Raw genomic sequence first — 144,179 nt, 5'->3', positions numbered from 1 at the left:
CATTGCAAATTTTATTGATGAGATAGAAGTTTTTGGAAGCCCATACTTATATGATAGGAAATCCGTCTTTCATCGCAATGAGAACAAGTATAATTTGTTTAAAAATGGGATTGAGTATATTATTAGAGCACATTGCAAGAAGTTGAATTTATCTCTTGTGAATGTTGGAGAAATGAAGAGGTTTGTAAATGCTAGTCAAATTTTTGCATTGTTAGTGATTAAACATAAAGATGTTGAGTAATCTGAAGCCTTTGAATGATGTGATGCAATATTAAAATCTAATTTAGTTGAGGTTGTTAACACATGTGATAAGATGTTTAAGGAATTTGACATGTTTCCTTCTAAAATAGGAACACAACATGAAGTTCAATTGTAGCAGGATGCATCACTTTTGAAGATTGGTATGAACAAGATGTCAATGTTAGATAATGTTGGAATCTAGAATAAGATGCAAGAGCTACTTGAAAAAGGGGACATTAGTTCTAATGCATCTTCTTATGGGTCTCCTAATGTTCTTTCTTTGAAGAAGGATGGTGCATGGCGATGGCGATCACATTTGGTGAAGAGTTAAGCCAAGTACAAGGCTAGACATGATAAGCATCATGTTGACCATAGTTTTTAGGTTGGAGATGAAGTAAGGCTTTGCATCAACAAAGAAAAGCATCAAGATGAAAATAAATTTTAATTGGATGATCCTCCTTTGATTGAAGACCTAGGAGATAATTTTTAGATTTATTTAATAGAAGTTTTCTCTCCTGAATATCTTGCAGAATTGCAGCAAGATCCTATACTTGACATAAAAACAAGAACTTCAAGAAGAAGGAATGTGAAGTACCTTCATATGGGGCTCAAAGGTACAAATCCAAGGAAATCCCAATGGATTGATATTGGAAGGTGTTGATGGTGCTGTACTCGCCAAGATTCAGGGGATCTCCATGATAAGAAGTCCCAACTAGACGTCGAACTGTTTGGAGTAGGAGTCCCAGTAGTGGGTGGTAATGTAATACCTTCACCGGGGTAGCACACAGAGATAAGTATGATAAATTTAGGTTGAATCAAGTGTGTGACCTTGTGGTGAATCAAGTGTGATGCATGGGGGTTCTATCACATAGAGGGGAAAAAGAAGTGTACCCCTTAGAAGCCTGTAATAGTACACACCCCGAAAGGAACACATGAGTGGAATGACATCACAAGCTAAAATGTGGAATAGGCCATAAATTAAAGTGATTTGTTAATCCAACAACACACATTCAACAATATTTGTAAAATTGCATACAAAATAGTTCATAAGAAAATGTGTAAGTTAAACAACATGTATTACTAAAGCAACTAGAATTGTCCAACTATAATAACAAAATATGCATGAAAGTGTGTTAGATATGTTATTATTATTACAAGTGAAAGTTCCATCCGTACATACACCATTGATAGCCACTAGCCCCAATAGTGGAACATTACAGTCAAGAAAACTTTCTCCTCCAAAGAAGTATACTCACTCTATGTTGTGGAGAAGCCAAGGCTTGTCACAATACTCCCAAGACTTTTCTAAGCCTAAACCTAGCCAAAATATTGGCTCCCAAAAGGATGCTCTAAGAGTTATGAGGCTATATTTATAACAAAGGGTGGGGTGATCCTTGGTGTTCCCATTTGTGACTCTTTGAATATCCTCATGACTCTTCAACTTCTTTATAAATAAATCATTACATAATATGATGAACTTTCATATTATGCTAATGTCACTTGGAATTTCACTTCCAACATATTTACAAATAATATTAAACTTTCCACATGTACCAATGTGAGACCAAATAGGCTAGATGCAACCTAACAAGACAAAACACAATGACTTTGAAGTTTTGGGAAATACCAACTTGGAAACCTCCACTTGGTGCTTCTTAATCACATACTCATTCCAAGCTTGGTATTGTGAGATGATGTCCCCAAACTACTTGATGGTGTCTTTCTGACAATGGACTCTTGCCTCCACAACATTTGGATATATGGTCTTGGAAACTATATCCAACTCATCTGGAAGCATGTGCAGCATGGTGTTGATCATGACGAGACCACTAATGTACTTGTGCATGTTATGTGCATTGAGCTCTAACTCATCTTGTTAATGGTGCTGGACCCACCAACATTCAAGGGATCTCCTCGGTATGAAGTCCCAACTAGACCTCACACTGTTTGGTGTAGGAGTCTATTGACGGTGCTAGACCTGCCAACATGTTAGGGGATCTCCCTGATAAGAAGTTACAATTAGACCTCAGACCATTTGGTGTAGGATTCCCAACCGTGGGTCGTACGGTAATGCCTTAACTGTGATTTCACAAAGAGGCAAGTAGGATAACTCTGTTCGCAGCAAGGGTGTGACAGCTGCAGTAAGACAAGGAATGTGCATGAATGGTTCTAACACATAGAGAGTTGGGTGAGTACACCCCTTGGAAACATGTGGTAGCACTCGGCTTGGAAGGGATCACATGAGTGAATATGCATCACAAACTAGAAATAAAGTTAGCTAACAATCCAAAGTGATGGTTAAACTAATCAACACATTTCAGTAAGATTCATGCATACTTATACAAAATAGTCCATACATGCATGTGTAAGCAAACAGATGCATATACCATTTAGAGAAAAAAAGATAGCTGGAATACAATATGACATATGCATGAAATGTTTGGCTTTGCTATATTAAGAAGTGAAAGTTCCAATCATACAATACATCCATGTCCAACCACTAGTTCCAACAGCAGAATGTTACAACCACAACCATCTGCTCCTCTAAAGAGATGTACTAGTTTCGCAGAGTGGAGAAGCCAAAGCTCATTACAATACTATCCAAGCTCTCTCTAATATAGTCTTATCGGATGCTTGGATGACCAAAATCCTATACAATGAGTTATGAGGTTCTATTTATAGCAAAGGGTGAGGTGACCCTTGGCATTCCCCTTTGAGACTGTTCATCTACCCTCATGACTCTTCAACTACTCTATGACTGTTACATTCAACTATCGACACTTGAACTTCCACTTGACAAGACGTTACATTACAATGAAAATGTGCCCATGTGAGACAAAATGGCTTGAGCAAGCCATGCAAGACATCACTAACACTTAGACCATTGTGGTGAGACCAAATCTTTAACATGCTTGTGATGGTCGAAGGTGATGAGTTGATGCCAAGCTTGGTTGTTCATGATGATGTATGAGCACTCAATGGTGACATCTTGCTGAAGCGAACTCTTGCCTTCATTGAATCTAGGTGCACTGATATGGATCCTATGTCAAACTCATGTAATAACATGCTCATGGTCGTCTTTGTGTGACCGGATCAGAAACATGTTGATGCATAGTTTCTACGCTACTCTCCAAGCATGTGTTGGTGGTTGTGCACATCAACTTGTTGGGGTACACATGTTCAACTCTAGTCAGAATTTCTTCTTATCATCGCCTCAGTGAGTGTGACAAATGGGTGGCATCGCATGCGTGTGCACAACGACATTCATGCTGCTGCATTCCCTTGCATGTGATCAACAACACTGCTCACCTTGTATATTCTGTGCCATCTGTTGGGATGGATCTATAACTTGTACGAGCGTAGTTTCATCTGTAATGCATGTTGTGCCCCCTATTGTACCTGTTCCTGTTGCAACTCATTCTCTCATCTATGCATCTCCTATTCTTCCTTTAGTTGATGCTTCAACACATGAAACTCCTTCTTTGTTCCTTTCTCTGCCTTCGCATGATATTCATGTCACATCGTCACCTCATAGCTTGAGTCTCCAAAGTTGCCTTCATCACAAGTAGATCTACTTGAGCTTATGTTGATGGGGCTGGACTCACCAACATGTCAAGGGGGTATCCTCGGTAAGAAGTCCCAATTAGACCTCAAACTGTTTGGTGTAGGAATCCTAGTAGTGGGTCGTAAGGTAATGCCTTGACCGCGATGTCGCACAGAGGCAAGTAAGATAACTCTTTCAGTAGCAAGGGTGTGACTGATGGAGAGGAGAGGAAGGTGAAGGTGAGTTCTAGGTTGAAAGGGATTAGTCCCAACTTGGCTAAGAACTCACCACACAAAGGACATGCATAGCTTTCGACGGAGAAGTTCACTCAGATGTGGCAACCACAACATACAAGGTAAGATAACACAAACAACACTCACATATCAGTCCAAGACAAGTGTGATGGTTAATATAGCAAGGTTTATGAGAAATTTCTGTTTGATGTCCAGCAGAGCAGTTGACACAAATGGTGACAACATTAATAACATATGCAACACATTAACAACAATATTCATATAATTGCATACAAATCAGTTCATACACAAGTACGTAAGTTAAACAACATATATCATTAAGGAAACTGGAACATTCCAACTACAATAAGAAAATATGCATAAAAATGTGTTGGTTCATATTATATAAAGAAGTGTAAGTCACAATCATATAATACACCATGTAAACCTACTAGCCCTAACAATGGAACATTATAGCCACATCTGCCTGCTCCTCCAAAGAGATGTATTAGCTCAGTGCAGTGGAGAAACCAAGGCGCATTACAATAATGTCTAGGCCTTCTTCAAAATAGTCTTAGTAGAAGCTTGGCTAACCAAAAGCCTATATAATGAGTTATGAGGGACTATTTATAGCAAAGGGTGGGGTGACACTTGACATTCCCCTTTTTGACCATTCAACTACCCTCATGACTCTTCACCTACTCTATCACTGTTACATCCACTCTTGGCACTTGACTTACACTTGACATGACTCAATATTACAATGCACATGTACCCATGTGAATAATGGCTTGGAAAAGCCAAAGTAGACATCATTTGGACTTAGACAACCATAGAAGTCCAATTGCTTGACATCCTCATGCTGATCAAGAGTTACATATTGATGCCAAGATTGGTAGTCCTTGAGAGTGTCCATGTGTTCTACTGTGACATCCCTCTGAAACCTAAACCTTGCCTCCATAACATCTGCATTCATTGCTCAGGATCCTCTGTCCAACTCATCTGTGAGCATGCAGATCATTGTCTTTAGTGTGGCTAGGCTAGCAATATACTTGCACATGATGTCTACACTGATAGGTAGGTATGGGATAGTGGCGGTGCGCATCAGCTCGTTGAAGTACGAGTCAAGATCCTGTTGGACCTGCTTCTTGGTATTCACGTAAGTGTGGATCCTGTTAGTGTCGGTCATGATGCCCTCCATCAGTGATCAAAAAACTCTTTGCATATGCATAAGTAGGTGTCTCATCGATGTGAGTTTTGCATTCCATTAGGCATGCCATAAAACTGATGGAGGAGCTGGTCCTTGTTCCCTTCTTGGCTTTGCTGGATCAGGTCATATCAGTTAATGAACTTGTGTCACGCTTGTTTTGTTTTGTCTTGAAGTCCAAAGTCTTAGGTCTAGGGTTTCAGTCAAACTGTCTTCCACAAAACCACTTCAAATTTGCTCAATCTCCCTCTTGCTTGCTAAATTGATCAAGGTAGGGTCTTCTAACATGTTGGATGCTTGAAATCAAGGATGTTGGGCTTGTGCTTATATATATTTGCTACCAAGAATGTAAAGAGGAATGGATTTTAGTTATTGCTTGTTCATGTAGGCATTATGCTAGGGTTGGTGTTCTTTTTCAAGGTTTTAAACTCCCATTTATTCCCTCCATTGTTTCCCATTAAATTCACAATTGTTATGATATGTCTCTATCTTATGTCATTTGCAAAGAATATTAAATTTCCCATCCCCAATACCTAAACCCTATCCCTCCCTCACATACATTCCCTAAACCCTAATGCCCTCCATCTAATCTACCCAAAACCCTAACGTCCTTCACACAGCAAGGATAACAAATAAACACAGCAAGAATAAAAATGATGTGCTAAAATAAAGGCAATATGACTGTGCATAGTCATTACAAAACAGAGAACATATTTGCTGTGTATATTCAAAGCAAAAACAAAGAAATGTAGCTGTGTATATTTATAAAAAGGACATATTGCTGTGAATGGTGATTACAAAATCATGTTGCTGTGTCTCCCAAAACCATAAGCCCTGTTTTCCCTTTTATCCCTAATATCCCTGTTTAAATAAAATCCCATTTCCCCTTATGACCAAATGTACATGAATCCCTTTGAAAAAACAGAGTTTGCCCTATGATGTACATTAGAAGACAAAAAATCAAATGAACAATGCCCTCCCATACCCCTGTTGAATATGGATGTCCTTTCCCTTGGTTACTATCATACATGTTTTCCCTAATAAAAATATTTCTTTGCAAATGATTTCCCGATGATGTAGATGAGATTATATGCTTAACATTTTGTGAATTATCCCTTAAAAATTCCCTGTTTTTACATATTTTTCCCATTCCCTATTAAAAATTCTCTCCCCTAACGTTTCCTTCATGATTTTTCCCCTTGAAAACAGCATACTTCTCAGCATTTTTGCAGGCAAAGGTAGCAGTTTACTTTATCTATTTTATCCACTTTGCTCAAAAGCACCATGTCAACCATTGAAACCTATGAGCAAGGTGATGACCGGTCTTCTTCCACAGAGGTTGAGGTACAGCGGAGGCCTCGTAGGGGAGGCAAAGGTGATCATCATAAAAGAGAGGAGCCCAAGAAATTTTGAGAGTTTTGAGGCATTTTTAGCATTTTTGGGAATTTTACAGGTTTTGGCCATTTGACTGGTCTCACCCCGCGCGCGACCATACATGGGGGCAACTCAGAATGGGGAAAACTCTACATTTTTGGAATTGTCATGCAAAAATACACTTGCCTATGGATGGGTTTCAAATTTTATGGAGATTTGGGCTTCCAAAAGTTCAAAATACATGCAATTTTTGACTTTCTGCCCCTATTTTGAGTTGCAGAAAGCTGTCTTGGGAGAAATGACTTTTGAGGGGTCAAATCAACTCCAAATTCAGAAATTCCAGTGGGGTTAGAAAGTAGACTCGCAGGCCTTTCCAACAAGCTATCTTGCACCTGCTTTGGACACCGGGAAGGCCCTCAAACAGAGATGTGAATGTGCGCGACCAGTCAGAGTGATGTGCGCGACCTGTCAGGGAAATTTGCCTGTTTTTACCAGTTCGGCCAGCAAAACACTGTTTTCATCTTGGTTGACTTTTGAGGCATGTAAATAATGGATTTTTGTGTAATTTTCATGGCACTTAGATACTTTTACTCTCCTTGAACACTTCTAGAAGATTCTTTGATGTAAATGGTAAATATTTAATGCATGGATAGGTTTCCTAAGTTTTAGAGGCAAGTTGTTTTGATTGCCTATTATCTAGTGCTCAGTTTAGAATTAGTTGAAACAGCTCCTAGGAAACTGAGCTCGACTCCTAGAGGTGGGGAAAGGAGTTAGATCATCTATATTATGCCTTCTCTTGCTCATTTTCATGGTTGGACTCTTGAGGGAGAAGCTCCTATTGTATATTTTACTTGTATCTCTGCAATTTGAGGAAAAGGAAGACCAGGGTTTTGCAGACATCATTGGGATTCTTGTGGACTCTTGTGTTGATGGTGTGTTCTATTATTGTAATTGTAAGTGTGTTTATGTGTTCCATCTCTTTCTTTACTGCAGCTTATTAAACAAATGAAGTGATAAAGTTTGAATTCATGCTTGCCATGCTCAGCTTTCAAATTTGTTTAATGTTTATGTTTTCCACTGTCTAGAGAGGATTCAAAGTCATTGTTTGCCCTCTTTAGCTTCTCTTTTTTCTTCCTTGATCATACATCTCAGCTAAAGGCATCAGCACAAACTCCTACCTTGCCCCAAAGACCCACCTGCAAAAATTGAGCTCAATCCCCGCACCCTGAATTGCACTCCCTCCAATTGGCACCAAAAACCCCAAAAACTTTAAATCAACCCTCCTTATCAATTTACTAGCCTAATATCAGTGTTACCTTTGATTTGTCATCTCAACCCATTGAAAATTTGCCGAGTTTGACCAGAGAGAGCCTTCTCATACCCCGTAGGGCTAGCTACGAGGTGAAATGGTTTGATGTTGCCTTGAAGGTTTACCTTCCTCAGCCTAGGGTGAAATCTCAAGCGCTAACATAGTGGCGACCATACTGGGGAGAACAAAGTGATTGTTTGCTTATTGGTATGTTTAATTCATAAGCTTAGACGGAGTCTGAAGGTACGCCAGGAAGCCTTCGAAAACGCTCTTGTTTTACATCAGCGTTAGTAGATAAACACTCCTTCAGTCGACCTCCGTGAGCTTGTGAATGAAACACTTCATCTGCAATTTACCCCAGTACATGTATCAAGTTCAGATCTGATTGTTGATGGTGAACAACGATCAGACACTTGAAAGGCTGAAATCATTCACTTGGCGACTCTAAATCAGTTTCGAGACCAGATCCAAAGACTCCACTGGAGGATGATCCTGACCAGCAGAAACATGAAAGGAGAACATGGACATATCAGGTATTCAAGTTGGAATTGCATCCAAGACATTTTGTTCCTTGTTCTAAATTATTTCTTCTCTTTTCCCAAGAATGTCAAGAAGGCTTTGCAAAGTATATTATGCTTGAGAAAAGATCCTCGGCCTGCAGTTGATTCTTTCCCTTTGAAGATTGTGAATACCAAAGATTTGCATGCTTTTGAGCTAGATCAAGATCCTTTTTTCGAATTTTGTGATGAACCTATACCTGCTATACATACCCCTACACCTTGTAAAATTCCAGATCGGTATAAACCTCTTGTTTTACCTCTTGTTCTTCATGCTTTCCCCAAAAATTATGATCTATACTTGCCGATGTTTGATGGTGAATGTAAGAATGTCAACGCTGAGCAACATGTCCAGAATTTTGAGAATTTTCTAGATCTTTTTTAAGTTGATGAAGAAGATGTTAGTATAAGGCTTTTTACTCTTTCTTTGCAAGCCAAAGTGAAGAGTTGGTTCAAAGTGCTGCCTGATGCAAGCATCTCAGATTTCCAGCAGTTCGTCAAAGTTTTCCTCGATAGGTGGATGATCGGGCAGAACCTTTTCTTGATTGTAGAAGAGTATAACCAGCTGAAAAGATTGCCAGGGGAGACAGTACAACAGTTTTCAGCCAGATTTAACCAAGTTTATTATTCGATGCCAGTTGATATAAGACCTTCTCCTAGATCTGCTCTCTTGCACTATCCGGGTGCCTTTGATCCGGAGATGGAGTTTCAGCTGAGAGAAAGGGATATTGCGACACTTCACGAGATGCAAAACAGTGCAGTAAGTATTGAGGCTCATCTGTTGATCCGAAGGGCAAGGATGAAGGAAGAAGAGATGAAAAACATAGATCTGGCCGAATCTCTAGAGGTAAAGCTTGACGTTTTGGTAAGTGCAGTAGAAGAGATGATGGACAAGATCAAATCAAGGAATGATTATGATGTTCATGGCTCGCTGATTGAAGAAGAACAAGTTGCCGATCCAAAACATTTTGTTTCCCATCCTAGTTGTCATAGCACTCATAGTGATTGTTTTGTAGATCGTCTAGGAGAAGAAAGAACTGTTGATATGACCTGCATGCTTGATGATATGTTTTATAGTGATGATTTGCCTCAGTTTGATGAGTATGATGATGATTATGTTCTTCGAAAAGAAGCTAATCTTACAGACAAATCAGCAGCTAGTTTTTGGGAGGAAGAGGTTCATTTTCAGCAGCTTGAATACAATGATCAACCATCACATATCAGCTATGACATTGATGAGGAAAGTGCAGCAAATTTTGAAGTAAGTGAAGGATCTTTGCCTTTTTGTTTTGATTCATGTCAGTTCATTAGAGACAACTACCATGTAATCAGAAATCAAATGTCAACAAGTCTTGATTTAGACCATCTTGAGGACAATGAAAATTTTGTTCAAGACTTCTTATATTCAGATTTGCAACCCCCGAAAGCCATTGATTGTCAAGATGCAGCTGAAGACTTGGAAGTGGACACACATGATTTAATGATTCAAGGTGACTCTGTACCATTTTGTTTTGAATCAATTCAGTTTTTGAAGGGTAGATTGCTTAGTAAATCATTTAATATTGAAGATGAGACAGATAACAAAATGCTTGAGCAGCCTGTAGCATCAGATTTGCAGCCACCAAATGAAATTGAAGGGCAGATTATAGATGAAGCTGTGGAAGATGATTTGATGATGCCAGAAGATTCTATACCCTTTTGTTTCGAAACATTTCAGTTTATAAGCAGAATCTTCGTAAAATCTCTCAAGAAAAAGATGAACATCTAGAAGGATGTCATACATCTTCAATGGATACATTGCAGCAGTCTTTTCAAGTTTTTCATGATCCCATAGCTGATGTTTTGGATGAGTTTTGCAGTCAAAATCTATCTCCATTGACTACATGTGAGCTTGAAAAATGTGCTGATATGAATTTGATCTGGCAACCAGTTTCTTCGTCATTTTCAGCAGGGGTCTCATCACAAGGCTCAGATCAAAGTTTGCATTCATGGTATGAGGAAAAGAGAAGTAATCCATTGGATGAGCTAAGTTCCAGTGAGCTTGAATTTCAAGATCCTTATGCAGTGTTTTTGGAGGCGGATAGAGAGTTCGTATCATTCAACGGATCTGTTTCTAAGTTGCCATCAGAGTTGCCTTTCAGTAGTTCTCTATTGTTGTTCATAAGCGAACACTTGTGGAGAATTCGACCAGCAGACGGGATACTTACTTGGTTGCATTGGTTGTTTCATTTCACTTGATCAGGTGATGAATGAAACTGTTAGAGTAGGTTGTGATGAATAAGCTCCACTTTGAGCATCATTTTCAGTTTGTCGGTTGTGTTTAAGTATCGAGTCAGTTTCTAGTTGAGTCATGAGTCCTTTATGAGTAAATTTTTAGTCTTGTTGTTAAGTTAGTTTGTGTCAGTTTTCAGTCATGCATTTCAGCTTGAGTTTATGACTCCATTGCCCAATGAGTAAGGCACTGGTCTGCTCTCCCAGAGGTCTAGGGTTCTTGGTACCTCCAAGGAGCTGCCATCCCCATTGGAGCCAATGTTAGTGTCGGTCATGATGCCCTCCATCAGTGATCAAAAAACTCTTTGCATATGCATAAGTAGGTGTCTCATCGATGTCAGTTTTGCATTCCATTAGGCATGCCATAAAACTGATGGAGGAGCTGGTCCTTGTTCCCTTCTTGGCTTTGCTGGATCAGGTCATATCAGTTAATGAACTTGTGTCACGCTTGTTTTGTTTTGTCTTGAAGTCCAAAGTCTTAGGTCTAGGGTTTCAGTCAAACTGTCTTCCACAAAACCACTTCAAATTTGCTCAATCGCCCTCTTGCTTGCTAAATTGATCGAGGTAGGGTCTTCTAACATGTTGGATGCTTGAAATCAAGGATGTTGGGCTTGTGCTTATATATATTTTCTACCAAGAATGTAAAGAGGAATGGATTTTAGTTATTGCTTGTTCATGTAGGCATTATGCTAGGGTTGGTGTTCTTTTTCAAGGTTTTAAACTCCCATTTATTCCCTCCATTGTTTCCCATTAAATTCACAATTGTTATGATATGTCTCTATCTTATGTCATTTGCAAAGAATATTAAATTTCACATCCCCAATACCTAAACCCTATCCCTCCCTCACATACATTCCCTAAACCCTAATGCCCTCCATCTAATCTACCCAAAACCCTAACGTCCTTCACACAGCAAGGATAACAAATAAACGCAGCAAGAATAAAAATGATGTGCTAAAAGAAAGGCAATATGACTGTGCATAGTCATTAAAAAACAGAGAACATATTTGTTGTGTATATTCAAAGCAAAAACAAAGAAATGCAGCTGTGTATATTTATAAAAAGGACATATTGATGTGAATGGTGATTACAAAATCATGTTGCTGTGTCTCCCAAAACCATAAGCCCTGTTTTCCCTTTTATCCCTAATATCCCTGTTTAAATAAAATCCCATTTCCCCTTATGACCAAATGTACATGAATCCCTTTGAAAAAACAGAGTTTGCCCTATGATGTACATTAGAAGACAAAAAGTCAAATGAACAATGCTGTCCCATACCCCTGTTGAATATGGATGTCCTTTCCCTTGGTTACTATCATACATGTTTTCCCTAATAAAAATATTTCTTTGCAAATGATTTCTCGATGATGTAGATGAGATTATATGCTTAACATTTTGTGAATTATCCCTTAAAAATTCCCTATTTTTACATATTTTTCCCATTCCCTATTAAAAAGTCCCTCCCCTAACGTTTCCTTCATGATTTTTTCCCCTTGAAAACAGCATACTTCTCAGCATTTTTGCAGGCAAGGGCAGCAGTTTACTTTATCTATTTTCTCCACTTTGCTCAAAAGCACCATGTCAACCACTGAAACCTATGAGCAAGGTGATGACCGGTCTTCTTCCACAGAGGTTGAGGTACAGTGGAGGCCTCGTAGGGGAGGCAAAGGTGATCATCATAAAAGAGAGGAGCCCAAGAAATTTTGAGAGTTTTGAGGCATTTTTAGCATTTTTGGGAATTTTACAGGTTTTGGCCATTTGACTGGTCTCACCCCGCGCGCGACCATACATGGGGGCAAATCAGAACGGGGAAAACTCTACATTTTTGGAATTTTCATGCAAAAATACACTTGCCTATGGATGGGTTTTAGATTTTATGGAGATTTGGGCTTCCAAAAGTTCAAAATACATGCAATTTTTGACTTTCTGCCCCTATTTTGAGTTGCAGAAAGCTGTCTTGGGAGAAATGACTTTTTAGGGGTCAAATCAACTCCAAATTCAGAACTTCCAGTGGTTTTGGAAAGTAGACGTGCAGAGCTTTCCAACGAGCTATCTTGCACCTGATTTTGACACCAGGAAGGCCCTCAAACAGAGCTGTGAATGTGCGCGACCAGTCAGAGTGATGTGCGCGACCTGTCAGGGAAATTTGCCTGTTTTTACCAGTTCGGCCAGCAAAACACTGTTTTCATCTTGGTTGACTTTTGAGGCATGTAAATGACGGATTTTTGTGTAATTTTCATGGCACTTAGATACTTTTACTCTCCTTGAACACTTCTAGAAGATTCTTTGATGTAAATGGTAAATATTTAATGCATGGATAGGTTTCCTAAGTTTTAGAGGCAAGTTGTTTTGACTGCCTATTATCTAGTGCTCAGTTTAGAATTAGTTGAAACAGCTCCTAGGAAGCTGAGCTTGACTCCTAGAGGTGGGGAAAGGAGTTAGATCATCTATATTATGCCTTCTCTTGCTCATTTTCATGGTTGGACTCTTGAGGGAGAAGCTCCTATTGTATATTTTACTTGTATCTCTGCAATTTGAGGAAAAGGAAGACCAGGGTTTTGCAGACATCATTGGGATTCTTGTGGACTCTTGTGTTGATGGTGTGTTCTCTTATTGTAATTGTAAGTGTGTTTATGTGTTCCATCTCTTTCTTTACTGCAGCTTATTAAACAAATGAAGTGATAAAGTTTGAATTCATGCTTGCCATGCTCAGCTTTCAAATTTGTTTAATGTTTATGTTTTCCACTGTCTAGAGAGGATTCAAAGTCATTGTTTGCCCTCTTTAGCTTCTCTTTTTTCTTCCTTGATCATCCATATCAGCTAAAGGCATCAGCACAAACTCCTACCTTGCCCCAAAGACCCACCTGCAAAAACTGAGCTCAATCCCCGCACCCTGAATTGCACTCCCTCCAATTGCCACCAAAAACCCCAAAAACTTTAAATCAACCCTCCTTATCAATTTACTAGCCTAATATCAGTGTTACCTTTGATTGGTCATCTCACCCCATTGAAAATTTGCCGAGTTTGACCAGAGAGAGCCTTCTCATACCCCGTAGGGCTAGCTACGAGGTGAAATGGTTTGATGTTGCCTTGAAGGTTTACCTTCCTCAGCCTAGGGTGAAATCTCAAGCGCTAACAGGTCCCAAGTGATGGGATCGCATGAGTGTGCACTATAACCTCCATGCTTTTGAATACTCATGCATGGGAAGCATGTATGCTGGTGATGAGTTGCGTTAAGTATTCATAGTTTTGAATCTTTCTCCGAATATGTTCTTGCAGCTCGACCACGTTGTCCTTCATTATCTTTTGCAAGTGAAGTGGGGCTCCCTTATACTTCATCGTCCATACTCACATGTTATCAACAACAATATGTATGTTCTTCAAGATGTATATTCTTCTTGCGCATCTTTGCTTCCATCCATGGAGATGAATGACTGCTTGATGCGAGGTACCAAATTTGGAGTACAATGCTTGCATAATTGTGTCCAAGGACAACACTTCATCCAGTATTGCCTTCTTTAGTTTAGCTTAGGCAGACATTGTCACCAAGTCTCCTTCCTGCTTGGCCACCTATAGTTCCTTCACCATTCACTCATTCTCAGCTATGAGAAAATGAACACTTGAGCTAGTGGCTTCGTCATACACTCTAGTTGCATTGACCAATGCAGCTAGATGCTTGTGCACATCGGTCACGATCACTTGCTCTTAAAATTGCACAGGGGATGTATGGTCTTCCAGAGTCGATACTCTCTGAGACTACACAACTCTATGATGATATTCGTCAAAGGATATGTTGTGCATCTCTGCTTCCGGTTGACCACCAAGGATCCCAGTGTTTCCTTTGTCATTCGAGACTTGCTCATCATCTGGATGCATTGAAACAGGTGAGTCTACCTCTCTTTGGTGAGGCATGAGGTTAGTGTCCTATTCCAACTCTTGTTGATCCATGTCTGCATCCAATTCTTCAAGAGCATGTTCTATTTCATGAGAAAATTATTGCCCCTTCGAGGGTTCACCCTATACGCCTGATGCTAGATATTCAGAAGAATCAACTACTTGTACGGGCACTGCTCGTCTATCTGCATGTGATCTTCCCCCAACTAAATCTATTGCTTTTTCACTTCCTTCTCATGTTTGTGCAACTCTTGTTCTTTCTAGAGTTGCTCCCTCAGCTCATGCAGCTCCTTCTCTACTTCTTCCATTCTCTTCTTATCCCTCTACCTTCGCAAGATTCGCTTGTCACGCTGCTGCCTCTTCTGTTGAATAGCCATAGCCGCTTGTTATACAACTGGATCTACTCTAAATTCGCAGCTTTGTTCCTCCTCCATGCAATTGACAATATTTCTCTTCCCTTTGTCGCACATAGGTATGCTTGGCTTTGTTTCCTTTGCTAAATCTGCTACTGCTACTACTGCTGAACCTGCTGGTGTTCTCCATGGTGTTACTTCATGATGCTGTGCTAACCACTCTATGGTGAAACTGACCTGTTCATTGGGTTTGGAGTAATTTTAGAAAATACCTCCATGAGTCTTCCTTAGCCCAATGAAATGCCCTATGGATCTAATTGAACTGAACTCTCATGCAATGATCCTTCACAATGCAATGTGGGTCATACAGGTTGAAGCTTCAGAGGTTGAACATGTACTTCTTCATCTGTTCAGCTTTGACATCCACTTGCTTGATGCTCCATATCTCATAAAACCCAATCCGCAATGGAAGAGGCCAAGGTGCCTTCTTCTTCCGTTGCAGCCTAGCTATTAATCCTACTACGATATGATACACTACTTCCAGCATGACAAGCACGTCCAAAGCAAACTTTGGCAGAACCTCCGGAGGCTTATCCACACTAAACACTCGGACGAATGTGCCCACCGATGAGGCATACCAATATGCAATGCCTAACAATTCCTTCATCAGTTCTTCTGACATGCAGGGTGGATCCTGTTTGAATATCAACCTATACACTGGGGTGACAAGATGGTTGGGAAGCCGTATGATTACTCCTATGAAACTACATTTGGAGAGTAACTTGAAATACATGTTCACAACAATATATTCCGGTGACCATTCCCACTCTAAGCCCGGGAACTCATGTCGGGCATAGATTGCATCTAGAATGTAGGTGGACATTTAAATTTCTGCATGCATGCCTTCGGGTAACTGTTGAGCCTTCATGACTTGCTCCTTCAGCTGATGAGCCAGTATGCCAAACCAATTGCATGGTCTTCCTTCTCTAGCCAGTTGGTCCAGTATGGCCACCCAACTCTGAGGGAATGTCTCAGTGCTTGCTTGGCCACTCAGTCAACATGTGAATATGACCAAGTATTGGTATGCCTTCCTCAATATCTTCATCTTATAGATCTGACTAGGTGTCATCCTCAAACGAGCTCGCTCCTTTACCCAATCCTTCAAAATGTATTTGGAGTGGAATCTGTTGTTGGGAAAACTGAATGGAGGGGTCATGATAGTCATGAGCTTGTCCATCTGATACATCTCATTGTAATCTCGTGCTGATAAGGTTGCAAGCTTATTCCCAATGACACTGCTCAAGGTCATCATCTCGAGGTTAGTGTGAGAGATGATTGAGTGCATCATGTGAGCACATGGGAATGTGAGGTATTTGCATGTAATCCACTACAAGCTAGACTTATGAATGTTCACGTATACCTTACGGTCTTCAAGGTCTTCCCCAAAATTACCTGCAAATGTTTCATTCACCTCTTGCCACTTCAGTTTGATGTCCTTTTCTAGATACAACTTCATATCTTCATAGATTGACAAACTAGAGGACACATGCTGAGTTACTGCTCCAGATGCCATACCATTAATGTCCTGGGATCCTGTTCTCTTGGAAGCCATTAAGATAGATGAGAACCTGAAAGATCTAGAAACAAGTAGCATGCATGGCAAGAAGCCTTTCAGTGAAAACAAAGCAAATTCGGGGAAGGACACAACACATACATGGGAAACTAATGAGCAAGTTTGTGCAAATTTCACTCAGAGGTTGAGTGACTAGCTGCCAGAACTGTGCAAAAGGTAGTCTGGACTGACTAGGAAGCTGGACTGGTTGCTGGATCTGCAAAATACATAATCCAGTTGGGCAGTTGGTTGTTGGATTTGCGCAATGCGTAATCCCAACTGGGAAGGATCATTGGCCAAGGGATAAATTTGTGCAAATTCTTGGGCCAAGAAGCCACTTCCCTCCAGGAATGCACAAAACATTCCAAGAGGCCTGTTGCCAAAATGCATAAATATGGAGAGTAAGGTAAGCCTTCCTCCCCAAGATTGCGTAATGCAGCCTGGGTGAAGGCAGAGACTAAGCCAAGGTTAGCTTGAGTCGCCGACGGGCAACTGAAAGAAAGTAAGTCAATGAAATGCATGGCGACACTAAGTGATAGTAGAAGTGATAAAAAATTCATGTGAAACATGAATTGAAGATTCAACAAACAGATCGACATGCATGTGGGTGAGGTCGTTCACTAGTTGGGCGAATGTTCGTGCAAAATAGTTTCATGCATGCGACAACAGTGAGATAGAAACAGAAATTGAAACAGAGCTAGGACAAGCTAGAACATATGTAAACAACATCAAGCATTCAAAGAAATAAAAAAAACAACACTCACACAAGCGAATACAAAAAAAGTGACAACAATGTTGAAAACGAGAAGTTGAGGCCACTTACCCATGAATAGCTGAGCCGGATGTATCGAATAGTCCTTGATGTTTTGTGGGATTTCAGATCTCCAATATCAATGTGAATAAATGTGCTTTGATGTGTTGAATAAAAAAGTTTGGTCTTATGATGCGCATGCCACAAATCTAGGAAAAAGCGACACTTGGAGGGAAACTTCTAAAACAACTTTGCATGTAACCCCTGATTTCTACAAATAGCTCCCTAAATCATGGGATGCCTTTTTCATGTTGTCTCTTGCTATTCTGGGAAGATCAAGTCATGAATGCATGCAATTCAAGTTTCCCTAGTCTCGGGTGGAATCAGTTAATCGGACTATCCATGCATGCCAATGCTCAACTGCTTGGGAAAAATGCACATTCCTGACTGTAAGCTGGGTTGACTGCCCAAGGGGATTGTGCAATTTCTAGGCAGAGCAGCTGACTCTTGCCTAGATTTGCACAAATCCTAGGCTGAATAGCCTACTACTAGGAAAAATTGCACAAATCCTATTGGGAGGGTTGCTTGGCAAGATTGCGCAATCCTGGAACTCAGCAGGCTGTAAGAGAGGATTGCACAATTCTTGGATGGAAGGTTGGTTTCACTCCAGGAATGCACAATTTTCAAAGGGAAGCTGCTCACCCTATAGCTGGACCAAGTTTGAGTGAGTAGCCTGTGAGGGGAATGGATCGACTGTGATAGACAAGCTACCTTTGTGCGAGGAAAACATTGAAGCTTGAGTACTTGACGAAGCAAGACAAAGTGTTGCGTAAGGTTGGTAGGGAGGCTCCAAAATAGGCTAAGGTATAATTTTGGAGGGTGGTTGTAGCCATTTCTATCGTTCTATGATTTCGAAGATTGGCAAGAAAAAATTCACAAAAGATACATCAAACCACTTATGAGTCTAGGACCTAGTCTTCTTAGACTTAGAGAGGGCTCTCTCTTTGTAATTATGATTTAAGTTTGTTTTTAGTGCAATAATGTTTTAGACTAGATATTAAGAGTAAAAATATTGTTTGTTAGTTTGTTCATTTGGTTGGAGAAATATTATTTTTTTTAATATTTTCCATTGGGCTATGGAGTAACATGCTGGGTGGTAGCATCAATATTATAGAGCATTTACAGGGAAAGATAATTGTTCCTACTACATTTTTAGAGCAAATTGATAAATGGAATGACAGAAAAATGATATCAGTCACTATTAGAAATTATTTAAGTATTTTTTAATCGTATTTTAGAGGAAAACATATAGATTGTAAACACAAATAGCAGTAAGGTGCTCCAACATCATATTTTAAACCATAATTTATGCTTTACAATAAGAATTGAAGATGCATGGATGGATAAACAAAAATACATTAAACAGAGAGAGAAAAACATCACTAGGTTAAAACAGATCGAGTATCCTGTAAATTTTCCTTTATATTGATGCTCCAACTCAAAATTACAACGCTCCAAATAGAAAATTGTTCCAATGACTAGGGTCCAACCTCTAATACTTCCAATGCATGGAGTATTTAAACAAAAACCACAACTATTTTCCTTGTACACTTGGCAATCTAATATTTATTACAATGAAGGGAAAATTTGGCTAATGTAGCCAAGGAGTGTCCACACTAAGAAAACTAGGACAAATGTCCCTCTTTTTTGGGATGTTGTTGCCTGAAGTATTAATTTGACTGGAGTGGTTCTACTGACGTGGATGGTGCTAACTCATGCCTGTATGGTCACTCTAGTCATCCTTGTCTAGTTCTTCCTGGTAGTCACATGAGCCACTCCACGCTTCCCCCTATGGGATCTTGATCTTGGTTAATCTTCAATAGACCTCATCAGCATCAATGTATTTGGAAAACTATGGCTTGATAAAAAACAAATGCTTCAGCTCATGTTCAATGTAAATTTGTTTGTTGATTGCTTCTAGTAAGGCCTTTTATGTTATGTTGCCTTTGATGTTGGATAGAATTGCAGCATCTATGGCTATGCCCTGTAATTTCTTCACATAATCCCCTTTGTCCATGAGTTTTTCATTTATAACAAACAGAGAGGGAAGGCCTTTTTGATGTAGAGGCTACATTCTGTTGAAAAACATGTTGACTTTCAGCTCTAGAACTTGGGATTTTTCTTGAAGTTGCACATTTAAACTCTTCTTTTTCAACACCTTTTTGACTTGTAGTATGGTCTTTGTCCTATCTGCTACTCCCAAGTCTTCTAGCTCATATTTGTTTCTTGCATTCAGAAATTTGATAATTTTGTTTGATGTTGCTGGCATATCTCCCAACTCTGTATTGGTGGATGAAATGGCTTCTTTGGCTTTCTCTACTAACTCTTTCTTCTAAGAAATAATTTGGATGCCAGGAAAAATTTCATTCATATGATCTATTATATTGTGCCAAATGATCTCCTTAACCCTCCCTAGAGTATTTCCAATGGAGGATTCTTTTTATGACTTCTGAAGCTTCTCTATCAATGCCTTTGCTTTCTGCATCTCTACCAAGTGATTGTTTTCAGCTCTTTTAATCTGATCTTGTAGCACAACAAATTGGGATTCTAGCCTCTTGATTTCTTCATTCTGCAGATTCATTCCTTCCATAGATCTTGCCAACTATTCTACACTTCTTCCTAATCTTGTGGCTACACCTGCTGGAGTAGTCATGGGTAGGGATGTTAGAGGAAGGGCCTCCACTATTGTGCTAGCCATCTGTGCTACTTTTTCTTTCTCCTGCACCATCTTTTCCATCTCTATCTCCATCTGTTTGATTTTGACGGATTGTTCCACTATTAGTTTCATCATGTTAGCTTTTATGCTCTCAGTTTCCTCTATTTCCTTGGTCAGTGGGTCATGTGTAGTAGGAAACTTGAGCTGCTTCTTCAAAGCTGCAATGTCTAACTCTTTCTTCTTTATTACTTCTTCAACTGCTTTTGTATCTGAGGGATCATATCCAATTTTTATTACTAATTCTTCCAAAGACTTAATCCTGGTGTCCTTTGAAAATGATGAAATCCTCTCCATCTTCAACTGAGACTGAGCATTTGAGAGGGCCACCTGCATTTTGAACAAATTCATGGAAGTGCTGGTTAAAGTAGATGAAATCATTTCCCCTGTTTGCTTGTGCATCTCCAGTTGATCAATTGGATGGACATTCTTGACATCAAACTCAAAGGAAGTCTGCTTGTAGTCTGCTGGAGTTTTGGGCTCTGATGTTTGTGCCTCCAAAAATGCCATATGCCACAACCTGCCTTGTGCAGTTGCACTCTGCTTCCAAAACTGAGCATAGGTGCTCTTCTTTAGTATTTCATTTCTGATTTTGATTTCTATGAAGGTATCAAAAACTGTCTCTTCTTTCTCTTCAGTCACCTTTGAAGATGAGGACACTTGAAGAGATTGTTGTCTTTCTGAAATCAGAGTAGAAGGAAATGATTGTCCTCCAACTGGGGAGGAATCTAGAATATCAATTATGTTGATCATCGTCCACTGTGGTGACACTTTATCTATGTCCATGTGTTTTCTAGCTTTCTTCCTATAATTCAACCTAAATTCTTTCATGGAAATATAAATTTCTAGTGACTGATCTTCTCTAGACCTCTTCCCTGTTATCCCTTGCTCTTGTTCTTTTCCATTTTTAGACCTTTCTTCATTAATTTATTTATACTACTGCCATGGAGTTTGTGCATTGGAAGAGGAAATTACTTGCTCTTCAGCCTCATGTAATGTATTTGGCCTCCAGTTTGTTCGATTCGTATATTTCTCAATTTCGGGCCTTTGAGTGTGGATGTAGGTAGTGGACTTGTTTTCCACCCTATTTTTAGAAATAATGCCCCATGGGTCATAAGACCATGTGAAGCTATAGGTAAAATTCATCTCTCTTAATCTTTTGTCTACCTCCTCTCCTGTAGCTATGCTATTGCAAATTAAGGGACCAATTTGGGACTTGATACTAAATTTGGATTTCTTCTTGGTTGATACAAAATGCATCTCATATGCATTAATCATCTATCTAATATACTCCAAAGCAAAGATCCTCATGGGGAGGAACTTTGGTAGCTTGTAGGGGGCCATCTCAAAGCAATACATACTTATTTCAATGTATTTTTGGTACAAGTACCAATCACCAGTTCTAGCTTGATCAGACAGTTGCATAATTCTCTTTATATCTTCATTTATCCTTGGTTCTACAGTCCCACTGAGGAGGCTCATTTCTTTGTGGACAAACATTTCCACAAGCATCTTGTAGCTGAAGTCTTTTTGATCTTTCATTACCAATGTTGTCCAAAATATCACTGATTGAGGTTCACCTTCGTCATTCATTTTACTTAATGAAAACTACAACCTGTCGGCCTAAAAATACAAAAACATGTAAACCAACACTGAGGAGTAATGAAAAACTTCATCTATGAAAAAATTGACAAGTTGTTCATGGATTGCATCTACTAGAAACTGGGTAAAGTTGAAAAGCACAGAAGGCTTGGATTTAGCTGAGAGGATAGATAGGAAAGCTATAATAGCTTCACCAAGCCATTGGTAAGAATAATAGCCAAGTAAATAGGAAAGAATTGTGGCAATATGTCTGGTTCTGTCAGGGAAAACAGAGGAGGAATAAGGAGGGTTTTTGCTTGGCAGAGGTGTGTTCTCAACCATGAAAAGTTCTAATGTTTTATCTCTCTTGGAAAAATCAAGTTTTTTGTACATTTCAATTAGAACTTCATGTGAAATAAGAACAACTCCTTCAATAACTGAGGCCTGTATCATATGCATGATGGATTGAGCATCAATTGTGAATAAAATATGTCCTATTAGGTCCATCACTGCCCTTCACTGTGGGTTGTAACACGAATGACACTTCCTTATCAATTCTGGGAAACTATGTGTTTTAGGGAAGATATAAAAAGGCAGGTTGGTGTCCCAAAGGCCTATGTCATCCATTTCCTCCATGAATTTGTCCTCTCACCAGCAAAATACATTAAACAAATCAAATTCTAAGAGGGTTTCATGGATCTTGAAATCCTTGTCAGCCAACGATAAATGATCTAAATCTGGTGATGGGTGCACCATTGGGTTGAATACTTCTGGTTCTTTCTTCTTTGGTGCCATTGCTACTTTCTCTGAAGCTTTCCTCTAAAAAACTTCCTGTGCTATAACAGAAAGGGATAAAAGAAGTGGGATTTCAGTGAGGGAGAAATAATAGGGATTTAAACATAAATGGGATTCAAGAGTGGGAAATGATGATTGCTGCAAGAAAATGAGTAATCCTGCATTGTATTAATGTGATTTGACTTCATTGTGCATTCTCAGTAATAGTTGAAAGGAGTGGAAAGACACTTTCAAGTGAACAATAACAATCAAAATTCGAAATCAACATGAATTGGTGGTTTTATGATTTATAATCATGTCGTTGGATTGGCTTGATTTGGTTCAGGTCCATTGGCTAACGACCCAACCCATTTATTGCCTAATGGTGGGAATGGAAGTGATTGGGTGGGTGGGATGGTTTGGCATTGTGAGGTGTTGGGTGTCCAACGATCGAATGGGTGAGCGTTTGTATGGTACCGAATATAGATTTTCTGAGGGCTTGGGGAGCGGTAGGTGGTATGAGAGTGGGGGGGGGGTGCGAACTCATGAGGGTGTGACACGTATGGGGGCAGAAACCACTGACTCCGAACCCCACCCCCCCATGGGATTAAATTTCAGATGGTGAGAGGGGGGGGGTGAAAACAGAGGTGGTCCATTAGATCAGGCCGAGTGAGAGGAGATGGGGTGAAATATGGTAGGTTGATTAGCCATGATATGACGGGTGAGTACGGTAGTGGGGTCGGGAGATAAATGGGGGCGAACTATAGAGACAAAGGGGTAAATAAATAAGGTTTAATGGGGCAATGATTATTAATGGGATATAAGACCCCTTCCTTATAAATTTTCTTATTTCAACCTTAGAAAAGATTGGAATTTTCTTCTAACCTTAGGAAAATATTGGAAACTGACTTCCAACTTTTAAAAAAGGTATTTTGATATCCCTTCTCTTTTCTTTGAATCTACTTACCCTTATTCCATAGCCTAGCATTTTTGGTTCTCTTCCATTTGCAAGGTGCACTTAGACTTGCAGACCCTTTCCTCTCTCTTTTTCTTTCTTTAAAAATCTAACCTACTCTATCACTTATTTCTCCCCTTTGGTCCAGATTAAACAGTTGGACCAAATTCAATTTCTACCTAGCTACTGATTTTCCAAGGTTAAACTATTTGGCAAATCTTTATTTTCTAACCTATGAACATAAATTGAAATTTGTTCAATCGTGCTTAAACTGTATGATTTGAATAACATTTGGGGTTCTCTTTTTTTTTCTTCTTTTTTATACCCTCTTTTCATTTCTTTTCTCCTTTTTCTCTTTTTAAGGAAGTCAATTGAAAATTTAAATCTTATGAACAATTTGAAACCTGCAAACTGTGAAATTCTTAATCACCTTGAGATCCTATAAATTATAGGACCCTAACAACTGCTACAACACTTGGCGACACACTGGTAGAACTCCAACTCTCTGCATATACCTTGTCTGTGAAAAACGAGTCTAACACCTTTGGAAGTATTGTTTAGTTCTCGGATCATCTTGGCTTCACACTAACTTGATTGTTAGATGTAGCATCTCCCAAGCCCTTGGTCGATTGACACACATTTCAAGCCAAGGCAACACAAATGCTTATATTGGGGTTGAGGGGTATATAGGTGCACAAGCAGTCTAGTCATTAGAGTCTTAGTTTCATCTCTAGTGTTGCTCCACTGCCAGCAGGCTTGGACAGTACCCCGGTGGAGTCACATATGAACACAAGCATGGCTTTGCTACCAGCAAGCCTGGTTAGTACCCTGGTGGAGTTACTTGCATCACCTCCATGCACTGGAAGCCTTTCTCTTCTTTCACCTTATTCATTTTTCATTTTGAATTTTCTCACATTTTTATTTTTTTCATTTTCATTTTCACTATGCATAGCACTTATTCATTTTAGAGGAAAAAGAGGGATCCTGACTTATTGAGAGCAGAAGAGGTTGTTCCAACAGAGAAGTAGTTTATTTTATTTCTAACATGCATATTAAGGTTGCCCCCCTCACTTTACTCTACTTTATTGAGATGACAAGGGTTAACCCAAAAACAATCGACTAGAGAATGTGACGCTAGTTAGGGCGCAAGTGTTGTGTTTTCACCAAGGTTGAATTTGAATAGTACGTATTATCCTTTGATGTATCATGGAATAAGAGTAACAAGTTCATCGTATAGAGGCAAGATGATAGATAACCAAGTAGTGACAGCTATAAAAATCCTCTTGTACTTTAGCCAGCTCATTTCATGAGTCACACATCATTTTATGCGAGCCAAGCTATGAACGAAACAAGAGAACAAACTAACAACAAAGCCAAGAAAAATCAGAATAAAAAATGAGAGAAGAGTAAGCAAACAATCAAGCAATCGAAGCATGAAAGCAAACAAGCATGCAAGCAAACAACTGAAAGCAAACACTACTCCTACTCCTACACTAACAGTGCATGCGCCTGATCATGTGAAGTAATACTTCCAATGCAGCCATCGGCGCATTGGTAGACCCATGCTATGAAGTCTTGGTCCATGAGTAACCCATTCATGCGGACCAGCATACAAGAAGATATAACAGTGAAGGCAACCACACTTCATGTTTCAAAGTGCCCACAAGACATAAGTGAGTGCATGTGCATGACAGACATGTCGTGGACTTATCATGGTGTTGTGTGACACTACATGCAACTTTGAAGCAAAAGCACTCTCTTGACTGAGACATGCAAGCAAACAAAATAAACAAAGATAACTTGCATTGCGAATGAGTGTTTGCGATGTAAGACTCCTCCAATGCATGAGAAATGGGATCATGCAGTTCGAGTGGAGGAAGTGTGATCTGTGAGTGAGATGGATATTCAATGCATACAAATGAGTAATGAGAAGCCTTGGGTGATTGAACAATTTCATGATCGGAAGTGGGAGTAACCCCAAGAGAGCAAGGGCCTAAGATAACCATCAGCTTGGGCTGAAGTCCCTCGACTGTCTTGGGTGTCTTATCTTCATCATCAGGTAAATCATCATAAACTGGTGGCTTCGAAAGATCAACTGCAATAGATTCATGATCGTGATAAAAAATGGAAGAAAATGGATCACGATTGCCACGATCATAAAAATCAATGAATTCTTTGGCATAGTCATACTCAGATGAATCAAATAGAGGGGTAGATGAAAAGTGAATGAACTCATCCTCTGTGTTTCCAGAAAAGAAAAATGAAGTATCAAGTAGATTTTCAATGAGTAACTTATCCTCTTCATTGTCAAATGATAGACTAACATCCGGTGAATCCAGCAAGTGATCAACAATGGGTGCATCCATAGATGAAGATACACATGAAAAATTATGGATGGCAGGTTCACTAAAGAGGTTAGGAAAGAACAGAGGGGGCTCGAACGGAAGGGAGTCATCCTTCATTGAGTGTTGATGTTCAAGCTCCCATGCATACTCTTCATGACTGAAAAAGCATGTTGGTTGTGCAACACCAACTCCGTCAGTAGCTTTTTCCTCGTTCACAACTAGTGAAGAGTCTAGAATGGACAAACACAAGACATCATCATCCGGAGGAACACCTGAGTGCGAAGATGGAGGTCGAAGAAAATAATGCATATGGGAACTCAAAAGAATCACAACCAACGCTGCGTGGAAATTGAGTGGAGTGATGTTGGGAGGGTGTGAAGGATGAACAGATGTGTGAATATGATCCTCAGCATCAATGGGCAATGGTGGAACTATTGAATGAGAGGGAGGCAGACAGTCAGTTGAGACAGTGCTTGCTTCCACATGGGATTTTGCAGTTCCATCAATGAATAAGGTTGAGCGAGGCTTGAAATCAAGAATTCTCTTCAGACGGTAACATTTCTTAAGACAATACTCGAACCGTACCCAAAGATAAGCGAACTTCAAATGGCTCCTTGGATCTTGAAACTGCATGTCATGGAAGCGCTACCAAAAATCAATAATGGATTCAGGCAGAGCCTTCCGTTGCTGTAATAGTTTCTGGTCAAGATGGTTTGGATCAAAATGATAGTACGTGTCTTTGATAAGATCACAGAAGTGCTCAAATGAGTGCACGGTGTCAGCCAATAGGTTGAGCACCCAACGGAATGGAGATTCGTGAAGTGTGAATGCAAGCAACAAACCGCCTATTCATTAGTAAACTCATCTTCCTCATGAATCATGGAAAGAAAGTTATGTAAGTGTTCAGGTTAGGCCACTTCACCTTCACCATCATACATGTGAGTGGACAAGAGATCAAACAACTTCCTTGAGATGGAGACATCTTCGCAATTCAAAAAACACCTCACGGGAAGAAGAATGCAAGACTCCATGAAAGATATGCAAATATTCAAAACTAGATGAGAGTATATTGATTGTCATCAGGCCCTCCTTCTAGCACAAGAAATGTTGATGGTGCTGGACCTGCCAACATGTCAAGGGGATCTCCCTCGTAAGAAGTCCCAATTAGACCTCAGACCGTTTTGTGTAGGAGTCCCAACAATGGGCTGTAAGGTAATACCTTGATCGTGATGTTGCATAGAGGAAAGTAAGATAACTCTATCAGTATCAAGGGTGTTACTGATGCAGAGAGTCAAGGAATGTGTACGAGAGGTTCCAACACTTTGAAGGGATAGGAAGGTGAAGGTGAGTTCTAGGTTGAAAGGGATCAATCCGAACTTAGCGGAACTCACCACACAAAGGACATGCACAACTTATGGGAGAGCAGTCCACTCGGATGCAGCGTCACAACATACAAGGTAAGATAACATGAACAACACTCACAGATTAGTCCGAGATGAGTGTGATGGTTGATATAGAAAGGTTCATGAGAAAGGTCTATCTGATTTCCGGAAGAGAAGTCAACACGGACAGTGACAACATTAATAACATATGAAACACATTAACAACAAGATTCATATAATTTCATACAAATCAGTTCATACACAAGTACGTACGTTAAATTACATATATCATTAAGGAAACCAGAATAGTCCAACTACAATAAAAACATATGCATGAAAATGTGTTGGCTCTTATTATATAAAGAATTGTAAGTCACAATCATACAATACACCATGTAAACCTACTATCCCCAACAGTGGAACATTGCAGCCACATCTACCTGCTCCTCCAAAGAGATGTACTAGCTCCGTGCAATGGAGAAGCCAAGGCACGTTACAATATTGTCCAAGCCTTCTTCAAAATAGCCTTGGTAGAAGCTTGGCTGACCAAAAGCCTATACAATGAGTTATGAGGGACTATTTATAGCAAAGGGTGGGGTGACCCTTGAAATTCCCCTTTGTGACCATTCAACTATCCTCATGAATCTTCACCTACTCTATCACTGTTACATCCAGTCTTGACACTTGACTTACACTTGACATGACTCAACATTACAATGCACATGTACCCATGTGAAAAATGGCTTGGACAAGCCAAACTAGACATCATTTGGACTTAGACAACCATAGAAGTCCAACTGCTCGACATCCTCATGCTGATCAACAGTGACATATTGATGCCAAGATTGGTAGGCCTTGAGAGTGTCCGTGTGTTCTGTTGTGACATCTGCCTGAATCCTGAACCTTGAATCCATAACATCTAGGTACACTGCTCGGGCTCCTTTGTCCAACTTGTCTATGAGCATGTGCATCATTGTCTTTAGTGTGGCCAGACCAACAACGTACTTGCACATGATGTCTTCACTGGTAGGCAAGTCTGGGCTAGTGGCAGTGCGCATAAGCTCGTCGAAGTTTTAGTCAAGCTCCTGTTGGACTTGCTTCTTGGTGTTCGCCTGAGTGAGGGTCCAAAGTGATGGGATCACATGAGTGTGCACTATAACCTCCATTCTTTTGAATACTCATTCATGGAAAGCTTGTATGCTAGTGATGAGTTGTGGTAGGTCTTCATAGTTCCGAAATTGACTCCAGATACGTGCTTGTAGCTCAACCGCATTGGCCTTCATCACTTATGGCAAGTGAAGAGGGGCTCCCTTGTACTTCATCATCCATGCTCACATGTTATCAACGACAGTATGTATTTTCTTGAAGATGCATAGTCTTCTTACACATTGCTGCTGCCATTCGTGGAGATGAATGACTTCTTGATGTACTATACCAAACTTAGAGTACAATGCTCACATGATTGTGTCCAAGGACAACACTTCATCCAGTATTGCCTTCTCTAGTTTAGCTCAGGTAGACATTGTCACCAAGTGTCCTCCCTGCTTGGCCACCTGTAGTTCCTTCACCATTCGCTCATTCTCAACTATGAGTAAATGAACATTTCAGCTAGTGGCTTCAGCATACACTCTAGTTGCATTGACCAATACAGCTGGATGCTTCTACACATCGGTCACGATCACTTGCTCTTAAAATTTCACAGGGGGTTTTTGGTCTTTTGCAGTCTGTGCTCTCTGAGACTATACAACTCTGTGATGAGATTCATCAAAGGAGATGTTGTGCATCTCTGCATCTAGTTGACCACCAAGGATCTCAGTGCCTCCTTGATCATCTGAGACTTGCTCATCATCTAGATGCATTGGAGAAGGTGAGTCGACCTCTCTTTGGTGAGGCATGAGGGTAGTGTCTTGTTCCAATTCCTACTACTCGAGTCCGCATCCAATTGTTCAAGAGCCTGTTCTATCTCATGAGAAAGGTCTTTCCCCTGTGAGGGTTCACCCTATTTGCCTGACACCAACTATTTAGAAGAATCAACTACTTGTATAGGCGCTGCTTCAATTGTCTGCATGTAATGTGCCCCTTCCTGAATCTGCTACTGTTGTGCTCCCTTCTCATGTTGGCACAACTCTTGTTCTTTGCAGAGTTTCTCCCTCAGCTCATGCAACTCCTTCTCTACTTCTTCCATTCTCTTCTTATCCCTCTTCCTTCACGCAATTCTCTTGTCGCGTTGCTGCCTCTTTTGTTGAATAGCCATAGCTGCTTGTTCTACAACTAGATCTTCTCAAAACTTGCAGCTTTGTTCATCCTCCATGCGGTCGACAATCTTTCTCTTCCCTTTGTCGTGCATAGGTATGCTTAGCTTTGTTGTCTCTACTGTTGTTGGCACTGTTGCTACTGCTAGTTTTCTCCATGGTGCTGCTTCATGATATCGTGCTAACCACTATATGACAAAGCCATCCTATTCATTGGGCCTGGAGTAATTGTAGCAATACCTCCATGAGTCTTCCTCGGCCCAATGAAATGCCCCATGGATCCAATTGAACTGAACTATCACGCAATGATAATGTGGGTCATACGGGTTGAAGCTTCAGAGGCTGAATGAGTACTTCTTCACATGTTCAGCTTCGACATCCACTTGCTTGATGCTTTAGATCTCATATAACCCAATCCACAACGGAATATTGGGACAAGGTGCCTTCTTCTTCCACTGCAACCTACCTGTTAATCCTGCTGAGAAATGATACGTTACTTCCTGTATGACAAGCATGTCTAAAGAAAACTTTGGTAGAACATGTGAAGGCTTCTCCACACTGAACACTCGGATGAACGTGTTGTCCAGTGACGCATACTAATCTGCAACACCTAACAATGCCTTCATCGCTTCTTCTGACATGCAGGGTGGATCCTCTTCGAATATCAACCTGTACACTAGGGTGACAAGATGGTCAGACAGCCGTGTGACTACTCCTCTGAAACTGCATTGGGAGAATAGCTTGAAATATCTGTTCACAACATTATCTGCCAGTGACCATGCCCACTATAAGCTCGAGAACTCATGTCGGGCACAGACTGCATCTAGAATGTAAGTGAACATGTAAATGTCTCCATGCATGCCTTTAGGTGATTGTCGAGCCTTTGTGACTTTCTCCTACAGCTGATGAGCCAGTATGTTGGACTAGTTGCATGGTCTTCCTTCTCTAGCCAGTTGATCTAGTGCGACCACCCAATTCCGAGGGAAGGACTCAGTGCTTGGTTGGCCACTCAGTCAACATGTGTATATGACCAAGTATTGGTATGCCTTCCTCAATATCTTCGTCTTATACATCTGATTGGGTGTCATCCTAAAACAAGCTCGCTCCTTTACCCAATCCTTCAGAATGTCTCTAGAGTGGCCTCTATTATTGGGCAAGATGAATAGAGGGGTCATGAAAATCATGGGCTCATCCATCTGATACATTTCATCGTAATCTTGTGCCCAGAAGGTTGCAAGCTTCTTCCCACTAACACTGCTCAAGGTGATCATCTCGGGGTCAGTGTGAGAGATGATCAAGTGAATCATGTCTACGCATGGGAATGTAGGGTATCTACATGTAATCCACTACAAGCAAGACTTATGAATCTTCACGTACACTTGATGGTCTCCAAGGTCTTCCCCAAAAGTACCTGCGAATGTTTCATTCCGCTATTGCCACTTCAATTTGATGTCCTTGTCTAGATACAACTTCGTATGTTCATATATAGGAAAACCAAAGGACACCTGCTCAGTTGCTGCTCCAGAAGCCATACCATCAGTGTCCTAAGATCTTATTCTCTTGAAATCCATTGAGATAGATGAACACCTAAAAGATATGGAAACAAGTAGCATGGATGGCAAGAAACATCTCAATGAAAACAAAGAAAATCTGGGTAATGACTGAGTGAAAACAAAGGAGGAGGAGTGACTGGCTACCAAAACTATGCAAAAGGTAGTATGGACGGGCTACTTGATTTGCAAATTGTGCAATCCAATTGGGTAGTTGGCTACTGGGATTGCATACTGCGCAATCCCAGTTGGTAAGGACTACTGGCCCAGGGACAAATTTGTGCAAATTCTTAGGCCAAGAAACCACTGCCCTCCAGGAATGTGTAAAACAGTCCAGGAGGCCAATGTTGGGCCAAAATGTGTAAATATAGAGAGGAAGATAAGTCTTCCTCCCCCAAATTATGTAATGTAGCCTGGGTGAAGGGAGAGACCAAGCCAAGGTTAGCCCGACTCGCCGACGGGCAACTAAAAGCAAGTAAGTTGTGAAATGCATGGAAACACTAAGTGATAGCAAAAGTGATAAATAGTGCATGCGAAACATGAATGGAACATTTAGTAAACAGATCGACATGCATGTGGGTGAGGTCATTTGTTGGTTGGGTAAACGTCCATGAAAAACATTTTCATGCATGCGATAGGAGTGAGATAACAATGAAAATTGAAACAGAGTTAGGACAAGCTAGAATGTATGTAAATCATAGCAAGTGTTCAAAGAAATCAAGAAAACAACACTCACACAAGAGAATACACAAAAAGGGACAGAAATGTTGAAAAAGACAAGTTGAGGCCACTTACGCATGAATAGCTAAGCCAGATGTGTCGAAGAGTCCTAGATGTGATGTGGGATGTCAGAGCTCCAAGATCAATGTGAATGAATGAGCTTTGATGCGTTGAATAAAAACGTTTGGGCTTATGACACACATGCCAAAAATATAGAAAAAGCGACACTTCGAGGGAAACTTCTAAAACAAATTTACATGTAACCCTTAGTTTCTAAGAATATATCCCTAAATCATGGGATTCCTTTTGCATTTTCTCTCTTGCTATTTCAGGAAGATCAAGTCATGCATGCATGCAATTCAAGTTTCCTCAGTCTTGGGTGGAACTAGTCAATCGGATTGTCCATGCATGCCAGTGCTCAACTGCTTGGGAAAAGTGCACATTCCTGACTATAAGCTAGGCTAACTGCCCAAGGGTATTATGCAATTTCTGGGCAGAGCAGCTGATTTCTGCCTAGATTTGTGCAAATCTTCGGATGAATAGCCTGTTGCTGAGAAAAATTGCGCAAATCCTATTGGGAGGGTTGGCTGACAGAATTGCGTAATCCTAGAGCTCAGCAAGTTGTCAGAGAGGATTTCACAATTCCTAGAGGGAAGGCTGGTTTCCCTCCAGGAATGCACAATTTTCAAGGGGAAGTTGCTCACCTTGCAGCTAGACCAAGTCTGAGTGAGTAGCCAGTGACAGGAATGGATCCACTGTGATCAACAGGCTACCTTTGTGCGAGGAAAACACTAAAGCTTGAATACTTGACGAAGCAAGACAAATTGTTGTGTAAGGTTGGTAGGGAGGTGCCAAAATAGGCTAGGGAAACATTTTGGACGATGGTTGTAGCTGCTACAACAATTTGTAACTTTTTTCTGTCTCTGTTTTGTCAACAACCTTCCTCTTGCGTTTGTGTCATCTAGTATGCTACCTTCAACTATTGTTGATGGTGCTTCTTGCTATGATGTTGCTACCATCATATCTTGATGTCCTTGTATACAAACAACTTGATGTCTTCGTGGGTAAGCAAGTTCATAGACACTTGATCGAATGCATCCCCAACTGTGCTCTGAATAGTGTCTTCTACTCTGCTCTCCTGGAAACCATTGTACTTGTGTTGCTAGGAGACAGATGAACACTTGTGATACCTGGAGACATGACAAGCAATATGTTAGTCGAAAACCAAAATGAACTTGAGCACTAACTTGAAACATACCTATGTGACTAATCATGAAGGTGTGTAATTCCCACCGGGAGGTCATGACACTAACTACCAAAACTACGTAAGGCACGATCTGGGCTTTCAAGATGTTGACTGACTGCTGGAACTATGAAATGCACAGTCTAGACTGGCCTATTGAGGACTGAAACTACGCAATGTGCAATTTCAGTTAGTAGTGACATGCAAATAGCAAACTGCATTGCACATTTCTGACAGGACACTACCTCCAAGAATTGTGAAATGCAAGCCTAGAGGTAAGTGCCTAGGTAGATTTGTGCAATTTCTGGAGCGAAGGCAGAGCCTTCGCTTCCAAAAATGTGCAGTGCTAGTCGGGCAAGGCATGGTCTAGGCCAAGGCAGCCCAGTCTAGCCGACGGGTGACTGAATATATGGGAAGTGTGAATGCATGAGGAGATGAGTGCAAACAAGAGTGAATGATCATTCATGCAAACAACAAGTGTAGGATTCGGGAAATGGGAAATCATGCAAGTGCGTGAAGTGAGTCGCCACAACAACAACCATCCATGCAAAAACAGTTACATGCATGCGACAATAGTGATATGAAAACAAAAACTGAAATGGTTCTAGTACAAGCTAGTATGCATGTAAACAACAACAAGAGCTCACTAAAATAGAGAAGACAACGCTCACACAAAGAAAAACACAAAAAGCGACAGAAATGCAATGCAAGTCATGAACATCGAGCTTACCCCAAGACAACTGAGTTGAATGTCTCGACAACTCCTATACGCAATGTGGGATGCCAGAGATGCAAGGTCAATGTGAGGAATGAGCTCTGCAACATCCAGTTGATGATTTTTGATAAGATCGAGGTTGTGACATGCATGCCACAAATCTAGGAAAAGTGACACTTAGCGCGAGGTTTCTGAGATTATCCTTGCATGTAACCTCTAGAGGCTAAAAATAGATCCCTGAATCAAGGGATGTCTTTGCATGTTTCCTTAGGAGGAGCAGCCCATGCATGAAAATCAATTTTTCTTGGTCCTCAAGGGAGCAGGTCAACTCAACTACACATGTAAGAGCCTGCTCAACTGTTGGGAGAAAATGTGCATTTCTGTGACGAAGCTGGGCTAGCTGCCCAGGAGATTTGTGCAATTAGGCAGAGAAGCTGATTGCTACCCAAGATTGCGCAATTTCTAGAGGGAAGGCTGGTTTCCCTCTAGAATTGTGCAATTCCTTGAGGGATCTTCTTAGCCTACATCTGGACTAAGTCTGAAAGAACAACCTATGAGGGGAATGCAACAAGACCTGATGGATAGGCTATCATTCTACAAGAAAATCACTGAAGCTTGTGTACTTGATGAAGCAAGACATGCTGCTATGAAAGGTTGGTACAAAGGCTCCAAAAAGAAGATAAGGAAAATTTTTGGAGGGTGGTTTTATTCGCTACAACACGTGGTGACACACTGGTAAAACTCAAGTTCTACGAATGGACCTTGTTCGTGAAAAACAAGTCTAAAACCTTTAGATGTATTGCTCAGGTCTTAGTTCATCTTGGTTTCACACTAGCCTGATTGTAAGATGTAGAATCTTCTAAGCTCTTGGTCAAATGACACACATTCCAAGCCAAAGAAACATAGTTGTTTTAATTGGGGTTGAGGGGTATATTGGTGCACAAGCAGTATAGATTTCAGAGTCTTAGTTTCATCTCTAGTGTTTATCTACTATCATCAGGCCTTGACAGTAGCCCGGTGGAGTCACATAGGAACACAAGCATGGCTCCACTGTCAGCGAGCCTGGTCATTACTCTGGCAGAACTACTTGCATCACCTCTCTACATAGGAAGACTTTCTCTTCTTTCACCTTATTCGTTTTTCATTTTTTGAAATTTTCACTTTTCATTTTCACAACTGTGCATAGCACTTATTCATTTGAGAGGTGGAAGAGGGATCCCGACTTATTGAGAGCAGAAGAGGTTGTTCCTACAGAGAAGTCATTTATTGTACCTTTGACGTGCCTGTTAAGTTTTTCTCCCTCACCTTACTCTACTTGACTGAGCTGACAAGGGTTAATCCAAAAACAACTGACTAGAGTAGGTGACTCTAGTTAGCATGCAAGCGTTGTGTTGTCAGCAAGGTTCACTTCAAAAAATACATATTTTCCATCATCGCATAAGAGACTAAAAGTAACAAGTTCTTCATATAGAGGCAGAGTGATAGATAACCAAGTGTACAAGGCCTCTTGTACCTTACCCAGCTTGTTTCAAGAGACATACATGGTTTCATGCAAAACTAACCTACGAACAAAATAAGCAAAAAAGCAACAAATAAAAGAAGAGTAGAAGAAAAAGTGAAAGAAAGGTGAGTAAGAAAACAAGAAAGCAGACAAACAAACAAACAAAACAAGTAAGCAAACAAGCATGCAAGCAAACCAACTGAAAGCAAACACTACTCCTACTCCTAAGCTAATGGTGCATGGGCCTGATCACATGAAGTGATATTTCCAATGCAACCACCGGCACATTGGTTAACCCATGTTGGTGAAGGCTTGGTCCGCGAGCAACCCGGTTTTGTAGACCAGCAAGAAAGAAAGATATAACAATGAAGACAAACAGACCTCATGTTTAAAAGTGCCCACAGGACATAAGTGAGTGCAAGTACATGACAAGCAATCGGTGGACTTATCGTGGTGTTATGTGAAAATGCGTGCAACTGTGATGCATATGCACATTCTTGATTGTGACATGCAAGCAAATGAAAGAAACAAAGACAACTTGCGTCATGCATGTGTGCTTGCAATGTAAGCTTACTCCAATACATGATTGATGTGATCATGCAATTTGAGTGGAGGAACCATGATCTTTGTGTGAGACTTATCTTCAATGCATACAAATGAGTGATGAGGAGCCTTGGGTGATTGAACAATTTCATGATCAAAAGTGAAAGTAACCCCAAGAGAGTGAGGGCATAACATAACCATTAGCTTGGGCTGAAGTGCCTCTACAGACTTGGGTGTTTCGACTTCATTGTTAGATAGATCATCATAAACTGGTGGCTTTGAAAAATCGATTGCGATAGAATCATGATCGTGACAGAATATGGAAATAAATGGACCACAACAGCCACAATCAGAAAAAATGAGTGTTTTCATTGGCATCCTCATGATCTGATGAATCAAATAGAGGGGTATATGAGAAGCAAACAAATTCATCCCTTTTGTTTTCAGAAAAGGTAGATGAAAAATCAAGTGGATTTTCAATGAATAACGCATCCTCTCCATTGTCAAATGATGGACTGACATCTAGTGTGTCCAGTGGATGATCAATAATGTGTACATCCATAGATGAAGATACACATGAGAAATGATGGATGGTGGGTTCACCAAAGATGTTAGGGAGGAATAAAGGAGGCTTGGATGGAAGGGATTCATCCTTCACCGAGCATTGATGCTCAAGCTCCCAGTCATACTCTTCATCAATGACAACGCATGTTGGTTGTGCAACACCAACCCTGTCGATGGCTTGATCCTTGTTCACAACAAGTGTAGAGTCTGAAATGGAAGAACACAAGATAGTATCATTCGAAGGATTAGCCGACTATGAAGACGGAGGTTGTGGAATAAAATGAACGTGACAACTTGATGGACTCACAACCAAATTTGTGCGAATATTAAGCAAAGTGACGTTGGGAGGATGTGATAGTTGAACTAATGTGTGAGCATGATCTCTTGCATCACTCTGCAATGATGGAGTTGTTTTATGAGGGGACGACGGACAGTCACTTCTGATAGTGACCGTGTTTGTCTGTGATTGCGCAGTTCCATCACTGAAGAATATGAGGGAGGATTGATTTCGAGCTTCTTCTTGGGATGAGCAGATTTCTTAAGGAAATACATGAATCTATCCAAGTGATAGAAAAACTTCATTTGGCTCTTCGGAGCTTCAAACTGTAAATCATAGAATTGCTTCCAAAAATCCATAAGCGATTCATGCGTAGCCTTCCATTGTTGTAGTAGTTTTTTGTCAAGATAGTATGGATCAAAATGATAGAAAATGTCTTCAATGAGATCACGGAAGTGCTCAAGCAAGTGCATGCTGTCATCTGGTAGGCTATGTTAGGGTCCTATAATAATAGGATTCATAATTTTGAATTGGCTATGATTAGTCTTGTAATATTGTACATACCTTTGCTTTTCTGCAAATGTTTTCCATATTAAAGATTAAAAAATGTAAAGAGGGTATGTCCTAAAAGAATAATCAAAGGACAAAAAGAAAAACAAAAGATCAAAAAAGTGAAAAATATGAACCCCAAACTAAAAAAAAATCATGAAAGTGTGCACATTCAAATGCCACTCCTCTCAGTTTAATTTTTGCAAATAAGGTTGTGTGCAGCTTGTCATAAATGCCACAACCCATGATAGTCAAATAGCTTAATCTTGACTAGTTCTTGTTTTAAATTCCATCTTTATAGATAGAGAATAAAGATCTAGCCAAACTGTTTAACCTTGGTAGATCAGTAGTTAGGTAGAGAAATAAAAATGCGCTCATAAGCTTAAGCTAAGCCATTGGAAGATATAAGGTTAGAATTAGATAATTTACTTGTCAAAAGAAAAGGAAAGAAAGGGTTTGCTAGCCTAAATGCACCCAATAAAGTGAAGAAAAAATGCTAGGGTAACTACAGGGTAGTGACAAGAAAGGTTGCATAAGTACAAGGTTGTTAAAGCATAAGCACATTCATCATGCTTAACCATATGTTTCAGTGTGCAAGAGAAGTTATGAGAGTAAAAGGATGTTTACAAGTTTATTTGGTTAACTTTCCCTCATTTCATTTCCCCCCCACTATATACTTACTAATTTCCCCATTATCCCATCATTTTTTATGAAAATACCCTTTCCCTTCATTTTAACCCTTACCCCTTGGTTTCACACATTTCCCTAGTAAATTACCCTCCAAAACTCAATCCCATATCTAAAACCCCTTTTCCCTAGTGTGAAACCCATTCCCCTTTGAATAAAATCATTTTCCCCTTATTAATTTCCCTATTTTATCTAAAAAATCCATAAAATGCCCCTTGTCCTAAGTTCGAATTCCCCCTCCACATTACTTAATTAACTCCTCCATACCATATTTTGACTAAAAAACCCATAAAACCCCTTTATTCTAAGTTTTGTCCCCCCCGTATTATTTAATTAACTCCCCCATTCACATTTTCCCCTACATAAACCCATTTAACCCACCACCCTAGGTGTGGTTAATAAACCCTCTTGACACCCTTTTAACTTATATCCCTAGTGTACTTATTCTCGGGTCCCAAATTTTATTAACCCATCACAATATGTTAAATCCTGCAATTACTCTATAATTAATTACATTTCATTTTATTAAACCCGACCCCACTCCCCCATTCAGCCCTAGCAACTTCGCCGTGCTATAGCCCTTTGATCTTTCACCCCCAGATTTGACGGCGCACATCCATATCGCACTGATTCACTTTCCTAGCTTTACCAGCTCGAGAGCATGTGATATTTGTGGTTTTGCTTGGGCCCCTTTTGATTACGTGGCAGCTCTAGGTGAACTCATGTGCTCTCAAGGAAATACTGTCCATCTGCCAAAAGCGGTGCGATGGCCCCTGAAACCGCCTCCCCACATAAAATGAAACCACCCACTGTTCATTTATATAAATTTTGTGCCAAATGTGACCATTACCTGTTAAAAGGCCAAAGACACTCATTTTCACTCTTTTCACTCATTTTTCATTAGAAAGCTACCTAAGCCTTCCTACGTCACCATAAGCCTCTGTAACCGAATTTGACCTCCGATTACCTTCCGAACATGCTAGGACTCCGTCCACAGACATCTCAGTTCCCTGAAGCCATTATCACCTCCCTCCTAACATGTGTTCTTATTAACAATTATTTTATTTTGCAGGTGATTAGAAGGCCAAGAGCCTAGATAAACAGTTTTGATACTAGTTCCAACACGTGTTTACTCCAAGATTCGCCAGGAAATGTGTTCAAAGGCTTCATTTACCAGGGGTTTTGTGTACAAAGAGAAAATCAAGTTTAAATACAATAGCAAAGCAGAAGGAAGCAATTTACACAATAGATGATAAAATAGAGATGAAATTATTTTCACGAGCACAACAAAAGATTCTTACAAACTACTCTCCAAGAAACATTTTGTATTCTACATGTTTCTTTTAGTAAAAATCGTTTTTACTGAAAATACAGAAGCATGAAATAGTGAGTAAGATTTACAGTAAAAGGTAAAAGTAAATGCAAGTCACAGAGCATTCATGGTAAAAGAAATACAGTTGAAAGACAAACAGATGAAAGTGTATCAGATGAAATCTCATAAGTAAATATAACATCCAGGGTGAAGACCAAACAACAAAGAAACTTAAAGGGAAAAAGATCAAAGACTAAAAGACAACAAAACCTAAATAACGGGGACAACAAACAACAATTCAATAGCTGTCTCTATCTTCTTGCATGAAGGTATTTCCTTTTCCTAGATTAGTTCTCAATGCAATTTGTGATATTACAATAAGTTTTGTTGTATAAATACTTCACAATTTGAAGTATTGAGGGTGGATTTCTAAATATTGTTATAGCTGACTAATCTACTACCTAAGGATTATTGTACCAATTTCTAGTTGACAGACAAGACAAGTTATAAAGAAACTTCTTGATAGGATTCATGTGTTGAGATATCTCAGTGAAGTACAAATTTCATCTTGTTTATGTTCCTTTTCTAAGTGTTTCACAAACTTAAATGTCATCTAAATTTGAATGAATTAAACTGGAAATATAACTCAGAACTTGTTTAAGTACACTCTGTTTTACACAGTTGATCATTTATATGTTTTCTTCTGATATGAGGATTTCAGAACCCTTAATTGCTCTCCCATCCCGGTTGACTTCTTGCATTTCTCCTCATAATCCAGTTTAAGGTATCCTTAACTACTCCTTGATCCCAATTGGAAATCATTTCACCATCCAACCTTTGAGATCTGATATTGCTCACCTATCTTGCCCTGTAACATTTTCTTTATGGTGTGTTGCTATTCTGTTTTCAAAGCCTGATTAAATCCATAGCCCAATGGAAAATAAACATTCGTCTATCCATCTAAGTAAGTGATCCCACTACCCAAATTCAAATCAAAACCCAAGTACGATCATAACTAGCCTAAAATCAATTAACTAAAACAAAGTTAAATCATAAAGAGAGAGCCCTCTCTGAGAATTAGGAAGGCTTGATCCTAATCTCAAAAGTAGGTTCGTGGTTATCTCGATGATTTCTTTCTTTAACCTTGAGAAATTTTTGAGTGATAACATAGTGGTGACCATACAGGGGAAGAGAAAATTTTCTTCAGAGAGATTATACAAAGACCAGATCTGATTTATGATGGTGGATAGTGATCAGCCACACAAAGGTTAAAATCATCTAGCTGGCGACTCTAGCTCCAAATCAATTTCACAATCAAGACTCCACTGGAGGAATGAACCTGAAAGAATAGTATGAAAAGATCAGTCTTTTAACTTGGATTTTAGTCCAAGGCATTATGCTCTTTCTCATCAAGAAGTTTTTTCAATGTATATTGTATTTTAGAGAAGATCTTAGATTAATTTTTGATTATTTTCCTTTGAATATTGTAAATATATATTCTCCTTATCCATTTGAGTGGATTTCTTCTAAATCTTATGATGGTCATTTTTCGATTGAGAAGCCTCAAACAATCAAGGCTAATCTTACAATCCCTATACACATTCCTATACCTTGTAAAGTTCCAAATAGATATAAGCCCCTCGTATTACCTCCTATACTCCATGATTTCCCTGATAACTATTACAAATATCTCCCCAATTTTTATGGAGAGAATGGTATCAGTGCCAAAAAACATATTCAAGGCTTTGAGAATTATCTGGACCTATTTGAGATTGATGAAGATGATGTTAGAATCAGACCTTTTTCCCTTTCTTTGCAAAGTAGAGTAAAGATTTGGTTCAAGAATCTACCTATTGCAAGCATCTCAAATTTCCAACAATTTGTCAAATTTTTCCTTGATGGATGGATAATCAAAGTCAATCTTTTTGTGATCATAGAATAATATAATAAGTTTAAAAGACAAGCAAGTGAAACAATACAACAATTTTATGACAGATTTAATCAAATCTATTATTCAATGCCATCAAATATAAGACCTCCTCCTGATTCAACTCTCTTGCATTATCCAAAAGAATTTGATCTAGAAATAGAATTTCAGCTAAGAGAAAGAAACCCAACAACTCTTGAATAGATGCAAAACATTGCAATAGATGTAGAAGTTAATCTGCAAATTAGAAGAGAAAAGTTGAAAGCAAAAGCAAAGAAGAACAACATTGAAGAGGTAAAACTCAACATTTTGGTAAGAAAAATAGAGGAAATGATACAAAAGATCACCATGCAAGATAATTTTTTGTGCAAGATCACCATGACACATTTATTTCACAAAAAGAAGAGGTTGATAGCCATGAACAAATTCTTGCTAATTCCAACTATCATAGATTAGAAAATGGATTTATAGATCAATATGTGGAAGAGAAATCTACTGATTTAATGTGTATGTTTGACGACATTCCTTCTTTTAATGATTTTCCTAAGTATGATTAGTATGATGATAATTAAGTTCTTCGAACTCAAGGTAGCTTTATATAGCAATCAAAAACTAGTTTGGAGGATGAGGAAAATCAGTTTCATCAAATTAAATATAGTGATCAGCCTATACATATCAGATATGAGAATGAGAAAGGAAGTGCAGAAAATTTGGAAATGATTGAAGGTTCTTTGCCTCTTTGTTTAGCTTCATTTCATTTCATCAAAGAAAAATTTAAAGCAATAAAAAATCAGCAGTCTTTAGGTATTGATATTGACAAAAAACAAGACAATGAAAATCTTAATTAGGATTCTTCAGTTTCACAACTACAGTTATCAAATTTCATTGAAACACCTGATCAAATGACATAGGCAAGTTCTATACCACTATGTTTTGAATCATTTCAATTTTTAAAGGAAATGTGGTATAAAATTCCCAAAGATGAGCAGCTTGTAGAAATCTATGAAGTTCCATTCAGACCTATATGCAATAAGTTGCAACAATCCTTCCAAGTTTTTTAGGATCCAATAGCTAATATGTTGGATAATGAATACAATCAGACATTTTCTTCATTAACTAACTATGAGATTTGGGATCAAGATGATAAAGGTTTCATCATTCAAACATTTCAATCAGTAGAAATATCATCACAAATCTTTCCTGAAAATCTGCAAGGGGATAAAGATAAAAATGACATTTCAGTTTCATGGCATGGAGGCCATCCAGAACAATTGTAAAGTTTCTTAAATTAGCTGAACAATAGCATATATATTTTGGAAGATCGTTTTGTACAATTTTTAGAGTCAACAAAGGAAATCAATTATTTCATTATCTTCTCATTTGTTGACAAGGTTATATTGGGCTGTAGAACTTTAGTTTTAATCACAAACAAGCACAAGCAGCAAAATCTACCAATGTATATGATGCTTGAATGGTTGCATTGGCTGTTTCATTTTACCTAACCAGCAATTGGATAACTGATTAGAGTAAGTAGGTAGGATTTCAGTTTGAATAAATTCAGTTTTCAACATCAAGTTTATTTCAGTTTTCAGTTTTCAGCAAGTATTGAAATAATTCATTAAGATTTAAGACTGAGAAGAAGGCCCTTAGGTCTTGATGATCTAGTAGTTTGATTTGAGATTAGCAATACCTTTTTTTAGTTTCATATCAAATTTCAGTTTGCAGAAAAGGTTGTGATTTCAGTTCAAGATTTTCAGTCACGGAGATTATATAACAAAGCACGTGTAGACTTGGGATTGGCCCAATGGATCAGGCCACTAGTTGACGGTGTTCTTGACATCTCATAAGGAGATGCCATCCCCAAGTGGAGCCATTGCTAGGGTCCTATAATAATAAGATTCATAATTTTGAATTGGCTATGATTAGTCTTGTAATATTGTACATACCTCTGCTTTTATGCAAATGTTTTCCATATTAAAGATTAAAAAATGTAAAGAGGGTATGTCCTAAAAGAATAATCAAAGGACAAAAAGAAAACCAAAAGATAAAAAAAGTGAAAAATATGAACCCCAAACAAAAAATAGATCATGAAAGTCTGCACATTCAAATGCCACTCCTCTCAGTTTACTTTTTGCAAATAAGGCTATGTGTAGCTTGTCATAAATGCCACAACCTATGATAGTCAAATAGCTTAATATTGACTAGTTCATGCTTTAAATTTCATGTTTATATATAGATAATAAAGATCTGGCCAAATTGTTTAACCTTGGCAGATAAATAATTAGGTAGAGAAATAAAAATGTGCTCATAAGCTTAATCTGAGCCATTGGAAGATATAAGGTTAGAATTAGATAGTTTACTTGTCAAAAGAAAAGGAAAGAAAGGGTCTGCTAGCCTAAATGCACCCAATAAAGTGAAGAAAAATGTTAGGGTAAGTAAAGGGTAGGTACAAGAAATGCTGCAGAAGTCCAAGTTTGTTAAATAATAAGCACATTCATGATGTTTAAACATATGTTTCAGTGTGGAGGAGTAGTTATGAGAGTAAAAAGATGTTTACAAGCTTATTTGGTTAACTTCCCCTCATTTCATTCCCCCACCACTACATACTTACTAATCTCCCCATTATCCCATCATTTCTTATGAAAATACCCTTTCCCTTCATTTTAACCCTTACCCCTTGGTTTCACACATTTCCCTAGAAAATTACCCTCAAAAACTCAATGCCACACCCAAAACCCCTTTTCCCTAGTGTGAAACACATTCCCCTTTGAAAAAATCATTTTTCCCTTATTAATTTCCCTAGTTTATTTAAAAGCCCCATAAAACCCCCTTGTCCTAAGTTTGAATTCCCCCTCCGCATTACTTAATTAACTCCGCCATACCATATATCGCCTAAAAAACCCATAAAACCCCTTTTTTCTAAGTTTTGTTCCCCCCCGTATTATTTAATTAACTCTTCCATTCACATTTCCCCAACATAAACACATTTAACCCACGACCTTGGGTGTGGTTAATACACCCTCCCGATACCCTTTTAACTTATATCCCTAGTGTATTTATTCCCGGGTCCCACATTTTATTAACCCATTGCAATATGTTAAATCCCACAATTACTCTATAATTAATTACATTTCGGTTTAATTAAACTCGACCCCACTCCCCCATTTAACCCTTGCAACTCCGTCGTGCGATAGTCCTTCGATTTTTCACCCCTAGATTTGACAACGCACATCCATATCACACTAATTCTCTTTCTTATCTTTACTAGCATGAGAGCATGCAAGATTCATGGTTTTGCTCAAGCCCCTTTTAGTTACATGGTAGCTCTAGGTGAACTCGCGTGCTCTCAATGAAATACCGCCCGACTACCAAAAGTAGTGTGATGACCCCTAAAACTGCATCCCCATGTAAAATGTAACCACCCATTATTCATTTATATAAATTCAGTGACAAATGTGACCATTACCTGCTAAAAGGCCAAAGATGCTCATTTTCACTCTTTTCGCTCGTTTTTCACTAGAACGCTATCTAATCCTTCCTGCGCCACCCTATGCCTCTGTAACCAAATTTGACCTCCGATTACCTTTTGAACACGCTCCAGACTCCGTCCATAGACATCTCAGTTCCCTAATGCCATTAGCACCTCCCTACCGACCTGTGTTCTTATCAACAATTGTTTTATTTTGTAGGTGATTAGAAGGCCATGAGCTTGGATAAATAGTTTTGATACTAGTTCCAAAATCTGTTTACTCCAAGATTCACCAGGAAATATGTTCAAAGGATTCATTTATCAGGAGTTTTGTGTACAAAGATAAAAAAAAATTTAAATATAGTAGCAGAGCAGAAGGAAACAATTTACACAATAGATGATAAAATATAGATGAAATCATTTTCAGTAGCATAGAAAAAAATTCTTACAAACTACTCTCCAAGAAACATTTTGTATTCTACATGTGTCTTTTAGTAAAAATCATTTTTACTAAAAACATAGAAGCATGAAAGAGTGAGTAATATTTATAGTAAAAGGTAAAAGTAAAAGCAGGTGATAGAGCATTCATGGTAGAAGAAATACAGTTGAAAGACAAACAGACAAAAGTGTATCAGATGAAATCTCATAAGTAAATATAACATCCAGCATGAAGACAAAATAGTAAAGCAACTTAAAGGGAAAAAGATGAAAGACTAAAAGACATCAGAACCTAAATAACAGGGACAACAAACAACAATTCAATAACTGTCTCTATCTTCTTACATGAAGATATTTATTTTTCCTAGATTAGTTCTTAATGCAGTTTGAGATATTTTGTAAGCTCTTTTGTATAAATACTTCATAATTCGAAGTATTGAGGGTGGATTCATGAATATTGTTATAGCTGACTGATCTACTACCTAAGGATTATCGTACCAATTTCTAGTTGATGGACAGGACAAGTTATAAAGAAAATTCTTTACAGGATTCATGTTGAGCTATTTCAGTGAAGTACAAATTTCATCTTGTTTATTTTCTTTTTCTAAGTGTCTCATAAAATTAAATGTTATCTAAATTTGAATGAATTAAACTAGAAATATAACTCAAAACTTGCTTAAGTATACTCTGTTTGCACAGTTGATCATTTATATGTTTTCTTTTGATATCTAGATTTGAGAACCCTTAATCTATGTCCCATCCTGGTTGACCTATTTCATTTCTCTTCATAATCGAGTTTAAAGAATCCTTAACTTCTCCTTAATCCCGATTGGAAATCATTTCACCATCCAACCTTTGAGATCTAATATTGCTCACCTAGCTTGCCCTATAACATTTTATTTATGGTTTGTTCTTGTTCTGTTTTCAAAGCCTGATTGACTCCATAGCCCAATGGAAAATAAACATTCATCTATCCATCTAAGTAAGTGATCCCACCACCAAAATTCAAATCAAAACCCAAGTACTATCATAACTAGCCTAAAATCAATTAACTAAAACAAAGTTAAATCATAATGAGAGAGACATCTTTGAGAATTAGGAAGGCTAGATCCTAATCTCAAAAGTAGGTTTGTGGTTACCTCGGATATTTGTTTCTTTAACCTTAAGAAATTTTTGAGTGATAACAGGCTGCACAACCATCGATGTGGAGATTCATGAAGTGTGTATGCAAGTAGCAAACTGGCATGTTCATCAGAACATCCATCTTCCTCATGAAGCATGGAAAGAAATTCATGTAGAAACTTAGGCCAGGCCACTTCGTCTTCACCATCATACGTGTAAGTGGACAAGAGATACAAGAACTCCCTTGTGATGGTGACATCTTCAGCATGCGAAAAAAATCATGGAGGGAGTAGAGTGAAAGACTCCATGATCGATATGCAAAGGTTCAAAATAGGATGAGAGGACACATCTTGTCATCTATCCCTCCTTCTAGTGCCAAAAATGTTGAAAGTGTTGGACCCGCCAACATGTCAGGGGATCTCCCTGGTAAGTAGTCCCAATTATACCTTAGTTTGTTTGGTGTAGGAGTCCCAACAGTGGGTCGTACGATAATGCCTTGACTGCAATTTTGCACAGAGGAAAGTAGGATAACTCTGTTGGTAGCAAGGGTGTGACAACTATAGTAAGACAAATGTTACAGGTCTATTTGGGCTCATCACTCTCGACGATCAGATCAATACAAATAGGGCTCATCAAACCCTAATTTAGTTGCTACATGCCCTGGACAAGTCATCATATTGAATTCTTTCATCCATAAAAGTTTCCTAGTTTGAAACCCTTTTGAAATGCCTCCTTGAGACACCAACGCACCCTTGGTCAGGGGAAACTTCTCCGCATAGTAGGTAGGCCCATTTAGACTTGCATTGCAGAGCTCTTAGGCCCATGTAAGCCTGCGGTGAGCAAGGATGAGCGAAATTGGCATAGGATTTTCAGAATATTCATTGATTGTAGAGGATTCTAGAAGGGTTCCTAGCTCTTATCTCATCCTATGAGCTCGACTTTGGATAGGCTATGCATCATCTAACCCTCTATCCTCTCATACGTTTTTCCATAGAAACTAACTATCCAATTATGGAAAACCATTGAATGCCCTATTTATGACAAAACCACCTACATTTCCCTATAAATTGACCACTCATCATAGTGATAAGGGGGTTGGAGCTTGGATATTATAGAGAAATACTGTTAGTTTAAAGAATTGAAATCATTTTCAAGTAATGTTATGCTGCTAGATTGATGTTGCTATTGGTGTGATGAGGGTTTGGACTAAGCTAGATGAGTGACACGAGATTGAAGCACATTGGGTGTAGCTTCTCCTTCTATCAATCAATAGAGTCGTTTGTTCCTTTTTCAATACTTTTTTCTATATCTATGATGAATGTATGTTCAAATGTTATCGATTCAATTCTTTTACAATAAATAGATCATATGCTTTGATTTTTGTTGTCTTTTGAACGAATTCAGTTTGAGCGGGAGCGACGGGAACGAATGAAAGGAGATCAAAGAACGTGAAGGATCACAAGTAGGTTCCTTTATCTTATTTGTTTATTGTAGGAAAAGTTAAACATATTTACTTCAGTTGTTATAAGTGTAACTACCCACTTAGGGAATATATACTTATCTGTAGGTATAAATTACGTATAACAACAAGGAAGGTGCATGAACGGTTCTAACACATGGAGAGTTGGGTGAGTGCACCCATTGGAAACCTATGGTAGCATGCGACTTGGAAGGGAACACACGAGCCAATGCATCACAAACTGGAAAGCAAGTTAGCTAAAAATCCAAAGTGATGGTTAAAGTAATCAACACATTTCAGCAAGATTCATACATACTTATACATAATAGTCCATACATGCATGCATAAGTAAGCATATACATATACCATTTAGAGTAAACAAGATAGCTGGAATACAATATGACATATGCATGAAACATTCTGGCCCTATTATATTAAGACGTGTAAGTTCCAGTTATACAATACATCCTTGTCCAACCACGAGTTCCGACAATGGAATGTTACAACCACAACCACCTACTCCTCCAAAGAGATGTACTAGATTTGTGTAGTGGAGAAGCCAAGGCTCATTACAATACTGTCTAAGCTCTCTCTAAGATAGTCTTATCAGAAGCTTGGCTGACCAAAAGCCTATACAATGAGTTATGAGGTTTTATTTATAGAAAAGGGTGGGGTGACCCTTGACATTCCCCTTTGAGACTATTCATCTACCCTTATGACTCTTCAACTACTCTATGACTATTACATTCAACTATTGACACTTGAACTTCCACTTGACAAGACATTACATTACAATGCACATGTGCCCATGTGAGACAAAATGGCTTGAGAAATCCATGCAAGAAATCACTAACACTCGGACCATTGTGGTGATACCAACTCTTTGACATGCTTATGATGGTCGAAGGTGATGAGCTGATGCCAAGCTTGGTTGTCTGTGAAGGTGTCTATGCGCTCAATGGTGACATCTTGCTGAAGCGAACTCTTGCCTTCGTTGCATTCGAGTGCATTTATATGGCTCCTGATATGGTGCGACCAGACTGGCAACATGTTGATGTATAGTGTATATGCTGCTCTCCAACCATGTGCTAGTGGCCATGCACATCAACTTTTTGAGGTACATGTTCAGCTCCAGTCAAACTTTCTTCTTGTCTTCACCTTGGTGAGTGTTTTGAATGGGTGGGATATCATGTATGTGCACAATGACATGCATGCTACTACATTCCCTTGCATGTGATCAACAACACTACTCACCTTGTCTACTCCGTGCCAGCTACTAGGATGGATCTATAACTTGTACATGTGCAATTTCATCAGTGAGTGCATGTTGCACCCATTGCTATAGTTGTTCTGCCACAACTCATTCTCTCGTTTATGCAGCTGTTATTGTCCCTTGAGTTGCTACTTTAGCGCACGCAACTCCTTCTGTGTTCCATTCTATATCTTCATGTGATATTCATGTCACATCGTCACCTCATAGCCTGAGTCTCCAAAGTTTCTTTCATCACAAGTGGATCTTCTTGAGCTTGGAACTTTATTCTGCCTTTGTGTTGTCAACAACCTTCCTCTTGCATTTGTTGCATCTACATGCTGCCTTCAACTACTTTAGATGGTGCTACTTGCTATGATGTTGCTGCCGTCATATCTTGATGTCCTTGTCTACAAACAACTTGATGTCTTTGTGGGTAGGCAAGTTCATAGACAATTGACCGAATGCATCCCCAAATGTGCTCTGAATGATGTCTTCTACTCTGCTCTCCTGGAAATCATTGTACCTATGCTACTGAGAGACAGATGACTACCTACGATACCTAGAGACATGGAAACACTCATGGAAACAAATTTGTTAGTCGAAAACCAAAATGAAGTTGAGAACTGAATTGCAACATACCTATGTGACTAATCATGAAGGTTACACAATTTCCACCAAGAGGTTGGGACATTGACAACCAAAATTGTGCAAGGCATAGTCTAGGCTATCAGGAGGCTGACTGATTTCTGGAACTGCGTAATGCATAGTCCAGCTTGGCCTACTAAGGACTACAATTGTGCAATGCACAATTTTAGTCAGTAGTGACATGCAACCAGCAAACTACATTATGTAGTTTCTAGGGCCAACAAGACACTACCTCCAAAAATTGCGCAATGCAAGCCTAGAGGTTAGTACGTGGCTTGATTTGCGCGATTTATGGAGGGAGGGAAGGAAGAGCATTCGCTTCCCTAAATGCATAGTGCTAGATGGGAAAGGCACGGTCCGGGCCAAGGCAGCCCAATCTGGCCGACGGGCGACTGAAAATATGAGAAATGTGAATGCATGAGGAGATGAGTGCAAACAAGAGTGAATGACCATTCATGCAAACAACAAGTGCACGATTTAGGAAATGGGAAAGCATGCAAGTCTGTGGAGAAAATCGCCACAACGATGACCATCCATGAAAAAATAGTTCCATGCATGCGACAATAGTGAGCTACAAAAAAAAACTGAAACGGTGCTAGTACAAGATAGTATGCATGTAAACGATAGCAAGCACTCATTGAAATCGAGTAGAAAAAACTCACACAAAGTGAAACACAAAAAGCGACAGAAACACAGTACAAGTCATGAACAACGAGCTTACCCCAAGACAACTGAGTTGAATGTGTTGAGGACTCCTAGATGTAATGTGGGATGCCAGAGCTGCAAGGTCGATGTGAGGAATGAGCTCTGTGGCATCCAGTTGATGATTTTTTATAAGATCAAAGTTGTGATGTGCACGCCACAAATATAGGAAAAGTGACACTTGGGAGGAGGTTTATGAGATGATCCTTGCATGTAACCTCCAATTACTAAAAATAGATCCCTAAATCAAGGGATTCCTTTGCATGTTGCCTTGGGAGGAGTAGCCCATGCATGAAAATTAATTTAGCTTGGTCCAAAGGGAACCAGTCAACTCAACTACACATGCAAGAGCCTGCTCAACTATTGGGAGAAAATGCGCATTTCTAGGAGGGAGTTGGGCTGGTTGCCTAGGAGATTTGCACGATTTCTGGGCAGAGCAGCTGATTGCTACCCACGATTGTGTAATTCCTGGGCTGAGTAGCCATGTTGGGAAGAATTGCGCAATTTTCTCAGTGAAGATTGGCTAGAAGATCTGTACAATTCTGGAGACCAGCAGGCTTCCAATCAGAATTGCAAAATTTTCTAGAGGGAAGGCTAGTTGCCCTCCAGAATTGCATAATTTCTTAAGGGAGTTGCTTAGCCTGCATCTAGACCAAGTCCGAAATAAAAACCCGTAAGGGGAATGCAACAAGATTTGATGGATAGGCTATCATTCTACAAGAAAATCACTGAAGCTTGTGTACTTGATGAAGCAATACATGCTGCTGTGAAAGGTTGGTAGGGAGGCTCCAAAATGAAGCTAAGGAAAAATTTTGGAGGGTAGATGTAGCCACTACAACAGAGTCCCATCAGGTATGATGGCCTAGTTTCCATTATCACATGAGAGTGGTATACTTAGTCTTCAAAGAATGAGGTTCGTGTGCCTGGGGAGTGCTTAATGTAACTTGTGTCTAAGTTCTTGCACTATAGAGGGAGAGGTTGAGAGTGAGTCTCAAGTCGAAAGGCAATAGTCCCAACTCTGTTAGAGACACACAACAATGTAGGACATGCAAAGCTTATGGCAGATTAGCTTGAACATATGTGAAAATCACAAACGAAAAGTGAACATATAGCACATACAACACCCAACGGAATAGTCCACACAAGTGCGACGGTCATTATAACAAGTTTACAAGAATGAACCCGTCGAGTGTACAGTAGAATAATCCACGCATGCAAGACAACATTAACAACTGATACAAAAAATTTCCAATATAATATGCACTAAACAACTGAAATAGCTCAACTATCTTAGTACAGGTTAAAGCAACATGCATTACAAGTGTCCAAAGAATAGTCTTACAAATGAATACAATACATGTGTGAAAACGTGCTGGCTTGTAAACAGGATTCTAAATTAAGTGAAAGTTCTAAGACACATCCATACACCATACATCACTAACCCCGATAGCGGGGAATTGGAGCCGTTTCTCACTCCTCAAAGAAAAGGCTACAGACTCTCAAGATTATGTTGGAGGATCCAAGGTGAAAATTCCTTTGCATGAACAAATGAGGGTTATATATAGTCAAGGGTGAAAGTGACCCTTGTGACTGTTCAACTTCCCTCATGACCGTTTGACTTACATGACTCTTTGAATTCATCCATGGGTCTCTTGGACTTCCAAGTTAAATTACATTGATTACACAGTTATGAACCAAAGTAGTGATGTGGCTAAGGCGACTCATGACAAAACTCAACATGACACTGCTGGTATGCACATTTTGGTTGTGTTGTTCGCATCGAGTTGTTGTGCTACTGAGTCATTAGTGTGCCCATGGTGTACCATAGCTTCACCTCCACATGGCAAAGTGAAAAAAGTCTTCAATGGTCTTGGTGTTCGCTTGATGGTTCATGCATCTGCACATTTCTCCTTCACTTTATACTTGGTATGCTTCGTGTGTTCGTCCATGTTATAGACATTTTTGTGCCTTACAGCATGAAGCATGAAATGTCAATAATCTAAGGGATCCAAAGTCCCTAAACATGTTGTTCCTACCCCTAGAGGAACAAGGTCAGCAATTCAAATCAGTTCTCCACTGAAAAACACTAAAAAACAAGTCAATTCTGGATCATGTCAACTGCTCCACTGAGCATCTGCGCTGAATGTCAACTGCTCCATGGTCTACCTGCGCTGAATGTCAACTCCAACAAAGGCTTCCTGCACTGAGCGAGATTTGACAAGTGGAAGTCTCATTCCTCAATGTGTCAGTGCCCAGGAAGCTTCCAAAATGACACTTGGATCAAGGAATTCGCCTAGTGATGAGTAAGAGGTTCTAAAACTCCAAGTGGAAGCAAGGATCTCCAAGTGGACTCAAGAACTGAAGAAGAACTGGAGTTGGAGAGGACACTAGTCACACATCAGGCTGACTCATCTTCTCTCCAAAACTCTATATAAGGATCTCTACCCTATGAGATCAGGAGGCTGGAATTTGTGCAAAGAATTTCTGTTGGTTTTAGTATAGAATTATTGAGGTGATTTTCTTTGAAGGAGGTGAAGAGGAGATTTCTTTCCGTCGGGAAGGTGATGCTGGATTGGGCCTCTTATGGTTGTATCACATCCTGAACCTTACTTTCTTCCATTAATAAAGCATTTGAGGTTCTTCTATATGCATGTGTTTCAATGATGTATTGATGTACTTGTGTATTTGATTTATTCTAATCCTTGAATCAATTATGAATGTATGCTTCTTGTAGTTTCCCTCTCTTGTTATTTTGCAGGATCTCTATGTAGCTGGGCCCGTGAGAGAGCAAGGAGCTGGGAGCAAGGAGCAAGGAGAGAACATTGGATCAACCATTAGCGGAAGACATCGGTTAGTGGATCTATTCCTCCTTCCTTTTACTTTCATAAAGAAGAAATCTTAGATAGCTTTGCTTCGGTTGTTGCTAAGGAACTGTCACGCTTAGAGTGGGATAGGGTCATTCCGTATTGGATACTTTTCCCAACAGCAAACTGGCGACTCCGCTGGGGATCGTATCTTTTTGGATGCTTGTGTTTCTTGCTATTCATTTCCTAAACACAGGGAGTACTGAATCGAACTGCATTTGAATCTTTCAAATGCAAAGTAGAGGGCAGCTACTATAGCTCAGTTGCTGGGCATGTTTATGATTTGAAGAGCTGATCCACAAGGACTCTAAATAGCTCTTAGTGGTAGTCTTCATCCTCCTAATCATCCTCTAGTGTATACTTGATTGATAGCCTTTGATTTGGCCTAAAACTGTTGAATTTTGAGCAATCTGTGACCCGGAACCTGAGAGAAACGAAAGTTTCCTCTTCAACGCAGGCACTGTGAAGGCAGTCTGCATTTCAACGCAGGTCCTGAAGGGGCTACCTGCGCTGAACCAATTTTGCCTTGTGCAACTGGGGTTCTCTGCTTTCTGTTGCCCAGTTTTCAGTATTGTTTTTGCAGCCTGTTATCAACCAATGTACCTATCTGAAACCACCTTTCTTTGCCACTATTCCGCCTCGGTTGTATAAAGAAACTGTGATTGTTCTTTTTGTATTTCTTACTTCATTTACAGTTTCCCATAAAGAAAGTGAACTAGTCTTGCTATGGCCTCTTAGATCTAGACCTGTGATGAAGTGTCGTTTTGATCCTAAGAGTTAGTTTGTTTGCTGTTCATAGCTGATTGAGCTTTTGCTTTCGTCATATGGTTTGAATTTATATATTTCTAGTGTTGAAACAAGTAAATCTTAAGGTGTCTTTTGAATTTGGACAAAAGCTTATTTGTTTTCACTTGAAATTGAATTCAAAGTTATACAACAGCTTTCTTTTTGTAATACATCAACATTAAGAAAGAGAAAAGAAATACCTGCATCGTGCATGTGCATTTTGATAGCTTGCATGTTGATTTAGGAAAAAGTGCATTAGTGTGTGCTCTATGATCTGTGTGAAAAGATGATGTCTTTCTTTTCCCTCAGTAGTTAATATTTTCATAAGTTGAAAGATTGAAAAAAGCTTGCTTATCATTCTTAGACTGCATTTAGGAGTTGTACCATACATCACGTGGTGATCCATAAAGGCAAACTTCTAAACAAGATCAACCTAAAATGAATTGAATTTACATAACAACGCATTGAAACATAACGCAAACACATAGAGGTCTAAGCTAGAGACGTGTTCCGGCGTCGTGAAACGTGATATCTTAGCGTCGAGTGGTTGGGTGATTCCTCCACGGTGAAGCGATAAGTATCAATACGGACTTGTGCTCCCACGTACCGTCGCGTATATATTGGGAGACCCCTATAGGAATAAAGCCTTTATCCTTAGGAAGCCGTGTCGGCCGCCCTACTGATCGCAATGCAGTGAACACAGCATTCACGAAGATCGACCACCCGTACCGTAAAACGTCTTCTGTGGTTTTGCGAAAAGTTTGGCACACCCTCTGCCTAGAACTCTAGAGTAGTTTCTTTTGGCCTTTTTCAAACTCTATAACTGAAAAAGTCCATCCGAGCATTTGTCAGTTCGGGCTCGTTAAAACATCGAAGGAGACTAGAGTCATCTTTATCTTTCTCTCGACTCTTAAAAAGTGAAAAAGCAAGTTGTGTCTAAAGCGTCGTTATAAAATTTATTTTAAACGGAACATAATCACCTCCCATTCCTGCGTTGGTCTTTAGGTTGAGGACATGTAGTACACCAACCAAGGAATTCCCCATGATGGAAATCCTATTCCTTTCTCCTCTTGGGGAGAAGTTGGTGTGCCCCACATGGCCACATTGTCGCTTCCAGGACTGACAATTGGCCTACCAGTATGGCTATTCTCAACCAGTGTAGTTCAGAACACCGCGGTTCCTGAACAATCGAGTCAACAGTTAGATCAGTCTAGAGCTGCCATCCAGCCTTCTACTTCCTATAACTCTTCATCCAATCCTTCCTCTTCACAAGGTAGAGCCGGCAAAAGCCAAGCTCCCAAGGGGAAGAAGGAGAAGAAGAAGAGAGAGAAGAAGAAGAAGGAGCCTAAGGCGACTAGGGGCAAGCAAAAGAAATCTGACAAAAATCCACACACAGCACAGACCGGGCCTAAATCGCCATGTGTCATATGTAGAGGAGACCACTTCCACCGAGATCGTCCCTGTATTCCCCGGATACTAAGGGACTGGTCCCCTCGTTTGCACAGTTCAGGAGCATCAACCTCTGATAGCCATGTTGAATGCTTACCGTCGACCAGCGAAAGTGAAGGCTCTAGACAAAGAAGGGGAGCAAGATCCCCCTGCAGACTGTGTGAAGGCGATCACGCCATCCACCGTTGTCCCTTCTTAGACGAAGCGAAGAGAGTTTTGGAAGATCGTCCGGTTTCACCGTTACGACTTCCTCCTGGATACAAAAACTCATGCCAAGTCCTTCGTTGGTTGAAAATACAGCTGGCCCGCTTAAGTGGTCAGCTGAAGCGTCAGTCACTGAAAATGAACCTACTGAATCCGGACCGGACGAAAGTCCAAAGGTCAAAATGGCAGTTGACCCGGTTCTCCCTTCAAAAGTTTCATCTTCAAATGACACTGTCACTAAAGATTCATCTTCAAATGACACCCTCACTGAAGAGAATAAGGATGACACCATCCAGATTCTTTTCGTCAACACCGACTCTGATGAGCACCAGGGCAATGCGCCCATTCCTTTATCGTAGCAAGGAACATCGTCAGGGTCATATCCGGCCGTGTATTCGGTCCCACCACCAAGCAACCTGGTTGTGTCCTTTGATTGGAACCAACTAGGCAGACCCTGGTTACCAGCCGGTATACCATTAAGAATTATAGTCCAAATATACAGAATGGTAATGGCTGGAACTATCATTGATGAAGGGGCATCTGTGAGTATCCTTTCCTCTATTGCTTGGAAAGCACTGGGTTCCCCGGCGCTTTTTCCTGAGATAAGAAATCTCTCGGGTTTTGATAAAGGAACCAGTCGACCATTAGGGATCCTCCCCAATGTGCCTATTACATTGAAAGGGAAGGTCGTTCAAATGAGCGTGATGGTCGTTCAAGGACCCTTGGATTATAACCTACTCCTTGGACGAGACTATATATATTGCATGGGAGCAATAGTCTCCTCACTCTTTAGAGTAATGTGTTTTCCACACGAAGGAAGAATGGTCAAGCTCGTAGACCAACTTTCATTTCCGGGATCACGCATCGCAAATAGTCACATACCAACCCTGAATGGTCCATTCAATCAAGAAATGTCTCCACCCCCGGTCCTTCTTCCTGATGAGTGCGAGTGATTCGGGAAAATAGGATTGGAACCCAGGGGGCATGCATCCTGGTCTGCTTTGGGCAGAGAAAACCTTGGATATAAGGTAGAATTTCCGCGGAAGAATATGACTAGTCCGTATCCCTTCCGAAGAAGGAAGAGGGGTTGTTCTGGAATAAGATTCTTTTATCAAAGTTATGTGAGAGGGCGGGGGTCGTCACTCACCTTTGTCTATTTTGATAGGCACCGCCAAGGAATGTTCTGTTTAAATGCTAATGGAACAATCTTTGGATAACCTGAAAGAGGTATCCCTTTGGTAAAACAAATGTTTTGTCTTTGAGGAGTGTTCTTCTCTTATCGCAAGTAGCTGTTCTCTTGTCGCAAGTAGCTGTTCTCTTGCGATCTTGCAAAGATTCTTTAAAGTTAGACTAACGAGAAAAACCAAGTAGTTGCTCTCTTGTGATCTCGTATAGTCCCAGTAAAACTAGACTAGCAAGGAGACAAGTAGCTGTGAACACCCAAAGAAAAACAGGTGTGGAAACTAGAGGGATAACCTTGAAATTGTACTTTATACCTGGGGGCATGCAAACCTTTTGGAGTGCAAGCAAGGAGTGATTATTTATCTGCTTTTTGGATTAGTCGTAACCAAACTTGCATAAAGAAAGGATGTGGAGCAAAGCGTAGAGAGATGAAGCGCCATAAAAAATAGCGATCTCCAGGAGACATTCTTATCTTATGACTGGTATAAACGAGCAGTTTTGGCAAGGTTCATGCTTGTTAAAAAATAAACGCAAAACCGAGCAGTTTTAACGCGGAATTCATGCTCGTTAAAAAATAAACATAAGCATGTGAGCAAGCTTCCCCCAGAGTTCAAGCTCATCCAGAAAAAACGAACCGGTAAATAACCATTTGAGATCGTAAATTCATTAGCCATAAAAGCCTTGGTCATGTTTGCACCGTCACCTCCACTTTTCATTTGGCCGATCATTCACTTCCACTTGATTGTTTACCTATTTTGAGGAACAGCTGCGAAGAGTGATTTCACCTAGCCATCCTTGTGACACTGCCGTGATTGGAAAATTCCAACCTGTACCTGGAATCTGCTGCTATCCCTGTTCATCACGCGTTCCTCAAAATACGAGTCTTCTTTGAGCGGTTTTCATTTGACTCGTAAAATATGAAAAGTTTGCCGAGTTTTGGCCTTCCATCTCGTTAAAAGGACTGGAAGAGCTATCCCTCCTCTAGATTTTAATCTTTTTGGACCTGAGGGATTATTGCACAAAAAGATTGAGCGCTTGTCTAGTTCGGCTCAATAAAACTATCGAACATTCATCCCTTCTGTATTGTTTTATACTTTTTCGGACTTAAGGGATTAGATGACGAAAAAGTACCTTTGGAGTTAACTTTACGTACCTTTTTAGACTCTCTAAAAATGAAAAGGACCGAGTTGTCTTTGTCGCTAGACTCGTTAAAATGCATTAAATAGCGACAAACTTGTCTTTAGACGAGAACGAGTTTCCCTATCGCTAGGCTCGTTAAAACATAGCGATGGGCTTGCCCGAAGGGCAGGTTATAGAACAAGCATATGTTATCCTCCTCAAGCTTGACAAAAATAAAGAGGTACTGGTCAGAAATGACTGGGGAAAAATTGGGAGAACCTCAAAGCTTTAATGGTAGCAAGTCGCTCTTGAACATGACACTTTTGCCTCCGTACCACATCGGGTTGGGTTGTTTCATTCACCGGCCTCATTGCCATGGTCTCGCCATACCATCCACATTTGGGGTAATGCTACCGATCCATCACATCAGTGTCATTATATGTTCAAGAGATGTCGTTCAGAGAGAGTCAACCGTGTCCCATCCACTGCCATACATCATCTTTCATCCTTTCATGACCGCCACCCTGAATCATATTTCACAGATCGTTTTCACCTTCATCACAATCATTAGCTCCGTTCTGTGTCACTGATGTGGGATTCATTAAGGCCCTCCTTTGACGGATCGCTTCTTGTCGACATCAGCTCATTATCCAAGAAGTTGATCTAGGAACACCCCCCTCAGTACTTTGAAGCTTGCATGCCTCAATGGCAAGTTTCTCACTTCCGGCGACAGGTATACATCAATGACCTTCGACCGAAAGATTTTGTGTGGTGTTCGACGCCAAGTCCTCTATTCACACCACATGAGTTGTACTGCAGTACCTTGAGGGTCATCATCATTATCGGTGATTCCTCTCGCGCTTGTTAACAGTTTACGTCATTGACTGGTAATCAAGCGATGTCTTTCCATGTTCGACTCCAAGAAATTATCACATGGATTGACTTGTACTTAGAGTGAGGATCGGACGAGTTTGAAGACCCCGGATCTAGTTTCATCCATCCGGGCTGCGATATATATTCAGGAAATAAAGACATTGAAATGTACAACAGATGATCATCCTACTCAAAGAATGATAATTTCAGCAGAGAATTATCAGTCTACCATCAGACGATTGTCTGTTCTATGTACAAAAAAATGTATTTATAAAGCTGAGCATGGGAAATGCCCGCCTCAGCTAGATCATGAAAGCAGTATGAAAAATAATATATTGTATTGTATTTTATTACAGGTCACCTCCCGGCGATTGAATGAACTTCGGATCCTCCTGATAAAGCATTTCACCCGATAAACGACCTCATACTTTAGGGGGCATCTGTTATAGACATTTTTGTGCCTTACAGCATGAAGCATGAAATTTCAATAATCTAAGGGATCCAAAGTCCCTAAACATGTTGTTCCTACCCCTAGAGGAACAAGGTCAGCAAACCACAGCAATTCAAATCAGTTCTCCACTGAAAAACACTCAAAAACAAGTCAATTTTGGATCATGTCAACTGCTCCACTGAGCATCTGCGCTGAATGTCAACTGCTCCATGGTCTACCTGCGCTGAATGTCAACTCCAGCAAAGGCTACCTGTTTTGAGCGAGATTTGACAAGTGGAAGTCTCATTCCTCAATGTGTCAGTGCCCAGGAAGCTTCCAAAATGACACTTGGATCAAGGAATTCGCCTAGTGATGAGTAAGAGGTTCTAAAACTCCAAGTGGAAGCAAGGATCTCCAAGTGGACTCAAGAACTGAAGAAGAACTGGAGTTGGAGAGGACACTAGTCACACATCAGGCTGACTCATCTTCTCTCCAAAACTCTATATAAGGATCTCTACCCTATGAGATCAGGAGGCTAGAATTTGTGCAAAGAATTGCTGTTGGTTTTAGTATAGAATTATTGAGGTGATTTGCTTTGAAGGAGGTGAAGAGGAGATTTCTTTCCGTCGGGAAGGTGATCCTGGATTGGGCCTCTTATGGTTGTATCACATCCTGAACCTTACTTTCTTCCATTAATAAATCATTTGAGGTTCTTCTATATGCATGTGTTTCAATGATGTATTGATGTACTTGTGTATTTGATTTATTCTAATCCTTGAATCAATTATGAATGTATGCTTCTTGTAGTTTCCCTCTCTTGTTATTTTGCAGGATCTCTGTGTAGCTGGGCCCGTGAGAGAGCAAGGAGCTGGGAGCAAGGAGCAAGGAGAGAAGATTGGATCAACCATTAGCGGAAGACATCGGTTAGTGGATCTATTCCTCCTTCCTTTTACTTTCATAAAGAAGAAATCTTAGATAGCTTTGCTTCGGTTGTTGCTAAGGAACTGTCACCCTTAGAGTGGGATAGGGTCATTCCATATTGGATACTTTTCCCAACAACAGTCCAACCACGAGCAAGTCTTCTAGCATGCGCTCCTTGTTCATCCCATTTGTTGACATGGCATGTCTCATACATGTACCTTTTTCTACAATCACTCATGATGAGACGATATCAAATCCAGAAATCCCCTAGTCTACCATGATGCATTGTCTTTCGTTTCCGGGAGCGGGCGATTGGGAGAGAGGACAAGGCACTGAAACTGCGCAAAACACATTTCGGGCTAAGATGCAGAGCTTCGGGGTACTGTCAAGAAAATTTTTGTAGAGGTCACTGAGAGGTAGGGTTGAGCAGTCTAGGAAAATAGTGACATTCTACTAGATCTAGCTCAGCTGGGAGGTAAAACTGCACAATTTTTCCAGGGAAGGAAGTGCCGGAAACAAGGGATACTCGTAGTGAAAACTACATAGATGTTTAGAAGAGTCTAGGAGTGGGCTGCAGGATCTTACTGGCGAAAACTACAGAAAACTAGGAGGCAATCATGTAGGACATGTCTACATAGTTTCTGGGCTGAGCCGGGTGTGGGGCATTTAGCAGACAATCCAAGAAAACTGCGCAATTTTCAGGACGAGTAGTAGGTCAGCTATCGGGGGTACTGGATGATAGAACTGCACAATTTTTAGAGATAGTGTAGTGACAGGAAGCGGGTGCCTGTCCCTCATGTTTGCACAATTTCTTCAGTCAGTAAAGGTTGGCATACTAACAACTTCTGTGCAATTTTTTGGAGGAGTGAAGCCCGGGGTCACTGCCTAGTCAAACTCTCCTGTTGACCAGTGGGAGGCTTCATGGATAGGCTTGCGGGAAACACAGATTGAGATAACTACTTGGGAAACCTATCCATTTTTCTAAGTGAAAATCAGTGAGGTTGGTTCCAATATTGTGTAGTGTATATTTCCTGGGAGGCAGCCTCAAGATCTACATAATTCTGGGTAGCAGTATTTGGTCATTGAGGGCTGAGACTATTCAGTGCAACTCAATGGAGTTCCAAATGATGGAGGGAGTTCTGGTCGACAAAATTTCAGAAAAAAATGGGTAAGTGTGTAAGCGGGTGAACTCATGAATACATTACCTTGTGAACACACAGTAAACATGACTCGACAATAAGACACCTCAAACCAACAAGATAACATGTCTCAATGTGACTGACTACGAGATTGTCTAATGGTGAACATGACAAGTGCGACACTTCGCATAGAACTTCAGATGACCATGTCAACACTTGTGCGATAGTTCTTACAACATCATGTGTGAGTGTGATAGATGTTTACATAGTGAACACAACTATTACACAAACCTTCAACATCACTAGAACAAGGTCGCAAGCATGACATAGCAATCAACATGTTGAAGATAAAAGTTGGTCGAACAAGCAAAAAGGTAGCAAGACATGTAGAGGAAACACATGAAATAAATTTTGGTGTTTTCACACAAGCATGTTACTGAAGACATGTTGATATGACAATGACAAGCAATCTTGCAAACTAAACTAAGAGATGTGCTTCGGAAGGTTTTCTTTACTTACCATACCTACCCTTAAGATGATCATGCATCTGATGGATTTTGCATACGGTCCTGATCTTAACCATCAATTAGCCTCTTGGTCCTTCTCCTCAACTCCTTGTGGTGATATTAGCATGTCACCTTTTCCTGTAGTCACTAAGAGGTAGATCATCGCAGCTTCAACGAGTGGTGACTACTGCCGAGATGAGGCCCTAGGAGGTCCCTCTATGTAGTTTTTGCATGAAATACTAACATTACAACTTGGAAAACATTACACAGTTTTGAGGCACAAGACACTGCTATGGGATGGGGGTCCTTGGAGAACACCTTTGCGTAGTTTCTAAGTGCAGGGTAGACAAACTACTTTGCGCATTTCTGGAGAGAAGTGTTGGTTGCCTGACTGCTCTATGCATTTCTGGAGAGAAGTGTTGGTTGGGTTCTCTATGCACTGTGGGGTTTCAGCAAGCAAGGGAGGAAGCTTGAGGGTTGTAGAAGAAAAGTGCACAGTTTTGAGAAGATGGATGAGGCTAGGAAAATGGCTAAGCGTGAGATAAGGGCAACTGATGCAAACATCGATAGGCCTTTACTGTGATCACACAAAAACACTTAGTGATGCAACATATACCATCCAGAATGTATAAAACATACTCTTCTTGATACCAGACCCTTTGTGACAAGAGTGCATGAAGTGAGTGTGAAACATGTCTATGTGATGATAGAAACTCACGCGTGCATGCTTTCCCTTGATGAAAAACAACATTCCCTTTACATGATAAACAACAATCCCTATGCCCAAATATGACACATGTTGCATAAATATGAGAACATGAAAAACTTGTAATATCAAAGAGGGGAGCTTGAAATCATCAGCTAACCAACAAGTGACTGAGGATGATTGATTGCAACATCTAAGGTAGGCTCTAAAATTTGCATGCGAGCCAAAATTTTGGAGGGTGGTTGTATTTTCTACAACATTGGTGAAACACTGGTAGAACTCCAACTCTCTATATGGACCTTGTTTTGTGAAAATCAAGTCTAACACTTCTGGAAGTATTGTTCGATTCTTTGATCATAATGGCTTCCCCACTAGCTTGTGTGAAGGATGTAGTCCTTGCCATTCTCTTGATCAGTCAACAAACATTCCAAGCCAAATCAACTTAGTTGTTTCATTTGGGGATGAAGAGTATATTGGTGCACAAGAAATATAACTGTCAGAGTTTAAGTTTCATCACTGGTGTTGCTCCACTCCCAACAGGCCTGAACAGCACCCCATTGGATTCACACAGGAACACAAGCATCGCTTCGCTACTAGTGAGCATAGTCAGTACACCAATGGAGTTACTTGCATCACCTTTGTACGTAGGAAGCCTTTCTCTTATTTCTCCTTATTCATTTTTCATTTTTTTATTTTTCAAAGAATTGTGCATAGGAAGTTATTTATTTAAGAGGCAGAAGAGAGATCCCAACTTATTGAGAGAAGAAGAGGTTGTTCCTTTAGAGAAATATGTTATATATACCTCTAACATACTTGTTAAGGTTTCCCCCTCACCTTACTCTACTTGACTGAGTTGAAAAGGGTTAACCCAAAGGGCCAAATAGAGTAGGCGGTACTAGTTAATAGTGCAAGCATTGTGTTTTCACCAAGACTCATTCTGAAAAGAATGTATTTTCCATAAAGGCATCATCACCTAAAGATAACAAGTTCTTCATAAAGAGAGAGGACAATAGATAACCAAATGTTGATAGCTATACACGTCGTCTTAGATTTGTGTGGCTTGTCTCAAGAGCCAAGCACGGTTTCATGAGAGGCTAACTTACGGGTGCAAGAAAGAAAAGAAAGTAAAAAGCAAAAAGAAGAAGTAAAGAGAAAGAAGAAAAAGTAAGAAACACAAGGAATCAAGAAAACCAAACCAAGTAAGTAAGAAAATAGACATGAAAGCTAAAAATAAAATAAAATCAAGAAGCAAAGACTACTCCTACTCCTATGCTAAACAATGCATGGGCCTACTCACGTGAAGTGATATTTCCAATGCAGCCACTAGTGCATTTGTTGGCCCATGCTGGTGAAGGAAAGAAATATATGCATGTAAACCAGTGAACAATAAATATAGATTAGTGTAGACCAATACGCTCCAAGTTCTAAAACATCCATAGAAAATAAAAGAGAGAATGCACAAGACAAACATTCTATTGACTTAACATGGTGTTGTGACACACTGCGTGTAGATGATAAACATGCACACTCTCTTGACTATGACAAAAAAGCAAACATGAGAAAGAGAGACAACTTATGCCTTGAAACTGTTCTTGTTGTGTATGATTCCTCCAGTGCATAAGCGATGTGATCATGTGATTCCGACGGAGGAAACGAAATTTGTGTGTTGGATTGATCTTCAATGTAGACAAATGAGTGATGAGAAGCCTTGGTTGTTTAAAAAAATTTGTTATCGGAAGTGGAACTAACGTTAGGACAACTAGGGCCTGACATAACCATCAACTTAGGCTGAAGTGCCCCAACAGCCTATGGGGTTTCCACTTTGTCAAAAGATCTATCATCAGAGACCAGTGGCTTAGAAATATTAAAAATGAGTGGATCAACATCGTGATCAAATGAAGAAGTACAGAGCTCACGACAACCACGATCAGAAAATTTTGGATGTTCATTGACATCCTCATGATTTGATGAATCATGTAGAGCGATAGATGAGAAGCAAGGATGTTTACCCTCTGTGTTTTCAAAAATGATAGACGAAAGATGGGACGGATTTTCAGAGGAAGATATGTCCTCTCCGCAATTTAATGACAAGCTAAAATCCAGTGTGTCATGTGAATGATAAGAAGTAGAAACATGAGGAAGAGATTAATATTGTGATGATGATGGAGGCGGAGTGATTGTTGAACTAGGGTTACAGGATTTTGCAGAGTTTGTTCTGCATGGAAGGATGCAAAGGAGGGAGCTCCACTCCCTCCTACAAGCAGGCAGTGGCCAGCAGAGGTAAAAAACCAATAGAATATGATAGAGGTCCTTCAGATGGAAGGCAAAGAAATAGTGAAGAGGAGCAATATGGTTCCCAATCTAGGGAGAATAACAGCACTAGAGAAAATGAGGAAGCAGACAAGGAACAAGGAACAAAAGACAAAGCACAAAAGGGACCATGCAAACCCAAAACTACGATCACTCCCAGAGTAGTTTTAAATGATCCTGCTCTGCAGGCGCATAGGGACCACATGTAGACATATGCAATCATTTGTAAATTCATGGGTTTATGGCCCACTGAGAAAGCTTTACATACATGGATTAAATACCACTAGAAACCAAAAGGAAGCATTGACCTGCATCTTGGGTCAAAGGGATTCTTTACTGTGGTCTTTGCTAATATTGAAGATAAGGACAAAGTGTTTGAAGGAGGGCCCTACTTTTACGCAGCTACAGGCCTGTATATGCGACCATGGGTTATGAATTTTGTCCTAGAACGTGAGACTTTTACCTCGGTCCCGGTTTGGGTCAAACTATACTCTCTACCTCTGGATTATTGGCAAACGAAATCCTTATCAGCCATAGGAAATAAGTTAGGGCGTTTTGTCAAAGATTCTGAGGCCACTAGAAGGGGAAATTATACATCCTTTGCAAGAATATGTGTGGAGATGGATCTTTCTGTAGCTCTACTGGATGAGGTAATCTTGGAAGTGTTTGATGAAGAATGGGTGCAAACAGTGGATTATGAACATATTCCATTCATATGTCGCAAATGCCATGAGCATGGGCATCTATTCAGAGATTTCCCTTTCAGTAAAATAGAAAACAAGAGTAAAGCTAACACCATGAAAGATATTGAAAGCTTTCACAAAGTGGTACAGAAAGGAAAAGGAAGCAAAATAGGACCGAAGCTACATCAAACAGAAAGGCAATAGGCCAGTCAAAATAGGTTTCAAGTACTAGAAGATGAAGAGGTGATAGCAAAAGCAGATTAGGCTAAGGGAGCAAGTCTAGTGGAGGAGGAGAATGAAGAAGATGGTGAACAAACACAAAACAATAATAAACAGAAAGAAGAGATGATGAATGACACAAAATTGGAAATGGACAAGGAAATGACCCAGAGTGAGATGGAGATGGAAGACCATGAACTACAGGAGATTCTGGATAAAGAGAATCTAGATCTAGAAGGATTCTTGAGACAAGGAACGAGGACGGGAGTGGATTCGTTACCTCTAGAGGAGTTCAATAGAGTTCAACAACTGTTTATATGGAAAACTCAGACCATAGGGCTGGAGAAGAAAAGGAATAATGAAAGGCAAGGCAGTGAAGGTGTGAAAACTATGAAAACCACACTAGGATTAGCACCCAGAAACCCAGGAAAGAAAGGAGGCAGGAAAAAATAGAACGAGCTTTTGATGGAATGTGGAAAGCTAATGATAGAAACAATGTAAACTTTGAAACAGGAACTATAAACTCAAAACGAGAACTTTGCCCAAAAAACCCCGAAAAAACATAAAAAACAGTGCTAAAAACGAAAAGTGTGTATACTAGAACGATGATTTTTCTTTTTAGGGTCAATTTTGAACATGTTTTAAAAATGGTAGTGAAAACGAATTTTTTGTGCAAAAATTGTGCAAAAACTAGCCTAAAAATGAAAAGTGCTAATAATGGAATGATGGATTTTTTTTTTAGGTTAATTTTCAACATTTAAAAAAATTGCCAGTAAAACCGAATTTTTATGTGCAAAAACTGTGCAAAAACACCCTCAAAATGAAAAGTGTTGATGATCGAATAACATATATATATATATATATATATATATGTTGGTTAAATTTTCAACATTTTGAAATAATGGTGTAAAATATTTTGTTATGACTCTAAAAAACATTAAAAGTTCAAAAAAATATTGAAAACATAAAATTAAAAATAAAAACAATGAAAAAAACAAAAAAAATAATTAAAAAATAATACCAAAACGTAAATAAAAATATATATTTAAAAAAAAATCAATCATAAAAATGTGAAAAAAAAAACAAAATTAACCAATAAAATATAAGAATTAAAAAATTTAAAGAAATAAATAATAAGAAAAACATATTTTCAAAAAATAACATTTTTGTAATGTGGTAAATCATAAAAAAAATTGGAATAAAATAAAATAAACTATAAAATTAAGTAAAAATAGGAAATTTTAAAAAAGCATTAAAAAAACCTAAAAGAAAAAAAAATTAAAAACAAACTAGATTAAAAAAATAGAAAAAAAAACGAAAAACAATTAAAAAATACAAAAATTAAGATTAAAAACATTTTCAAAAACCCCTAAAAAACAAAAATATGTTGAAATTAAAAATAAAATAAAAACCCAAAAAACAATTAAAATTTAAAAAAATACATATTTTCAAATTAAACATCATTTAAAAAAAAAATTAAAATTAAGAAAAGCTAAATATATTTTTGATATTTTTAAAAATAACATTTAAAATATTTAGAATATATATATTTTACAAATGTATATAAAATTAAAAAAAAAAAAAATATATATATATATATATATATATATATATATATATATATATATATATATATATATATATATACAATAAACATATTTAGCAAAATTTATTTTTTATTTAAAAAAAAACAATTTTATCAGCCACCACCTCCATGGGTGGCAAGGCGGTGGCTATCTGATTCTCTGAATCGAATAGCCACCACTCAGCCGCCTGTGGGGGTGGTCGGGTGGTGGTTATCTGATTCTCAGAATTAGATAGCCACTGCTCGGCTGCCCGTGGGGGTGGCCAAGTGGTGGCTATCTGATTTTGAGAATCGGATATCCACCTCAAGAGTGGTCAGGGGGTGGTTATACGATTCCGAGAATCGGGTAGCCACTGCCTGACCACCAGTGGGGGTGGTTATCTGATTATCGGAAGCGAATAGCCATCGCTCGACTGCCCGTGGGGGTGGCTATCCGATTCTTGAAATTTAATAGCCATCACCTAGATGTCCGTGGGGGTGGCTATCCAATTCTCGAAATTGAATAGCCATCGCCCGGTTACCCATGGGGGTGGCTATCTAATTCTCGGAATCGGATAGCCACCTCCCGACCACCGGTGGGGGTGGTCAGCCAGTGGCTATCTGATTCTGATAATCAAATAGCCATTGCCTGGCCACCCCCACGGGTGGTTGGGCGGTGGCTATCCGATTCTCGGAATCGGATAGCCACTGTCACGGGTGGCCGGGCGGTGGCTATCTGATTCTTAGCATCAGATGGCCACCGCTCGGCCGCTCGTGGGGGTGGCCAGGTGGTGGCTATCCGATTCCGAGAATCAAATAGCCACCCCCATGGGCATTTGGGCGGTGGTTATTCGATTCCGATTATGGGAACTGATATTGTTATGCGTTCAATATTTGCAATGTGTGATTTCTGCGTTAATTTTTAAGTTAATCATTATTTTTTTAAAAAAAATTGATTATTATTATTTTTTTGACATGAAATTCATAAAAAAACAAATTATTATTTAGCCATTTTTAGTTAAAATTTTCGTATAAAAATTGTGATTTAGACATGTCAATTCTAGCAAAACGTTATCAAAACGTGTAGTTTTTTAGTTATATTTATGTTAAAAATGGTTATTTTTATTTCCATTTTTTAAAAATATTGTTTTTTAGAAACAATTATTTCATGTGGATTGAAAAATTAATTAAGGATGTATAAATATGTAGAATATCGAAAATTCAAAATATCGACCTTCTAATTTAAAAATGCAAAACAATAAAAACCTCACTACAAAAAAATTAAAATTAAAATAAAAACAAGAAAATATGAAGAAAACGACCACTTCAAAAATTATTAAATTTACAAAATAATTATTTACATTTCATACATTAGAAAATTTAAAGTAAAAAAATAGGTCTTTTAAAAAAAGGGTCTGATGCAGAATTACCACTTTTTTAAATCAGCATGAAAATCACTACCATTCTGAAACACAATGTAAATAAAAAAAAATAAAGTGCCAAAAACTATGCTCTAAAAAAAACATGTGTGTTCTGCATCACCCGTTTTCAAAAATGGGTCACTTTTTTGCTATCTCTATGAAACGGGTAACATTATCAGTTCCTGTTTCAAAGTTTACATTGTTTAGACTTAGGTAAAATGAAAGACCTAAGCAATTAATCCTTTACAAATATTTAATAATGAAGTTCACTTCTTGGAATAATTAGGGGTCTAGGCAGTAAAAGAAAACAAAGATTACTTAGTAATAGAATGAAACAAGCAGCACTAGATGTGATCTTCATCTAGGAAACTAAATGTTCCATTCAAAAAATAAAAGAGATTCATAGCAAATGGCTCAATAGATTTGAGTTTCTAGAAGTCAAAGTAGAGAATACAGCGGGAGGCATTCTCATGCTTTGGAACCCCCAAAAAATTGGCATTATAGATGCAGAGGCATCTAGGGATTATTTATCAGTGGTCATTAAACTGTGGGAGATAAGGAAACCTACCTAGTCACGAATGTGTACGGTCCCCAAAGAATGGATGGTAAACTCAAGTTTCTAGATTCTTTGGAGGATCTCAAAGATAGACATGTAGTGTTATAGACATTTTTAGGCACAACCCCAAGCATAAAATGTCCATAAACCAAGGGTTCCTAAGTCCCTAAAGGTGTTGTTCCAACCCCTAAAAGAACAAGGTCAACTGATTACAGCTTCTCCCAGAAGTTCTCCATGAAAAACTACTCAGAACTAGTCAAAACTGGATCATTTCACCTGCTCCATAGGCAAAGTGCATTGCATCTCACCTAAATACACACAGTGGGTGCGTTGCATTTCAAAAAGCCCTTCTATGGGGTGCGATGGGCGAGAAGAGACAAATGGCAGTGTCAATCCGCGAGGTGGAGAAGCATGGAATCTTCCAAAAACATCTCCTGTGACACTTGCCTCTCTGAATTCGACTAGGGATGAGTAAGAGATCATCAATCTCCAAGTGGAAGCAAGAACTATCAGAGGGAAGACACTAATCAAATCACAAGCTGACTCATCTCCCTTATAGACATCTATATATGGATCCCTCATCCCAGAGATCGAGGGGCTAGATTGCATCTTGTAAGGAATTGTTGTTGGTTTCTTGAGGCAACATCATAGTGTTGGGTGATCTAAGCTTTTCATGAGGTGAAGAAGGGCTTACTTGCTGAGAGGATGATGTTGGGTTAGAACAACTAGTTGTAACTCTCTTGGCTCTTTCTTGATTATCAATAAAGCTATTCAAGTTTTCCTCCATACTCTTGTGTAATTTATGTTTCATGCATTTGTATGGTCAATTTACATGTGATCCTAGATTGTTTATGATAATAGATCCATGTTCTCATATAGTGTTATGCTGCTTTGATTCTATAGGTACTCTGTGAAGCTGGGTATACAAGAAAGCAAGTAGCAAAGGACTATCGGAAGAGAGAGGAATCGAGCAAGGAACCAAGTGCAAGGCAGAGGTTGGTCTCCTTTATTCTTCTCTCATCTATCTTTCATAAAGGAAAACGAAAGTAGTTTTACTTTGTTTGTTTCTAAGGTAGCTACCAGCCTTAGTGGGATTAGCAGTTCTACATAGACACTTTTCCCTGTAACAAAATGGTGACTCCACTGGGGAGCAACTAGGTTGATCGTTTATCTACATTTGTTTACTTTATAAACTTACAGACGGAGCCTGAAGTTGAGCCAAGTAGCCTTCGAACTGCATTTGCTATGCAAATGCAAAGTAGATAAATGTCGCTTCAGTCAATCTCGGGCTTTTGTTTATAAATTAAACAATTGATTTACAAACTCTCTAATTGCCCTTGTGGTCGCTCTAGTAACCTCCTTAGATCTACCCTTGTGATTGATTTACTAATTACCACTTGCTCCGCCAAAATCCCTGAACTGAACTGCAAACTATGACCTGGAACCCAAACAAAGTCTCGTCCTTGGTCCAGCACACTGTTTGTTTTGTGAATCTCAAATTCAGCGCACTTCCCGAGTGTAGAAGGTGCGTTGCATTTCAAATTCACTGTGTTACAGGTGCGCTGATCAGACTAGGCATTGTTCCTAAATGTTGGTTTCTGTGTTCACTCTTTTCAGATCTATTCAAGATTTTTGCTGCCTGTACTCAGTACACCTCTGTTTGAAACCCCTTTCCTTGCTGTTATTCTGCCTCCATTGTGTAAAGAACTGTAAATGTTTTTGTGTATTTGTTGAGTCATTTCTAGTTCTCCTTTGCAAAGAGGTAACGTAATTGTATTGTCGTTTCTTGATTTGAAAGTGTCACAAGTGTCGTTTTCAGTTATAGAAGAGAGTCTGATTGCTCTTGATAGTCGATTACCTTGTTACTATTGTATTTGATATGAATTAGTAGTTTTTCTAGTGTTGAAAACAAGTTTTCATTTTCAAATTGCAAAGTGTTGTCGTTGTCTTCATTTTGATTTTGAAAAGAAACTTGTTAGTAATTGTCGCTTTGAAAAATAATTCAGATTTGCGCATTAGCTTTCTTTTTATCATTCACATATTAAGAAGGCTGAAAACAAATACATGCATGTGCATTTGCATTTAGACTGTTTGATTGGTTTGATTTAGGACAATGCATATAGTGTGTGCTCTATGCTCTTTGTTGAAAGAATACTGTCTCTCTTTCCTTAGTAGCTAAGATTTTCATTGCACAAAGAAGATAAAAAGACTGTTTATCATCTTAGATTGCATTTTAGGAATTGCACATCTACATCACGCGGTGAACCTGAAAGGTAAATTTCTTAAGAAAGATCAACTATAAAATAAATTTAATGAATCTAACAACGCTTTGTAACCTAACGCACAACATCTAGAAGTCTAGGCTAGAGACGTATTCCAGCGTCGTAAAGCCTGGTAACTATTGTTCTCACTGTTGGTTGGGTGATTCCTCCACTTTGAGATGATAAGTGCCAGTACGGACTTGTGCTCCCACGTACCGTCGAGTATATTTTGCGATACCACAATAGGCTTAAACCTTTTATCCATAGGAAGCTGTGTCTGCTGCCCTATCGATCGCAATGCATTGAACACAGCATTCGGGAAGATTGACTACCGTACTGTAAAAAGTATTCTGCAATTTTGCGATTGGTTTGGTAATCCCTCTGTCTAGATTTCCAGAGCAGTCCCTTTCGTTCCTTTTTAGACTCCTTAACGGAAAAGGTCCATCTGAGCACTTGTCACTTCAGGCTCATTAAAAATCGAAGGCGACTAGAGTCATCTTTTATTTTTTCTCAACTCTTTAAAATTGAAAAAACAAGTTGTGTCAAAGCGTCTAAAATTTATTTAATGGAATAATCATCACCTTTCCTACGTTGGTCTTAGGTTGAGAAAATGGAGTACACCAACCAAGGAGTTCCCCTTGGAGGAAATCCTAGTCCCTTCTCCTCTTGGGGAGATTTGGTGCATCCCATATGGCCACGTTGTCACTTCCAAGATTGACAATCGGCTTGCCCGTATGGCTTTTCTCAACCTCCGTCGTTCAGAACACCGCAATTCCTGGACAATCGAGTCAGCAACTAGACAATTCTAGAGTTAACCCCCAACCCTCTACTTCGTCCAATTCTTCCTCTCCTCCTTCCTCTTCACTTGATGAGGCTGGTAAAGCCAAAAATCAAGTACTGAGAAGAAGAAGGAAAAGAAGAAGAAAGAGAAGAAGAAGAAGGAGCCAAAGGTGAAAAGGGGCAACCAAGCGTAGTCTAGCGAAAATCCACACACTGCACCGACCAGGAGACCACTTTCATAAATATTGTCCTTGCATCCCTCAGATCTTAAGGGATTGGTATCCTCGTTTGCACAACTCGGTGTCATCAACCTCTGATGATCATGTTGAAAACACACCATCGACTAGTGAAAGTGAAGCCCTTGGACAAAAAGAAAAGTGAAAATTTCCTTGTAAACTGTGTGAAGGTGATCACGTTGTCCACCGTTGTCCCTTCTTAGACGAGGCTAAAGGAGTTTTGGACAATCGTCCGGTTTCACCGTTACGACTTCCTCCTGGATATAAGAAACTCTTGCCGAGTCTGTCACTAGTTGAAAATTCGCCTGACCCGCCCAGGTGGTCGGCCGAAGCATCTATCATTGAAGATAAACCATCTGAACCCATACCAGATGAAAGTCAAAAGGTCGAGGCAGCAGCTGACCCGGTATTGCCTTCAGAGGTTCCATCTTCAGATGCTATAGTCACCGAAGAGAACAAGGATGACACCATCCAAATTCCTTTCATAAACACAGACTCCGATGAACATGGGGGAAATTTACCCATTCATTTACTGTAGGAAGGAAGTTCGTCAGAGTCGTACCCGGCCGTATATTTAGTCCCACCTCCAAGCAACCTAGTTGTTTCCTTCGACTAGAATCAGCTAGGCAGACCCCGTTTACCAGCTAGTGTACCATTCCAAATCATTGCTCAAGTATATAGAATGGTTATGGCCAGTACCATCATAGATGAAGGGGCTTCTGTGAGTATCCTTTACTTGACTGCTTGGAAAGCGCTTGGTTTGCCGTCGCTTTTGCCTGAGACGAGAAATCTAACAGGCTTTGACAAAGGAACTAGTCGACCGTTAGGGATCCTTCCCAATGTGCCCATAACATTGAGAGGGAAAACCATTCAAATGAACGTAATGGTAGTCCAAGGACCCATAGATTATCATCTACTCCTTGGACGAGACTATATTTATTGCATGGGAGCCATTTTCTCATCACCCTTTAGATTAATGTCTTTTTCGCACAAAGGAAGAGTGGTCACGCTCGTAGACCAGCTTTCATTTCCCTGTTCACACATGGAAAATAGTCATATACCATCCCTAAATGGTATTTTCACGCAAGGAATGTCTCATCAATCCCCAGTCCATCTACCTGATGAGCGCGAGTGATTCGGGGTTGAGCGATGGCGACCAGTCGAGCGTTCGTTACCTCACCCTGCCAGGGGCATCATGATGGATGAAAAATTGTCCCCAATTCATCGTATACCTTTCGATCATATAGGGTGCTCAGAAATGGTCGACATGACTGAAACCCAGGGGGCATGCACCCTGGTCTGCTTCGGCGGGAAAACTTTAGGTATAAGATAGGTTTCCATGAGAGATATATGACTAGTCTGACACTCCCGTCCGTGATTGGAAAAGGGGGTTGGACTAGAATAAGATTCCCTTGTCAAAGTTATGTGGGTAGAGGCATCTGCGCCACTCGCCTTTGTCTATTTCCGTAGGCATCACCGAAGAAGTGTTTTGTTTGCAGTGCAGATAAAACAATCTTTGGTAACCTGAAAGAGGTAAACCTTTCCCGATAAAACAAATGTTTTGTTGGTAGATTGAAGCGTAACCTTGAAACTCTATTTTATACCTGGGCGCATGCAAACCTTTTCGCGTGCAAGTGAAGAGCGACCATTTGTTTTTTTAAATTTGTAGGTCTTCTAACCCTTTAAACTCGTAGGATTGGTCGTTTCCTAACTTGCATAAAGAAAGGATGTGGGGCAAAAATTTGAAAAATTGTCGTTTTTATATATGAGACATCCTTATTATGCGACTGGATATATCGAGCAGTTTTAACGCGGACTTCATGCTCGTTAAAAAATAAACATAAGAAATGAGCAAATGTTTCCCCCAGCATTTAAGATCAATAAAAAAATGAACCAGTTTCCGGTAAATAACCGTCGTGAATGTAGTACTTCAGCCTTTAAATCCTTGGTCGTGTTCTCATCATCACCTCCACTCTGTATTGGCCGATCATTCACCTCCATTTGATTGTTTACGCCTTTTGAGGAACAACTGCGAAGAGTGATCCTGTTAGCCATCCTTGTAACACTGCCATGATTAGTAAATTCCAAACCTTACCTGGAATCAGCTGCTACCCAAATTTATCACTCGTTCCTCAAAGACGAGTCTCCTTTAAGCTCTTTTCAACTGACTCGTAAAATATGAAAATATTGCCGAGCCATTGGCCTCTCCAGCTCGTTAAAGGGACCATAAGTGCTATCCCTCCTTTAGATTTTAATCTTTTTGGACCTGAGGGATTATTACACAAAAAGATCAACCGCTTGTTTTGTTCGGCTCGTTAAAAGTATCGCAAATTCATCCCTTATGTATTGTTTTACACTTTTTCGGACTTAAGGGATTAGATGACGAAAAAGGATTTTTGGAGTTTCCTTTACGTCCCTTTTCAGACTCTCTAAAATTGAAAAGGACCGAGTTCTCTTTATCGTTAAACTTGTTAAAACCTAATAGCGACAAACTTGTCCATAACAGACAAGAACGAGTTTCACTATCGCTAGGCTCGTTAAAACATAGCGATGGGTTTGCCCGAAGGGAAAATTATAGAACAAGCATATGTTATCCTCCTCAAGCTTGACAAAAATAAAGAGGTACTGGTCAACAATGACTGGGGAAAAATTGGGAAGAAAACTTGAAGAAAATTTGTTGGTAGCAAGTCGCTCTTGAACATGACACTTTCACTCCACATCCAAGTCGGGTTGGGTTGTTTCATTCACCGGTCACATTACCATGGTCACATCACAGCATCCACATTTGGGGTTAATGCTACCAATCCATCATGTCAGTGTCGCCGATATGTTCAAGAGAAGTCACTCACAGAATTCACCTGTGCCTCACCTGCTGCAATACATTTACGCTCCATTCTTTCATGACCACCACCGTGAACCTTATATCACCAGACCGTTTTCACCTCCATTAAAATCATTTGGTCCGTTCCATGTCATTGATGTGGGATTCATTAAGGCCCTCCTATGATGGATCGCTTCTTGTCGACGTCATCTCATTATCCAAGAAGTCGATCTAGGAACACCCATTTCAATACTTTGAAGATTACATGCCTCAATGGAAAGTTTCTCACTTCCGGTGATAGGTTTACACCAATGGCCTTCGACCGAAAGATTTTGCATGGTGTTCGACGCCAAGTCCCTTATTCACACCACGTGAATTGTACTGTAGTACCTTGAGGATCATTATCATTATCATTGATTCCTCTCGCACCTGTTAACAACTTACATCATTGGCTGGTAATCAGGCAATGTCTTTCCATGTTCGACTCCAGAACATCTCTCACATGGATCAACTTGTACTTTGAGTGAAGATCGAACAAGATTGAAGACCCCGGATCTAGTTTCATCCATCCGGGCTGCGATATATATTCAGGAAAATAAAGACATCAAATGTACATCGTTGCTACATAGATAATCATCCAATCTAAGGGATGATGGCTCTACCAGAATCATCAGTCTACACTCAGACGATTGTCTGTCGTATGTACATGAAAATGAATTTATAAAGCTGAGCATGGGAATGCCCACCTCAACTAGATCATGAAAATATTATGAAGATAACGTATTGTATTGTATCTTATTACAGGTCTCCTTCCAGCTTGAAAGAACTTCGGATCCTCATGATAAAGCATTTCACCCGACATCAAAAAAAGATTAACGACCTCATTGTTGTAGGGAAAAGTATCCAACACGGAATGACCCTATCCCACTCTAAGGGTGATAGTTCCTTAGCAACAGTCAAAGCAAAGCTATCTAAGATTACTTCTTTATGAAATGCAAAAGAGGAAAGGAAGAGATCCACTCACCGATGTCTTGCGCGAATGGTCGATCCAATCTTCTCTCTTTGCTGCTTGCTCCCAGCTCCTTGTCTTCTCACGGGCCCAGCTACACAAGATCCTGCAAACAAGACGAGAAAGGGAAACTACAAGAAGCATGCATTCATAATTGATTCAAGGATTAGCATAAATCAAATACGCAAGTAAGACAACACATCATTGAAACACATGCGAATAGAAGAACCTCAAATGCTTTATTAATGGAAGAAAGTAAGGTTCAGGTGGTGATACAACCATAAGAGGCCCAATCCAGCATCACCTTCCCGACGGAAAGAAATCTCCTCTTCACCTCCCTCAAGAAATCACCCAATAATCTCAACTGTAAACCAACAGCAATTCTTTGCACAAAATTCCGGCCTCCAGATCCCATGGGATGAGATCCTTATATAGAGTTTTGGAGTGAAGATAAGTCAGCTTGCTGTGTGACTGTTGTCCTCTTCAACCCCAGTTTTTCTTCAGTTCTTGAGTCCACTTGGAGATTCTACCTTCCACTCGGAGTTTTAGAACCTCTTACTCTTCACTTAGGCGAATCTTTTGATCCAAGTGTCATTTTGGAAGCTTCCTGGGCACTGACACATTGAGGAAAGATTCCTCCACATGTCCAAACTTGCTCAGCGCAGGTAGCCTTTGATGAAGTTGACATTCAGCGCAGGTACACCATGGAGCAGTTGACATTCAGCGCAGATGCTCAGTGGAGCAGTTGACATGATCCAGAATTGACCTGTTTTTGAGTGTTTTTCAGTGGAGAACTGATCTGAAGTGCTGTGGTTTGCTGACCTTGTTCCTCTAGGGGTAGGAACAACATGTTTAGGGACTTTGGATCCCTCAGATTATTGACATTTCATGCTTCATGCTGTAAGGCACAAAAATGTCTCTAACAGTTGCCCCCTAAAGTATGAGGTCGTTTATCGGGTGAAATGCTTTATTAGGAGGATCCGAAGTTCATTCAATCATCGGGAGGTGACCTGTAACAAAATACAATACAATACATTATTTTTCATACTGCTTTCATGATCTAGCTGATGCCGGCATTTCCCATGCTCAGCTTTATAAATACATTTTTCTGTACATAAACAGACGATCGTCTGATAGTAGACTGATAATTCTCTGCTTAAATTATCATCCTTTTAGTAGGATGATCATCTGCTGCACATGTCAATGTCTTTATCTCCTGAATATATATCGCAGCCCGGATGGATGAAACTAGATCCGGGGTCTTCAAACTTGTTCGATCTTCACTCTAAGTATAGGTCGATCCATGTGAGAATTTCTTGGAGTCGAACATGGAAAGACATCGCTTGATTACCAGTCAATAATGTAAACCGTTAACAAGCGTGAGAGGAATCACCGATAATGATGATGACCCTCAAGGTACTGCAGCACAATTCACGTGGTGTGAATATAGGACTTGGCGTCAAACACCACGCGAAATCTCCCGGTCGAAGGTCATTGATGTATACCTGTTGCCAGAAGTGAGAAACTTGCCATTGAGGCATGCAAGCTTCAAAGTACTGGGGGTGTGTTCCTAGATCAACTTCTTGGATACTGAGCTGATGTCGACAAGAAGCGATCCGTCAAAGGAGGGCCTTAATGAATCCCACATCAGTGACACGGAACAGAGCTAGTGATTGTGATGATGGTGAAAACGATCTGTGAAATATGATTCAGGGTGGCGGTCATGAAAGGATGAAAGATGATGTATGGCAGTGGATGGGACCCGGTTGACACTCTCTGAACGACATCTCTTGAACATATAACGACACTGATGTGATGGATCGGTAGCATTACCCCAAATGTGGATGGTATGGCGAGACCATGGTGAAGGGACCGGTGAATGAAAACAACCCAACCCGATGTTTTACGAAGGCAAAAGTGTCATGTTCAGGAGCGACTTGCTACCATTAAGCTTTGAGGTTCTCCCAATTTTTCCCCAGTCATTTCTGACCAGTACCTCTTTATTTTTGTCAAGCTTGAGGAGGATAACATATGCTTGTTCTATAACCTGCCCTTCGGGCAAGCCCATCGCTATGTTTTAATGAGCCTAGCGATAGGGAAACTCGTTCTCGTCTAAAGACAAGTTTGTCGCTATTCAATATTTTTAACGAGTCTAGCGACAAAGACAACTCGGTCCTTTTCATTTTTAGAGAGTCTAAAAAGGTACATAAAGTTAACTCCAAAGGTCCTTTTTCGTCATCTAATCCCTTAAGTCCGAAAAAGTATAAAACAATATAGAAGGGATGAATGTTCGATAGCTTTATCGATCCGAACTAGACAAGCGCTCGATCTTTTTGTGCAATAATCCCTCAGGTCCAAAAAGATTAAAATCTAGAGGAGGGATAGCTCTTCTGGTCCCTTTAACGAGCTGGAAGGCCAAAACTCGGAAAACTTTTCATATTTTACGAGTCAGTGAAAAGAGCTCAAAGAAGACTCGTATTTTGAGGAACGAGTGATAAACAGGGATAGCAGCAGATTCCAGGTACAGGTTGGAATTTTCCAATCACGGCAACGTTACAAGGATGGCTAGGTGAAATCACTCTTCGCAGCTATTCCTCAAAATAGGTAAACAATCAAGTGGATGTGAATGATCGGCCAAATGACGAGTGGAGGTGACGGTGCAAACACGACCAAGGTTTTTATGGCTGATGAATCTACGGTCTCAAATGATCATTTACCAGTTCATTTTTCTTGATGAGCTTGAACTCTGGGGGAAGCTTGCTCACAGGTGCATTTATTTTTTAACGAGCATGAACTCTTGCTAAAACTGCTCGGTTTTGCGTTTATTTTTTAACGAGCATGAACTTTGCCAAAACTGCTCGTTTTTGTGTTTATTTTTTAACGAGCATGAACTTTGCCAAAACTGCTCGTTTTTACCAGTCATAAGATAGGAAAGTCTCCTAGAGCTCGCTATTTTTTAAGGAGCTTCATCTCACTACGCTTTGCTCCATATCCTCTCTTTATGCAAGCTGGGTATCGACCAATCCTACGAGTTTAATGGGTTAGACCTACAGGTTTAAAGGGAGGACCTAAAAAACTAAAAAAACAATAGCCACCCGTGCTTGCACTCCAAGAGGTTTGCATGCCCCCAGGTATAAAGTCTAATTTCAAGGTCGCCCCTACTTATCCGTCAAAAAACCCTGTTTTTAACGGGTGAGGCTTACCTCTTTCAGGTTACCCAAAGATTGTTCTGTTAATCCTTCCAAACAAAATCTTTCTTCGGCGATGCCTACCGAAATAGACAACGGTGAATGACTCTGCTCCATCAAACACTTAACTTTAACAAAAGAATCTTTTTCCAGAACAACCCCACTCCCAACCACCACTTCTTCTTCATGAGAGCTGGACTCCCTTGCCGACTCTTTCTTTTACGAAGATGAAGGAGGGGACGGGGTACGGACTAGTCATATTCTCCCGCGGAAATTCTACTTTATACCCAGGGTTTTCTATGCCCGAAGCAGACCAGGATGCATGCCCCGTAGGTTCCAGCCCTACTCTCCCGAATCACTCGCACTCATCAGGAAGAAGAACCGGGGGTGGAGATCTTTCTTGGTTGAAGAGACCATTCAGGGTTGGTATGTGACTATTTGCAATGCGTGATCCCGGAAATGAAAGTTGGTCTACGAGCTTGACCATTCTTCCTTTGTGTGGAAAACACATTATTCGAAAGAGTGAGGAGACTATTGCTCCCATGCAATATATGTAGTCTCGTCCAAGGAGTAGGTTATAATCCAAGGGTCCTCGGACGACCATCAAGTTCATCTTGACAGCCTTCCCTTTCAATGTAATAGGCACATTAGGTAGAATCCCTAATGGTCGACTGGTTCCTTTATCAAAACCCGAGAGATCTCTTATCTCAGGCAAAAGCGCCGGGAAACCCAGTGCTTTCCAAGCAATAGAGGACAGGATACTCACAGATGCCCCTTCATCAATGATAGTTCCAACCATCACCATTCTGTATATTTGGACTATAATTCTGAACGGTACACTGGCTGGTAACCGGGGTCTGCCTAGTTGGTTCCAATCGAAGGACACAACCAGGTTGCTTGGTGGTGGGACCGAATATACGGCCGGGTATGATCCTAACGATGCTCCTTCCTGCGATAAAGGAGTGGGCGCATTGCCCTGATGCTCATCAGAATTGGTGTTGATGAAAAGAACCTGGATGGTGTCATCCTTATTCTCTTCGGTGAGGGTGTCAGCTGAAGATGAAACTTCTGAAGGGAGAACCGGGTCAACTGCCGTTTCGACCTTTGGACTTTCGTCCGGTCCGGATTCAGTAGGTTCATTTTTAGTGACTGACGCTTCAGCTGACCACTTGAGCGGGGCAGCTGTATTTTCAACCAACGAAGGACTTGGCGCGAGTTTTTGGTATCCAGGAGGAAGCCGTAACGGTGAAACCAGACGATCTTCCAAAACTCTCTTTGCTTCGTCTAAAAAGGGACAACGGCGGAGAGTGTGATTGCCTTCACACAGTTCGCAGGGGGATCTTGTTCCCCCTCTTGGTTTAGAACCTTCACTTTCGCTGGTTGATGGTAAGCATTCAACCTGGCTGTCAGAGGTTGATGCTTCCGAACTGTGCAAACGAGGGGACCAGTCCCTTAGTATCCGGGGAATACTGGGACAATCTCGGTGGAAGTGGTCTCCTCTGCATATGACACATGGCGATTTGGGCCCGGTCTGTGCTGTGTGTGGATTTTTGTTAGATGTCTTTTGCTTGCCCCCAGTCGCCTTTGGCTCCTTCTGCTTCTTTTCTTTCTTCTTCTCCTCCTTCTTCTCCTTGGGAGCTTGGCTTTTGCCGGCTCTACCTTCCGAAGAAGAAGGATCGGAGGAAGACTTACAAGAAGTGGAAGGCTGGGGGGTGGCTCTAGACTGATCTAACTGTTGACTCGACTGTTCAGGAACCGTGGTGTTCTGAACTACACTGGTTGAGAATAGCCAAATTGGCAGGCCAATTGTTAGTCCTGGAATCGACAATGTGGCCATGTGGGGCGCACCAACTTCTCCCCAAGAGGAGAAGGGACTAGGATTCCCATCATGGGGGATTCCTTGATTGGTGTGTTCCATGTTCTCAACCTAAAGATCAACGTAGGAATAAGAGGTGATTATGTTCCGTTTAAAATGAATTTTATATGACGACTCTTTAGACACAACTTGCTTTTTCACTTTTTAAGAGTCGAGAAAAAGCTAAAGATGACTCTAGTCTCCTTCGATGTATTAACGAGCCCGAAGTGACAAATGCTCGGATGGACTTTTTCAGTTATAGAGTTTGAAAAAGGCCAAAAGAAACTACTCTGGAGTTCTAGGCAGAGGGTGTGCCAAACCTTTCGCGAAACCACAGAATACGTTTTACGGTACGAGTGGTCGATCTTCGTGAATGCTGTGTTCACTGCATCGCGATCAGTAGGGCGGCCGACACGGCTTCCTATGGATAAAGGCTTTGTTCCTATAGGGGTCTCCCAATATACGCGACGGTACGCAGGAGCACAAGTCCGTATTAGTGCTATCGTCCCTCAGGAGGAATCACCCACCTTCGTAGGGATCGACAGTCACTATGTTTAACGACGCCGTAACACGTCTCTACCTAGACCTCTACTGTGTTTCGTTATGTTTCAAAGCATTGTTATGTAAATTCAGTTCGTTTTAGGTTGATCTTGCTTAGCAGTTTGCCTTTATGGATCACCACGTGATGTATGATACAACTCCTAAATGCAGTCTAAGAATGATAAGCAAGCTTTTTCAATTCTTTCAACTTATGAAAATCTTAACTACTGAGCGAAAAGAAAGACATCAACTTTTCACACAGATCATAGAGCACACACTGATGCACTTTTCCTAAATCGACATGCAAACTGTCAAAATGCACATGCACAATGCAAGTATTTCTTTTCCTCTTTCTTAATGTTGATGTATTACAAAAAGAAATCTGTTGTATAATTTCGAATTCAATTTCAAGTGAAAGCAAACAAGCTTTTGTCCAATAACCAAAAGAACACCTTAAGATCTACTTGTTTCAACACTAGAAATATCGAAATTCGAACCATATGACGAAAGAAAATGCTCAATTAGCTATGAACAACAATAAACTAACTCTTAGAATCAAAACGACACTTTATCACAGGTCTAGATCTAAGAGGCCACAGCAAGACTAGTTCACTTTTGTTATGGGAAACTGTAAATGAATATAAGAAATACAACAAGAACAATCACAGTTTCTTCACACAACTGAGGCGGAATGATGGCAAAGAAAGGTAGTTTCAGATGGGTATACAGGTTGATAACAGGCTGCAAAACAATACTGAAAACTGGGCAACAGAAGGCAGGGAACCCCAGTTGCACAATGCAAAACGGGTTCAGCGCAGGCTCTGCACTGTCAATCTGACATTCAGTGCAGGTAGCCCCTTCGGGACCTGCGTTGAAATGCAGAGAGCCTTCACTGCAGTGGCGCTGGAGAGAAAAGTCTCGTTTCTCTTTGGTTCCGGGTCACAGATTGCTCAAAAATCAACTGTTTTAGGCCAAATCAGAGGCTATCAATCAAGTATACTCTAAAGGATGATTAAAGGAAGATGAACACTATCACAAAGAGCTAATAAGAGTCCTTGTGGATTAGCTCTTCAAATCATAAACATGCCCAGAACTGAGCTAGAGTAGTTGCCCTCTACTTCGCATTCGAAGGATTCAAATGCAGTTCGATTCGGTACTCCCTTTGTTTAGGAAATGAATAGCAAGAAACACAAGCTACCAACAAGATACGCTCCCCAGCGGAGTCGCCAGTCTGTTGTAGGGAAAAGTATCCAACACGGAATGACCCTATCCCACTCTAAGGGTGATAATTCCTTAGCAACAGTCAAAGCAAAGCTATCTAAGATTACTTCTTTATGACATGCAAAAGAGGAAAGGAAGAGATCCACTCACCGATGTCTTGCGCGAATGGTCGATCCAATCTTCTCTCTTTGCTGCTTGCTCCCAGCTCCTTGTCTTCTCACGGGCCCAGCTACACAAGATCCTACAAACAAGACGAGAAAGGGAAACTACAAGAAGCATGCATTCATAATTGATTCAAGGATTAGCATAAATCAAATACGCAAGTAAGACAACACATCATTGAAACACATGCGAATAGAAGAACCTCAAATGCTTTATTAATGGAAGAAAGTAAGGTTCAAGTGGTGATACAACCATAAGAGGCCCAATCCAGCATCACCTTCCTGACGGAAAGAAATCTCCTCTTCACCTCCCTCAAGCAATCACCCAATAATCTCAACTGTAAACCAACAGCAATTCTTTGCACAAAATTCTGGCCTCCAGATCCCATGGGATGAGATCCTTATATAGAGTTTTGGAGTGAAGATAAGTCAGCTTGCTGTGTGACTATTGTCCTCTTCAACCCCAGTTGTTCTTCAGTTCTTGAGTCCACTTGGAGATTCTACCTTCCACTCGGAGTTTTAGAACCTCTTACTCTTCACTTAGGCGAATCTTTTGATCCAAGTGTCATTTTGGAAGCTTCTTGGGCACTGACACATTGAGGAAAGATTCCTCCACATGTCCAAACTCGCTCAGCGCAGGTAGCCTTTGATGAAGTTGACATTCAGCGCAGGTACACCATGGAGCAGTTGACATTCAGCGCAGATGCTCAGTGGAGCAGTTGACATGATCCAGAATTGACCTGTTTTTGAGTGTTTTTCAGTGGAGAACTGATCTGAAGTGCTGTGGTTTGCTGACCTTGTTCCTCTAGGGGTAGGAACAACATGTTTAGGGACTTTGGATCCCTCAGATTATTGACATTTCATGCTTCATGCTGTAAGGCACAAAAATGTCTATAACACTCATGCTTTAGGGGGCAACTGTTATAGACATTTTTGGGCACTGCAACCCCAAGCATAAAATGTCCATAAACCAAGGGCTCCTAAGTCCCTAAAGGTGTTGTTCCAACCCCTAAAAGAACAAGGTGCAGCTTCTCCCAGAAGTTCTCCATGAAAAACTACTAAGAACTGGTCAAAACTGGATCTTTTCACCTGCTCCATAGGCAAAGTGCGTTGCATCTCACCTAAATACACACAGTGGGTGTGTTGCATTTCAAAAAGCCCTTCTATGGGGTGTGATGGGCGAGGAGAGACAAATGGTAGTGTCAATCCGCGAGGTGGAGAAGCATGGAATCTTCCAGAAACTTCTCCTGTGACACTTGCCTCTCTGAATTTGACCAGGGATGAGTAAGAGATCATCAATCTCCAAGTGGAAGCAAGAACTATCAGAGGGAAGACCCTAATCAAATCACAAGCTAACTCATCTCCCTTAGACATCTATATATGGATCCCTCATCCCAGAGATCCAGGGGCTGGGATTTTGCATCTTGTAAGGAATTCCTGTTGGTTTCTTGAGGCAACATCATAGTGTTGGGTGATCTAAGCTTTTCATGAGGTGAAGAAGGGCTTACTTGCTGAGAGGATGATGCTGGGTCAGAACAACTGGTTGTAACTCTCTTGGCTCTTTCTTGATTATCAATAAAGCTATTCAAGTTTTCCTCCATACTCTTGTATAATTTATGTTTCATGCATTTGTATGGTCAATTTACATGTGATCCTAGATTGTTTATGATAATAGATCCATGTTCTCGTATAGTGTTATGCTGCTTTGATTCTACAGGTACTCTGTGAAGCTGGGTATACAAGAAAGCAAGTAGCAAAGGACTCTTAGAAGAGAGAGGAATCGAGCAAGGAACCAAGCGCAAGATAGAGGTTGGTCTCCTTTATTCTTCTCTCATCTATCTTTCATAAAGGAAAACGAAAGTAGTTTTACTTTGTTTGTTTCTAAGGTAGCTACCGGCCTTAGTGGGATTAGCAGTTCTGCATAGACAATTTTCCCTGTAACATGTACGAATACCTTGGATCTTGGGGGGTTATTTCAATATGATCAAATCAATTTCAGAGAAAAAGGGGGAACCAGAATTATAAATAAAGACTCTTGGGAATTTCAAACCTTCATAGATAATATGAATTTAGTGGACATTATAATGAGTAATGTTATTTTTACTTGGAACAATGAAAGAGGACGAGAGTCTCAAGTGGCCTCCAAATTAGATAGATTCATAATCTTAGAGGATCTTATGCTCAAGGACAAGGAAATAGTAGCAATATTTCTCCCCTTTGGAGGCTCAAATCACTGGCCAATTCAAATAGAGATTCAGGGCATTGGTACCCCCAGGAATAGACCTCTTAGATTTGAAAACATATGGCTCTCCCACCCAGAATTCATCAACAAGATAGCCAACTAGTGGTCAGAAGATTTGAATATTCAGGGCACAAGAATGTTCCTTCTTCAAAAAGGACTAAAACATATCAAGCTCAGGCTCAAAGAATGGAACAAGAATGAATATGGAAATATTTTTGAAGAAAAAAAATCTGTTGAAAGCAAAATGCAGGAACTCAACCAAACCCTTATCTCGGAGGGTTTTGATAAAGATAGAAGTGATCAAGCCACCAAATATCACCAAGAATTGGAGAACTTATGTAAACAAGAGGAGATATTTTGGAGACAAAGATATAGAGTTCAATAGCTAAAAGAAGGAGAACGTAACACTAGATTTTTCCACATATCTACTATGGCTAACAGAGCTCACAACAGGATTTCTTCGATCAAGGATGAGGGAGGTAACATTCTCAATTATCAAGAAGAAATAGAAGCAGTTCTAGTTTAGCACTTTCGTGGTATTGCAAAGGAAACCTGTTCAGATAGAGAACTCTCCATCAGGGATTTAACAAGACATATACCTAAGCTGGTATCTAGAGAGGACAATTTCAACCTCAATAGATCGGTGATTGAAGAGGATGTTAGTGAGGTCCTAAAAGAAATTCAAAATGGTAAGGCACGAGGCCTAGATGGATTCAATGTATATTTCTTTAAATCTTGCTGGAATATAGTCAAACAGGACATTCTGAATGTAGTTGAAGATTCTAGGAGGGATAGAACCATTTTGAAGGCGCTTAATACCACCTTTATCTCCCTGATCCCTAAACAGGAATTGGCTCAAACTCCTGATAGGTTTAGACCCATAGCCTTGTGTAATGTGGTCTACAAGATAATATCCAAAGTTGTAGCCACTAGACTCAAACCTCTTCTTCCTACCTTGGTGTCGGTGGAACAATCTGGATATGTGGAAGGTAGGCAAATCCTCAACAATATCATTTAAGCTCATGAGGTGGTGCACTCACTGACTATCAGTAGGAAGGCTAGAATGATCATGCAATTGGATATAGCCAAAGCTTATGATAAGTTAAATTGGACTTATATCAGGAAAGTTCTCATTGCTTTTGGGTTTGATCACAACTATATCAGATGGGTAATGGCCCTAGTTACTTCTCCCAGTTTTTTAATTCTTGTTAATGGTTCTCCCTCAGAGACTTTTATTCCTTCAAGAGGGCTCAAGTAGGGAGATCCACTCTCTCCCTTTCTCTTTATACTCATGATGGAAGGGCTAGGTCGATCTATCAAGCATGCTAAAGTAGTTGGTAAAGTCAAAGGTCTCCAACTTTCTGAAAATGGATAGGCCTTGAATCATCAATAATTTGTTGATGATACCATGCTACAGGGAATCCCCACGGTCAAACAAGGTCTTTCTTATAAACAAATCTTAAAAGACTTTTCCATGGCTTCAGGTATGGAAGTTAATCTCTCCAAATCTAATATTTTTTTCCTTAATACTCATATTACTATTCAAAAAAATATATCCAAAATTTTGGGCTTTCAAAGGGAGATCCTCCCTTCAAAATATTTGGGAGTTCCTCTAACTGCCAAACCTTTACACAAGAGCATCTGGGAGCTAGTGATCAATAAATTGGAAGATAAAAATCAGGAAATGGACTATTAGATCTTTAAACTTGGCTGGTATTTTGGTGCTCACCAGGGTTGTCCTACAATCAATCCCAGTCTTCATGCTATCAGCTCTCCCAGCTCCAAAAGGAGTCCTGAAACAATTTAGAACCATATAAAGAGACTTTCTTTGGGGCAAGGGGGAAGAAAGAAAGAAATGGGCCTTGGTAGCATGGGAAAAAATCTGCAAACCTAAAAACCATGGAGGGCTTGGATTGGATTATCCTGAGATTCTAAGCAAGGTTTTTGGAGCAAAATTATGGTGGCGATGGGTAAAAGACCCAAAGGCTCAGTGGGCTATTACTTGGAATGAAAAATATGCCAGCACTTGGAAAAATAATGATCTCATAAGGATGTCTGGAAATATAAAGGGCTCACACATTTGGACTAAGGCCTGGGAGAACCGGGTCTTAGTTCAAGAAAACAACTTCTGGGAAATCAGAGAGGGAGACCTAGCTCTTTTCTGGGAGGATAAATGGCAACAATAACCTATATTATTAAAAGAAGACTTGAGGAACCTCAAGGAAGAGACAAATGCTAAAGGGTTATCTAAATTGAAAGACTTTTGGGACCAAACCAATAGTATAGGAAAATGGAGAACCTGGAGGAACTTTGATTTTAGGGATGATAGCCCCCTGAAAGCTAAAGCAGATACACTAATAAATATGTTAGAACAAAGAAAGATTCTGATGTCAGAGGGGCAAGACCAACTAAGATGGGACAACAATAATGAGGTTACCTTTAATCTTAAGGAGGCAAAACTCATTCTCCTTGATTGAGTTCCCATGCTTCGGATAGGATTTGGCAAGATCTATGGAGACATCAAGGCTGGATGAAAATTAAACTCTTCATGTGGCTGGTTCAGCATAGGAAAATTTTGACCTGGGATATTATTATGAGGAGGGGTGTCTTGGGGCCTTACAGATGTTAGCTCTATGAAGCCCAAGAGGAAACAATGGAGCACCTTCTCAACAATTGCATTTTCACCTCCAGATTGTGGGATTCTTTTGCCACAATTTTCCAACAGACTGATAGGGACAAAAGGAGTATCATCAACATCCTAAACAAATGGAGAAGAAACTTTTCAAATTATGAAGTTCTTGGCTCAGCATGGGCTATCACTCCAAGCTTCATTATTTGGAATGTCTAGAAGGAAAGGAACAATAGAATCTTCAAGAATGAAAAGAGGCCATCCCAATGCCTTTTTGAGAAAATCTTAAAACAGCTCAAGGAAACGGTCGGCACTATGGTGCAAAATCTCCCTAAGAACCCACCTTCAGTAGCAAAATTGAGAATTCTTAGAGAGTTGGGTTTGCAGGGACTTATTCCTCAGGGACTGGATAGGAAGGTAATATCCATGGAATCTGAGCAAGATTTCTGGCATCCTCCCCCTAAGGGTTTTTTGAAATACAACATTGATGGGGCTTCAAAAGGCAACCCATGCACTGCTGGTTATGGAGGGGTGTTAAGGGATGAGAATGGAATTATCCTTTTCATCTTCTATTTTCATTTACAAAGAGCCACCAACAACATGGCAGAATTGATGGCTATGGAGCAATGTTTAGATTTCCTGGAATAGTATATCCACCAAAATGTGATTGTTGAAGCTGATTCAGAGTTATTCATTTAATCGGTTAAGAGAATTAGCTGGGGAACAAAGCTAGAAAAAGTCTCAAGAAACTAGAGGCTGATCCAGGGCTTTCAACAGATTCAACATCACCTCCAAAGCCTTCTTACAGTTATTTTTAAACATGTACGAAGAACAGCTAATAAATTTGCAGATCTTCTGGCCAATCAAGGAGTGATCAGAACAGAGAATAGGGTCGCGATGAGCTGGCAAGAACTGCCTCAGAGCATGCTAAAGGCAAATTTTCATGACCAGGCAGATGAAGATAGGATCATGTTTTGGAGTAGAGCCATGGAGATGGAGTCCAGTTGAATCAGGTACTTTATGTTTATCGGTTTTTCCACTATTAGTTCTTTAGTGGGTTGCAGGCCAATCCCAACCTTTGTAACCCGGGTTAGTACTTTTTTAGCAGATCTAGGTTGTAGCCGATCGGGTGGCTCTGGATCTTGGAAGAGAGGTAGGATGGTGGTAGTTTCTTCTTTCTTAGGTTCGGGAAGAGAAGACACAGCGAAAGGTCGGAATCTGGGCACTCTCGGCGGCCTCAAAACCATGGGTTTTCCATCTTTGATCGCTATACCGGGTCTGGGGCGGTTTTCCGGTGATCGCGGGCCTTGCAAGCGGGAAATGGTTTTTCTGATTTTGAAGCGATTCCATTCAGCGAGCTACACGTGGCAATGGGGTGGGCTAGAATATCGCCATCATTGCATGCTATTGTTTGGTGATGTTGGCCGGTGCGATATGATCCTCAGTCGTAGGATCAAGCGAGGCGAATCTACGGCTGGGATCGATCGTGCATGTTGGTGGTCCATGTGGGTAAGCGTTGAGCTTCTTAGTATTGTGAAACTAGCCACATCCATTGGATCGGGGGAGACGGTTCAACAGTGGAGATTAAAGATTCATGTTAGGAAGATGGTGAGAGGCGTTAATGTTTTTATTCTTGGCTGGATGCAAAATGTTTTGGTTCGCTCTACAAATTCACGGGTTTGTGGGTTTTTCAGACATGACATCCGTATAGACCAATACTTTTCTTCCTTTTCAGGTCTGTTGCCAGCTTCATCTTTATCTTTCTTTTAAGAGTTTAGAGGTTTGGTTTGTAGGGCTAGAGGCTTTTTCCTTTGGCCCGTTTCATGTTTGTTTTTTGGTTTCTTCCTTGGTCCACAACTCCTCGTGGATTGTTGTAAATTATGTATTTTACTAATGAAAAAGAAGGTTCGACTCTTGAATTAGCAAAAAAAAGGATAAGAAATAGAAAGATCCAAATATGAGTTTTCACAGGGAGAATCAAAAGTGGCAGAATCACAAGGGATGTCAAGATAGAGCAGATGAGGCACAGATGGAAGGGAGTCATCCTTCACCACAAGTTTATCTTCAGATTCACACACACACTCATCTTAAATGCTAATGCAGGTTGGCTACACAACACAAACTCTGTCGATAAATTGATCCTTGTGAACACAAGATGCAAAGTCTGGAATGGGAGAACACAACAAAGTAAATTTAGAGGATCAATGGAATGCGGGGATGGAGGTTGAGGGAATGAATCCACGTGAAAACCAACAGGCTTGCAAGCCAATCTATGTAGATATAAAGAGCATGTGGGGTAGGAGGATGTGACAGTTCAATAGACACATGCACACCTTCTTCCACCTCATACTATGGAGATAGAGTTGTTTTATGAGAGGAGGACGGACAGTCACTCGTGATAGCAACCTCGTCCATCTTAGATTTGGCAGCTCTAACACTGAGGTATGATGGGATGTATTTGAATGATTCTAAGAATTGCAGATTTTTGGATATGTAAAGAAGATACTTAAATATTCCATTGAGAAATTCCCAATAAATTTCATCTTCATGAAATCGGTACATAATATTACAAAAATGTCTGTGAAATTTCTCAACTGATTCATTAGGTGCTTTCCGTAATTTCAGAATTTCTTTATTGAGTGCTTGACGGTCAAAATGATGGAAAGCATCATCTATCACTACAATCAACTGAGTGAGAGAGTGAATCGAGTTCTCGAGTAGTGTGGCACACCATAGCAGTGGGTGCCCTCAAAGTGTGTGTGAAAACAATGTGCACCTCATGTAATCTTCATGGATTTTATACTTGTGACATATAACTATTAAGGCCATTCTATGTTCAAGCTAAGAATTCCGCGTTCACCTTCATATGTGTATTGTGGCAAGAAATTCCAGAGCTCCTCTGATATTTCAAAGTAGTTTCCATAAGACATACATTTCGGAGGGTGAACTATAACAAACTCCATGATAGATGTGCAAAGATTTAAAACATATTGTGAGGACTCAGCTTGTCATATGGCCCTCCTTCTAGCACCAGAAATGTTGATGGTGTAGGACCCGCCAACATTCACAAGATCTACCAGGTATGGAGTCCCAACTAGACCTCACACCATTTGGTGTACGAGTCCCATTTGGTATGATGGCCCAGTTGCCATTATCTTAAAGATATCCCTTAGCTCTTGCTTGTCAGCACATGAGAGTGTATACTTAGTCTTCAAACAACGAGGTTCATGTGCCTAGTGAGTGCTTAGTCTATCTTGTGTCTAAGTTCTTTCACTGTAGAGGGAGAGGGTGAGAGTGAGTCTCAAGTCGAAATGGAATAGTCCCAACTTTGTTAGAGACACACAACACAACAGGACATGCACGACTTCCAGTAGAGTAGTCCAAATGAATGCGGTAGTCACAAACACAAAGTGAATAGATAACACATACAACACCCAACATAATAGTCCACATGAGTGCGACAATCATTATAACAAGTTGAAAAGAATGAATCTATTGAGTATTTGATGTAATAGTCCACACGGGAAAGACAACATTAAAAACTGAAACAACACATTTCCATTAGCATTTGCACTAAAAAAACTGAAAGAGTTCAACTATATTAGTACATGTTAAAGAAACATGCATTACAAGAATCCAAATAATAGTCTTACAAATGAATACAATACATATGTGAAAACAGACTCTTGAATTAAGTGAAAGTTCCAAGACACATTCATACACCATACATCACTAACTGTGATATCAGGAAATTGGTGCCACTACTCACTCCTCAAAGAAAAGACTATAGACTCTCAATTCAATGTGGTAGGAGCCAAGGTGAAAAGTCCTTTGCATGTGCAAATGAGGGATATATATAGCCAAGGGTGAAACTGACCCTTGTGACTATTTAACTTCCCTCATGACTGTTCGACATACATGACTCTTTGACTTCATCTGCCAATCTCTTGGACTTCCACATTACATTACATTGATTACACGGTTATGAACCAAAGTATTGATGTGGCTAAGGTGACTCATGGAACAACTCGACATGACACTGCTAGTATGCACATGTTGGTTGTGTTGTTCGTGTCAAGCTATTATGTTGCTGAGTTGTGAGATTTCTTGTGGTGTACTATAGCTTCACCTCCACATGGAAAAGTTTGTGGAGTCTTCAATGGTCTTGGTGTTAGCTTGATGGTTCATGCATGCGCACATGTATCCTTTGCTTGCTACTTGGTATGCTTCCTGTGTTCGTCCAACCACAAGAAAGTCTTCCAGCATGCGCTCCTTGTTCATCCTGTTTGTCATCACGCCATGTATCATCCATGTACATGTTTCTACAATAACTCGTGATCAGACAACATCAAATCCATAAATCCCATAGTCTACCATGATTCATTGTCTTTTGTTTCCAGGTGCAGGTGACTGAGAGAGAGGACAAGGCTCTGAAACTGTGCAATGCACATTTCAGGCTAGGATGCGAGGCTCCAGGGCATTGTAAGAAAAAATGTGCAGAGGTCACTAAGAGGATGGGTTGAGAAATCAGGGACAACAATGACATTCTATGGTATCAAGATCAGTTGGGAGTTAGATCTGCATAATTTTTTCAGGGAAGGCAGTGTGGGTAGTAGGGGATACTAGTAGTGAAAACTACACAAATTTTCAGAAGAGGTTGGGAGAAGGTTGCAAGAGCTTGTTGAAAAAAAATGCACAGAACTGGGAGGTAGTCATGCAAGACACTTCTACTCAGTTTCTGGGCTGAGCGGAGTGTTGGATAGCTGGTGGGTAGTGCAAGAAAACTGCACAATTTCCAGGAGGAGCAGTAGGCCAACTATCGAGGGGACTGACTAACATAACTGCACAATTATCAGAGACAATGCAGTGAAAAGAAGTGGGTGCTTGTCGCTCATGTCTGTGCAATTTATTCAGTGAGAAGAGGTAGGCATAATGATAGCTTCTGCATAATTTTTTGGAGTGAATCCTGGGATCACTACCCAATAAAAATCTCTGGTTGCCCAGCGGGAGGCTTGAAGGATAGGCTTACAGGCATCGCAGATTGAGATAACTTCTTGGGAAACTTCTGCATTGTTCTGGGTGACAATCAGCTAGGTTGGTTCTAGGATTGCATAGTGTAGATTTCCTAGGACTGAGCCTCAAGCTATGCACAATTCTCGACAGTAGTATTTGGTCACCAAGGGCTGAGACTGTGCAGTGCAGCTCAATGGAGGCCTGGCTCATGGAGGGTGGATAGGTCGATAGCTTTCAGAAAAATTGTTGTGTGTGAGCGAGTGAACTTGTGAATACATCACCTTGCAAACACACACTCAACATGACTCGATGACAAGAAACCTCAAACCAACAAGACATGTCTTAGTGTGACTGACTACATGACTGTCTAATGGTGAAAGAGACAAGTGCAACACTTCGGATAGACCTTTGGATGACGTATCGACACTTGCGCGACAATGCTTACAACATTGTGTGTGAGTGTGATAGATGTTTACATAGTGAACACAACTCATACATAAAGCTTCAACATCACCAGAACAAGGTCGCAATCATGACATAGCGATCAAAATGTTGAATTCAACAGTTGGTCATTCAAGCAAAAAGGAAGCAAGACGTGTCAAAGAAACACATGAAATGAATTTTGGATTTTTCACACAAGCATGTTATTGAAGACATAATGATATGAAAATGACAAGAAGTCTTGCAAACTAAACTAAGAGATGTACTTCAAAATGTTTTCTTTACTTACCATACTTACCCTCAAGATGATCATGCATCTGACGGAGTTTGCATGCGGTCCTGACCTTGACCATAAATTAGTCTCTTCATCATTCTCCTCAACTCTTTGGGGTGATATTAGCATGTCACCTTTTTCTGTAGCCAGTAAGAGGTAGAGGAAACTTCAATAGGAAATGATTGTTTCCGAGATAAGGCCTTCAAACGCCCATCTGTGGAGTTCTGTATGCAAGACCAATAGGAGAACTTGGACAACATTGTGCAGTTTTGAGGCAAAGGACACTAATGCGGGATGGGGATCTTGGGAGGACACCTCTATGATTTTTTGAGTGCAGGGTAGCTGGATTGATCTGCGCATTTTTGGAGAGCAGTGCTGGTTGCCTACCTTCTCTACGCATTTCTCGAGAGTAGTGTTGGCTAGGGTCTCTGCGCATTGCGGGGTTTCGCCAGGAAAGGGAGGAAGCTTAAGGGTTGTAGAAGAAAAGTGCATAGTTTTAGGAAGTTGGATGAGTCTAGGCTACTCAGGAAAATGGCTAAGTGTGATATTAGAGAAACATATGTAAACATTGATAAGAGTTGATTGTGATCGCACACGAACACATAATGATGCAACATAGACTGTCCAGAATTTATAAAACATAATTTAAAGAACCTTAGTGACAAGAGTGCATAAAGTGAGTGTGAAACATGTCTATGTGATGATAGCTACCCATGCACACATGCTTTCCCTTGAAGGAAAAAACACTCCCTTTACATGAAAAACAACAATCCCTATGCCCAAAGATGACACATGTTGCATAAAGATGAGAACATGAACGACTCTTAAGATCAAGGAGGCGAGCTTGAAATATTCAGCTTACCAACAAGTAACCAAGAATGATCGATCGCAGGATATAAGGTAGGCTATTAAATTTGCATGTGAGACAAAATTTAGGAGGGTGGTTGTAGCCACTACAACATTGATGACACACTGGTAGAACTCTAGGTCTCTATAATTGGACCTTGTTTTGTGAAAAACGAGTCTAACCCTTCCGAATGTATTGTTAGATTATTTGATCGTGATGGATTTTGCACTAAATTTTGTGAAAGATGTAGTCCTTGCCATTCTATTGATCAATTAGCACACATTCCAAGCCAGTTCAACTTAGTTGTTTCGATTAGGGATGAGGGTTATATTGATGCACAAGAAATATAACTGTCAGAGTTTACATTTCATCTCTAGTGTTGCTCCATTGCCATTAGGCCTAGATAGCACCCCGACGGAGTAACACAAGAACAAAAGCATCGCTTTCTTGCGAGCAAGCCTAGTCAATACCCCAAAGGAGTTACTTGCATCACCTCTTAGTGCAGGAAACCTTTATATTCTTTTTCCTTATTCAATTTTCATTTTTCATTTTTTTTATTTTTCAAAGAACTGTGCATAGGCATTTATTTGTTGCAGAGGGCGAAGAGGGATCCCGACTTATTGAGAGTAGAAGAGGTTGTTCCTTTAGAGAAGTATGTTACATATACCTGTGACTTGTTAAGGTTTTCCCCCTCACCTTACTCTACTTGACTGACTTGATAAGGGTTAACCGAAAGGGCCGAATAGAGTAGGTGGTACTAGTTAATAGTGCAAGCATTATGTTTTCACTAAGACTCACTCTAAATAGAATGTATTTTCCATCAAGGCATCATTGACTGAAGATAACAAGTTATTCCTAAAGAGAGAGGGAAACAAATAACCAGATGTTGATAGCTGTACAAGTCCTCTTAAATTTTCTCGACTTGTCTCAAGAGCCAAACAGAGTTTCATGAGAGGCTAACCTATGGGTGCAACCAAGGAAAGAAAGAAAAAAGAAAAAATTAGAAGTAAAGCAAAAGCAAAACAAGTAAGAAATGCAAGCAAGAAAGCAAACAAACATGCAAACCAGAAAGAAAAGAAAAGCAAGAAGAAAAGACTACTCCTACTCCTATGCTATACAGTGCATGGGCCTACTCACGTGAAGTGATATTTCCAATGCAGCCACTGGTTGGTTGGCCCACACTCACGAAGGCAAGAAAGCTATGTATGTAAACCAATGAACAATAAAGATAGATCAACAAAGACCAACATGCTCTAATTTCTAAAGCATCCACAAGAAAGAAAAGAGAAAATGCACAAGATAGACATTCTACATACTTAACATGGTGCTATGACATACTGCATGCAAATGATAAGCATGCACACTCTCTTGACTATGACAGAAAATCAAACATGAGAAAGAGAGAAAAATTACACCTTGCAACTATGCTTGCTTTATATGATTCCTCTAGTTCATAAGCGATGGGATCATGTGATTCTAGTGGAGGAAATGAAATCTCTAAGTTGGATTGATCTTCAATGTAGATAGTTGAGTTATGAGGAGCCTTGGGTGTTTCAAAAATTTTGTGATCGGAAGTGGAACTAAACTCAGGACAGTGAGGGCCTGACATAACCATTAGCTTAGGCTGAAGTGCCTCGATAGCCTGCGGGGTTTGCACTTCATCAATAGATAGATCATCGAAGACCAGTGGCTTAGAAAGATTAACAATGAGTGGATCAACATCGTGATCAAATGAAGAAGTACAAAGATCATGACAACCATGACCAGAAAATTCGGGATGTCCATCAACATCCTCATGATTTGATGAATCATGCAGAGGGATAGATGAGAAGCAAGGATGTTCACCCTTTGTGTTTTCAAAAATGGCAGATGATAGATGGGACATATTTTCAGAGGAAGATGTTTCTTTTCCACAATTTAATGACATGCTAACATTCAGTTTGTCTTATGAATGATCGAAAGTAGAAACATCTAGAGATGAGTTTTTACAAGGAGAATCAAAAGTGGCAGAATCATAAGGGATGTCAGGATAAAGGGGATGACACACGGATGGAAGGGAGTTATCCTTCACTGCGGGTTCTCCTTCAGATTCCCGCACACACTCATCATGAATGATAACGCAGGTTGGCTGCACAACACCAACTCTGTCGACAACTTGAGCCTCGTTAACACAAGATGTGGAGTCTGGAATGGGAGAACACAACACAGTACAACCTAGAGGATCAATGGAATGCAGGGACGGAGGTTGAGGGATCGAATCCACGTGACAACCAGTAGGCTTGCAAGCCAAATCTCTACAGATATCAGGAGCATGTGGGGTAGGAGGATGTGATAGTTCAACAAATGTGTGTGCACCTTATCCCACCTCGTACTACGAAGTTAGAGTTGTTTGATGATAAGATGATGGACATTCACTTGTGACAACTACCTTGTCCATCTTAGATTTGGAAACTCTAACACCGAGGTATGTCAGGACATATTCGAATGATTCTAAGAAATGTGGATTTTCAGATATGTAAAGAAGATACTTAGATCTTCCATCGAGAAATTCCCAATCAATTTCATCTTCAAGAAATATGTATGCAAGATTACAAAAGCATGTGTGAAATTTCTCAACGAATTCATAAGGTGCTTTCCATAATTTCATAATTTCGTTATTGAGTGCTTGATGGTCAGAATGATGGAAAGCATTGTCTAAAACTATGATCCACTGAGTGAGAGAGTGAATAGAGTTCTCGGGTAGCGTGGAACACCATAGCAGCAGGTACCCTCGAAGCATGTGTGCGAACAACGCACACCTCATGTAATCTTCATGGATTTTATACTTGTGACATATAATTGTTAAGGCCATTCTGTGTTCAAGCCAGGCCATTCTTCCTTCACCTTCATATGTGAATTGCAACAAGAAATTCCAAAGCTCCTTCGAGATTTCAAAGTCGTTTCCACAAGACATACATTTCAGAGGGTGAATTGTAAAAAACTCCATGATATATGTGCGAAGATTCAAAACATATTGTGAGGACTCAGCTTGTCATCTTGCCCTCCTTCTAGCGCCATAAATGTTGACGGTGTTGGACCCGCCAACTTTCAGAAGATCGCCCAAGTATGGAGTCCCAACTAGGCCTCACACTGTTTGGTGTAGGAGTCCCATCTAGTATGATGGCGTGGTTGCCATTATCTTAAAGGTATGCCTTAGCTCTTGCTTTTCAGCACATGAGAGTGGTATACTTAGTCTTGAAACAACGAGGTTCATGTGTCTGGTGAGTGGTTAGTGTAACTTGTGTCTAGGTTCTTTCACTACAGAGGGAGAGGGTGAGAGTGAGTTTCAATTCAAAAGGGAATAGTCGCAACTCTATTAGAGCACACAACACAGCAAGACATGCACAACTTCCGGCAGAGTAGTCCACACGGATGCGGCAATCACAAACACAAAGTGAACAGATAACACGTATAGCACCCAGTGGAATAGTCCACATGAGTGCGACAGTCGTTACAACAAGTTTACAATCATGAATCTTTCGAGCGTTTGGTGGAATAGTCCACACAAAAGAGACAACATTAAAAATTGATACGATTACTCGTTTCATTGAGATAGCAAAAAAGTCAACCGATTTTGGAAAGTGGTGATGCAGAATACACTTTCTTTGTTTTCAGGGCATATTTTCGACACTTTAAATTTTCTTACGTATCAAATATAAATATTTCTTTTCAAATGTTAGTGATTTTCACACTGATTTTGAAACGTGTTGATACAGTGTCAAAAAATGTAAAAAGAAAAATAAATAAATAAATAACGGAATGTAAATAAAAATGTATATTTAAAACAAAACATTAAGTTTAAAAAAGGAAAAAAAAATCAAATATATAAAAAAGACAAAATAAAATCAAACATTAAAAAAAAAATCAATCATAAAAATGTTAAAAAAGAAAAACAACATTAACCTATAAAAGATAAGAATTAAAAAACTAAAAAAAATTTAAAAAAATCAAGAAATAAATAATAACAAAAACATATTTTCAAAAAAAACATAAAAAATATAAAAAAAATATCTCAATTAAAAAAAAAACCAAAATTTAAGAAAACTATAAAATTAAGTAAATAAAAATACAATATTTTTAAAAACCATTAGAAAAAAATAAAAATATATTAAAAAAATTAAAAACAAACTAGATTAAAAAAAAAAAACACTAGAAAATTGAAAGAAAAAAGACAAAAAAAAAATTAAACGTCTTAAATAATTTATAAACAACATTAGAAAACAAAAAACATTTTTTTTTTTCTAAGTTATGCTAATTCTATTAAGGTAAGAAAAAATATCATATGCAGAGGCCGAAGCCTGTACTTAGCTATGCCAGAAGAAAGGCATCAACCAACAAAAAAACTAGATTTGAACTGCCGAGAAGGGAAACCAATTCTTAACCGTAGTTTCTCAAAAATATAATCTTGCTGCCCATGCAGGGGAAACCAGCAAATTAACAAGTTTTGCATCATTGTATCTGAGGAGACTAAAAAAGTAAACCCAACTGAAGAGCCTAATATTTTAGTGTTCCCCAAGAAAATCCATTGAAAGACAAAAAGTGAAAAACAAAGTCCCAATGAACCTGAGACACGTGGTAGCTGAGTGGCAGTCTATTAGGCAGGCGCATGGCACGTCGAATGGCAACAAGGTGGCAGACCAGGCGGCGAACACATGGCATCGAGGTGGCGACTAGGGACATGGCGGCGACAAAGGGTGATCCTCCATGATGAAGCATCTGTACTCATCCATGGCACCACTTGCCAGTGGCGTAGTCTCTGTGTCACCTGTCTACAGCTCTGGTTGCTCTTCCTCAATGATGCAGTAGTATTCATCGATGACCCAATTCATTTGCGGAGTCGTTTCCACTTCCTTCCATGCACGTCTGGTTGGAAGCTCTATGCTTTCCTCCCCTGCACCCTGAAGACTCGACTGTGCCAGTTTTGTTTTGGCCTTGGGTTGGCTGCTTCACCCATTGCTCTGTGTTCCTCAGCTGCCATGAGTCGACCGCCAACCTCAGAGTCTTGTGCCTCTGAGTTCTGCTTCTCCTCATGAAAGCTAATGGTAATGGTGGCAGTGATGAGGGGCTGGTCAGGGTAGAGTGAAAGGTATATTAAGTGTTCTGGGAATGAGGCTGAGGAGCTGGTGGAGTGCTTCTGAGAGAAGGGCCGGAAGTGGAGGGAGGCATAGCAGAGGCCTCTGAGTGGAAATGACCTCTGCCACTACGCATATTGGGGTAGCAGCGAGTGTTCTGCTCAGCCAGAGAGGAGGTGGTCTCCGAAGCAGAAGAGTGCCTGGAGCGACTTAGGCTCCCTTGGTTCCCACATCTACGGCTACGCATCCTATGGCGCACCATCCTTTCTGCAATTGGAGGCAAGTTTTGGTCCGAATTAGGCATAGTGGCCTGCAGCAATGCAGCGAAGCTAACAGGCAATTCTGGAGAGGGATGAGCTACCAAGCCCGAGGGGATGAGAATTTGCAAATTCAATCTGTGGGTGAAATGGATGCCTGAGCCAAAGTCGATGTAGCAATAAATATTACAACGTCTCCCAGTGGTTGTGTGGGAGCTAGGCACCACCACTGCATGAGAGCAGTGGCATTGCAGGGGCCGAGGTTGCAGAGGAGGAATGGCAAGAGCAGAGGTGGTGTTTTCCAAAGAGCCCATCATTACTTTGAGCCGAGGTTGAGGTCGGTTATCAGAGTGGTGGCAGTGTTCATTCGAGGCGCATTTATGGCAATGGTTAATGCCATATTTGGATCTATGTGCTGCCCTATGGGAGGCCATGTGCACTCTCGACATGCCAACCCAATTCGTAGGCACCTCATCATCCACTATTTCCACCCACATCTAGCAAAAAAAATTAAAAAACTACTATAATTAAATTAAGAACATTTAGAAAAACACAGAAAAATTATAAAAAAACCCAAAAAAAATTAAACTTCAAAACAAAGAGAAAAATTGCACCCCCACGGCCCCACGCGACTGAGAGCGTGCGACCTTGGGCGGCGAAGTTGTTGCCGGCAGCAGCTTCGCCGCCCAGCGCAGCTCCCCCATAGGCCTTGGGCAGTTGAGGGTCGATTCTCAGAATCGACCCTCAGCTGCCCGGGGCTTGTGCGAAGGCAAATTTTTTCTTTTTTTTGTAAGTTTGAATTTTTTTATTTATTTTTTTAATTTTAATGGCTTTTTTGTTAATGTTTTTTTTGTGTTCTTTTTAATGTTTTTAATTCAATTTTAGTAGTTTTTAAATTTTGTTTATAAATTATTTAAGACGTTTTAATTTTTTTGTTTTTTGCTTTATTTATTTTTTAAATCTAGTTTGTTTATATATATATATATATATATATATATATATATATATATATATATATATATATATAGTTTTTTGTTAATGGTTTTTTAAATTTTTGTATTTTTATTTACTCACTTTTATAGTTTTTTAAAATTTTGTTTTTTTGTTTTTTTTTTTTCCAATTCTTTTTTTTATAGTTTACATAATTTTTGTGTTTTACATTTTTTGTATTTTTTTTTTAAAATATGTTTTTGTTATTATTTATTTCTTTATATTTTTTTAATTTTTTAATTCTTATATTTTATAGGTTAATGTTGTTTTTCTTTTCTAATATTTTTATGATTGGTTTATTTATTTACTTATTTTATTTTTTACATTTGATTTTTTTTTCTTTTTTTATATATTTGATTTTTTTGTCTTTCTAAAATTTTATGTTTTTTTTTTTTATATGCAATTTAATTTACGTTTTGTTATTTCTTTTTAACATTTTTGTTTTTGTTTTTTTCATTGTTGTAATTTTTGTTTTTATTTTTAAATTTATGTTTTCATTATTCTTTTGAAATTTTAAAGTTTTTTCAGGGTCATGATAATATATTTTACGCCATTATTTCAAAATGCTGAAAATTTATCATGGAAAAAAAAATACCTTATTTCATCAGCACATGTTGAAAATTGACCCTAGAAAAAAAATGTGTTATTCCAACATCAACACTTTTCATTTTTAGCACTGTTTTTCATGTTTTTTTGGGGTTTTTTTGCTAGAGTTCCCGTTTTGAGTTTATAGTTCCTGTTTCAAAGTTTACATTGGTATGTGTCAAAATGTGTTAGCCTATAAACAGGATTCTAAATTAAGCAAAAGTTCCTAGACACATTCGTACACCATACATCACTAACCCCTGTTGTGGAGGTAAATCCCCTCCAGGGACAGAGGCAATCCCTACTAGCCCAAATGGGGTCTAGAAACAATCAAACAACGCTAACACGTAGGTTCCTAATTGCAAATCAAAGACTGATGATGAGGGCCTACCTGGATTCCAATGCTAGTACTTGTAGAAGAGTCGTCGCTCCCGTTCCTTTGCTCTGGCTGGTCACAATCCCCACGATCCTCATGAACGGACACCTGCACATGCAAAGAATGACACAAACATAAACATAAAATCCAATAGATGCAACTATATATCAGTCAGAAAGGATATAACTCAATCATCATTACAAAAGACAATAAGAGTGGAACCATAATGATACTCGTCTATTATTGATAAACAAAGAAGAATACAACCATAGTTTTGACGTCAAATCCTTCTTTGGATGGGTGATCAGCAGCACATGCCTTGCAAAGCTTGTTGGGAATGGAGAAACAAGCCTCTCTCTCCTTGGTTACTTGGACAAGAATCTCCTCACCTTATATTTAGCTTTATGGGAATGAAGAAGGCTTCTTGTAGCATGAGCTTAGCAATTCTCAAACTTTGGGACTTACAATTTGGAACTAGCTTGTCAAAGGCAAAAGGACAAGATTTTATAGATAGAGGGGAAGGAGTTAGAATTTTCCACAATATTCATGGGGTTTGCTTTATCACTAAGAAGCTTCCATGAGAGGTGGAGAACTACTTCCCTCCTATGGAGATTCGAAGCCAAACTGACCCAACTCAATATAGATTCAGTTCATGAGTGGGTTAGGAAGAACCTTCGTAAGTTTGTTTGTTAAAAACTTTACCCAACTGGGCTGGCGCGAGTGCGACTCTGAGACAGAGCGCCAGCTGGCGCGCCCTCTTTGGAGGATTTCCCCCATTGGCGCGAGTGATACACAGTGAACCCGTGCCAATGGAAAAAGGGCTATTTTTATGGGTATTTTGCAGAAGGTGTCTTCAAGGCATATGAAGTACATACTTAGGGGAATATAATGCAAGTGTTTCCAGGTTATGTCACTTCTCACAGATGCCAGAATAAGTCCTCCAAGGTGCGGGAGAAGGGGTAACAGGGACAGTGACAAATTACTGTGTAACAGATGCCCCCTAAAGCATGAGGCCGAGAGAGAGAGGGGTTAAATGCTTTACAAGAACATGGCCAACTGAAAACACTGCTGCCGGAGAACCTGCATGAAGTAAAACTGATATCTCAAGTACATGATATATGTGGTATGGGCACAGCCATCCATAGCAGAGTACATAAAAATCTGGATCCAAGGTATGGACGTAGCCATCCAGTGAGGATTGATAAACAGACTCAGGCATGGTCGCAACCATCCAGTGAATGAGTCATGTAATGATCATAATAATCCACAAAATCGCAACCTGGATCCCAACAGACAAAATCCAGGGTCTTGCACTCCATCTCGACCCGAACAAAGTACAAGTTCAAGCATGCGAATATGGGAGTCGAAGTCGAACATGCAAGAACATCGTCTGATTACCAGTCAATAATGAAAACTGTTAATAGACGCGAGAGGTACCACCAATAATGATAATGGTCCTCGAGGTACTATAGGTACAATCTACGGCATGCGAATCAGTGAGCCAGCGTTGAACACCCGTAGAATCATTCGATCAGAGGAAAATGATGAAAACCTCGCGTCGAACGCAAAGAACCTGCCATTGAGGCATGCATGCTCCAAGTCACCAGAAGGGAGCCTCTAGATCAGCTTCCTGAATAATGAGGTGAAGTCGACAGGAAGTGACCTTGATCGAAGATGGGCCATAATGTTTCCCACATCATCGACACGAGACAGAGAAAGATAAAAATGTTGTGTAAATCAGGATTATGTGAGGCATCAGAGGGAGGTTGAGTATTCTGCAGAGGTCAACTTCTCTTAAACATATTGGTGGCTGTTATAGACATTTTTGTGCCTTACAGCTCTGAGCATGAAATGTCCATAAACCAAGGGATCCAAAGTCCCTAAAAGTGTTGTTCCTGCCCCTAAAGGAACAAGGTCAGCAAACTACAGCTCCTCCCAGAAGTTCTCCACTAGAAACTACTCAGAAACAATCAAATCAGGATCATTTCAGTGGCTCCACCAGCCACCTGCGTTGCAAAGCACCCCAGTAGACTAGCTAGGTGCGTTGCAATGCACCTAAATGCACTACCAGGGTGAGCTGAGCGGGAAATGACAAATGGCAGTGCCATTCCGCAAGGTGTAAAGACAATGGAAGCTTCCAGAATCTTCCTCCATGACACTTGCCTTACTGAGTTCGACCAGGGATGAGTAAGAGGCTCTCAGCCTCCAAGCGGAAGCAAGAACTGACAGAGAGAAAGGACACTAGTCAGATGACAAGCTGACTCATCCTCTCTGTAAACATCTATATATGGATCCCTCATCCCAGAGATCCAGAGGCGGAAATTTTGTACATTGCAGAGAATTGTTGTTGGTTTGAGATTGAGATCAGTGCATTAGGTGCTTTATGCTTTGTTGGAGGTGAAGAAGGGATTCCTTTGCTGGGAGGTTGATGCTGGATCGGGACTCACTTGGTTGTATCTCCTCCTGAATCTTATTATTATATCAATAAAAATATTTGAGTTTGTCCTACATGCTTGTGTATCTTTGATGTGTGATTGCATTAGTATGTTTAGCTTATATCTGATCCTAAGCTATTTATGAATATGAATCCATGTCTTTGTGTAGTTTTCCTCTTCTGTGATCTTGCAGGAACTTGGTGAAGCTGGGCAAGCAAGGAAGCAGGTAGCTGGAAGCTGTCAAAGAGAAGAGAAACCAGATCAAAGGACTAGCGCAAGACACAGGTTAGTCCTTCTCATCTCTCTCTTCATTTGTAATTCATAAAGAAGAATACAAGAATAGTTGTTTCTGTTTGTTGCTAAGGCACTGTCACACCTTAGGTGGATAGGGTCGTCCTGAATAGGCATTTTTCCCCACAACAAAATGGCGACTCCGCTGGGGAGATCTGTCTAATTAGTTTATTTATGCTTCTCTTACTGTTTGTTTCATAGACTTAGAAGTAGCAATCGAATTGCATTTGCCATTTTCAAATGCAAAGTAGACAGCTGCTACTTCAATCCAATCACTGGATTTGTCTATGATTTGAATAGTGGATTCACAAATGATTTGATAACCCTTTGTGATAGCTCTTAGTCCTCCTTTAAATCATCCCTCTGATTGTACCTTACTGATTTCTTTTACTCGGCCAAAAACCATAGATTAAACTGCAAACCGTGACCCAGAACTACGATAGAAGTCTCATTTCTGCCCCAGCGCAGGCTCTGTGAAGGGACTCTGCATTTCAACACAGGTTCCGAGAGGGCTACCTGCGCTGCAATTCAGTTTCTCTGTGCAACAGGTGCGCTGATCAGCCCTTGCATTGTGCAGCTGAGGTTCTTTGCTCTGTTTTGCCCAGTTTTGATCTCTGTTTTTGCAGCCTGTGACCAGTGAGTGTACCTATCTGAAAACCCCTTTTCTCTGCCTTAATTCCGCCTCCTTTGTACAAAAAGACTGTAGCTGTTTTATGTGTTTGTGGCATTAGTTACAGTTTTCCATTGAAAAAGTGAAATAGTCATACTGTCGTCCTTTGATTTGGATCTGTCGTAACTGTCGATTTTGGTCTTAGGAGAAAGTTTATTTGTTGTTGACAGTTGATTATACATTTACTTTTGCTTTTGGTTTGAATTTGTCTCTTTCTAGTGTCGAAACAAGTGTTATTTCGAAAATCATAAAGTGTCGTAATCTTCTCTACCTTTTGATTTCGAAAAAGTAGCTTGTTTGTATTTGTCATTTGAAAGCAAATTCAGATTTGTACATCCACTTTCTTTTTAGGCATCAATATTAAGAAAGTGAAAAACAAATACATGAACTTGTGCATTTTCATATTGATATTTTGTATGGTTTGATTTAGGAAAAAGTGCATTTACAGTGTGCTCTATGCTCCTTGAGAAAAGATTGTGTCTTTCTTTTCCCCTTGTAGCTAGGATTTTCATTGTTGAAAAGAGATAAAAGATTTGCTTATCATCTTTAGATTGCATTTAGGAATTATATCTACATCTTGTGGTGAACCTCAAAAGGCAAACTTCTAAGAAAGATCAACATAAAATAAATTGAATGAATCTAACAACGCTTTGGAACTTAACGCACAACATAGAGGTCTATGCTAGAGACGTGTTCCAGCGTCGTAAAACCTGGTAATTGTTGGCCTCACTGATGGTTGGGTGATTCCTCCACTGTGAGACAATAAGTGCCAGTACGGACTTGTGCTCCCACGTACCGTCGAGTATATATTGGGAGACCCCTATAGGCTTAAAACCTTTTATCCATAGGAAGCCGTGTCGGCTGCCCTATTGATCGCAATGCACCGAACACAACATTTGGGAAGATTGACTGTCGTATCGTAAAACGTATTCTGCAGTTTTGTGATTGGTTTGGTACACCCTCTACCTAGATCTCCATAGCAGTCCCTTTCATTCCTTTTCAGACTCCTTAACGGAAAAGGTCCATCTGAACACTTGTCACTTCAGGCTCATTAAAAATCGAAGGAGACTAGAGTCATCTTTTGTTTTTTCTCGACTCTTAAAAACTGAAAAAAAAAGTTGTGTCAAAGCATGTTAAAATTTATTTTAAACGGAATAATCATCACCTTTCCCTCGTTGATCTTCGAAGTTAGTCTCACTTCATGGCAAGTTCTTGTAGAATCGCTAGAAATCTTTTGGATAGACTAGATATGTCTGAACAACCGTCGACGTCTAGGACTGTGTCATCCGACACAGTAGCAGCAGAACCTCCTGCTGCTACTCCAAAAATGTACGCTGGTATACCATCTGTCCCGGCAAGTTATCAACAACAAGTCGGAGTCCAATCAGGGACTGCTTCAACAACATGGTTAGTTCCTATTTCTTCATCCGGGTTATCATCTAGTATTTCTTATGCTGAAACTCAACAAATTGATCCAATGTGTCTTCAAAGGCCAATCTACCCTTTAAGTACTGGATTGCCACCATATGGAGGGCAGTATGCTTTTTCATTATTCCCTTTCAGAGAACAACCATATGGGAGTTTACAACAAAGTTCAGGTCAAACTGGAATTACATCTAGTGGTTGGGTACCAATACTGCCTCAACAACCAAGGGTTGTATATTCAATGCAACTAGTCCACCCTGTGTCGGATATTCCCACTATACCTGCTATGGTGACTGCGTCGCAAGTACAAGCTCTACCTGTTGTATGTCAACCCCAAGTTTCTCAGGTTGTAATACAACAGCCTCTTGTCTCAATGACTCAATCATAATCTCAGGTTAGTGCCTCCTTATCTGGAGCGACTCAGGCTCAAACAAGTACTATGACTCCTCATCTTGGTCAATCATCCAATATTGGACAAAAACAAATGGTCCAACAACCAGAGCTGGTTCAATCTCAACAACCGCAATTCCAGCAATCATATCAAGGACCTCAACAACAAGTCTTTGTAAGTAATGGGAAAATGCATTTCCAAAGCGGTTATCAACAAACATATTATAATGGTTATGCCCATCAACCTTGTCAAAGTTTCCAACATCAAATACATTATGCTGGTATGCAAAGACCCATTGCTCAGGCGGTTCCATCTTATCCTGGGTATGCTTCGCCTAACCTGAATCAACAGTTGCCCTTTGTAGCAACTCTAGAATTACCAGATCTAAACCGGCTGATGAACGATCCAATTGTTTATGCCCCTTGGTGGCCAGCGATTCCACATAAACTTCCATCAGATATTCCTAAATTTAATGGAAATCCGGGTGAAGATCCATCGAATCACGTGATGACATTTCATCTATGGTGTTCGTCAAACACCTTAAATGATGATTCGATAAGGCTTCGCCTCTTACAGAGGATGTTAACAGGTCCAGCGGCAAAATGGTATATTGAGTTACCTAGAGATTCGTTCGACAACTTCATTACCTTAGCCACAACCTTTTTAACCCATTTTCAATTACCAATAAGGTATGAAATGGGAACGGAACTCCTTACCAACTTCAAACAGACAAAAGCCACTCACATATCTGATCATATACATGAGTGGCGACGTCGTCATAGGATGGTAAAAACGTACATCCCCGAGCAACTATTAGCTGAATGGTTTATCAAGTCATTACTTCCTGGCATCACGGAAGATGTGGAAAAGGGGGGAGTCATAACGGAAGAGCAAGTTATCGCTCGTGAGCAATATCTAGACTTGGTCTACACCCAGTCTGGCATGCTCTACGACAAAATACCTGACGCCCCTAGACCGGAATTCTCAATTCCTCCTCCTCCTAAATCAAACAATGACTCTCATGCCATCGATGGCATGATTGGCGCGACAGACACGAAATCGACAAAGGCTACATCTAAAAAGGCCTGTAAGATTCTAGTCAAAATGCGAATGAGGAACTTCTTGCCTCGGAAGTAAATTCCATGTCGACTGATAAGGGCAAACAACTGAAGCAACCAGGGGGCAAGAAGAAAAAGAAAGGGAGAAAAAGGAAGCAGGATGAGTCATCTCCTGAAAAGCCTTCTACAAACCCTTCTGGGCAAAGGAAACCCCCTGCAGGGTGTCATATATGCGATGAGGATCATCGGACGAGAGATGGTCCACATAAAGCTGAAGTTAAGAAACTATTTAAGAGTTCAAAAACCTCAGCAGTTTTGACTGATCCGTTTCCAAGCTCGGGAACCAAACTGGTTGGTAATCAAAATGCTTCCCGATCCCAAGTGCTTATGTTGTCTATCTCGAAGCAGCAAAATGATGCTTTGGCAAGGAATAAAGATTACGGGAATCCACATGTGTCGAATAACAAGGCTAATGAACAACCTAGTAGTTCGACAACAACTTTGACCAAAGTTGTGCCACCCATCATTCCTGAACAAATGATAAAGTTGCCAAAGGGAGTAGTGCACAAATCGACATTTAATCCTCGTGCAAAAATAGCACAGAATTATAATATAATAGAGGACCTGGCCCAATCACCGTCCTCTATGTCGACACTTGAGGTACCGCAAAATTGCCTCTCCCAAGAGCAAACTTTATTATCAGCAATAGGTGGGATTGACCCAATGGATTCCAATCTTGTGGCCTTTAATCATAAAGGATATGACCCTCAGTTACCAGCTCAACTAGCTTTCCTTATTCAAGTGAAATCCCTCAACAAAACTGTTCATCGAACAATTATTGATGAAGGGGCATCTACATGTATTATGTCAATGAGTTTCTGGAAAACTTTAGGATCTCCAACCTTGTCGCGGTCTGCGACGACGTTAAAATCATTTGACGGATGGAGATATACCCCATATGGTATCCTAAATAACTTGAAAGTTGAACTAGGAGGGAAAACAATAGAAATAGATGTTGAAGTCATAGATGGGAATCTTGATTACAACATCCTACTAGGAGGACCATGGATATATGCCATGGCAGCTGTTGTGTCGACCTATTTCAGAAAGATTTCATTTCCCTTTCAAGGAGGGATTACAATCGTCGATCAGCAAAACTTCCTCCCCAATGGTTCTCAAGTTATTGGAAGCATTCCAATGATCCATGGAAGCAATCATTCGCTCCAAAATATCAGAGTAGGTCTCCTAAAAGACCCTGCCTTAATGGGTACTTTTTCCCTATCGCCTCCGAGTAATCTGGCGGAAGTGGCCACAGTGGAATATGAAGCCTTCTATATCTAATGGATTTAGACTCCGAGGACAGTTCTTATCTCGTGTCAACCTCGTTAAAAAATGAAACAAGGAGTCATGAGGATAATTCTTTTACTGTATCAACCTCATTAAAAAATGAAACAAATCCCCTTTCCAAGTCTCAAAGGTAAACCTTCATTCCAACCACTGAGTTGAATGCAATGAAGCCTGGGGGGCATGCACCTCGATTTGCATTATTATGCTGGGGGCATGCAAGCTTAATCGAGCAGTTTTAGCACATAGTTCATGCCCGTTAAAAAATAAACGCAAGATCGAGCAGTTTTAGCACATAGTTCATGCTAGTTAAAAAATAAATGCAAGATCGAGCAGTTTTAGCACATAGTTCATGCTCGTTAAAAAATAAACATAAGATCGAGCAAGTGTTTCAATCCGCGTTTAAGCTCGTTAAAAAATGAACTATCCTCCGGTAAATAACCACCGTGAATGTACCATTATCGGCCATTAAAGCCTTGGTCGTGTTTGCACCGTCACCTCCACTTTTCCATTGGCCGATCATTCACCTCCATTTGATTGTTTACCCATTTTGAGGAACAACTGCGAAGAGTGATTTCACTAGCCATCCTTGTGACACTGCCGTGATTGGAAAATTCCAGACCTTACCTGGAATCAGTTGCTACCCTTTTTATCACTCGTTCCTCAAAAGACGAGTCTTCTTTAAGCTCTTTTCATCTGACTTGTAAAATATGAAAAGATTGCCGAGTTTTGGCCTTCCAGCTCGTTAAAGCGACCGGAAGTGCTATCCCTCCTCTAGATTTTAATCTTTTTGGACCTGAGGGATTATTGCACAAAAAGATCGAGCGCTTGTTTTGTTCGGCTCGTTAAAACTATCGAAAATTCATCCCTTCTGTATTGTTTTATACTTTTTCGGACTTGAGGGATTAGATGACGAAAAAGGACTTCCGGAGTTAACTTTACGTACCTTTTCAAACTGTCTAAAAATGAAAAGGATTGAGTTATCTTTGTCGTTAGACTCGTTAAAAACATTAAATAGCGACAAACTTGTCTTTAGACGAGAACGAGTTTTACTATCGCTAGGCTCGTTAAAACATAGCGATGGGTTTGCCCGAAGGGAAAATTATAGAACAAGCATATGTTATCCTCCTCAAGCTTGACAAATATAAAGAGGTACTGGTCAGCAATGACTGGGGAAAAATTGGGAAAAACTCAAAGAAACTTTATTGGTAGCAAGTCGCTCTTGAACATGACACTTCTCCTCCGTACCATAATCGGGTTGGGTTGTTTCATTCACCAGTCACATCACCATGGTCACGCCATACCATCCACATTTGGGGTAAATGCTACCAATCCATCACATAAGTGTCGCCACATGTTCAAGAGAAGTCATTCAGAGAAGTCGCCTGTGTTCCATGCACTACCATACATTATACTCTTTCATGACCGCCATCCTGAACCATATATCATCAGATCGTTTTCACCTCCATCAAAATCATTTGCTCCGTTCCGTGTCATTGATGTGGGATTCATTAAGGCCCTCCTTTGACGGATCGCTTCTTGTCGACATCAGCTCATTATCCAAGAAGTTGATCTAGGAACACCCCCTTCAGTACTTTGAAGCTTGCATGCCTCAATGGCAAGTTTCTCACTTCCGGCGATAGGTATACATCAATGACCTTCGACCGAAAGATTTTGCGTGGTGTTCGACGCCAAGTCCTTTGTTCACACCACGTGAATTGTACTGCAGTACCTTGAGGGTCATCATCATTATCGGTGATTCCTCTCGCGCTTGTTAACAGTTTACATCATTGACTGGTAATCAAGCGATGTCTTTCCATGTTCGACTTCAACCCATTTCTCACATGGATCGGCATGTACTTCGAGTGAAGATTGGACGAGATTGAAGACCCCGGATCTAGTTTCATCCATCCGGGCTGCGATATATATTCAGGAAAATAAAAACATTGAAATGTATAGCATTGCAGCACAGATAATCATCCTACCAGACTCGGGGAAGGTTGCCATCGAAAATGAGAAAGAACCCTACTCAAGTTAACGCAAACAAGATCTAACAGGGTAAATATGAATCGTGGCCGAATAAATTTTAAGGCACAGGAACAAAACTTGACCTTTTCATTTTTAAAGAGTCGAGAAAAGGACAAAAGATGACTCGTCACCTTTGAATATTTAATGAGCCTGAAGTGACAAGTGCTCAGATGGACCTTTTCTTTTAGGGAGTCTGAAAAGGAACGAAAGTGACTACTCTGGAGAAACTAGGCAAAAGGTTTACTAGACAACCCGTAAAACTGCATATAGACCTTGGTAATCATATGAAAACCAAGGACTTTCCGTACGGCAGTCAATCTTCCCTAATGCTGTGTTCGGTGTGTTACGGCTTGTAAAGCGACAGACATGGCTTCCTATGGATAAAGGATGATAACCTAGTGGGGTCTCCCCATATACTCGACGGTACGTGGGAGCTCAAATCTGTGCTAGACCACTATTGAGTCACGGAAGGAGGAATCACCCAACCTTGAGTGAAACAAAAGTGATTAGATTTAACGACACCGGAGCAGATCTCTAGCCTAGACCTCTAAATGTGTGCATTATGTTCCAATGCGTTGTTAGATTCATTCAGTTCATTTTAAAGTTGATCTTGGATTATGTTTCAGTTTTTAGACCTTACCATATGTAATGTCTCAAAATTTCCTAAATGCAAACTATATGCCACAATATATCATTTCATTTGATGAATGCTAGCTACAAGAGAGTTGAGAGCTTTCACACAAACAAAATGATCATAGAACAATCAACAATATCTCTAATGCAGCCAATGGAAATTAACAAACTTTTCTTCAAAGTCACTAATCACTAATAACAACAAAAAGCTCTAATTCACATTAACTAATCAAGAGAAAAAGAGATTTGTTTTTTTCTTTAAAAATTGATGGTAGGATGCACTAAACAACTTTGAGAAATGATAACAAAAGAGTAAAAACTCAAATTTCACTCAATGCAAACACATTCAGTTCCCTAAATCACAAAGCAAACCTCCAAGGAACGAGAAAAATTCCAAAGAGACCAATGAGCCGTGTAATCTAGGCTCAAAGTAAGACGAAGCGGAATTCAAGTGAAGACGAAGCAAGTCACCCAAATAATGCAATAAAACGATTTACAACCACCAAACAAGTGCAAGGGAGCAAACAAAGAGTCGACTAGACCACTAGAAGATCAAAACACCTGAGGAAGGCTCGACACACAAAGCCACTAGATGCTCTAGGGCTAGAAATGTGAAATCGATGGAAAAAAGCAAACACCCAAAGGGTAACGATTAAAGCCAGTCAAATCACACTCCAACACACTCAAGTAGTCTAAAAAATGGTACCCAGAACAAAAACCAAGCTCAGAGGGCTCACAGACAAGCAAACTTCAAAAGTTCCCAGGCCTGGCACGACTATCAGGCTGCAACTAGCACCTTTCAGGGATTGGCGCGTGTTATCAATGTGAAACTAGCGCCAACTGGCGCGACTATAACGCTATAAAATAGCGCCAGCCAAGTTTGCTATGGAAAAAAAAAAAAAAAAAAAAAAAAAACGAGCCAAAGCTAAGGTAACAGTACTCAGGTACACCAAGGGCAAGAAGCAACACAGGGACTCAACCCAGAAAGCTAGTCAAGTAGGAGAAACCAAGAAAAAACCAAGAAACAAGGCCGTTCAGCTCGTAAACCAAACTGGAGATGGATTGAAGTGGCATTGATGTACTTTTCTAATGCAGAGCAATAGCGTTTCGAAGGCTATCTGGTCGTACTTAAGGCTCCATCTAAAGTTTACAAATCAAACAACAAGACAAAACAAAGAACAAGACAAAAAGCCATCTCCCCAGCGGAGTCGCCAAATTGTTATGGAGGTAAATCCCCTCTGCAGACAGAGGCGATCCCTACTAGCCCAAATGGGGTCTAGCAACAATCAAACAACTCTAACACGCTGGTTCCTAATTTCATATCAAAGACCGATGATGAGGGCGTACCTGGATTCCAACGTTAGTACTTGTAGAAGAGTCGTCGCTCCCGTTCCTTTGCTTCGGCTGGTCACAATCCCCATGATCCTCATGAATGGACACCTGCACATGCAAAGAACGACACAAACACAAGCATAAAATCTAATAGATGCAACTATATATCAGTCAGAAAGGATATAACTCCATCATCATTACAAAAGGCAATAAGAGTGGAACCATAATGATAGTCGTCTATTATTGATAAACAAAGAAGAATACAACCATAGTTCTGACGTCAAATCCTTCTTTGGCTGGGTGATCAGTAGCACATGCCTTGCAAAGCTTGTTGGGAATGGGGAAACAAGCCTCTCTCTCCTTGGTTACTTGGACAAGAATCTCCTCACTTTAGATTTAGCTTTATGGGAATGAAGAAGGCTTCTTGTAGCATGAGCTTAGCAATTCTCAGACTTTGGGACTTAGAATTTGGAACTAGCTTGTCAAAGGCAAAAGGATAAGATTCTATAGATAGAGGGGAAGGAGTTAGGATTTTCCACAATATTCATGGGGTTGGCTTTATCACTAAGAAGCTTCCATGAGAGGTGGAGAACTACTTCCCTCCTATGGAGATTCGAAGCCAAACTGACCCAACTCAATATAGATTCAGTTCATGAGTGGGTTAGGAAGAACCTTCGTAAGTTTGTTTGTTAAAAACTTTACCCAACTGGGCTGGCGCGAGTGCGACTCTGAGATAGAGTGCCAGCTGGCGCGCCCTCTTTGGAGGATTTCCCCCATTGGCGCGAGTGATACACAGCGAACCCGCGCCAATGGAAAAAGGGCTATTTTTATGGGTATTTTGCGGAAGGTGTCTTGAGGGAATATGAAGTACATACTTAGGGGAATACAATGCAAGTGTTTCCAGGTTATGTCACTTCTCACAGATCCCAGAATAAGTCCTCCAAGGTGCAGGAGAAGGGGTAACAGGGACGGTGACAAATTACTGTGTAACAACCCCAATAGTGGGGCGTTGGAGCCACTACTCACTCCTCAAAGAAAAGACTACAAAGTCTCAAGGATATGTGGGAGGAGCCAAGCTGAAAAGTCATTTGCATGTGAAAATGAGGGGTATATATAGCCGAGCATGAAATTGACCCTTGTGACTATTTGACTTCCCTCATTACTATTCGACTTACATGACTCTTTGACTTTATCCGTGGGTCTCTTAGACTTATATGTTACATTACATTGATTACACAATTATGACCCAAAGTAGTGATGTGGCCAAGGTGACTCATGACACAACTCCAATTGACATTGTTGGTATGCACATGATGGTTGTGTTGTTCGTGTCAAGTTGATGTGTTGTTGTGCTACTGAGTGATGAGTGTGCTAATGGTGTACCATAGCTTCACCTCCGCATGGCAAAGTGCACGGAGTCTTCAATGGTCTTGGTGTTTGCTTGATGATTAATCCATGTGCAAGTGTCTCCTTCGCTTGCTACTTATATGCTTTATGTGTTCGTCCAACCGCGAGCAAGTCTTCTAGCATGTGCTCCTTGTTCATCCTATTCATCGTTGCGCCATGTCTCATCCATGTACCTATTTCTGAAATCACTCATGATGAGAGGACATCAAATCCAGATATCCACTAATCTACGATGATGCATTGCATTTTGTTTCCAGGTGTAGGTGACCGGGAGAGAGGACAAGGATCTGAAACTGTGCAAAGAACATTTCAGGTTGGGATGTGGGGCTCTAGTGCACTATCAAGAAAAAAAGTGAAGAGGTCACTTAGAGGTTGGGTTGAGCACTCTGGGATAGCAGTGACATTCTACGGGATCTGGCTCAGTTGGGAGGTATAAGTGCACAATTTTTTTGTGGAAGGCAGTGCAGGTAGTAGGGGATACTGGGAGTGAAAAATGTGCAAATTTTCAGAAGAGGCTAGGAGCGGGCTACGGGAGCTTGCTGACTAAAACTACGCAGAACTCGAAGGCAGTAATATCGTACATATCTGCGCAGTTTCCGAGTTGAGAGGGTTGTCAGGTAGTTGGGGGAGAGTCCAAGAAAACTGCATAATTTTCAGGAGGAGCAGTAGGCAGGTTGTTAGGGTGACTAACTGACGAAACTGCACAATTTTTAGAGACAGTGCATTGATATGAAGTGGGTGCCTGTCCCTCAAGTCTACACAATTTCTTCAGTTAGTAGAGGTGGAAATGCTGACAACTTCTGTGCAACTTTTTGGAGGAGTGAAGCCTAGGGTCACTACCGAGTCAAAATCTCTGGTTGACCAGCGAGAGGCTTGATGGATAGGATTTTGGGCAGCGCAAATTGAGATAGCTTCTTAGGAAACTTCTATGCTTTTCTGGGTGATAGTCAATGAGGTTCGTTCCAGGATTGTGTAGTGCAAACTACTTATGAGGCAGCCTCAAGCTCTGCGTAATTTTGGGCAGCAAAATTTGGTCACCGAGGGTTGAGACTATGCAGTGCAGGTGAGTGGAGGTCTGGCTAATGGAGGGCAGTCCAGTCGACAGACTTTTGGAAAAATTGCTAAGTGTGTGAGCAAGTGAACTCGTGAATACATGATGTTGCGAACACACACTCAACATGACTCGACGACAAGACACCTCAAACCAACAAGACAACATGTCTTAGTGTCGCTGCCAACTAGACTGTCTAATGGTGAAAGTAACAAGTTCAACACTTCGGATAGACCTTTGGACGACGGTGTCAACAATTGCGCAACAATGCTTACAACATCACATGTGAGTGTGATAGATGTTTACATAGTGAACACAACTCATACAAAAACCTTGAACGTCACCAGAACAAGGTCACAAGCATGACATAGTGATCAACATGCTGAAGATGACAGTTGGTCAAATAAGAAAAAAGGAAGCAAGACGTGAAGAGGAAACACATGAAATGAATTTTGGTGTTTGCACACAAGCATGTTACTAAATACATGATGATATGATAATGACAAGTAGTCTTGCAAACTCAACTACAAGATGTACTTCGAAATGTTTTCTTTACTTACCATACTTACCCTCAAGATGATCATGCATTGGATGGAGTTTTCATGTGGTCCTGATCTTAACCATCACTTAGTCTCTTGGTCCTTCTCCTCAAGTCCTTGGGGTGATCTTAGCATGTCACCTTTTCTTGTAGTCAGTAAGAGGTAAATCAGCGTAGCTTTAGCTGACAATGACTACCATCAAGATGAGGCCCTGGGAGGACCATATACGCAATTTCTACATGCAAGACCGACAGGACAACTTGTACAACACTGCACAGTTTTAAGGCACAGGACACGGATGCGAGATGGGGATCTTGGGAGAACACCTCTGCGCATTTTGCGAGTGCAGGGAAGGCGTACTACTTTTCACATTTCTGGAGAGTAGTGTTGGATGCCTGACTTCTCTGCGCATTTCTGGAGAGCAGTGTTAGCTGTTGTCTCTACGCACGCGGGGTTTCAGCAAGAAAGGGAGGAAGCTTGAGGGTTGTAAAAGAAAAGTGCACAATTTCAGGAAGCTGGATGAGTCTAGGATTCTCGTGAAAATGGATAAGTGTGAGATTAGTGAATCATATGTAATCATCGATAAGACATGAATGTGATCGCACACAAACACTTAGTGATGCAACATAGACCATCTGGAATGTATAAAACATAATTTGCTTGATGCAAGAACCTTCATGACAAGAGTGCATAAAGTGAGTGTGAAGCATGTCTATGTGATGATAGCAACTCATGCATGCATTCTTTCACTTGAAGCAAAGCAACACTTCCTTTACATGAAAAACAACAATCCCTATGCCCAAAAATGACACATGTTTCATAAATATGATAACATGAACAACTCTTAACATCAAGGAGAGTATCCTAAAATCATCATATTACCAAAAAGTGACCAAGGATGATCAATCGTAGGATCCAAGGCTCCAAAATTTCCATGCGAGCTGAAATTTTGAAGGGTGGTTGTAGTCGCTACAACATTGATGACACACTAGTAGAACTCTAGCTCTCTATATGGACCTCGTTTCATGAAAAAGAATCTAACCCGTCTGGAAGTATTGTTCGATTATTTCATCATGATGGCTTCTGCACTAGCTTGTGTGAAATATGTGGTCCCTTCCATTCTTTTGATCGGTTAGCACACATTCCAAGCCAAATCAACTTATTAGTTTCAATTGAGGATGAGGGGTATATTGATGCACAAGCAATATAACTGTCAGTGTTTAAGTTTCATCTCTGGTGTTGCTCCACTGCTAGCAAGCCTGGCTAGTACCCCGACAAAGTCACGCAAGAACACAAGCATTGCACCTCTGCTAGCAAGCCTGGTCATACCCCTATGGATTTACTTGCATCACCTTTCTAAGGAGGAAGCCTTTCTCTTATTTCACCTTATTCATTTTTCGTTTTTCATTTTTATTTTTATTTTTCAAGGAACTATGCATAGGCACTTATTTATTTCGGAGGTGGAAGAGGGATCCCAACTTATTGAGAGCAGAAGAGGTTGTTCCTTCAAATAAGTATGTTATATATACCTCTGACATACTTGTTAACGTTTTCCCCCTCACCTTACTCTACTTGATTGAGTTGAAAAGGGTTAACACAAAGGGCTGAATATAGTAGGTAGTACTAGTTAAGAGTGTAAGCGTTAGGTTTTCACCAAAACTCACTCTAAATAGAAAGTATTTTCTATCAAGGCATCATTGACTGAAGATAACAAGTTCTTCATAAAGAGAGAGGACAACAGATTACCAGATGTTCATAGTTGAACAAGGCCTCTTAGATTTGCTCGACTTGTTGTGAGAGCCAAACACGGTTACATGAGAGGCTAGCGTATAGGTGCAAGCAAGAAAAGAAAGCAAAAAGCAAAAGTAAAGTGAAATATAAAAAATAAGGAATGCAAGCAAGAAAGGAAATCAAACCAAGTAAGTAAGAAACAAACATACAAACCAGAAAGAAAAGCAAAGCAAGAAGAAAACACTACACCTACTCCTATGCTAAATAGTGCATGGGCCTACTCACGTGAAGTAATATTTCTAATGCATGCACTGGCATATTGGCTGGCCCATGCTGGCGAAGGCAAGAAAGATATGCATGTAAACTAGTGCATAAGAAATATAGATCAGCGAAGACCAACATGCTCTGAGTTCTAAAACATTCGCAGAAAAAGAAAAGAGTGAATGCACAAGATATACATTCGACAAACTTAACATGGTGTTGTGACACACTTCATGTAGGTGATAAGAATGCACACTCTTGAGTGTGACGGAAAAGAAAACATGAGAAAGGGAGACAACTTACGCCTTGCAACTGTGAAGAAGCAACAGAGGACCCAATGGAAATACTTCTTCTTCCCTCTGTATGGGGGCACCATGCTGGATAATCAAATCCTCCCGAGCTACTAAGTCCTTGTTTACTTATGTCAGTGTTGACCCTGGTTCCGTGTCGTAAAGGGCCTTCCCGGATCAGCCCATGTGGGGTTTGAATGCTCCATCTCCCTTATTAAATGCCAGAGCTACCGACCCACCTTGCCTTTCAATTTTTTCACTACCTAGTCATGGAAGTAGGGGAGTAGAGGTGGAACGAAAGTGTGGGTGATGTAACCAGGAGGATGTAACAGTCAGTTGATGCGGAGCCAAGCGATATGTGGAAAATGATGCGGGACCATTAGCAGGAGAGAGTGTGAGGATGAGTGGTTTTCAGAGGGGGTCATGAGAAGTAAGTGGTAAGTTGGGGGGGGGGGGGGTGTGAAATAATATGAGAGGGAAATATAGCGGTGGGGCTCGACAGGGAAACCACTTTTTCAGACCCCCCCTCATCGATAAAGGGAAACATGGTGGGGTGGGGGGCTGAAAAGGCTTGGGAGCTGTCAATCTCGGTGGAGGCAATCTGGGTCATCTAAAGATGGGGGTGTTTAATTAATATGTGGCCTTTGAAAATGGACAGACTAGAAAGCCCTTTAAATCTATCACATAAAATACCGCATCTAGGAGAGCTCCCGAATATCAAAATAGCAAGACGAGAGCGACTTTAGTGGAGGTGGAACTTTGGCCTGTGCCATCAACGTTTGTTGATTTGCGATGGGTGACGTCATGACTGCTAAGTGTCACTTTGTGAGAGGTCACACGTGTCACCTGGTAATGGCCCCTTAAGATCCTGAAAATTCCAAATCAGCAAGCTACGTGTCCTCCATATTGCCATGTCATGATGACCTTAGTAGCCATGTGGATTCATAGGGACCAATGGTATTTTGCCACATGGCCCCCTAGTGGAGAGAGAAAAGAGCCCACCTGACCTTGTTTTTCTACTGCAATCCTTTGTGAAATGGTTTTCATCCCCTCCCGACACTTTACACTATATCGAGACTTCTCCAGTTCATAGTCTTTTTAACCCCGGTCCCATCTAGAGTCTTCGATCACCGATAAGCCGATGCACCATGCCTTGTGACCCATCGATTTGAAATTTACGATAGCGGTAAAAGGCTAATTGCAGATTTCACTGCCTTCCCCTGATGTTGTTTCAAAAAAGCCTCAATTGTGATTTGCGATCAGCTTGACCCTTAGCCATGTTTCCTTTATTTTCTAGGTTTTGAAAGGGTATCTTCATTCGACTCTAACTTCTAATCCAGGAGTTAGTTTTTGGACTTCCACCTACCATTGGAAATATTATTTCAAACACTATCCAATGGACAGGGTCTGGTTTAGCTTTGGGAGCCTATGTGTCTTGTAAGATGGATTCAAAGCTCTATGGTCTTTGGTACTCTTTGTACAATTGGAACCCTGTTTTCAGAAGATGACTACATTGGCTCCACCTAGGGACAGTGCCTTTCTATCAAGGTGCCGAGAACCTACAAATAGTGAACTTTTCCTTTGGGCATGGAATATTTTCTAAACAAACGATAATTTTCTGAAAGTGGAATTTTCAACATAAATTGGAAATTTCATATAAAAATTACAATACACACACCAGTATTTACAATGAGTGTAAGACATGTACCTCTAGTTTTGGAAATAGAGTTTGAGGAACTGATCATTTATTGGTAGTTCCAACGATTCACTGTCCAGATTTTCAAGCCTGTATGTGTTATTTCCTCTCTCTTCTGCAATCTTGAAAGAGTTGAACCATAGTAGATCAAATTTTCTGTGTTTGCCCTTATCTTCACGTCAGACATCCCATTGGAGAACTAAATCTCCTGGTTGAAGAGGTCGATCCTTGGCCTTCTTATCAAATAGGGATTTCATATTTTGTTGGTAATTTGACAATTTGGCCCCCACCTGTTCTCTGTTTTCATGAAGCTCGACCAGCTGATTTATACTTTGTATCAAGGCACTTGTCTCTTCCTCAACTTCTTGTATTAACTTCGCCACCGAAATTTCTAATTGGATCGGGAAGACTGTAGCCTTACCATACACTAGCTCAAAATGCGATTTCCCTGGGGATCATTTAGGAGTTACTCAATTGGACCATAGGGAAAACTTCAGTTGGTAGTCCTAGTTCCTCTGATTCTCGGTGATGGTCTTCTTCAACACCCTCACCATTTTTTTGTTTGAGGACTCATCCAAGTGATTACCTTGGGGATAGTAGGTAGTGGAGTGCCCAATAACAATATTGAATTTCTGGCAGAAGCTGGTGAGTTTGGTAGATATGAAGACCTGAGCATTGTCAACGATAATTTTGATAGGACAACCAAAGAGAGATAATTTGTTCTCCTCCATAAACTTGATTACCACTGTGCCTATAGCGTTTCTGGTTGGGATGGACTCTACCCACTTGGTGAAATAATCTGTGGACGTTAATATCCACTTGTGTTGGCCACTGGAAGGTGGGTTTACTTCTCCTATGAAGTTTAGTCCCCACTATCTAAAAGGTTTTTCCACACACATTGGAATAAGGGGGAGAGGAGAAAGTTTTTTCCTCTCAACAAACATTTCGCACTTCTAGCATTGCCTCACTTGGGAAGGAACATCTCCAAACATTGTAGGGCAGTGGAAACTTGCCTTGAGGATTTTATGTGCTATGTTATTCTAGTTGTAATGACCTCCACAAACTCCTCTATAAAAATCCTCAATCACTTTATGGGTTTCGCCCTCTACCAAACATAACAACAATACTCCCACCGGGTCCTTCCAGTAGAGTAGACCATTGGATATGATATATTTATGTGGTTTCAATCTTATAGTTCGATATTTGGATTTATCCAGCCCCAGTTAGCACCTTAGGAATAAGATATAATGAATGATGTTCTTATACTAGGGTGATCCCTTGTATTTAGCATAGATATTCTACTCAGATGTTTTAATCCCATTCGAATGATCCTTTGGTCTACCTTCCTCTCTTATTAGGTTTATCCTTAGATCTTGGAAATTAGACTCAGATAAAACCTTAGCGAACCCTTGACCTCTTATGAGCTTAGTAGGCTTTATGTATATATCATATCCGTGTATCTTTATTATCCACCTACCCCTTTTCCTTTGTTGTCTCCTTGCACCAGAATATCCTTGACTGCTGTCGTTGGAACAAATGCTATGATTTCATATTGTAGCACATACATACAAAATGGCTTCAAAGACTTGACTAGTGCATAGGCTTGTTTCTCCAAGATGTTATATTTCAGCTCAACATCCCTCAACACTTAGTTGAACAAGGCGATCGGTTGTTCATAGCGATCTTTATTCTTTTGTAGAAGGATTGCGGTAATAGTATGCAGAGAAAAAAAAAAAAAAAGATATAGAAAGGCATTGAATCATCGGGGCTGACTAGTACCGGGGCTTCAATCAAAGCTTCTATAATTATAATGAAAGAATATAGGGTGGCAGGGCTCCACATGAATTCATTTTCCTTCTTAAGCATGTTTGCAATACCCTTAACTATTTCTGTATAGTTGGGTATGAACCTCCTCAAGAAATTTATTCTTTCCAAAAAGGCTTAGACCTCTTCCTTATTCCTGGGTAGAGGAATATGATTGATGGCTTTGACTTGTTTAGGATTGCTATTCAAACCTTCCTACACTACTATGTGTCCCAGTAGCTTCCTCTCACTTAGGGAAAACCAAGATTTCTTAGGATTCAAAGAAAGACCATACCTCTGACATTTCTCAAAGGTGAGCTTCAAGTGGAGGATGTGCTCTTCATCAGTTTTAGAAAAGACTGTGATATCATCTAAATAAACCACCACGAATTTGTCTTACTTCCCTATGAAATCTATGTCCACAGCTCTATGAAATGTGGCCCCTGCATTAATAAGACCGAAAGGCATGCGAGCCTAAATGAATGTTCCCCACGAGGTGGTGAAAGAAGTCTTCGTCTGATCATCAGGGTGTGTTGGCTTAGTGGTTCCTAACCCAATTTCAGAGTTAGTTGCACCAAAAAAATCCCTACACTACTTGCCCTTCCGGCATCAATCAGTGGAGCGTGGACTGAAGTCTCACCCAAAATAGTATGGGGGGATGCTGGAACCAAGTTTCCACACTTAGAGATCAATGTGATTTTATTTTATGCCCTAAATATGCCTTCGCACAGATCGATAAACATTAAAGGCTTATCAATATAACTTCCTTGAACCGGACTCTAGACCTCCATGAAGGTCTCTGAATATCTTTCACAGACCTTGGATAGGTGAGTCAACTACTTACATGCATCAAATATTACTCTTGACCCAGTAATTACTCAGAACGACTTAAGTGTTCGATAACTTCAACATACAACAAGATAATCCTTGCATAAATAATTATCATTAATTGCGTTCATATAATAATATAAATCAAGCAAATTCGCGCATCAATACAATATTATTTCATAAACCCATCATCCATCATAGCATAAAGCACATTCATTCATAACAGAAGTAAATAGATGAAACACATGAATTTCAACAATAATCTTCTTTATTGATAATCAGTTCAGCTTACAGACTCAAGACCTCCCTGTGCACTTAGCTGCAGGGCTCCACGCACTCAGCTGCAGACTTACCTCTAGGCCTTTGTGCACATAGTTGTAGAGCCTTCCTTATACTCTAAGACTTCTACGATCTTCCCCTCTATTGACCCATTACATTCATCTTCTTCTTCTCTTACTTGCCTTAGACTCTCTAAGACACTTATTTATACAATACCATGGTCCGCGGACCATAGGTAGATCCTCAAAAAGCTAACTCAACTTACATAAATAAGGGTAAAACCTTTTATGACTCTTTAACTATCTTCATGCTCGACGACCACAATTTGCGAAGACTTTATATTTTATACATCAAAATTTTGGCTTTTGCCCCAAAATTGACCCAAGAGACCCTATCCCACTAGGCCCCCAACACAAAGATCATGACTCGCCCTCGAGTCACTCGGCTGGCATGGAGATCTTAGTACAAAGATCCTCTAGCTCCACTTTTGCAACTGCCACCTCAACCACGCTCTGCATGGCTACCTGCTTGCTCTGTTCCTCCAGCTGCTCTGTGGCTAGTCCTACACTGTCTCGCTTAATTTTCTACGACATACTCTGAAATTTCACCATTTTTTCCTGAGTATTGGTTGAGACGATGTAGGCCTCATCCAACCAAGGCCCCAATCTAGACTTAAGAATGGCCTCCTTCTTCTGCATTGCTTCCACCTATGTAAGAAGCTACTTTGCCTCTTGTATCTTGGCAAGGCGTTGTGTTGTAGCAATGGCACACGTCGTTGCCCTCACTTCATCATATCGCCGTTGGAGATCGTAGACTTCTGTATTCAAGAGCTGTAGGGTGGGATCCTCCTGTAGGTCCATGACCACCTCCAAAGCCTACTCAAATAGTGTGATACAGTCCACCACCACCGCATCCACCATCGCGACTCCATCGTTCACAACTGCTTCGCATTGTTCCCTTACCTCTAGCGAGGTTGAAGTTCTGTTATCTTCAAGTTCATCTCAAGCTAGACCCTAACCACCTCTGCCTTGGTGCCACACATTCCCGTAGCAAGTTTTCTGATCTTTGCTTCCAACACTGCTTCCTTTGGGATATGCAATTCTAGCACCGTTATGCATGCTTCTTCCACTATGACTGCCAGCAAGGCATTTTGTGATTGAATTTTCTCCTTGGCCTGCAACACCTCTGACTTCTTAGTGAACATATGTTCATTGTTCACTCTATATTCACTTATGAGGCTTAGTGAGCACTACTCCCGAGCTTTGAACTCTGCTGTGACACTTTCCTGCAGTGTCTGAAGGTATTCATTAGGGATTGCGACCAGGTTGAGGCTGATGTTCTTCAGAGAAATCACGATGACCTTGTCATCGACTGCCTCCAAGCTTAAGGATCCATCTGGCAGTGTGACTGATTAGAGATCTAGTGATCGAACAATCTATGTTGCCCGAGTGGTCCCTGGTGCCAAACTCATTGATGCAACACTAATCTTCCCTGCACTTACCTGGATTCGACTTGTCTAAATCTGTAACTTGCACAGATCCTTCTGGATGGTACTTAGCACCTACTAGTGTTGCTATTTGAACTGTTGAAATAGTTCTGTCATGGTATCACGCACCTTGTCACCTATTTCGTCCAGGTCATCACATGTCAGAGTGATTGGATCCAATGTTGACTTTGTTGCTTTTGATTTCTTCCGTGGCCCTTCCTTCCCTTGTTCCCTGTACCTTTTGATCTGGAAGGGGGTGCTCTACTCCTCTTGACCACCGCCACCTTGCTCTGACTACTTCTCCTACTTTGTCTGGGGTGAAGGAGACTTACCACTCCACTCAGAGTCACACTCTTCCTATTCAGCCTTTAGCTTCACAGCGCACTCCTCTTCCACTCGGGCCTTTTCCTCAGCCTCTTATTTTCTTCTCGTCCAACTGCTAAACCTTATGCTTAGCCGCTTCCTTATTTTTCTTCTCTACAGACTTGTTGGTGCTGGTGGACAAATTAGATGGAGAATTCCACTCTCTCGGCCAGTGCTTGATGGTTTCTTGAATGATCTCGTCTGTGGCCAAGTAAGGGAGGTCGAACCATTTTTATTGCAGATCCTTCCATGCCTTGATGTATACATGGTGGAAATATTCTTTGAACTTTGCATACTCTCAGAGTTGTTCAAACACTGTCGAAGACAACTACAACTTTCGGTTGATGGCCATGCTCAGACTGGCCTCCATCAAAACCCAGAACACATTCGTCTCTGTGACCCAAGTGACATCTTTTGAGGCCCAGAGGGATGAAAATTGTGCAACCTCCAAAAATCCATTGTCCAAGGGAGGAAACTGACTATCCTCCAGCAGATCCCATGTGACTAATATGATGGAGAGTAATAACCACGTGTAGTCAAATGTTTTACTCTGATCTTGCACCTCTTGACAGTTCACAAGGAACTCGCTACAAAGGTAGCGTGCCCAGTTGAACTGCACGCCCTCTGTGCACTGTGTAGTTAAAGAAATTACTAGCACTGAAACTTCATCCGCACGACATTTTCTCATAAATTTTCCAGCAAGGATCTGCGTGGAAATCGTCACCACGAGGTCGATTATAGAGGTGATCGAGTGCCCACATAACTTCTTTACTAGTTTTAACTTCTCCTTCATCCTTTTAGTGAGGTCGCGCTCGCTCGTCTTTTTGCCAAAATCCTTGGCCGGATTCAACCCTCATTGCGGCAGTAGCGTGATCCGATGGATCAACATATCAGTAATAGGGATCAATGCACTTAGCCGCAAACATCCATCATGCACCATGGTCAACAACTATTTGATCACTATGAGGTTGATGTTGGAGCAGTGGTAGTGGGGCACCCATAATAGGTTCAATAACTCCGATTGTGAATCCACTCCACAGGCTCTAGCGTGATGACACCTGATTCCTTGCAAAAGAACCTCTTCGTGTAGTTTTATGTTTCCAAGTGGGGGAACCTCTCGTGGTCCACCAAGTCGTAGTCCTCCAGCTTCAAATGTGGAATCCGCACCAAGCGCGGACCTTCAAATGTAATGCTCTTTGGCAGAAGGGGTGTGTGGATCAAGAACTTCTCTACATCTGGATCAGGGAAAATTTTAAGAACCCCCCCTAAATTTACATGTATAATAAATGGGCAAATCTCCATGGTATATAGGAAAAGTGGAAGGCGATTTTATCAATAATATGATATGTATATATAATTTTTTGGCGAATCTCTCACCAGCATGGTAAATATTTTACTCAATTATAAAATCTTGTGTTTATTGAATACACAAATGAAATCATTGCATTTCTTTAAAATATCTTTTGAAATCAAAATTATCGAAATTACATATAGATAACCTAGTGGGTGTAGGATAAAATTCACCCGTGCCATCCATAGAAAGCATGAGAAAAAACCTAATACTATATATAAAACCAAGAAAAATTCAAATTCATCACTTCTAAGGACCTCGTAACCACTCTACCAATACACAAGTATGTTCCTGTTTGCAATTAGAAAAATTACCCAAATTACAATCTGTTTACTCCAACATATATTGGAAAGTTATAGAAGGATGACTAGTGCAATCAATCCATTCCTTTTAGCCCTAGATTTGTTTCAATTTAAAACAGAAGTATACAAATATACTTGTCCAATGTCTATGCTTTAACCATTCACGTTAAGATGTTTTTACAATATAATTTCCTAAGTCTATTTAATATCTTCATTATCATAAAAACCAACCTATATCCATCTTAAATCCACATCTACCACTCTTAGGGGGATGAAATCTATTTATCCCTCTGAGCACTTGGTATACCCAGAATTAAGATGGATCTAAGATGATAGAATTTCCCCTTTAAATAGTCTATGCTCACATGAATACCATGGTATTACCATCGGTCAATACCATGGGCATTGGGTTATCATAAACCTGGAGCTTAAAAATTACTATTAGTAATTTATAAAAATTAATAAAATTAATAGTTTATTTTTATTTTATTTTTTATTTTAACCAAGCTAAAATGTTTAACATACATTAAACTACAACATCCATTTTTACTCTTGATCGGATCAAATATTTTTTCACTCTATGCTAGTTTGCATATCATGATATTTGATACCTCTCGGGGGTTAGTAGATCTAGAGTAAAGATGGATCTATGCTGGTTTAATTCCCCCCATTTAAATAGGCTACATTCTAGGTGAATACCATGGGTCAATACCATGTGCCATTTTGGTGAATACCATGGGTCAATGCCATGTGCCATTTTTATTTTTATTAATACTAATATTAGGGTTAATAATGTTTTTTTGCATGGTATTAATAACAATCTAGTCCATGGTATTTGTCCCATATTATTTTGCCCATAGGTTTCACCTAAATATAACGCATTTTTTGAGTGTTCGTAAATATAAGGTGACTTATGGAGTAAATATAAAAAAATATTTTATTTGTTTACCATACCTCTTGTTTATTTATATTTTTATTAATTTAGCATACCTCTTTTACAAATATGGTATTTGGCCCATAGGATTCACTTAAATAAAACCTCTTTCTTGAGCCTTCATAAATAGAACGAGGGCTATGGACTAAATATAAAAAGAGGTTTTATTTATTTACCATGTGTCTATTTTATTTATATTTTTATTTATTTACCATACCTTTTGAGTAAGTATAAAAAGACGTTTTATTTATTTACCATACCTCCACCTTACTTATATTTTTATTTGTTTACACCCTTCCATGTATATAAGGTGACTTATGGAGTAAATATAAAAAATGTTTTATTTATTTACCATACCTCTCATTTATTTATATTTTTATTAATTTACCATACCGCATTTATAAATATGGTATTTGGGCCTTTGGCCCATAGGATTCACTTAAATAAAACCTATTCTTGAAAACGGGTGAATGGAAGGTTGTAACTCCTAATTTCAAGGGCTAAATTTACCTTTTTTACCCTCTCCCTTAAAATAAGGTGGGCTATTTGAGGTGATTTGTAAAAATGTACTATGATACAAAATATTCGCCCACTAAAAATTTAAAACCCCTTAATTTTGCCAAAGGGCGAACATTTGCCCCTAAAATTTTCTATGATCTGGATCTTCGATGATTTTTACTTTTCCCTTGTGCAGAGCGATATAATCTAGAAACTTGGATATAGGATCCACCCCCTTAGTTTCTATGTCCTCTGCACCCTCTTAGGCCACTAAATCCACCACTTTACCCTTATCCTTTGCGCTCGGTCTTTCTTTCTTCTCGGCCTGGGTAGCAGCATGCTTCCTTAGTGAATCACGCACTCACATGGGCTTATTCTGCTTGTATTTCTTTTTTTTGGGGACTTCTATTGCTGGTGTAGGCTTCGGCTTAGGTGACCTCCGCACCATAAGCACAGTAGCTAGAGCCTCCATGCTCATTACCTCTAGAGCAACTCCCTCACAGAAGACAGCTCCTCCAATACAAACAGTGTCTCCTGGTCTAGACATCATGCTAAGAATAAACCACTCAGTATCCTCGGGTAACTTATCTAATATAGAACTAGCAACCAAACCAGTGAAAACCTGAGGATTCATAAACAATTGACAACTCAACACAGAAATTCTGAGGATGTAAAGTGTTTTTCACTAGATGACCATGCATAATTTATAAGTGAATTCAAATTCAAATTCGACTGTTCCCCCCAAAATCCATCCATAATTGCTAATTTGGTCCAATATAGTCGTTGAACAATCTTCTCTCTATATTTAATCTGCTGCTATGGTCTGGTACTTCAACTTGTCCTAACGATGAACCAAACTTGTTGGTTCGAAACGTGTCGACAAAAGTATCATGATGTGATTTTCGCCGAAAAATATTCTCAACAATATTTCCAAATATTTGACAATTAAATTTAACCTTAAATGCCCCCCCCCTCCCCCAGCTCCTCTTAACCGTCTCCTCACTGTAAAATCATGAACAGTGACTGTAACGGTTAATTTTTGGCTATGCTACGTAGTCTCTGCCCCTATAGCATAGCTCCCTTCACGCTTCTTCTGGTACTATGACATCATCCTATTTCGTGTAGCCCCCTTGTTGCATAGCTATACAACTGGGGTAGTGTAGTTTATAGTCCCGTGCCTCCTTACAGCTTCCTACAGTGCTAAGACTATGCTACCATCATGTAGTCATTGGGCTAGATCTCCTGTGTATGGCTTCAATCGACTTCCATTTACCCTACTCGGAAATGGATCTCCATTTAACTTTGCGAGCTGAACTACTCCACCATTTATAATCTCTTTGATAACATATGGCCCCAACCAGTGCATCTGAAATTTTCATGGAAAATTATCAAACTTACTGTCATATAATAAAACCAAATCATTTACCTTGAAGGTGCGTAGTTTAATGTGCTAATCGTGCCAATATTTTTCACGTTCCTTCTGAACCTGCTGATGGAATCCTGCTTAAAACCTATCTTCCTCGAGCTCCACTAGCTGTGTGAGCCATTCTTCTAAGGCTCTTGGGTACACCATTCCTATGAAAGTCGCTATGCATAGACTATTCATAATGTATTCCATAAGCATCACAACTTCTATGCCATAGACCAACCTAAAAGGTGTCTGACCAATAAGCTCTTTACAAGTAGTTATGTAAGCCCATAATATTGCTGGTACGTGCACATCCCACTCATTCCGCTGCGCGTTGAAAACCTTTGTCAGCGCATTCTCCAATATCTTCTTAAAAGCCTTGGCCATTCGATTCGCCTGAGGATGATATGGCATACTCTTCCAGTGACAAACCTGGAACTCTTCTGTCAACGCGTTGATCGTTTCATTGAGAAAATGTGTATTGCGATCAATCATCAATACCTTTGGGAAATCAAACCTAGTCAACACATATTCAAATAGAAATTTCGTTGTTTTTTCCCCTGTATAGTCCTTCACAGGCTGTGCTTCTGCCCATCTGGTCAAATATTTGGTCGTAGTGATGACATACACACACCTGTCTTCTTTCCTGGAGGCTGAATCAGTCCTACAAAATCAATTGCCCACTTCTCAAAAGGTTGCAATGATACTTATGGATTCAGAGGCATCTCATCCCTCCGTGATGGTCTGCCCATTCTCTGATACGCGTCGCATGCCCTACAATAGGCTTTAGAATCCTTATGTAGCATCAGCCACCACAACCTAGTGCGCAAAATCTTTTGCGTTGATTCTTTTCCTGCATAATTCCCTCCTGTAGCTCCTCCATGAGGTTCAGCGAGGATACTGTTCTATTAAAAAACAGGGACATAACATCTAAGTATGTCGTCCGATCCCATTTTATACAAATTCCCTACAATTATAGAGAAATCTGTCATCTGCACCACAAATTCTTTATTCTATTGACTGGTGTATCCTTCTGGAGTCATCCCGAAAGTCATAAAGTGGATAGTATCCAGAAAGTGATTATCTGCTACATGCACTGTGAAGAGATGCGCGTCAGGTAGCCCTTCCTTCAAATTAGTAGGATCCTATCTTGTTTCAATGCGCGACAGATGGTCTGTCACTAGATTCAATCTTCCTGGCTTCATAATTACTTCAAAATCATATTCTTGAAACAACATTAACCATTTGCATACTTCCCCCCCCCCCCCCAACACAAGCTTATTGACTAGATACTTTAATGCATAATGGTTTGTGTACATCTTGAAATGTCCACCTAGCAGGTAATGTCTGAATTTATGGAGCACGTATACCATAAACAACCCTTCGCGCTTTGTTGTCAAATAATTATTTTCAACCTTTGACAACTTCTTGCTGGAAAATGCTATAGGATGATCCAGATCTCCTTCGCCAACCTGTGTCTACACTACTCCTAGTGCAATACATGAAGCATCCACATGCACATGAAATTCCTTCTTCCAATCTGAGAAGACTAGGATCAATGTGATGACCATTTTCTCCTTCAATACATCCAGACTCCACTAACGTTCTTCATCACAATAGAATGTTGCATCCTTCTTCAATAGCTTTTCCATAGGTGCGGTAATCTGAGCATAACTCTTGATGAACTTCCGATAATACCTAGTATGACCCACCATTGTGTGTAGCTATTTAACACTTCTTGGTGCCTTTAAATTTACTATGACAACGATCTTAGCAGGGTCCACCATTATCCTTGTTTGCACACCACATGACCCAGCAAGATTCTGAAAGGGACGCTAAACAAGCATTTCTTCAGGTTTAGTGCAATTTGATACCTTCGACATGTATCCAAAGTCAAGTGCAAATTGGCTACATGGCACTTTACAAGCCCAAACACTGTCCAATCATCAAAGTATACCTCCAAGAACTTGTGAATAAATTCTTTGAATGTCGCGATGACTACGCTCAAAAATATCATCGGCGCACTCTTAAGTCTGAAAGGCATCAATGTATACTGGAAAAATCCCCATTCTATTGTGAAGGTGGTATTACTCCTATCTTCTGGCGTGATCTTAATATGATGGTATCCAGAGAACCCATCAGTGAATGAATAGGCCTCCTGCCCTCCAACATTATCCAGTACTTCATCTGTGAATGGAGTTGGAAAAGGATCATGAATGCAAGCATTATTAAGCTTCCTGAGATCTATGCAAATTCTTATTTCATCCTTCTGCTTCTTTTCTTGAACTACCATTGGACTCACCTAATCATATTCCTCCACTGGTTCAATAATACCTACTGCAAGCATCTTCTCCAACTCCAAGCAAACCTTTTCCTTGTATTTGGGATTAAACCGATATGACCTTTTCTTAATGAGCTTCATTTCTGGTTTCAAATTTATTTTCATCATTCCCAAATCACCTATGATTCCTTTTAAGTCTGAAAATTTGGTAGGAAATAAGTCCTGATATTCACGGAGAAACTCACCGACTTTATCCACTGTAGCATAATCCTAGTAATCTCCGATCATTGCAAACTTTGGCTCTGCCTCTGTGCCAATATTTACTTGCCAAGTTTTAGCGACACGGTGATATCTATATTATCTATCTATGGTCCTTCAACTTCTCGGTGGCCTTCTTCCTCTGGGATGTTAATATTTCTTGGATCCTTGTCATCTTCTTTAGCAGTCACATTATTGCACTCCAACGCATGGCGCAACTGGGTGCTCCAATCTGGTTGAATCAAGTCTAAAGGATCCTATGGTATTCTAAAGATTGTTTCCTTAACCTCATGCAATGCTTCGTCGATGCTTTTGAACCCATCCTCAAAGCTGAAGGTCATTAAAAATCCTTCTCTTAAGATGTCCCACGTCGCGGTACCTTGATGGAGTTCTGTTTCCAGGTACCAATTCATAGGATTGATGTCCAAAGTGTGACAGAAAATATGCACCCACTCTGGTTGCGGATCCTTTGTGCTAAATGATCACGTGGATCATTTCTTACATCATATTTTTCAGTTAGCCAAACTTTTGGGTGACCAAATTGTAATCTCATCATTCTTTTGTACTCGTGCCATTCATCAAAACTGTCTTTATGCATACCCCACCACTGTGCAAGTGTAGCACGCAGCGCCAAATCCAGTGCTGGGAAGTGATGTTTCTCAGGTACTTCTCTTTCAAATGCATCCAAAAACTTATCTACATTGGTTAGTCCATCATAATAAGGTAAATTTCTTAGCTCCGATGACACATAGTGCAACGATTTAGTCATCATATTACAACTCAGCGTAGATACTTCATGCAACCTATTCTACCAATGCTCCAATTCTTCATATGAATATGATGTACAGGAACTTTCATGGTCCCATGCAATTCGTCCATCAGCTGTCGAATTAAGCGAGTCTTGATCTCACACTGTTATCTTATAAATCTAATCCAAATCATCGTCTCTTTCCTCATAGTTGCAGATCGGTTCAGTATAGCGCGGTCCTTTTGTAGGGTCCAATGGAACTACAATGCGAAGCAATTTCCTTTCAAATGACATTGTCTGCTTCTTCAAATTGATTACCTTGTTCATGTCGATAGCCCAATCAATTCCCAGGAGTGCGGGGTATGGATTTCTGTCATCAACAATCTCTATTACTTCAAAATCGTCCAATGCGTTCGCACCTTCTATATCTATGATCAGTCCATGCAATCTCTCCATAGGGATAATCTTCTGTTGGTTTTCCATTCTCAATTGAATTGGAGACCACTGTAGCATAGGTGTTGCCATTCTTTCCCATGTCTATTTAGGAAAAACATTCACATCTGACCCCAGATCCAAAATAACTTGATCCATCTCATAGTATCCTATTTGCGTGGTAAGCCTCATCTCATGCCTTGTTCTTGTCTTGTGTTTTCCTATCTTTCTGACTGTGTGGTGTCCTTCACGAGCACCATCCTTACCAACACACTTATTTTTCAATTCTTGTAGCACTTTCATGGGGTTTCTATCGTGCAACAACTTCATACAAGTCTCCAAGAAATTGGTAAGCATGGAGGGGTCAACCTATTTAGATAGCTTGTCCTGACTTCCTGAGGAAGAGGCCTCAATAAAGCTTTTCTTTGCTTCCATGAATGTTTCCTTCACGTGCTCTAGGTCAAACCCAACTTCCTTTTCTAGAGCCTTGTGAACCCACTCACTTTCTATAGGTTTCTTTCCTTTATCATCACCATTCATCATTGCACTTCATAGCACAATATTCACATTGGGATCCTCTTTGTGGGGATCAACCCTCAACATCTATAAATTCTAGGTAGGTTGCTGAGGTTGCGCCTTATTCTCCTGCATATTACCTATCAATATAGGGAATTCTCCTATCGCGTGGTCAAACTAAATGTAATGATGGCATGATGGTCATGTCTAGCTCATACACTCCTGCGTGTAATGTCATGGCACTCTGAAATTATAGCAAATAACTTTCCCTCGACCTTTACCAGGTCCTCCTCCTCCTTAGCCTCGTCCGCACCCCTGATATCCTCCGCACACTCCCCCAACACCTTCATCCAGAAGCCGAGTTTCTGTTTGCATTCAATACGTGGGCGTTATTTCCATCATCAATTCATATCTATGGCAGTTACACTCATCATGGCCCACTGATTTATAGAAATTGAAAAATAACTGTTGCAGCGTTTGTACAAATTTTTGCAGCAAGTGCCAATTGCTCATTGCATTTTTTCTAGCTACCTGACAGATACCGCACCACAGCATGGGTCCTGTACTTGGTCCTATAACAACCTCCTATCTTAGGCGCATTGGCCCTCCCCCTATAATTTAATTCACAAAAAAAGGGCAGTGATCTTTATCATGCCCTTGGCTTTTACATTTTAGGCACAAACTTCTTCACACACCTCCGACCGAGTAGCTTTTTCCTTCTTCAAGCTCTACAATTCCAAGAAGAGATTCTCCAACTCTACGTCAATATGATGAACTCCGAAAGAAACATCCTGGATAAGTGTCTTATGTAATCTCCTCGTGATCTCCAGTGCTTTCGCCTGAGTCCCTATATTTTGTTGTGATAAAGCAACCCGTAGGTGGGGCAGGAGCGAGGCTACAAACCATTCGCAGTGCTCACTATCCGTGAGATTCATGTTAGCTTCATGGATCTGGCACTTCAAACATTGATCTAATTCCCAAGGTGTTGATTTCCTTGAATCCAAAGATGGATTACGATTCAAACTTGGGCCTACCGAATTCCTTATTCGGAGTAGTCTGAGTGTCTGCTAATGATGCCATCAAATTATCAGTGCAGTACTTAATGTACTATGTCAACGTGTGATCTTGTAGAGAAGTAACCAATTGTGTCTTATTTATGTGATCATCTATAATATTTTGTGCCATCCATATAGCCTTCACAATGAAACAAAAATGATCTGTGTCCTCACTTCCCAAGCCCTTGAAAATAGGTAACTTCATGGTATTCAACATATTGAATGGTAGAGGAGGTGGTGGTGGTGTGGGTGTAGGTGTATGTTGTGGAGGTGGTGTGGGCAAATGAGGTATTCCCTGAAAACCATGCTTTACAATTTTACAACACTCCAAGGTGAGGCCTGTACCACTCCCTCATTGTTTATGAGAAAATTCTTCGGCGTAAATCACATGATCTTACATTTATGACACGTTTCAAACCAACCAGTATGGTTCATCGTCAGAACAAGTTGAAGAATCAGATCTAGGCTGCAAGTTAAATAGTTAGATCAGGACCTCCAACAACTGTATTTGACCAGGCAATGGCTAAATTGACCAACTAATGGCACACAATGGTTCAGAGGAGTGTGAAGGCGATTATTAATCTGGGCGAAGATCAGGATGATGGAGGAGTCTCTACATCTTTTAAGAAATGCTAGATCTGATTTCAACTTTGAAACCTGCGAGCGTTCCCGTTCAAATTGATGAACCTTAGTTACGATGGCTTTCCTGTGCAGGGATTCTATTGTTGAGTTGAGGCTTCCGTGATCCATATCAAGTTTATGAGAAAATTCTTCGGCGTAAATCACGTGATCTTACATTTGTGACGCGTTTCGAACCAACCAGTGTGGTTCATCATTAGGACAAGTTGAAGAATCAGATCTAGGCTGCAAGTTAAATAGTTAGAGCAGGACCTCCAACGGCTATATTTGACCAGGCAATGACTATCAGGGGAGTGTGAAGGTGATGCTTAATCTAGGCGAAGATCAGGATGACAGAGGAGTCTCTACATCTTTTAAGAAATGCTAGATCTGATTTCAACTTTGAAACCTGCAAGTGTGCTCGTTCAAATTGATGAACCTTAGTTACGATGGCTTTTCTGTGCAGCGATTCTATGTGATTTATGCCGAAGAATTTTCTCATAAACTTGATATGGATCACAGAAGCCTCAACTCAACAATAGAATCCCTCATCATTACTCGAAGGAGGTTCTATCAGTGGGATGTATTCAAGACCTTTTGTCTTTGTATTTCTAAAGAATCATCCACTTCTCATAGATCCAAACATCAAGGCAGTGGCATAACCCACTTTTCACACAAGAGCATTTTAATACAAGTATTCAAAGATTTCAAATACTTACCTCATGGTCCTTTGAAAAAGAATCGCTCTACATCACCGTAGTTGACTGAGGTGTCGACCACAAATTCTGTCACAAATCCTCCTATGACTTGATCAAGACAGTGATCGACAACACGCACGATCTTATCTTCAGAAGCTTCCAACCTCCGCACTAGCTCTGGGGTCCACATTATTGGACTGTCAAGCCTCCACCTTCCTTGGTTGTCTGCCAATTTAGCAATCCACATGTACAGTTCAATCAGGAAGGTGCAGAAGAAAATTTCATGTATTTATGTGTATATATACCTATCCAACCACAATTATTTTGTTAGGCGTGGATTTTTGTTTTCTTGCACTTTGAATTCATGGATCTTTCTATCCAACCACTTCTCAATTTCTTTCTTTGTCAGATTCCAGTGATGCGACATCACACATATCATTATATAGATCCTGGCAACATAACCATTTGTTGGCTTACTGGGTCCTAATCTAGGTTCAGAGTTAGTTGCGCAAAAAGAATCCCTACACTATTGGCCCTTCCGACATCAATCGCAGAGTGCGAACTGAAGTCTCACCCAAAGAAGTATGGGGGGATGATGGAACCAAGTTTCCGCACCCAGAGGTCAGCGTGATGTCATTTTATGCTCTAAATCTACCTTCGTGTAGATTAATAAGCTTTAAAGGCTTATCGATATAACTTCTTTGAACTAGCCTCTAGACCTCCGCGAAGGTATACAACTATCTTTCGTGGACCCTGAATAGGTGAGTGAACTACTTATGCGCATCAAAGATTAATCTTGACACAGTAATTATTCAGAATGTCTTAAGTGTTCGATATATTCAACATATAATAAGATAATCTTCGCGTAAACAGTTAACATTAATTTTGTTCATATAATAATATAAATCAAGAAAAGTTGCGCATCAATACAATATTATTTCATAAACCCATCATCCATCACAACATAAAGCACATTCATTCATAATAGAAGTAAATAGATGAAACACAAGAATTTCGGCAATAATCTTCTTTATTGATAATCAATTTAGCTTACAGACTCAAGACCTCCCTTTGCACTCAACTACAGGGGTCTGCACACTCAACTATGGACTTTACTCTAGGCCTTTGCACACATAGTTGTAGAGCCTTCCTTCTACTCTAAGACTTCTACGATCTTTCCTTTTATTGACTTATTACATTCATATTCATATTCTCTTACTTACCTTAGACTCTCTAAGACACACTTATTTATGCAATCCCATGGTCCGTGGAGACGTTATATTTTATACATCAAAACTTGGGCTTTTTTCCCCAAAACTTGGGATTTTGCCGCAAAATTGACCTAGGGGACCCCATCCCAACATGGTGGAGTGCCAATTGGTTGTAACCAAAGAACCCATCCATCATGGACATTCTAACTGAGCCAACCTCCTTCTGTAAAATATAATACATCTTAGACAGTGCGTAGTTGTCTTTCAGCAATGCCCTATTTAGATTCCTACAATCTACACATAGCCTTATTTCTTTGTTCTTTTTCTGAATAGGGACTAAGTTTTCCACCCACTTAGAGTACCTTAAAGGAACTATAATATTTTCCTATAGCAACTTCCTTACTTCTTTTTGAATGGAGGGGAGTAAGAGTCAATTTATCTGCCTGATTTTCTACCTGCATGGTTTTATTCCACCCTTTAAAGGAATCTTATGTTGTATGATGTTAGTATCAAATGCTTTCAAATCCTCATAAGACCAAGGAAAAACATCCTTCTATATTTTGAATAGATTTAAGTACCTTTTTTATACTACAAGGTGATTCCTTTCGATAGCCTAACCATCTGGGGTTACTCCTCTTAGCTGATATTGCAATCTTCTACTTGATTGTTCATTTCCGAAGCCATTGGTTTGGAGGTTACGTCATCCTTATTAAAAGTCCTTTCCAGTCAGACTAGTCCGTAAGGGATGGTGTTCCATTTTAGTTGTAGAATTTTGTGTCTAGCCACTCTGTGTTCCGATGAAGTGGTTATTTGATCTACTGCTTCTTCTTCTTGATTGATGGTGGAGTTAGAGAACTCCCTAATGACTTCTATGAATCATTTCACCTACTCGTCGTCCTCGAATACGTGCCAGTTGTTGACATTATCAGGTATATAGGGTCTGTATCTAACTTCCATCTCATACCTGAGGAGAAGATTTTAAGGGGGGATGAAACTACTTGCTGCTACATCAAGGGAATCAACCATTATGTTTCATTCTCTGGGAAAAAATTGGATATTAGAGCCCAGGAAGAAGTTATCAATTAAATCCCACACTTCATTTCGGTAAGTCCTCAGTCTGGAGTGTTTGGACTAGAATTGATTTCTGATCTGCCTTATGACTAGCTCAGAGTCTCCATATACCTTTAGGCATTCAATATTCACATTCTTTTCCATTTGTAACCCAAGGACCAATGCTTCATACTCTGGCATTTTGTTGGTTTCCTCAAACTCCAACACAAATGAGAGGGGTATTAGGTTGTCCTTAAGAGATACCAACAATAATCCTGCTCCATTTCCCTCTTTGGAATTTGCTCTGTCAATGTATAATTTCCATAATGTTGGGTATACGACCAAAGTCCCACATTGACTAGAGGTGGGGAGGATCATGGATATATAAGGATGGACAAATATCTCCATTGGTATGAGGCCTTTTGGGGTAAGTCCAAAAGCAAATCCATGAGGGCTTAGGCCCAAAGTGGACAATATCATACCATTGTGGAGATATGTGGTGTCCAGAGTCCTTACAAGTGGTATCAGAGCCATGCCCCGAAGTTAGCCAAGTGGATGAATCCTCGGAATACCGAACAAAGGTGGTGGGCCCCGGTAATATCATGATGGGATCCGTGGATGAGCTCAGTTAGACAGGCGGTGTGCTCCGGATTCTTCATGGACGTGTCCTGGTCCCAACACGGTGAAGAGGAGTTGACCTGGGATAGAGCAAGCTCTCGAGGCAGGTGGTGCTCCATGTAAGGCGTGTGCTTCCAACGCATTGGAGCGGAGAATCCTAGTTGGTAGAGAGTGGACGGATGGATAATCGTTTGAGGGGAGGCTCGATGGCCCTTTGTTCGAGGGGAGGATTGTTGGGTATACGACCAAAGTCCCACATTGACTAGAGGTGGGGAGGATCATGGATATATAAGGATGGACAAATATCTCCATTGGTATGAGGCCTTTTGGGGTAAGTCCAAAAGCAAATCCATGAAGGCTTAAGGCCCAAAGTGGACAATATCATACCATTGTGGAGATATGTGGTGTCCAGATTCCTTACACATAATTTGTTTTCATTTGTGTGTTGGTGTTCTAACTATCTTGTTAGGTGTACTGATGTTTCTTCTAATATCGCCTCATATTCTTTTAGGGACAAATAGGAGATGTCACTTTCTTTTCCATGAACTAGGGAGTTTTTTTAGCCTTTAGCTGGTGTCACAGTTTTTACAAACCTTGAATCTCTGTACAACCTCCTTTATTCACCTCAAAACATGGGAATAGTGCCATAAGTTAGATCTAACTTGATACAACCCCCTACCTTGGAACCCCAAGATTTATATAGAAGAATGCTGAACTAAGGGAGAATATATGCCACTACTATGTCCATTACCACACTCTTCACAAGGATCTAAGCCAGGTTTACCACCACATCCTTTATCATTCCAAAGCATTTGACCCTCTTAGAGTCAAAGTGATCTGCAAGCCCATTTGTTCCATCACTTCCAGGGGCATGAGGTTGTGCAAGGCTCCAAATTCCAACATGAAATTATGCAACAAGAGGTCATGGATTACTAGGGTAACATAGAAGGGCGTAGCATAAGGATCAAGTTCTTCCACATGCAGCCCAAAAAAAGCCATTGGCCTCTCTTCCTGAAGGTTTAAACAATCATGGGTGGGTGAAGGGGTGGATGGAAGCATGAATTGAGATACTTGAGATTTATAAGTAGGCTACTTTAGAAGCTCAATTAGAGGGACAAGAATCTTTACCTTTTCAAGTTCCTTCTGAAGATTGAATCCAGGTTGGAATTTTTCTATACCTCATGGCTCTACTTCTTCTTCCTTACCATTGGCAGTTTTTAGCAGAATAGGCACCTCCATTTTGTGTGTCCCTTGGAACTATTTCTTTCCTTATTTGAGGAGACTTTATCTTGGAAGAGTTAGGATTCAGCTTACCTTTCCCTTTATCTAGTACTGAGGGAATATCTTGGGGAGCAGTTCCCTCTTATTGTTTTGGTTCCCTTGACCTCTTTCTTGAAGATCTTAGATCATACCTTTGGTGTAGTTGTGCTTGCATGAAATCCACAAACTGTTTACAATAATAATCTATATCCTCCTCATTTGTTGCTACTTCTCTATCATGATTGGTCTCCTGGTGAGCCATATTTTCATGTTCTTCTTTAGAGAAAGTGGAATACAATTTTCCCTGCATCTCATGTGTATCCAATGATTGTTCATCAAGATCATCTTCTAAATATAGATGATGAGGTATCTGATCAAGTTGTTCCCTCCTTTCCCTTCGAAGTATCTGGAATGGAGGCCTTCTATACTATGGGTTATAACCCCATTTGTTGCCTTGAGCATTCTATTTAGAGAGTCTCTTGTTCTCAAGTTTAAGCTTTCTAACCTTATGTGATAAACTCCTGATGATTTTATCCATTTCATCCCACTTCAGGTCTAGTGATTCTTTAGCTTGACCAGAGGAGGATTCATCCTCTTTCCCTATTTTATTCTTAGTAGGTTCCTGCTTTCCTCTTGACTTCTCGACTGAGGTGAAATTTTCTTCCACCTCAATCGCATTGATTTGGAGTTGATATAAAGTGAGAGACCTCATTTCCCTTGGAGTAAAACCAAATTATAATTCAAAGGATCTACTCAAGTAGCAGCTGAAGGATGCTTTATCTCACCCAATAGGTTATTATAATTCTTATTGAACCTTTTTATAAATTCTGAGATATCCAGTTTTGGCTTCTTCCTTATAGCGTTAAACTCTGTGAGGAGGTAATCATGATTTCCTTTTTCACCCCATTTTTGTGTGAAAGAGTTTTCAAGTTCCTCCTAGGTAGTGATGGAGGCATTGGGTAGGGATTTAAACCATTTTATGGCTTCCCTCCATCAAGGGATTATACAAAAAGTCTTAGGACCACATCCAGTTGTTCTACGTTTAGATTCTTAGCAAAAGCATAGAAGGTGTGAATGTGTCTTTGTACATTTTCTTCATCCTCCCCATTGAATCTAGGAAGAATATTTAGGTAGTCTTGGGCCATAGCACTTAGGGCCTGAGTTAAATCAAGAGGGGCATATTTATTCAGCAAAAACCCAAAACAACCAACTGAATTAATGGAGGGGGATTGAGATTTTCCTAAGCAACTTGGTCCAAAAACATAGTGGTAGGAGTGGCTAGACTGAAAGCAGGGCATGTAATGGTTTTAGGAGTAAATCCTGATTAGTGAGCAACCATGGGTTGAGATATGGAAGAGGAATCTTCAAAGATTGATGGGACAATAGCGCAGGTAGTAGGAGTTTTCTCCTTCCATACTTTCCTGAAAATTAGTTTCTCCGAGTCATATAGAAATGGCACTTTCTGCTGAGAGGTATCTGAGTGAGTGTGAGGCTTTTTAAAAGCTAGGATGATAAATGATAATGGGGTGTGTGGAGTCGCCAAGGTGATGTGGATGTAATTAGAACATCTTTTCTCACCTGCACAAAGAGTGCTCAACTTGTTGTATCCCAGGGAAAAATCCTTCAATAAATTCACTCCTAGAGACAGCCTTAGATTGCTTACAAGACCAGTGCTTGGGCACTTATAGATTTTTTGTGTCTTAAATGATTCTCAAGAAAATGGTTACATCACATTATATATATATATATATATATATATATATATATATATATATATATATATATATATATATATATATATATATATATATATATATCTATATATAGATATTAAAAGGAATTTGTTGGTTCATTCATCCACAGGTATAAGTCATGTATTTTTGGTACTTCTTCACATATGCAGTTCATAGAAATATGTGCATAAAATCATGGAGGCCGAGAAGTTCAAGGACTTACAGTTTAAAAATATTTTGTAGAGAAATGAGAGAGGATAATAAGAAAGAGAAACTCATCACATAGAGCTTAAAGCATCGATAATTCTACATTTAACACATAAATCTTGAAGCATTAAGAATTTCTACACTTATTTGAGTTAAGGGTAGATATAATGGACCAAAGAGAGACTGAATGCTACGATTCATGTAGCATAATTTTAAATATATCATATCAATAGTCCATACAAGAATGTGCATTAATTAGTCCATACAAATGAATCTGTGAGGAAGTATGAAATATTTCTAGCAGCTACGATTGCATGATTTCAAAGAAGATACATGAACATAATGGGTTTTAATAGAGGGATAACATACTTTAATACTTGAAAGGGGAATCGCTACCATTTCCTTGATATTCTGAAGGATTTGTATTATAAATTCATACAGTCTGAAAATAACATGTAGCATTTTCTTTAGGATTTCTGAACCTTTGTAAAGTGTTTCTTCCCCAATTTATCTAGAGAGGGGAGCATTTTAACATTCATTACAACAAAATATATTATGTCGAGTCTCAGCTGTCATATTGACTAGCTGTCTCAGCTAGGGATGGCTCTGTGGCCCAAAAAAATTACAAAATATTAGTTTCCTCATTAAAGGGTGACACATTACATGATAGCAAATCAGTCAACAACCAAATGAACATGTTAATAAATATCTTCGTGCCCATCCTTGTGATCGCCACTACTTCAAGTTGAATTTTGCTCATGGTGTGGCCTCCTGTGTTACTCAACTGATTCCCATCGCTTCTGCCTTTGCTACTTGAACCATTCATCCTTCAAAGCTAGGAGTGGGAACTATCAGTTTCATACCACAGTACTAAAGCAGAGGACCCTTGGGCAGTATTTCATCTTCCTTCTATATGGGGGCACCATGCTGGATAATCAAGTCCTCCCGAGCTACTAAGTTCTTGTTTACTTTTGTAAGAGTTGACCCTAGTTCACATCATAAAGTGCCTTTTTAGATCAACCCATGTGGGGTTTGAATGCCCCATCTCCCTTATTAAATGCCACAACTATTGAACCACCTCACCTTTAAAGTTATGTACTACCTAGTCATGGAAGTAGGGGAGTGGAGGTGGAACGAAAGTGAGGGTGACGTAACCAGAATAATGTAACAGTCAATTGACATGAAGCCGAGCGATAGGTGGAGAAGGGCGCAGGACCATTGGCAGGAGAGAGTGTGAGGAAGAGTGGTTTCTGGAGGGAGGCATGAGTGGTAAGTGGTAAGTGAGGGGGGGTGCAAAATAATATCAAAGGGACACGTAGTGGTGGGGCTCAATGGGGAAACCAATTTTTCGGACTGCTCCTGCTGATAAAGGGAAACATGTGGGGGAGGGTGGGGGGGGGGGGGCAAAAAGGCCTAGGAGTTGTCAATTTGGGTGGAGTCAATCTGGGTCATCCAGAGATGGGGGGTGTTTAATTAATATGCGGCCTTTGAAAAGGGACGGACCTGACATCCCTTTAAATATATCACATAAAATATTACATCTGAGAGAGTTCCCACATATCGTAATTGCAAGCTAAGAGGAACTTCGATGGAGGAGGAACTTTGGCCTGTGCAATCACCGATTATTGATTTGCAATGGGTGACGCCATCACTACCAAGTGTCACTTTGTGAGAGGTGACATATGTCACCTGGTAATGCCCCATCAAGATCCTGAAAATGTCAGATCAGCATGATACGTGTCGTCCATATCGACATGTCATATTTGTACTTCGACGTTATGATGACATCAGCAGCCATGTGGATTCATA

The sequence above is a fragment of the Pinus tabuliformis genome, chromosome 5_2 (genome assembly GCF_031772625.1).
Source record: "Pinus tabuliformis cultivar Carrire ecotype Pingquan chromosome 5_2, CPIR1, whole genome shotgun sequence".
NCBI lineage: Eukaryota > Viridiplantae > Streptophyta > Pinopsida > Pinales > Pinaceae > Pinus > Pinus tabuliformis.
Note: the sequence above shows the minus strand (reverse complement) of the source record.